The 122,394-nt window shown below is 49.4% G+C and overlaps 4 protein-coding genes across 13 annotated transcripts; 1 reads left to right on the plus strand and 3 right to left on the minus strand.

Moving 5' to 3' along the window:
- The first annotated feature begins 257 nt into the window (after positions 1 to 257).
- Positions 258 to 14,683, plus strand: LOC128817209 (myeloperoxidase-like). Its single transcript, XM_053995542.1, has 14 exons — positions 258 to 279; positions 973 to 1,050; positions 1,723 to 1,816; positions 2,647 to 2,822; positions 3,430 to 3,553; positions 5,841 to 5,970; positions 6,843 to 7,043; positions 7,137 to 7,452; positions 8,801 to 8,961; positions 9,357 to 9,609; positions 10,871 to 11,041; positions 11,859 to 12,096; positions 12,558 to 12,775; positions 13,985 to 14,683. The coding sequence occupies exons 1-14, from the start codon at positions 267 to 269 to the stop codon at positions 14,023 to 14,025; spliced, it is 2,214 nt and encodes a 737-aa protein (XP_053851517.1). The 5' UTR covers positions 258 to 266; the 3' UTR covers positions 14,026 to 14,683.
- A 1,093-nt stretch (positions 14,684 to 15,776) lies between these two features.
- On the minus strand, positions 15,777 to 22,018 carry LOC128817188 (1-acyl-sn-glycerol-3-phosphate acyltransferase alpha-like). The gene is given in 7 exon segments (XM_053995497.1): positions 15,777 to 16,541; positions 18,850 to 18,922; positions 19,448 to 19,543; positions 19,782 to 19,957; positions 20,322 to 20,455; positions 21,749 to 21,975; positions 21,977 to 22,018. Coding segments are annotated over 7 exon segments (894 nt in total). The 3' UTR covers positions 15,777 to 16,395.
- A 4,727-nt stretch (positions 22,019 to 26,745) lies between these two features.
- LOC128817454 (eosinophil peroxidase-like) lies at positions 26,746 to 51,708 on the minus strand. Its single transcript, XM_053995938.1, has 17 exons — positions 51,670 to 51,708; positions 49,712 to 49,743; positions 46,613 to 46,650; positions 46,482 to 46,556; positions 45,314 to 45,388; positions 44,012 to 44,105; positions 42,791 to 42,966; positions 40,640 to 40,760; positions 38,564 to 38,693; positions 37,341 to 37,547; positions 35,798 to 36,113; positions 33,633 to 33,793; positions 31,948 to 32,194; positions 31,363 to 31,533; positions 29,135 to 29,372; positions 27,954 to 28,168; positions 26,746 to 26,782 (listed from the first exon to the last, which is right to left on the minus strand). Exons 1-17 carry the CDS (start codon positions 51,706 to 51,708, stop codon positions 26,754 to 26,756), a joined length of 2,364 nt encoding a protein of 787 aa, XP_053851913.1. The 3' UTR covers positions 26,746 to 26,753.
- TSPOAP1 (TSPO associated protein 1) lies at positions 50,844 to 118,636 on the minus strand. Of its 10 annotated transcripts, XM_053995291.1 has the most exons (31): positions 118,152 to 118,636; positions 105,942 to 106,049; positions 104,228 to 104,356; positions 102,023 to 102,199; positions 98,576 to 98,824; positions 93,871 to 93,978; positions 92,941 to 93,024; positions 92,245 to 92,334; positions 91,423 to 91,545; positions 90,927 to 91,031; positions 90,147 to 90,197; positions 83,974 to 84,157; positions 83,453 to 83,673; positions 81,187 to 81,296; positions 79,232 to 79,341; positions 77,023 to 77,838; positions 76,370 to 76,521; positions 74,351 to 74,917; positions 71,912 to 72,211; positions 71,455 to 71,634; positions 67,228 to 68,355; positions 66,493 to 66,619; positions 66,198 to 66,349; positions 65,598 to 65,760; positions 63,307 to 63,378; positions 62,912 to 62,947; positions 61,915 to 62,018; positions 60,186 to 60,257; positions 58,592 to 58,720; positions 55,403 to 55,462; positions 52,034 to 52,122 (listed from the first exon to the last, which is right to left on the minus strand). In XM_053995291.1, exons 1-30 carry the CDS (start codon positions 118,428 to 118,430, stop codon positions 55,436 to 55,438), a joined length of 6,153 nt encoding a protein of 2,050 aa, XP_053851266.1. In that variant the 5' UTR covers positions 118,431 to 118,636; the 3' UTR covers positions 52,034 to 52,122; positions 55,403 to 55,435. The 10 variants fall into 10 exon arrangements, with proteins under 10 accessions (XP_053851261.1, XP_053851260.1, XP_053851269.1 ...); XM_053995286.1 differs by lacking the exon at positions 55,403 to 55,462 and having other exon boundaries at positions 50,844 to 52,122; positions 62,912 to 62,944; XM_053995285.1 differs by lacking the exon at positions 55,403 to 55,462 and having other exon boundaries at positions 50,844 to 52,122.
- Between the last annotated feature and the right edge of the window lie 3,758 nt (positions 118,637 to 122,394).

Raw genomic sequence — 122,394 nt, forward strand, 5'->3', positions numbered from 1 at the left:
GTGCATTTTCATTCTATATCTGCATTTGATATTTCTAGTGTGGATATTGGTGCATTCCACGGGTGTACCCAAGGAGATGGGAGGCAGAGCAGAGTGTTGGGACCTGGTGGTGCTTCATTCCTCCTTCTCCCCTGATGTGTATTTAATTTATTGTGAGAAGTGAGCAAAGACAGCCTCATTTATTTCTCGTGCAGGAAATTCCTGCAATGTATGATTGCAAGGAATAAGCAGCTTTCAATCCCCAGGAACATGGTCCAAGAATTTTCATGGATTGTAAATGTAAGATAACCTTTCCCACTGTGAGAAATCTGTTAGTTTTCTTCCAAATTTTGTCTCTGTCCTGTTCTAAATAATTAAGAAGTTGACTAAATTACTTAAAATAAATTTGCTTACAACCTTCAGGCTAAAAATCTCCATTCGGGGAAGGTGCTGTGCCACAGTGGGAGATATTGGTGGAACAGATCATAGACATTTCTGCTGTTAATGTAAAACAGGAATAGAGATGAATTTCAGGGAGCAGCAGGTGGACTGGAAGGGGTGGTTGAAAGTGATGACAGACATGGCAGCTTGTTTTGTTCAGTATGGAGACAGAGGGGGCAGAGAGGGATGTGTGGGGTCAGGCTCCTTTCCACCAGCTGCTTGTGGACATTGCCAAAGACAGGACTCCAGGACACCACCCTCTTCCAACTCACCTTCCCAATATCCACTGAGGCTAGACTGTAGCTGACTGCCTATTCCTTGGCAGCTACTCAGCCCAGTTTGCTGAGTGTCCCACCTCTCAGAGGCGTCCCTGTGTCCTGCCAACATCTAGAGCCACAACCCCAGCCTGAGTCCCACTGACAGATCCGGACAGAGGGCAGCTCGATTTTATTCCTGGATCCTGAAAGAGATATTGAAACCAAACATGTCAGTCTGTTCTGACATTTCAGTGAAGCCCTGCCCATTGAGGATTTATGTTGCATTTCTCTCTAGGCACAAATCCAAGGATGACTCTCCTGGGATCCATCATCGCTCTCTGCGCAGTTGGAGCAATGGGCTTCTCGGGGAATAGTAGGTTCCTGTTTGTCCTTTGGCTGCTGCTGTACTGGAAAGGGTGTGAATCAAAACTCAGCCAGAGTTCCCAATTAGACACAGCTCCAATAAAAAAATTGAAATACCCTGTGGATTGATCCACTAAAAATGAAGTTGATACCTGAGCGATTTGCCTAAGGAAACTCCCTATTTAACCAATAGCCCATCCGTGCAAATCATCCTTTTATGACAGGAAACTTGGGACAGAGATTGTATCTTTGACTTCTTCTGCGCACTTTCCCTGGGGAAATATCTGGAGCCCCAGGAGCAGCTGCAGGAGCTGGGAAAGCTCCTTTTCTCATTCTGGAGAAAAGGAGGCTCAGGGGGGACTTTCAGACTCTGCACAACTCCTGACAGGAGGGGACAGCCGGGGGGGGTCGGGCTCTGCTCCCAGGGAGCAGGGACAGGAGGAGAGGAAATGACATCAAATTGTGCCAGAGGTTTAGACTGGGGAAAATTTCTTCATGGAAAGGATTGGGAAGCATTGAAACAGGCTTCCCACGGCAGCGATGTAGTCACCATCCCTGAAAATGTTAAAAAAACCCTGTGTATGTGGCAGCCTGGGGACATGGTTTAGTTGAGAACAAAGCTTTTGGTGTATAATTGAGTATCCTAAATTTCTGCTTTTTCTTCTTTTATTTTGTTGAGCAGAGGTCTCAGAGGTGCTGTCAGATTCGTCTCTCCTGAGCATCATTACTGAGGCCAGGCAGTTGGTAGACACTTCGTATTTACAGGCTCGAAAAAGGTGAGTTCTTCCTGCATGACAGCCCCAATATTTTAAGGCAATAAGATTAAAGATATGTGTGTTTCTTCTGTTTTCCAATGCATATTTATTATGGAGAAGCCTTAACACCAGGACTCTCTTGGTCATGGCTGGAGGGATCCTTTTGCCCAGTTTGGCTGGATTCTGGTCCCAGAACCACCAATCACGACCTCCAAGTATCGTTTCCTCACCTGCACTGCCACGAGCACCTTTCACTGGTCCATAATGGTTCAGCCATGCTGGACATATGTGAGTCCTCTTCTGGCAGCAGAAGTTCGGTCCTTCTCCAGAAGGACTGGAGTTGTGCAAATGGACACCCTGTCCCAGATAGGTGTCAGTGGAAGTCAAACCCCAGGTAATCCTCTGTGATTGTCCCAAAAGGCCGGTTCCAGGCAGTGGGATGATTTGGGAAGGAGCCTCTTTCCACTCATCCTACACAAGTAGCAAGACAGAGCCTTGAGACCAGAAAGAGATGGAACAGGAGCGAGGTTGTCCCTCTGCTCACAGAATACATCTTGCAACATAATACATGTAAAATTTTATCCAGTCACAGTTCATTGATCTGGATTTCCACATGATGGAACAAAGTTTATTGTGACAAGGAAGTGTGACTGCAAACTTGAAGTGGGGGATTACAGTGCTTTGTTTGCCAAAACCATCTGAGCTGACATGATAATGTGCAGACAGCTGGTCCTACTGGGCAGGGTCTGCATGTGACCCTGCAGTGGTGTCACAGCTAATTACACCCAGTCCAGCATGAAGAGGAGCTCTGATTTCAGAGAAGGTGCTTCATGGAACTCTTCTATGTTCAGCTTAAAGAGAAAACTCGAGGAAAAGATTGTTAACCCGATGGATTTCCTGAAGCACCTAAAGGACCCCACAGGAAGAACCAGATCTGCAGTCCGTGCCGCTGATTACTTGGAAACTACTTTGAAACTCCTCAAGAGGAAGCTGCATCTCTCTGGGGAACAGGGTTTCAATGTCACAGGTAATGTGATTTAGACCAAAATGTCTTACAAAGAGCAAAGAGCAGGAAATGTGCCACAGCAGGTGGCAGAGAGCAGCTCTGCCATGACCCAAATAACCAGGGATAAAACCTTTCCCCAACAGGGGAATAGACTTGAAGGTTTCTCAGAGACAGACCAGATTCCTGGGTGTTTTATTCATCATCTCTGAGAGTGCATCTCTCCTATCCTTATAAAAACAGCCTAACAATACCTGTGACAAACCTGGGACAAAGCCCACTGGAGACTGTAATCACTGAAAACCCTCCATCTTCCACTTCTGCTCCGCACACCTGGGTTGTACCACTCTGCAAACTCATCATTTTGTTCCCAGCTGGGGTAAAACCTTCCTGGTGATGATGCTCTCCACATTCCCCTGGAAAATTGCTTTATGCCCACCCTGTTTCCCTAGTCCAGAGGGGAAGGCTGATCCACAAAAGGGTTTAGGCACCAAATTAACAATTCCAATCCAGATGTTTTATATCCACAGCTCCAATTCAGCTGGCTCAAATGTTGACCTAGAATACTGAGAAGTTAAAACAACAAAAGAAGAGTAGGATCAGATGTCACTTTACAGGGTTTCTCTTGCAGACCTGCTAAGCAGGAGACAGAAGGAGATGATTTCCAAGGGCACTGGCTGTGACTATCAGACTCGTTCCATTAAATGCCCAGAGAGGGACTTTTACAGGACCATTACTGGGGAGTGCAACAACAGGTAGGATTTGTGTGTGGACAAGGCGAGTCTCTTTATTCTGACCCAGGGTAGATGATTTGTGAAAGTGCCTTTCGAAAGGGCAAGAAGAGTGAAATGCTGAGTTTAATGAGCCTGTAACAGGGGATTCATTTCTACCTGTGCCTGTCAGGAAAAATATGTAATTTCTTAAAAGTCTCAGATTTGTGCCCACTGCCCTTTATGTGTTGCTTTGGATGAAGGAAAGGATCTTGGGGTGGGGGAGGTAAGAAGTTGAGGAAATTTTGAGGCTATGACTCAGCCTCTCATTTTGGTGGAGGCTACAGGAAATCATCCCTCCACTCTTCCATAGGGATAATACTAATTTCCCCACCTGATTCAGATGATAATATTCAGCTGTTGATGTATCTCTGTGATGAGTAAGGGTGGGAATTAAATAAGACTTTAATTCTTGGTTCTTCCAACTTCGTGTATTGTACATTCTTTATTTGAGAATTCGGGGTTTTTTTGCACATAGTTTCCCTCCAGGTTCAAAGCTGGGATCAAATGTTTATTTCTGTTTGCACTTTTAAATTTTTTTTTTTAACCAGAAAATGACCAAATTCCTACTCTGCCAATGACAGTCAAGGCTCCTTGTCCTGCTGTGTCAGTGCCAGACACCAAATCTGAGTGGGACTTGCATCCAATGTGCACCTGGCTTGAAACAAATGTGCCAGATGTGATGACAGCACAGCTCTGCAGCAGTGTGCAGGGAGCTCACACTCACTGGGGTTTTCCAGTCTGTTCCCCTGGACTCCAGGACCTCCAGCCCCACAAGGGTGTGGAGTCTCTTTCACTGGGGGTATTCCAGAACTATCTGAACACAGTCCTGTGACATGTGGTCTGAGATGACCCTGCCTGAGCAGGGACATGGGACCAGGTGATTCCAGTGTGGTCCCTTCCAGCCTGACCCATTGTGGGATTTTGTGTCCATGCTGATTTGAGGTTCAGGGTAGGGTGGTCCTTGGCCTTGTTGGGCTGTCAGGGAGATGAGGAGGCTTGAGGGATCCCTGTGGTGTGAATATTTTCCCAAGGATCTTGCTCAGCTTGAGGTGCACACCATGAGAATAGTTTGCCTGCAAGGACAGTAATAACAATCAGAACAAGACCCTGGTGGTTCTGACTCTTTAATGTTTGATGGAATTGCTTCGGCTCTGGCACGTTTTCCTAGGACATGCTCTTATTTCACAGCACACAGTGCTAAACACTCTGCTGTGAACACTGGGTACTCCTCTCCTTTTCCAGTGCAGAATCACAGAATCATTTAAGTTGGAAAATGTGTGTGCCAGTCTGGTCAGGGAGAGAGAAACGGCAATCATTTCCCACAGTGGCTTGTGATAATTTTTAGGGAGTTGTAGGAATGTGATATCTTGTTAGTCTAAACAATCTGCAGGTGGTGTTTTTCCACCTTGCTTTTCTGTTCCTCTCAAGGATGGTGTGTGAGAAAGATGTTTTTATTAACTAAGCAATCAAATAGAATGTGTTGTGTTGGTCTATTTAGGCTGAAGTTTCTTTTCCAGAAAGGCCTTCTTTTCTTCCTTTTTACGCTGTGTCCTCATCTGTTCTTGTGCCATTCTTTGCCAAGGGTGACAGGAAGAGACCTCCAAGACCATCAAGTCCAACCTTTGACTCATCCCTACCTTATCAACCAGACCAGAACCCTGAGTGCCACATCACATAGACAGACATTGCCTGAGTTTTGTGCCCACAGGGCCACAGATCATTGGCTCAATCAGAATTATTTTTCTTCTGAACACAAAATGCTGACTTTAGCAATTCAAACTTTTTGGAGCAGTGCAAGGGAACACCACAATGGCCACAGCTGCAGGCTGAGAGGGTCAGTGTAAAAACTTTCCCAAGGGGCAGCCGTGGCACAGATCCCCACAGAGGTGGAGAATCTTCATCCTTGGAAGCTTCCGGACCCCAGCTGGACAAGACATGGCCACCCTCACCATGCTGATGGCCCTGCTATGAGTCTGATTTTGAAAGGGCAGTAAAGACAGAGGTGGTAGAGAGATTTAAATGCCAGATAAAATCAATGTAGGTTTAACTGACAGATAAAATTAATAGTGTGACACAAGGCACTTTTAAAAAAAGTTGATTTTTCTCCACAATAATAACCTTGGTATAATTTGCTTCTTGGTGTTTTCCCAGTCTCATCCCTGTTACCAGAGTGTTCAGACATGGAATAAAGGGCTGTGAAATGTTGGTCTGTACAATGCTGCTGATGTTTGAAAAAATAACAGAAGTTGTTTTTCTGGTGATGCTGCAGAAATCACTCCCACCTGGGGTCCTCTAACCGTGCCTTTGCGCGCTGGCTCCCAGCCGTATATGAAGATGGAGTGTCTGTTCCCAGAGGAGCAAGTGAAGGAAAGCGCTACAATGGATTCCCACTCCCACTGGTGAGAGTTGTTATCCTAATCCAGCCATGAGTAAGGACACTGCCCTCAATGCACCCATCAGGAAGGAAGCAGTGGCAACATCTAGAGTGTAAATTGCTTGATCTTTGATCTCAGGCTGCTTTTCCACAACTGAGTTATTGCTCCGGTTAATATTTTTTGTTGGAGACAGACATGAGAAGAAGGTTGTGGATCCTTTCCTAAGCAGGTTCCAAAGTGTACATCCCAAGGATTGCTGCAGTCATTGCTCAAGGACACCAGGAGGTTTGTACAAACCACAAGGCCTGGGAGTTCCTCAGCCATGTTCTTGACTTTCTGGTGTTCACAAACAAGTTTCAGCTGGAACAGGCTTTCCATGAAGCCAGGTTTGGCTGAAGGACTGTGTCGTCTACTCTTACACCTGATTGGATGGAGCTGAGGAATGACATGGAGCTGTGTAATGCCATAACTCTTAGTAATTTATCTAAGATAATCTTGTGCATGATCTACAACTACCTGAAAGGAGTAGGTGGGGTTTGGCCTCTTCTCCAAGGTAACAAGTGACAGGACAAGAGGAAATAGCTTCAAATTGTACTAGAGGATGTTTAGGATATTAGGAAAAATGTCTTCAATGACATAGTGGTTAAGCATTGGAGCAGGATTTCCAGGGCAGTGGAGGAGTCAGTCCCTGAAGGTGTTCAAAAACAGGTAGACGTGGCAATTCTCAATATGGTTTAGAAGGAATGAGGATACTCATTCGAAGGCTGATGATCTCGGAGGTCTTTTCAGACCTTCATGATTCTGTGATTCCAAGATGTTCTCAGTGGGAGTTCAAGTGAGAGGCTACCACTCCACCATAGCAGAGACAGTCACATTTTCATTTCGGTTTTCTGCAGGTTCGAAAAGTATCTAATGAAATTGCTCACACGGCCAATGAGAACATCACTGCAGACCGGCAGCTCTCGCTGGTCTTCATGCACTGGGGCCAGTGGGTCAACCATGACATAGACTTGGCCCCTGCCAGTGGGGAAGGAGCCAGCCTGGAACTCCAGTGCCACACCAGCTGTGCCTTCAAGCCCCCCTGCTTCCCCATTAAGGTACCCTGACTCTCACCTGTGCCACACGCTCTTACAGGAGCAAAAATAAAACCACAGGGCTTTCTGAGGCATGACTTGGCTCATTTGCTTTAGTTCCCCCCTGAGGACTCGCGGATGCTGAGCTCCGACACCTGCATGCCATTCGTGCAGTCAGCCTCCGTGTGCAACCCCGGGACCTTCCGGCGGGAGCAGCTCAATGCCGCCACGTCCTTCATCGACGCCAGCACGGTGTACGGCAGCGATGACGCCCTGGCGAGGAGCCTGAGAAACCTCACCAACCAGTTGGGTTTGATGGCCGTGAACCAGGACTTTGTGGACGTGGGGCTGGATTTGCTGCCCTTCGAGAACACGACGCACAGCGTTTGTGTTCTCACCAACAGGAGTGCCAACATCCCCTGTTTTAAAGCAGGTAAGGTGCAGCTCAGTGGTTTTCAGTGGGTCATAAAGTCAAAAAGGGACAAATATCTCTGTATGGGATCCTTGTAGGTCTCTTCCAACAGAGGATATTCTGTGATTCTGTGATATTTGAATGAGGCACTTCAAGACATGACTACATAAGGTGAAAGACAAGGAATCCTCCCCCCAGTTAGAAAAGAAAAATAATCAAGCAATAATCGATTAATAAACATAAAAATTATTTTAACTTCCCCAAAAAATTACAGCAAATTGTTCTTCCTTTATTAAGTCTTTTTGAAAGCAGGAGAAATTTTCAATAGAATAGCCACCAGTGCTTAAAACTTCTCTGGGGCTTTTTTTCTTCTACCTAGAATTTACCATTCATTACTTGAATGCCAATTGTCAGCTTGTCAGCACTGACTGAGAAAGTTGAGGCTGTGCAGCCTGGAGAAGAGTGGGTTGTGCAGAGATCCTCACAGCACCTTCCAGGATCTAGAGGGACTACAGGGAGCCTAGAGAGGGACTGCATTAGTAACTGTAGTGGGAGGACAAGGGGGAATGGCTTCACATTGAAAGAGAGTAGATTAAATTAGATATACAGAAGAAGTTCTTCCCTGTGAGAGTGGTGAGGCCCTGGCAAAGGCTGCCCAGAGAAGCTGTGGCTGCCCCATCCCTGGAAGTGTCCAGGGCAAGGCTGAATGGGGCTTGGAGTAACCTGGGATAGTGGAGGGTTGAAATGGGATGGGCTTTAAAGTCCCTTCAATTCTGTGATTCTATGATTCAGTTTTCAACCCAATCAAGACTAACAGTTAAACACTCTTAAGAAATCTAGTTAATTGATTAATTAACTAACCCACCCTACATCAGAAGAAAAGTCTAGATGTTTGTATGAAATTTAACTGAAGACAAATACAGATTTGAAGACAAATTCAAATTTGAAGTGATCCATCACAGGCATAACATTAAAAAAAACATTATAAGGGTACAACATAAGGGTACAGAGTGTTCTCATTTCCTCATTCTCTGCCTGTGAGAAGGGCTCCTTGCTGAGTGAGGAGATGCTCAGTGCTTCTTCCATCATCTCACAGAGGGTCTTCACTGAGTCCCCTCCAGTTTTCATAGAATCACAGAAGGGTTTGGCTTTGAAGAGAACTTTAAGACCATCCTGTTCCACCCCCTGTCATGGGCAGAGACACCTTCTACTATACCAGGTTGCTTCAAGTCCCATCAAGCCTGGCCTTGTACACTTCCAGGGATTATTGTCAGGAACATCACCACTTGTTACTTGTCTGTCCTAACACAAAAACCTGCTTCTCAAATTGAAAGCAATGTACAAAATTCATAAAATATTTTCATTTTAGGTGACAAACGGGTGACAGAAAACCTGGGACTCTCTGCAATGCACACTCTCTTTGTCCGAGAGCACAATCGCCTGGCTACGGAGCTGAGGAAATTAAATCCCCACTGGGATGGGGAAAAGCTTTACCAGGAGAGTCGAAAGATTGTGATTGCCATAAACCAGGTACTGTTCACTGTGTATCATCCACACATTTAGAAATGGCTTTTCCTTCAGGCAAAAGGAGGAAAATGTTTTGCCAAAGCAGTGGAGTTATTTGTGGGAGTTGGAAATTGTCCATCTGAGACAGCATGGATATCCAGAGCTTTTTTATGCATCATGCTACTAATTTATCAATTATTTATTAAAATAATATATAAATTAATTATTAGATAAAATAATTTCACATTTTAAAATAATTTAAATCCATTATGCCAAACTTATTCCATTGTTACAGCTCTTTTTTCTGAAGATTTTAATGAATTCTGCTGCAGACAGTCCACGTTCATTCTCTGCACTTGACTTCTGATGCCATTTCTGATGCAGCTGCTGGTTACTTGCTGAGTTCTTGTGCTTTTCAGATCATAACATACAGAGATTACCTCCCACTCCTGCTGGCTGAGGAGACCAGCAAGTGGATTCCTTTGTACAGTGGTTACAATGAAAAGGTTGATCCAAGGGCCTCAAATGTTTTCTCCCTGGCTTTCCGATTTGGCCACACTTCAGTGCAGCCTTTTGTGTCCCGTTTGAATGAGAGCTTTCAGCCTTTGGGTTCCTCCTCCCATGTCCCTCTGCATTTGACCTTTTGTGCTCCGTGGAGAATTATAATGGAAGGTAAGAACATGGAGCCGTGGTCCTGGTCTGGTCCTGGGGTGGAGATCAGCTGGTCAGGCACGTGGAATTACAGAAGCCCAGAATCATTTAGGTTGGAAAAGATTTCCAAGACCATCAAGTCCAGCCTGTGACCCCCACCTTGTCACCCAGCCCAGAGCACTGAGCACTATGTCCAGTCATTCCTTGGACACCTCCCAGCAAGACCTGGCAGTGGGGTGTTCCACATCCACTGAGATTGTGCAGCTGCTCCTGCTGCTCCAGGAGGCAGGAGACTCCCTGTGCCAAATGTCAATCCACCAAAGTCTATGTCAATCAAAGCTCTTATATCCCCCTATAATCAGGAGACATGGACAGAGGGTGATGCATCCAGTTTAACTGAGCTAAAGCAGCATCATTCCTTCCTAGAGGTGCCCATCCCTCTTCCTGGCTCTAACTGGAGTTACGGGCTCCTGCTATTACACAGCTGAGATCTCCAGATAAGTCTTTCCGAGGAAGACAAATATCTCTTCCCAAATGGGTTAAGTAATTATGAGAAATATTATTACACATGTGCAGCCAATTTTCCTGTGTTTTGCTCATACTGTCTCCTTAATTGTTATGAAAAAGACATGGACAGTCAGACATGAATTAATGCTACCACTACATTACATGTTTTAATAAATGTCTGTCAATTAATAGTGAATTATAAACAAAATCCATTGCAAAACCTAAAACTTTGGACAGACCCCCAAGCACCAGGACATAATGGAGCCTGGCAGGCTGAGGAGCAGACTTGGAAAAGGACTGATGGAGAGCAAGTGGATTTAGGGGTGTGGAAGGAAAAGCTAAGGGATGGGGAGGGATAAGGGATTCAGTTACTACGTGAGGCTTTATTTAATGGCACCTTCAGACATGTACAGATTCATACAGGCACCACTGTGAAGGTGGGGGGGGCCCTGGCACAGATTGCCCAGAGCAGCTGTGGTTGCCCCAGCCCTGGAATTGTCCAGGGCCAGGCTGAATGGGGCTTGGAGCAACCTGGGACAGTGGAAGGTGTCCCTGGCCATGGCAGGGGGTGGAATGAGAGGGGCTTTAAGGTCCTTTCCAACCCAAACCACTGTGGGATTCTATGATTCTATGATTCTATATAGATATGGTGAAATGAAAATATGAAGATGAAAACCCCACCTAGCCCATAGTAGACTGTTTCAGCTGCATGAATGGGACCATCAAAGCTGCACCTTGGCACAAAAAATCTTTCCTTGATTTGCAATGGCTGCAGGAGGCATTGACCCCCTGATCCGGGGCATGGTTGTGGATCATGCAAAACTCACCAAACAGAACCAGTTGCTCATTGAGGAACTCCAGAACCACCTCTTTGAACAGACAGAGGTGATGGGTTTGGATCTAGGAGCCATGAACATGCAACGGGGAAGAGACCATGGCCTTCCAGGTAAGGAGACACAAATCCACACTTCCTGTCAATAAGACCTTTTTTTTTCCTTCTGCTGTTTATTCCATGAATGAGTTTTTTCTGTACTAATGGGAAGAACCAGTACCTTGATTTGAGGGTGAAGGATGGACAGACAGTCAAGCTCAGGGAATAAAAGGTTTCTGTATGATAAAAATCTTTTTGTGAGACATGTATGACAAGGACAAAAGGTTTAGAAATCAAAGATGATATTTGGGATAATGTAAGAAAGTGGGTGAGAGACAGTGGTGCATTGCAAAGAGAGAGCATGTGTGGTACAGAAGGTAGAGACACAAGTGACCAAATTCAGCTTTCACATGGGCTTGGACACATCCCCTGGGCTTTGTTCCTTGCCTGTCAATCTTGTCTTGTGTCCCAGACAAGCCAGAGTTCTGAGCAGAAGTGACTTGCACCCACAGATGGGACTGCCCCTGGTGCTGGAGAAGAATGGGTGCTCCTGGAAGTTTGCACAACCAAACTTCCTCTTTTCTAAGAACTTGATCCTAGAAATTTTGCCTCCAAAAGCTGCAAGGACTGATGCATTCATCCTCAGCAGTAGAAAGATTTAACCAACAGGATAAGATGTAGTCACAAGGACAACCCAAACAGTTTGTTTAGTGTACATATGAGAAGGACCTTTGAAAATGTGACATTTGTTAGGGACTATTGTTGCATGGACAATAGTGCCTTCCAGATCTTTTAATGCCATGAGAAGAAGCAGGCAGTGCTCATGGGCCAAGAAGGGTGCTGTGGAGACGTGGTGGTGGGTCCTGATCATCTGCTGCTCCTGCCTTTGCAGGTTACAATGCCTGGAGAGGCTTCTGTGGGCTTTCCCAACCCCAAACTATAGAAGAATTATCTGAGGTGCTGGGCAATCCCAAACTGGCCAAGAAGTTCATGAATGTGTATGGGACACCGTACAATATTGACCTCTGGATTGGGGCAGTTGCAGAGCCTGTGGTTTCCCAAGGCAGAGTTGGGCCCCTCCTGTCCTGCATTATTGGCACCCAGTTCAGGAACCTGCGTGATGGGGACAGGTGAGAGATACATTCCCTGTGGCATTTTTTAGGGGGAAAATGCTGACATTTCCTGTGACACACTAATCCAACCCATTTACAGCACTCCAGTGAGTGCTCCCAGCAAGGCTCACCCCTTCATTTTAGCCAAGTTGCCAAAGGACTGTTTTTTGCAGCCTGTAGATTCATGTGGCTGAGGAGTACCAGCTCCAGATCATGGGGCATTTGCTGTGGCCTCTGCCTGAGGTGACTTTTGCTCTCAGGGCATAAATCCCTGCATCCCAGCATCTGCTGATGCTGTGTGGAAGAGGCAGGCTCTCTGCACTGGCAGAATCCAGATCTGGCCACACCAGAGACACCTCTTTCTAAAGGGGTGTTCCTAGGGAAGGTGGATCTAAGCACCATTCAGACTCACCTTGGTCAGGTTCCCATCTCAGCAAATACCCAGACATTATAAACTGCTTCTGAAAATTTCATTGCAGATTCTGGTGGGAAAACCCGGGAGTTTTCACTCCACAACAGTTGCAAGCGTTGAGAAAAATCTCAGTGTCAAGGGTGATCTGTGACAATACTCATATCAAAAAGATACCCAGGGATGTGTTCAAGATCAACACTTATCCTGAGGACTTCACTGATTGCCAAGATATTGATGTTCTTGACCTCTCCTCCTGGAAAGATGAGCCTGAGAGTGCTACAAAAGGTACCAGTGGTCTAAGACCTGTCAAAAATAATACATGCACTATGAGGTCTTTTCTATGCCTAAAAAAAATGAAAGAATTAAGGTTTACACCATGACTCTACCCCCAAAAGACGTCTGTCCATTTAGCAACACTCAGACAGCACTGGAGGCAGAGGTGCTGTTAACTGGGTTTCCAGGCAATGTATCACTTCCATCACACCTTATTCCCTGCTTCTTCCTTTTAAGCAAATGGGAGATCCCTCAAAATCCAGCCTGTTCTGGACCTTGGGAATGTGTCCTCTAAAGACCTTATTCCAGGACAACCATAGTATTTTCTGACAGGAAAGGTGTTGATGAAAAAGCAACTAGAATTAGCCAACCTGCTCCAAAGTCTTACTCAGCTGCTCCAAGTTCCTGCTCTCCCCTCATCTTCGCCAAAGCTTTAAATTAGTTTGAGGTATATCTGGAGTAGTTTTGACAATGTATGGCCTCACACACCAGTAGCTGAACACACATGATCAAAGGTTATGATGTGCCACAGTAAAGCAATGTCTTTGTTAGAGATGTGGACGCACAGTGTCCTACTGAAACACTTTTGACTAGGGCTCTCCCAGCTGAAATGATGTGGGAGAACAGAGACTTGAAGAATGGACTGGACTGGATTATTTTTCCTTCTGACAACCCGTTTATAGATGATCACAATACCTGGGGATCACCTACACTGTCCTTGTGCAAGGCACAGACCACAAAGCATCTCCATGCAGTTCCTGTATGGAGTTTGAGTAACTATTTGAGGGAAACGCTGTTGTTTAAGACAGATATTTGCGCTTAAAGGCTAAATTATGGTGGCTTCACCCCATTCTTTAGGACCTGAATCCAGCTCACCTTTTCTCTATACAACAGAGTTTTTTTCATTTCTTTTTTTATTGTATTCTTATGGTCACTAAAATGTGCTGAGCAGCTTCCTGTGGCTCTTTTCTGACCAAGTTTGGGGGAAGTCAAAGTGTTCATGTAACCCAGAGAGAGTTACATTCCAGGGCTAAAAGCAGCTGCTAAAAGATTAACCTTTTGAAATGTCAAGAAATTGCCCCCAAACCACTCATTCTAAGGCTGGAAGCACCACGGTGTCTCAGAGATTCAAGGGTACAGGGATGAGAAAAAGGTGGACAAAAATGGCGTGTCCAGGAAAGACTTTGTGCCTCTCAGCAGCTTTTTCTGCTTTATTGACAGTTTATAATCCTACTCATCAGACCAGCGTTGGAAACCCCTAATGGTGGCACTGAGCTGCTCCTGGGAAACTCCTGCCTGGACATCAGGCTCCACTGGCTGCTGTTGACTGAACATCAGCACATGGTTTCCCAGAGGGGAGCTCAAGACTATGTAATCTGTTTTATTTCCTGTAATGTGATTTTAAAAAATATAATTTCTTTCAAAAAACTTCCAATAATGTAAGTCTTCAGATGAGAGGGCAATGATATTTTATTTTCTGTTGCCCTAAAGAAGTGATCAGAGGCTTTCTGACTCTCTAGAAGTGTAATTATGACAAGTTTTTTTACTTCCCATCCTGAATGGGTGTCAAACCTGCAGGCTGGCATGCTTGCATTGCAAAATCAAATTCCTTATCCTTTGTAGCTGCTCAGAAATTAGCACATTCATGTAATCTTTACCAAAACTTTCCCAATCTCCTGGTTTTGCACAAGAGAAGAAGCTGTTTAGGCTGCTTCTAATCAGCAGTGAGATTTCAGACTTTGAAGACACTGAAGCATGGCAGCTGCATCTTGAAGCCTTGAAACAAGTTTTATTTAAATCCTACAGTGAATCTGTGTTTGGGTATTCTGGGCAGTAATAAAACACATCCTTGTGCACTTGCCTACACTTGACATCAATGGCAGGCTGGGGGCAGAGGGGTTGGAAATCTTTACCTCAGAAAAGGGCCTGGGGGAGCCTGTTGACAGTGGCTGAACATGAGACAAAGTGTGCCCAGGTGGGCAAGAGTCCAATGGCACCTGGTCTGTGCCAGACACACTGTAACCAGCAGTGCCTGTTCTCCTGCGCTGGCACTGCTGAGGCCCCACCTCAAATTCTGTGTTCAGTTTTGGGCCTCTCACCACAAGACATTGAAAGGCTGGAGCATGTCCAGAGAATGTAATGGAGCTGGGAAGGGTCTGGAGCCCCAGGAGCAGCTGAGCGAGCTGGAAAGGGGCTCAGCCTGGAGAAAAGGAGGCTCAGGGGGGACCTTGTGGCTCTGCACAACTCCTGACAGGAGGGGACAGCCGGGGGGGTCGGGCTCTGCTGCCAGGGAAAGGGACAGGAGGAGAGAGAATGGCCTCAGGCTGGGCCAGGGGAGGTTGAGGTTGGACATCAGGAGGAATTTCTTCTTGGAAAGGGGAGTCAAGCCCTGGAAGCCCAGGGAGGTGGTAGAATCCTCATCCCTGGAGGTGCCCAAGGAAGAACTGGATGTGGCACTCAGTGCTCTGGGATGGTTGAGAAGGTGAGGATCAGTCACAGGTTAGACTCGATGATCGTTGAGGGCTTTTCCAACCTAAATGATTCTGTGAATCTGTGTGTGATTTTGTGTAAGTCAGACCTGTGTCCAAAACAGTCTTTGGCTCTGGTTTATTGCTAAACATACCAGCACAAAAAAGCAAATCACATTGTGGCTGGTGGGCACCCTCTGACAGAGAAGACAGAAGGCTGGACTCAGAAATCAGGAGCTGCAGCTCCCAGAGTGTGTTTGAGTTGAAAGATATACAGGTTGTGCTAAAAATCATGAGCTTATAGAATCATCACAGAACTGGAGAATCAGTAAGGCTGGAAAAGCACTCCAAGATCATTGAGTCCTTTAACCCAGCACAGCCAGGTCAACCACTAAACCATGTCCCGAAGCACCAGATACACACATCTTTTGAACAGTTCCAGGGATGAGTCCATCTGGGCATAGTAAGGATATTAGGCAGCATACTCATGCTGTTTGCCTCTGGTTTCTGAGCCCCCAGACATGTGCCTCTTTTACTTTGAAGATGTATTCAGCCCTGAAAGCAAAATCTTCCACAGCTTAAAGGAAGGCCAAAGAAACCACCAAGCCCTGTAGACACATGTAAGGTCTTTAATTCCCCTCTCCCAAAGCTGCCTTGGTTTCTGTCTCTCATGGCAGAAGTACCTCCCAGATCCTCCCCATGGAAGAGGAAGAAAACAGCACCTTCTCCTGAGTGTATTCCAGGGAAATGTGGCAGCCCTCAAACCCCAAGGCAGCCACTTCCCTGGCAGCATGGTCACAGGCTTGGGATCAATGCCTCTGCCTTGTTGGATCTGAACTGGGAAAGGTGGTTATAAGCAGGCAGCAATGATCACAGGAAGGGCCCAACTCTGCCTGGGGTCCAGCTGGTGGGACATTCTCAGCAATATGATTACACAGAAATGTCCAGCTGCCCACTGTGTATCTGTCTCGCTGGGTGGCACAGTTCTCTAGGAGGAACACAAGAACATTCCCCTTGGAAGCTTCTCTCCTTGGTGGATGCTTTGCCTGTCTCTGGTTTGTCAGCATTGTAATCCACAGTTGTCTCTGCTGCCAGACCTTCCTGTGGTTGTCATGGCCTCCCCTCAGTTACAACATACACAGCTGGAGCTGGAAGATGGGATCGCTAATGAGAAGCTCCATTCGTCATTCCCGATATCCCCTGGTAGGCAAAGAGCATGGAGTCACGGACCTGCTCTGTCAGCTTGGGAACATCGTCTGGGCCCAGGCCCAGCGTCTCCACTTCTGGCAAGATCTGGATGATCATCTTTCCTGGAAGAAGGTGAGACGGGAAAAAAAAAACCACATGAGTGGTATAGAAGAGCCGGAGGCGGTACAGCAGGAGGGTTGGTGCCAACCAAGGAAATGCCCTCATTCCCACACCAGTGGTGTGGGAGCCCAGCCACAACCCAAATGTACACAGCAAAAACCCAACTTGGGCTTTTCCCATCCACAGAGAGCACAAGAATCAGAAATATGGAAAGAGGTAAATCTCTCCTCCAACACAATGCAATGTTTCATATAGGATGGGTTTTCACAGTGGAGAGGTCACAGAATCTGTCTAGATCACAGGCAAAGAGAAGATGTTTAATACAACACATCCAAACTGGTTGTGCTCTGTCTATGTATACCAAATTTAGCACAGTCCCTCCTTCCAGAAACACACTTTGGGATGAGAGAAACTGTGGCCGGGAATCCCTGGTATGTTAGATTTCTCTGGGGAAGCACCTAAGCAATGGACTGGTGTAAACTGGAAGAACATACTGGGGAGCTGCCATCAAACTCTTCTGTTCTAGCACCAAGAGTTCCCTGTTTTGACCCAGTACAGACAAGACAGTGCCTGCACAGACAGGAACCTGGGGATCTGAGGAGAGTCTGTGATGTGTTGTAATGTTTTTGCATGACTTAACACGTGTGTCTGGATTGAGATCCAGCAGTGTCAGCAGCAGAGCTGTGGGAAGGAGGCAAAACAAGTGTAGAGAAGAACTTCACAAAAGAAAAGGGTTTGTCATGTTGGATGGGGCTTGGAGCAATCTGGTCTAGTGAAAGATGTCCTTGCCCATGGTAAGGGGTGGAATGAAATGAGCTTCAAGTCCCTTCCAATCCAAACCCTTCTGTGATTCCATGATTCTGCGTTACCTGCCTGCACATCTTACACCCAAAGCCAGGCTGGTACCTCACTTCATTTGCTCCTACTGGAAGAGCAGAGTGATGACCAAGGCTGTGCTGAAAATCCAGGTCTCTTGGGAACAGACTTCCAGCAAGCACTGGATATGTTCCATGAATGACAGTGTCCAACACCAGGCACAGAGCCGGGCTTCTGAGAGGCTCCTCAGCACACCCAGACCCCCTTGCAGACACAGGGAGCTGTCCTGACCCACGGACCTGCTCAGTGTGCAGGAATCTTGACCACCATCTTCAGAATCAGCTCTGGCAAACCTTCCAGATGGGGAAAGTGGGAAAGTTCAAGGAAAGCTAACTAGGGTTCTTTCTTCAGCAGTGCAGATCCTGCCTGTTTAACAGCCATTTGGAAAATGGAACTAGCATGGAATTAGCTAACCATGAGTTCACAGGGTGACTGAAGTTGTATATAGGCAAATGTACATGCATGTACAATGTAACTGCAAAAAGTCTTTCTAAAAAGCTCAGGGAATTCTTGGAATCTCCATCCTTGGAGTTAATACAACATTTTTGGATTGGTCACAAAGCTAACTCATTTGTCTTTAGACCTGGCCTTGCTTAAAACAAAATGTTCAGCTTCTTCCAAGATCCCTCCCTAGGAGGTTATTCTCTGATTTCCCAGAGCAGGGATGTGAAGGGAAGGGAACAGTCTAGCAGAATTCCTAGTCATGGTCCTATTGACTCTCAAGTGGGGGAACACTTCCAGATCCAAAAGACTTTTGTGTGTGGACAGGGAGAGGATAAACCCAGAGATTGAAAGATGACTGGAAACAGGCAATTCCCTATTTATCATTTGCACCACTCTCTCTTTCCAGGTGTCTGCCTGCAAGGGAATGACTATACCCAGGCACAACAATGGGAGGAATAAGAATTTCAGATGCAGATCCTCTCTTCAGAGAAAACCAGGCTGGCCTGGGAAAGAGTGGGAAGTGGCAGAAGTCCATTTTAAGGTGAGTGGCAGCTAAGGGAGAGAAGGAGCATGATGGGTTCCTTTTTTCTATTGGAATTTGTACCATTTTTTTCTGCATTTTCCTTCTGAAGTCCAAGACCTGTGTTATTTTTCCCCCATACAATTCTATCATTGGCCAGTAGAAATTTTTGTTATCATAAATGTTTCCTAGCTCTCCAGGCACCTGGGTGGAGGTGGGGGGGGGGGGATCAGGGGCAGGACCTGCTTCTCCAAGTTCTCTTGGACAGGTATCGGACAAGCAGTGAGAATCCAAGGGGAGAGGAAAAAGTGATGCCTGAAATGTCCAATCTCTTCCCAAGAAGACAGAAACTGCTGTTTTCTGGGTGCCATCTCCATATTACATGTGGTCCTCTTCCCACCCGGGTCATGGCTCCAAGGACTGATCTTGCACCACCACCCAGACCATTCTTTGCCCCAGGTCATCCTCACCTGGTGTAAATTTCTTCTCCTTCTGGTTGTAGAAGTTGTTGTAGGAAGACAACACTACAGGAATAATGGGGACCTGGAGGGGAGGCAGTCTACAGTGAATATGCACATCTTCTTATCCTTTCTCCAAAATCCAACTAATGTTTTCAGGTGAATTCTGCACCTTGTTGATAATTATCACCATCAGTATCACAGCAGACACTTAGAGGATTATTTGAATATTTAGATCATTTAACTATATTACCCCATGTTCTCGCCTTTGGATTTTGTATTTTCATGTCTGTATTTAGGCCAACAACAGTGGATTGTCAAATTACTATCTTACAGAGGCCAGTTCAGCAGAAACTTCCCTGTGCAGGTCCAGAGCTCTTGTCAAGGTCCCCCCCACCCCCACCCCCCACCATTTTATCCCAAGCTGTAACAAAGATTTTCCACTTGTCTCTCTGTTTCTGTAACAGACCCCTCCTGTGCCATCTGCAAACTCCTGAGGGCTCCTGGATATGTACTCAATCCTTAGAGAAGCCAGGGACCAGTACCCTGGTTTGCTGGTGGACCACAGGAGCAAATGGCACTCCAGGGGCAGAAGGAAGGTGGGTCTCACCTGGGCTTTCACAGCCAGCTGGAAGGCCCCACGTTTGAAGGGCAGCATGGAGCCACCATGGTTGCGAGTTCCTTCAGGGAAGATCAAGACACGCAACTGCAGGAGGGAGAAGACATTAGGGCGGAAGGACCTCCAGGTACAATTCTAAGCCACTGCAGAGGGATGGTGCCCTGGAGCTCATCTCTGTACCCCTGACCTCCATTCATGGGCACAGAACATACTGATGCTCTCACTCTGTTCTGCTCAGTGCCCAGCCCAGAGACAAAGATCTCTTTCCACCCACATTCAGATTCCTGTTTTCCAGTGGCTCCTCATTGGACTCCTCCCCACTCACGTTGTCCTTGTGCAGGGAGTGTGCCACCTCTGTCAGGGTGCCAATGGACTCTTCCCTCCTCTTGCGGTCGATGAAGATGACCCCTGCGAGCCAGCAGGCCAGGCCGAATGTGCCCATGTACAGGATCTCCTTCTTTGCAATGGGCACACAGCGCCTTGGCAATATCTCCATCATCACTGCAAGGGGACAGCAAGGGCAGAACAAATCGTCATCTGTGCTCAGGGTCTCTCTAGATCCTGAGTGACAGCCCTCTGCTTTAGGGGGTGCCATGCCTGAAGCTTCATAGAATCCCTGGGAAATTTTGGGGGTCTCCAGACCATCCACTCAGGACTGGCACTGAAGGAGAGCAGCTATGAGAGGGCTGTGGTCAGCTGAGAGCCTTGTCCCCATTCCCTTGGAGAGGGTGAAGCTGATGTAGCTTGAAAATGCCTCTGATACCCTGGAGACCAGCCCTGGCTTGGGGCTGGCTGGTGAAGGGCTCTGTAGCAGCCACTCATGCCCTTCTGCCTGCCAGGAGCAGGAGGCAGGATCACCACATACCCAGGATGTCAAGGGAGGTCTGGTGATTCAGCACCAGGACAAAAGGTTTCTTAGTCCTGAGGTTCTCCTTGCCCTTCACCACTATCTGAATGCCAAAGATGTATTTGAGTGGCATGGTCAATGTGCGCAAAAACCTGGAAAAGAGGAGTGGAAATTAGCTAGAGATGTTGAAATTTGGGACCAAACTTTGCATCCAAACCAGCCCACCTGACACTCTGCTTCTGCTGGTTTCCCACTGACACAGCTTTGACCATGACTTGGAGAACAATTCGTGTCCCTCTGCAGCTGATTATTTAATAACGGAAGACAAATACACCTTGCAGGTTTCCCTCAAGCCACACATGACCAATGACCCAGCAACTACAGCTTCAGAAGTTCCACAGATCAACCAAATATTAGATAATATCCAGATTCACAGCACACCTTTGTACTCTGCTTTCCTCCCCACCTTGCTGGGTTGGGAATATGGGCTGCAGGAAACCTGTGCCTAACCCTGCTGGCTGTAGAAAGAGAGGGATTTGCCTTTAGGTGGCATTAGGCTGCAATGCTGGGAGTTCTCTTTGAAGAGATATTGGTAAAATAACATCCGGGGAAAAAAAAAAAAAATCAGGCACCAAAGTCAAGAGGTGAACAAAATTTTTCAAAGCAAAAGGCTGATGCTCAGTTAGGAGATATGAATTCCCACTGAAGCCTAAAATGGAATAGTAAATCCTGCTTCTGCAGCACTTTAGGAGGGTTCAAGCACTGTGGTGCTGTGTAGCAGAGTCATCTTTTCATCCCCACTGAGCCCAGGTTCCTGATTGCCACCACTGATCACTCTTGAACAGCCCATGCAGCCTCCAGGTGAGACCATGTCTTGGAGAGTGAATGGAATCTGGAGGGACAGGATGGGCAGCTATGGGATGGGCTAGGGGACTGCCAGACGTGGGACACCAGGCTGTCACTGAGCTGATGGGGACACCAGTGCCCATGCAGGGGCCAGCACTGCACTGTGGTGATGTCTCAGGTGTGCACTGGCTCAGAGTAGAGAATGGGAAGAGCCCCTGGAGTGGCTTTCTCAACACAGCTTAGTCATAGAGTGCTCAGCCATGGGGAAGAGGGAAATACAGCTCCGAAGACCAGATGAAAGAGCTCTAGTAAAAATAGCAATATGCATTACATCCAGGTTGTTGATATTACCTGCTTTGGCAAATCTATGTCACCTTTTACATCCTTTCTTTCCCTAATTTGTTATTCTTTTTATCAACCCCAAACCAATATTAAAACCCACACCCCTTCTCTGAATTACAGAATCTGTCATCTCCCCAAATCAGTATAAAACCAATCCCTCCCTACCACAGCACACCCCCAGGACCCTCCAAGTCAAAGCACTGCACAGAGTGGACTCTATCAATGCTCAGGGCAGAAAGGAGCCACAAACAACTTACATCATGTTGTCCACGTTACGTCCACGAGGAATACTGAGGATGGCAGCCCCAATGCTTATGGTGAAGAGCCACAGCTTATAGAAGGTCATCTTGCAGAAGAATCTGAATGCAGGTTTCACCTGGTAGAGGACTAGAAAGGCAATGAGAAGACAGGTAAAGGGGTAGTGAAGGAGGAAAAGCTCCATCCTTCCAGCCCAGAGCGTGTTGAGCAGAGCAGTGAACAAGTCACGAGCAGCTGGTGATGTAGAGCAGAGGTGAGACTCCCTCCATCAGCTCTGTGTGGGTGGTGTAAAGCTGGAATGAAGCTTGGGAGTGAGGCTTCAGCCAGGCTGTGCTCTCTGCTGGGAGCTGCACTCACCGTGGGAAGCCGGTTTAGCAACGGCACTGCAGGAGATCCAGAAGGGCTGGGTGGCAACAGGGCAAACACAGCAGCAAAGACATCTGTGTGCAGGGACTGTGGGGCTGGCAGTGCTTGGAGAGCCCCTTCAGGGGTCTCTGGGAATAGGAACCCTGAGGAATTTTAAGAACATCTTTAGTTGGGAAGAGCAGGATATATTGGACAGCACAAATACAGAGAAGCTGTGGCTGCCTCATCTCTGGAAGTGGTTGGGGATGGGGCTTGGAACAGCCTGGGATAGTGGAAGATGTCTCTGACCATGGCAGGGGTAGAACTGGATGATATTTAAGTCCATTCCAGCCCAAACCATTCCATGATTCCATGATTCTATGACCCCAGGCTGTCTCACTTTGTGCAAACATTGATCTTCACAAAGCGAGTTGGCTGCAAGATGTCCAGGAAATCAGAAATCAGTATTTTCAGGGGAGAAAGAGAAAAACAGTGATCTGAGCAGTCAGACCCTGCTCTACACATCCAGGCACTAGAGAGACCAAGCTGAACAGTGGGACATTCTGCATGCACAGTGGGAAAAGTGGGAAAAGTGTCACAAGTGTAGACAAAAAGATAAATCAAGAGCAGCGACTCCCAATGTTTTCCTGGCAAGAGGCAGGTGCATGTTCAGACAGCGTCTACATAAGCAAGGAGTAAATCAGGAAAATGCAGGTATAACCTGGGACTGCTCCAACTGCATTTCATCTCCTAAACAACTGCGTGAAAAGGAACTTTGCAATAGCCAGAATGACTGGGCTGAAAAACAAATGTTTCATGATTCACCATCTGCACACCAGGCCTTGCTCTAGCAGCTGGCACTTCAAAGGAGCAATGACTCTCAATTCCAGACAGGTCTGAGAGCTGCAGATTCTCAAAAGGAAGTAGCCCAAGGACCCATAAAACCACAATGACCATCACCTAAAACCTAAAGAACAAAGTCAAATCTTGAGAACAGTAAAATGGGCAAGACTGAGTGATATTTCCTGAAGAAACTGAGGAAAGACATAATAATATAGAAAGGCACTGCATGTGCTCCCTGCTCCTCCGGCTTAGCCACGGACCCTTCTTCTCCTGATTTTCATTGGAAAACTGAGGAGAGGTGACTGCAGCCTCACCTCTCAGCTCTTCCAAGGCTTCCCTGCAAGCACAGGAGAGGCAGCCAAAGCAAAGAGCTTCTCCACAGCCTCTGAACTGTCCCTGCACCAGCACATGGACACTAAAAGAGCCCCATGTGTGCACACTGGGACCCTGTGAACTGGTGCTTGTGAGACCAGGTCCCTGGGGAGCCAGTGCTTAGAGAGAAACCATGGCTTCTTTCTGCTTCTCCAAGGTTTGATCCAGCAAACAGTTCCCTTTCTATGTCTGTCAGCCTTTCCTGTATCTCACCTGTACAAGATTGTGGCCTTTTGCAACTGGGAGAAAGTTGATTTGATGCACAACTGATTCATCCTGACCTATCAGAAAGAGGTTTCTAAAATGTAATGCCAGTAAAAGGAGTGGAATGGCTGTCCTGCAAGAATGGCAGTGGTTTCCAAACCAGGGTGCTGTTGTCAGGCTCCTGCTGTAGAAGAAACCTTTGACACAACTCTGCCCATAGAAACCCACCCAGAATGTCAGGTACAAGGAAGTCTGCAAGTTCACAAACCACTGGAAAGGTTTATTTTAAGTCACTGTCAGCAATTTTCAATGACTTCACAGAAATACCAAGGTTGGAAAATACCTCCAGGATCATCCAGTCCAAGCTGTGACTGATCTCCCCACCTTGTCACCAGCCCAGGGCACTGAGTGCCATGTCCAATCCTTCCTTGGACACCTCTAGGGATGGGGAATCCACCACTGCCCTGGGCAGCCCCTTCCAGTGTCTGACAACTCTTTCCAAGAAGAAATTCCTCCTGATGTCCATCCTGAACCTCCCCTGGTGAAACTTGAGGCCATTCCCTCTCCTTCTTTCCCTGTTCCCTGGAAGCAGAGCCCAAATCCCCCCTGGCTGCCCTCTCCTGTCAGGGAGTTGTGCAGGGTAAGGAGGTCTTTGATTCCAACAGCTGATAAGTGTCTCTGATGAGTTTGGAGAAAGCCAAGGACATTCCCAATTCACCATGGACAGACAGGCAACTCAGATCTAACACAACATTCAGGCTCCAAACCCACAGATACCAAAATCCATAGCTGTAATTTGCTCCTGTTGCAAGGAACCCCAGCACCTGGATCCATCCTGCTCCCATTTCAGAAGCAGTTGGCTCTTGCCTAATCTGCAAGGTGTTTTCAGAAACTGCAGCTCTAATGAAGATCCCAGTCTCCAGACCAAGTGTGTCCATGCCCAGTTGATTCCCTTCTGCCCCTGGGTCTGTGCACCTTTTCCGGAACCTGGCTCAATTTAAGTGAATCTGAGATAGGGGGAGGAGGGACTTGCTCACACCGTGAGCTTTTGTCACCAAGTTTTAATGACTCTCCCTCTCCCCAGATCTGCTCAGCCACACATTGGCCAGAAGAGAGAGGAGAGACAGGGGAAGTGATCCTTTGTGGGAAAATGTGGTGGGAGGAGGCCAAGAAAATTGTCTTGTTCACCATATGAAGGCTCAGAAGAGGATGGACTGTTGTCAGCACAGCAATGTGTGAGAGAGAGAAGTTGGTGAAGCTGAAGATCACAAGTGATTTCCAAATGCAAAGCAATGGTTCCAACACAAAATGTGAGGACTGGGTTTTGAAATGGGAGTGATTCCCACTGAAAATTGCTGGCATAAATATCTACTCTGAAATAGATTGGAACAAGCAGAGGGGAAGACACCAATCTCTTCTCTCTGGTAACCAGGGACAGGATCTGAGGGAACAGCTGGAGCTGTGTTGGGGGGTTTAGTCGGATATCAGGAAAGGTTCTTCCTCCAGAGGGTGCTGGGGCACTGAACAGGCTCCCTGGGGAATGGACATGGCCCCAAGGCTGCCAGAGCTCCAGGAACGTTTGGGCAATGCTCTCAGGCACAGGGTGGGATTGTTGGGGAGTCTGTGAAAGGCCAGAAGCTGGACTTTCCAACTCAGGATATTCCATGTTTCTATGATAAGTTATCAAAGGGCATTGTTGGGTATGGCCAAAGACAGCATCAGTCACCAGCCTCCAAAGTGTGAACAGGTCAAAAGGGAACTCATCCCTTACTCCTCCTTTAGAGGCATTAACATTGATACTAAAACCTCGAGAGGGATTCCAGGGTAAATATATTAGAGAAAGGTCATCAAGACTGAGGAAACTGTTTACAGTGCTCTGGCTGCAGCTCCATGATGAATCTATACAACCCTCAGTTTTACAAGGCACAGATTCACTTCAGAGACCAATTTATGAGCAAAGGCATGGCTAGAAGTGCTTGTAATGACAGGGGAAGAGGTTTTACAAGAAAAGGTGTTCTGGCTCATGAAGACTGGGACTAGCCAGAGTTCATCTGGATGGATTCTAAACTATCCCATGTATGCAAGACCTGCAGCCCAGGCTGTTCCATGCTGTTGCATTCTTTTCTGTGAGGTCTGCCTTGACACCCAAGTCAATACCTCCCACCCATCAGTACTGACTTTCATAGTTTTGCATCACACAGGAGCTGGGGTCAGAGGCTTCAGCAAGAAATACCTTCTTTCATTAACAACACACAGCTTCTGGAACTGCCCTTTCCCAATATTCCCACAGAAAACCTACCACCATCCTCCACTCACGTGTGGTTGCTGCACCTTTTATGAAACGTAAAGAACATTTTGGCCTCAGCCCAAACTGCAATTTATTAAGCAATTACAGGGATATAGCAGGCTACAGAGGGAGGAGAAAGTGGGTTTGATCCCTTTCAGGAAAAGGGAAAAAGCTGGATTGAAACCAGAATAGTTTTTACTTTCTTGTATGTTCAGATTGTTTTTATCTTTGCCAGGCCACATCCCACCATCTCTACAGGCCAGTGCTGAGTCACTCTGGCTCATGCCAGGCCTCAGGAATAACTTGCCACAGGTTTCTGTCACTTCAGACGATGTTTTGGGCATTCTGAACTATGGGAAATAATAGTGAGAAAACTGTCATCCATGTGACAAATTTCTTCCTTCCATATTGGAGCAAAACCTGACACAGGGCATTTTAGGACAGTGTGTTTGGGGTGCAGGACAACTATTTTGTCTTCTCTCAGAGGCATTCTGTCATTAGTACATTTTCTCTGGAAACTGATGGATTTATTTCTTTCAAACAAAAAAATCCAAGAACAAAAACCAACTGCCATTCCAACACCTTGATCATTCTTTGGGGCCTGAAAATTTTAAAAGGAAGGTCCAAAACATGTGCTTGACAGTAAGTATTGGTGAAGTATTGTGTGGTTCCGTGGCCTAAGCCAGCAGTTGGTGTGATTTGGGATCAGCCTCTGGACAATTCATTTCACTTGGCTTTGTGATACTGAGTGATTTCACAGATCTGGGATATCTCTTCATTAAGTTCTTTTATTCCTGGGCTGCATCCCACTGTAAAAGCTTCATGCAAATCAAGCTGAGCAAATGACAGAACCGTGCCCAAACATTGCAGGCCGTGAAAGCATAAACACTGTGAAAATTAATAATACACTTCAGCAGCATCCCAAGTCTGGACATATGGGAAATCCTCAATATTCAGCATTTAAAGGCACCAGAATCTTTTTCTAGAGGAAATAAAAAGCATTGTGTTAACAGAAAAGAACCTGCCATATCTCCCTGATACCTTGTGTGATTTGTTTCCACAGGTTAGGCTGGAAAGGAGGGATCAAAACCTGATATTATGAGTGCGGCAGGACCTGACTGTCAGAGGAAAGGAAGGATGTTTTGTTTGGAAAAGACATTGGAACAACTTGCCCTTCTCCAAGGAGAGCCACTATCCCCTACATCTACTTCCCAGGGATTTCAGGGAGCATTTTGGAAGGAATTAGACCTCAAGAATTTCACAAATCTTGAAGGCAGGTGAGAGAAATAGTGTAAAAATAGTTAACAACTGTACAAGCAGAGATCAAAACCAGAAACCCTTCCATAGGAAGGGTTCCATGAGAATTAATTTTCAAATGCTGAGTTGCTTTTGGCCTTACAAGGATGTGCTGACAAACAGCATCTTGACAGACAGACAGACAAACAGACAGAGAAAGCAGCCTTCCCAGTCTGGGCATTGTTTCACATGGAGGAAACCCTGGCATCAATAGTGGAGAGCTAAATGGAAAGTCTATTAATCAGGAAAAAAATCTCAGAATTCCAGAACAGTTCAGGCAGGAGGGGACCACCGAGGGTCACTGGTGCCCCCTCCCTGCTCAGGCAGGGCCATCCCAGAGCACAGGGCACAGCACTGTGTGCACAGGGCTCTGGAGTATCCCCGCCGAGGGAGACTCCAGCCCCTCCCTGGGCAGCCTGTTCAGGGCTGGGCACTGCCCAGGGCAGAAGTTCTGCCTCCTGGGCAGGGGCAGTTCCTGGGCTCAGGCCCTGCCCGTGGCTCTGGTGCCACTGCTGGGCCCCGGAGCAGAGCCTGGGCCCTGCTCTGCCCTCCCTGCACACAGGGACAGCCAGGCCTGAGGGCCCCTCTCAGCTGGGGCTCCTCTCCAGGCTGAGCAGCCCCAGCTCCCTCAGCCTTTCCTGAGGGAGAAACAATTCCCAGAACAGGGCACTTGGCTTGGTCTGCCAGGAAATCTGCATTTTGTAGGAGCCACTCTAAGTGCACCTAATGAACTGGAGCGTCTAAAGCTGTACCTGGCACACAGGTCCAGCCCCATGTTAGGCAGCTCAGGGTAACCCCCAGGGTCTGGCTTGCTCAGGGGTCTGCAGGCAGGACCTGCTGCGGTTTGCAGATCATACCTTGCTCCTCGGTGCTCTTTGACTTCCAGGGTCTGAGGTCCAGCTTTGGGATCTGACTGCAGCTCTCAAAGCCACGGGGGTATCTGTTAGCCCAGAAGATATTCCTTGATACTTTAGTGATGTGGGTATTGTCACATATTATTCGTGACAAGGAGATTTTGGCCAGTGAACAGCGCTGGTGAGGAGTGAAAACCCCAGGGTTCTGCCACCAAAACCTGAAGGAGAAAGAAAACACAACAGATTTTTGCCTTCTGCCTTCTTCACATTGATGACTCCCACAATATTAATTACCATTAACACTAATTTCTTTTGCCAAGAACAAATTTGAATTTCTGTTATTTAAATTAAGAGCCCCGACTCACCAATTGGATAATTACCTTACTTTTCTATTGGCCATGGACAGGTAACAAAGCTGCAATTGATTGAATTGTCCTCAGATGAGGCACAGGTACCCTCTTTCCAATAGGAAAGGCTGCACAGACTGTGCACAAGCTGTGGTTACAGCCAAATGAGTGCCATGTTGGAACAAATCCTGTAATTACTCAATTTTTTAGAAAAGGGTTCGTTTCCTGCCGTAAGAACAGGATTCCTAGATGTGCAACAGACTGTTTGCCCCTAAGCTCCTCATCCTGGGGTTTGAACTTGTCCTAAGTCTTTCTCAGCAGAACTGTTTCCCAGAAACATGGGTTGTGATCCCATTTTCGGGCAATATTGCTGGCAGGTGCAGGGATCTTGCTTCAGAAATCCAGCTTAAAATGGGGAATGTAACTCACTGCTGCACCTGAAGCCCCTGAGCAACCTCAAGGAGGAGGAGGAGGAATTCAGGTGTGTTGAAACCTCAGCACTGCTGAAGTGTTTTTGGCTGAAAACCCCAACCCACCACATCCATCACAAGCAAAGATCAAACCCTGCCACATGTCAGAGCAGAGGATTCCATTTCAGAACTGGGGGAGGGAAGAAGAAATAGTGAGAAATCACTTTGCTGGGAAGGGATCTCAGCCCAGGATCTCAACCATCAGACAGGGAATAAGAATATGACTACAAAGAGAATGAAACTTTTGAAGGAGTACTGAAAAAAAAGCAACAAACAACTGGAGTAGTTTTCAGATCTGGGTGAAGAAATCTGCATAAACTCCAGCCTCCCTGTACTCCAGGGTTGGGATACCCAGCTCCCCTCTTACCTGTCTCCATCACGAATGTTCCTGAACTGGGTGCCAATGAGACAAGCCATGAGAGGCCCCACTCGGCCTCCTTTCACAAAGGGCTCTGCAAGGGCCCCAATCCAGATGTCAATGTTCTTTGGTGTCCCATAGAGCTTCAGGAATTTCCTTGCCAGGTTCCGATTCCTCAACACGTGCCCAAGTGACTTCACTCCAGAGGGCTGTGAGAGCCCACAGAATTTTCTCCAGGAGCTGTAACCTGCAAGTAGGTGGATGTCAGAGCAGATAGTGCAGTGATGTGCTACCCACTCCTGGAAAGATTTTTCCCTCTCCTTCCCAAAGCTGGGACACCAGTAGGGCACCAAAAAGGTTTAAAACATTTTTCTATATTTCTGTTAATGCTACTGCCTTCCCACTGCTCCAGAGCCAGCTCCCTCTACCTGTTTTTGGAGAGCTGTGTCTTTGCAGGTGGGAGTTGTACCACCACCTTCCAGCAATGTTCTGCTCCACTCAGCAGGGATGCAACTGATGTTGCCTTCACTGAAAGTGAACCTGGACAAGATGTTGATGGCCCCTCTCTCTGTACAATAGGAGAATGACCAAGTGCTTCTCCACAGCTGGTCCCTGTCCGGCCATGGGGACAAGCCACTCACTCCACACAGCCCAAGTTACTTCAGCAAGCAGACTTTGCCAGCTGGACTAATTTTTCTGGACCGTAAACAGCCAAAAATCCACTGTCCCACAACTGGTGCATAATTCTGCATCTTGGTGGAGGAGATGAGATGATGCTGCAGCAAACACCTCTGCTGTAAGCAGGATGTCATGAAATCATGGAACAATTTGGATTGGAAGGGATAATAAAGTTCATCTTGTTCCACCCACTGCCATGAGTAGGGACACCTTCCACTATCTCAGGGTGCTCCAAGCCCTGTCCAGCCTGGTCTTGAGCACTTGCAGGGATGAGGCAGCCACAGTTTCTGTGGGCAACCTGGACTTGGGCCAGGGCCTCACCAATCTCACAGGAAATTTTTTCCCTGATATCCATCCAAACCTATTGTCTTACATCTAAAAAACAGGGAGCATTGGGAGCAAAAGACACAGCATATGGTGCCTAGATGACACCACTATCAAACAATTCCAGGACACTGAGAATTTGCTTAATCATAAAATTAATTAGGGAGGGTTTTTGACCTTGCTATGCCATCACCACCTTTGTGGGTGTCTAATATAAGGGAGTACAGCACTCATAGGTGGGTTGAGACCTAAAGCTAAACCCAAATTCACTAGAAATACATGCCACTCCCACCATGTCAGGTCTGGAAACCCAGGATTTGTGGTTCTGATCAGGTCTGCATGACGGTGTTCCTCAATAAAGCATGGAAAAATCACCTTATGTTGTGGCCAAGGCAGAGCAATCCTGTGAGCTCATGATGCCACTGGATGTACTGCAAAGCCTCTGACTGGGCTTAAAACCCATGGATCCAGCTCAGTTTTCATCCCAGTTTCAAACAGGAGCCCTATTGCGTCTCTCAGGATGTTGCTGACAGAGCAGCTCTGGGCTCTTACCTCAACATAATGACACTTTGGGGCAAGGACCCACCCAGGAGCCAGTTCTGAAGTGCTGTCAACAATCTATTTCTCAAGACCATCTTGCAATGCCATTACACTGGTTTTGCACCTTGCAGAGCCCTGAGAGTGGTTCTGACGTGCTTGGTTTTTTTTTTCTCTGGGACACAGATTTAATAGAGAAATTATGATGAGATTTTCTTTACATATTGGAATCTGCTCTTCCAGTCATGTGTCTGGGCTGGACCACTACAGATGGTTGCAGAGAAGTCACAGGGGACTTAAAGCCCTAATTCCACTCCTGCAAATTTGTTGCTGAACTATTTTACCATTTTTTTCACTTGGACAATAGAAATGAGTCAGTCACCAAGCTCTGGTCTGTGCAATGCACCATGTTCTTCTGCCTCCACTTCTCTCATGCAGCTTCAGCCAGGCTTTGCCTTCAGTGCTCGACCTCCACCCACTTACCTGTGGTTGTTCAGAAACAAGGAAAAGGTTTGGGAAAGAGCACCACAGAATCACTGAATATCCTGCATTGGGAGAGATGCATAAGGATCACTGAATCCAACTCCTGAGTGATTTCAGCCAAGCATGGGCTGGAGGAGCTTCTCAATGTTTAATCACAAAAATGCCTGATTTCCACTTGTTTTTCTTCGTAAGCTCTGCTCCCACAGCTGACTTACCTGGAAGGCCATGATCTCGGCTGCGCTGCATGTTGAGCGCAGCTAAATCAAACCCAATCCTTTCAACCTGCTCAAAGAGCCGGTCCCGGAGCTCGCCCACCACCATCTGCTGCTGCGTCATCAGCTTGGCCTGGTTGGCCATGAGGCTCCGGAGATAGGGATCAATCCCACCTGCAGAGGTGGCACAGGGAAACTGGGATCAATTTCACCTGAAGCAGGGACATGTGAGCAGTGCAGGGAGGACAGCGTGTGGCTAAGAGGCTCCAGAGACGCGAGCTCAGCTCATATTTAATTATAAGCTTTTATTACATGAGAATCAATTTCCCTGCATTTGAAGAATTAAGAAGAAAATACTTTGAATAATGTTCTTGGAGGCCACAGCAATGAAGCAATCAGACCATTTTGGAACATGATGGGCTGCCCTCGTCCACAGGGGACGGCTCTGTTGGGACAACGCTGGCTGGTAGTAAAGGCCATTTAATACACTGAACACAAAACACTTTTAAATTTGGCTGAAGCAGGAGTTCATCCAGAGAGGGCAGAAAGGATGAATGAAATAAACCCACACTGCAAAAAAGGATTTACCTTCTTGAATGATTCTCCAGACAGCAAAGAAGGAGGTTCTGAGCTGAATTTCAGGAGTTATGGGTCTGTAATATTCATCTAAGCGGCCAACAGTTGGAGGGACTGAGGCGTGAGCAAAGCAAAAAGCCAAGGTGAAGACATTGGATATCCGAGAATCCACAGACTCATTGTAGCCCTGGTAGCGAGGAATGAGCCTGTGGAACCTGCATCCCAACAGGAGAGGCAGGTAGTCCCTGTAGGTTATGATCTAGGGGGAAACAAGCAAAGGGTGAACTGTTAATGTCTTGGCCATCAGGCTCTGTGGAAGCAAAGTTGATTTTCATGTTCTCTCTGCTACAACACTCTGACAGGTCAGAGCAACATAATAATAGGTTGGACTCAATGATCTCAGAAGTCTTCTCTAATCTAATTGGTTCTGTGATTCTGTGAAGATAAAAGCCTGCCAAATCCTCCCAAATACTGTCTCCTTGTCACGGCACCACTCCCATCAGGCAGGCAGAACTGCACCCTTCGTGCCTCAGATGGTAAAGATAACATCGGCAGATAAGGGGGGGGGGGGGGGTGTTGTAGCACCACCCACGGGCAGCTCCCTGAGTTGTCCCACAGCAGAGGACGTCCCCCTGCTCTCATGTCTCTCTGGGATATTGAGGAGGCAGCACAATATGATTTAAAAAAGAAAAATCAAATTCTGTGTCAGTAGGAGAAAATGGATTAATTGTCTGAATACTGCATGAAGATGAAACCATTGATGTAAACACAATGATGGAGATGATGCTTTTTGCACAATCCTTTGTTTGCCTTGCCCAACATGTTTTTTTCAACAATACAATAATATTTAAATTGACAGCATAAAACCATAAACATTTTTATATTCCTGCTTTTTATTTTTTGTTAAACCAGCTCAGAAGACAGGCTTCAAGCAAGGTGTAGTGCTTTTGGAAAAGCCATGTCCCTTTCTCTCATAGGATAGGCTTTCCTGCCAGCTGTAAAACCTCATCTGGCTTTGAGGCCACTCCTGCTCCAAACTGGAAGCTGCACAAGAGACTTTGGGAGGTCCCTCCCAAGCACAGAGGTGCTTGTGTGACCCCAGGATCCCATTCAGGGTCAAGCCTAGGGTGGTGTGTCAAGCTAGTCGAGCTTGTGTGGGGTGGTCAAAGGGTGCAGCCCCATCCCAAGGAGACACCACGACTGGCTGCACCCACCAGCACATGGGGCTTCTTCACAGAATCCCAGAATGGTTTGGGTTGGAAGGGACCTTTAAGATCATTTCATTCCAAACCCCTGCCATGCGCAGGGAATTGTTGAGAGGAGGGGATTCACAGCCTGAGGAATTTTAATCCAGATTTCTAGTACTATTTTTATCAGGTACAAAACACCAGTTAGAAAAGTTTTTCCTCTGACTTTTCTGTCTGTTCCTCAAACAAAAATGTACCATTAAAAACCTCATCAAGTACTTTATAAATTTAACAGTAGAGGGATATCAAGGATTCAGGGGAACCCCTCTGTGCTTATCATTTCAGGTATCTCTGTGTGATTTTGCTTTGGTCAAAGGGGCTGGAGAAAAGAATTTGGTCCTTTCACCCCAAAATCCTGCACCCTTTGGCCACCCTGCACTAGCACAATCTAACATGTGAAACCTGTGAGATTGCAGGCAGAGCCAGGACATCTGGAATGATGGCTGGTACCTGGATCATGGCTCCCAGGATCTTTCGTGCCTCCTGGTAGAGCCTCTCATCATTCCAGTGGGGATTGAGGCTCCTTAGCTTCCCAGCCAGGCGGTTGTGCTCCCGCACAAAGAGCGTGTGCATGCAGGCCAGCTCCAGCATCTCACTGGCGCGGGTGTCACCTGGGAGGGGCACACACAACACTGGAGTAGGAAAGTCACATTGGGAAGCATACACAGAGGAATTTTTAGATGTCTCAATATTTGTGTTGTGAAGAAAATGGGTAAGAAACACAGAGGAGGAGGAGAGGGAGACCAAGGATTGGACAGCACCAGGCAAAACCTGAATTTCTGCTGAGGCAACAAAAGCCAGGTGCTGTCCTGGCTGTGCTGAGAATCACAGGTGGGGAAAGTTTCAGTGAAAGGCTGGGAGCATTAACTTAAAAAGTTAAATGCAAGTAGGTGTTCTCCAGGCTTCCATATAAGAGATGTTTGGTCTCACAGCTCAAGAGAGAAATGTAAATAGGCAAAAGGAAGTCAAGATGGCCAAGGAAGCTCTGAAATTCAGAAGGTCTCCTTCAAACCAGCTGAAACTGTGGCCAAAGCAAGGTGACAGTCACAAACAGGCTCTCTGGGGAATAAAAGGAAAAGCAAAATGAGTCAACTTGGAGGAATAAATAACAAACAGCATCACAATAAAATATCAAATCCTTCTTCAAACATCTGGGGCAGGAAATGCAAGAGCAAGCAGGTGATGAGAGCATAGACAAGCACTCAGAGAAAAGTAAATGTCGTATTTAGACCCCTTGTCCCACAGCAAATAGAGAGATTTGCTCCTGCACTTGGCACGGGGCCTTTTTCATCCCCTCTCAAAGGCTGCCTGTGAGGGACTGCGGAAGGAGAAACAAAAGCAGCACTGTGAGGTTTCCATGAGCAGAATGCATCCAGCCAGAGCTTCCAACAGAGCTCTGGGAGGAAATGCTGAGCCCTGTGAGGCAACTGCACATGTAAAACTCCCTCAGTTCTCAGGGACCGGAAAAGTCACAAATAAGACACTGAATTTTCAAAGGCACTTCCGAAGCAACCTGAACTGATGACTATAAAAGAATTGAAGGGTCTGTTCCAGCCATGGAACAGGAACTGCTGCTTGCTGAGAGTCCACAGGGGCCAGAAGCCCCTCCTAGGAAGTATCTGATACTCCTGCCCACTCTGCTTCTCACTGGGCACCTGCCTTTGGCCACAGGTCCTGCGAGGTCCTCGCCAAGGAGAGACCTGCACAGAACTGGGGGAGCAGGTGAACACATGGAACAATACATGGGACAGGTGAAATGCTGGGGGAGTCTGGAGGGAGTGTGAAACACCACGAGCTTTAGAGGAGAGAGCTGATGGATTCCAAGGACCCTGGGGATGTTCAGAGGAACTTCAGCCAGATATGAAAGGGGCCAAGGGCATAGAAAGCAGCTCCACAGCTGATGAGATCTGTTGTGCCCTGAAGCATTCTCCAGCACTGCCACAAGCAGCTTGGTGTGTCCAGAGCCAGCAGGAGCCAGCTGGGAAGTCCTGCTCTCTAAAAGAAATAGGCCAGGGAGACACTAATTCAGGAGGTATATCAGAAGCATCCCTCTCTGGGGTCCCACAGGTTTGTGGAAAGTACTCACAGTACTCCCTCAGCTGTCACAGTGGTGGGAACACACCTTAAAAGGCCACCTTGGTCTGGTATTGGTCTCATTCCAGCTGGGATCCAAGCTCCTCTCACAGTGCAGCAGGGACATGCAAATGTTTCCTGCTGTGACCCAGCACATCTGGGTTACACATCTGTTCCCATCCTGCTGAGATAAAGATAGCCATGGAAGGACAAGTACGGACCAGCCATTGCCTCCAGGCCAGGCTGCCATTGCTGTGCCTGCTTGACTCCATCATGGCACTGGTTCCTAGGTCACTCTGGGCCCTACACCAGAGCTGCTGGGCATGGATGAGACACCTTCACTCCAGGTTTATCCTCACAAACAAGACTTGGAGAGGGTGAAGACCTTCCTCCTACCTAGCACAGCCTGTCTCAGTCTTTCATTATTTTCTCCATTCCATTTTCTATTTAAATAAGAAAAACAAACAACTGAAGAAGTGAACTGGAGCTGGTGGAATTGTCTGCTCCAGTTTCCAGGTTTGGGGTGCAAGCACCCGACTCACCTGCAAGAAAACAAGGGATTCGAGCTGCCCCGCTGGCCTTGAGGCAGGGCTCCTTCCTCATGGGACCGAAAGGCATGTACGCCCTGCCCCTGTCTGTGAAGTTGCGGTTCACAGCCAGGAGGCCCCTCTGGCTGCTCCGGTCCCGCAGCCGCTCGGCCATGGCCACCTTGCTGCCGTACACGACACTGCCGTCTAGGAACGAGGTCAGCGCGTTGATCTGCTCCCGCACCGCTCTGCCCCGCGTGCAGGTGGGAGCTGAGCGGAAGAAAGGGAGGCAATCCCTCCTGTTGGTGATTCGGGGGTCGTTGGGTGGGATCTGCAGATAGAGAAAAGTAAAATTCATCAGTGGCTCAGGAGATGGAGCCAGGCAGGAGCCCTCTTACAGGGCATAAGCCTCCAGCATAAATCTTAAGATGAAGGGTCAGATTGACAGCAGAGATGCTGCTTTAGGAGCCAAGTCCCAAACAGCCTAGAGCCTAAAGTCCTATGGATTCTTAAAGTATTTCCTCTGAAAAGAAATATATTGGATTGCATCTTTAACACTCAGTTTTCTTATCTCTCTATCTACACCATAGAGTTGTCATCCAGAACTTGTGACCCTTCCTTCCAGCACTCTCAAATGTATGTCAGGGAAACACTCAGTGATGTTCCATCCCATCATAGTTTTCCTTGAGAGGAATTAGGAGGACATGTGGGAGTCAGAGCTGCAGAACTTCGAAGGTGGGAGGGCAGGGCTGCAGGAGGGACATGGACATGATTTGGAGAAAAGGAGGCTCAGGGGGGACCTTGTGGCTCTGCACAACTCCTGACAGGAGGGGACAGCTGGGGGGGTCGGGCTCTGCTCCCAGGGAACAGGGACAGGAGAAAAGGGAATGGCTGGGCCAGGGGAGGCTCAGGGTGGACATCAGCAAGAATTTCCCCATGGAAAGGGTGCTCAGGCACTGGAAGGGGCTGCCCAGGGACGTGGTAAATTCCCCATCCCTGGAGGAGTCCAAGGAAGTCCTGGATGTGGCACTCAGTGCTCTGGGCTGGGGACAAGGTGGGGGATCAGGCACAGCTTGGAATGGATGATCCTAGAGGGCTTTTCCAACCCCAGTGATTCTGTGATCTTATGGAGCAGGGACCAGGATGTGACTCCTGATAATGCCACAAGCACTGCAGGGAGATCTCAGCACTCCCTTCTATGGTGCAAAGAGTACTTAAGTCCTGTGGATTTTCTGAAGTGTTGACACTCCCAAGTGCCTGTCTGTGACACTTCCTGTTTTCCAGGCATCACCCATGCTACCTTTGCACAACAGCTCCAAAGAAAAACCACATTGCTGAGGGAGATGGCCAAAGGCCTGGCAAAGTCTGTGCCTGTGCCTGAGCCCAGGGACCACCCCTGGAACACAGCACTGCCGCCACACAGAGTGCTCTGACCTCCTTGGCCTGTTCTGGGAGGATATTCCTCCATGGCCAAGGACTGTGAGAGCCACCAGCATCTCCTGGTTGGAAAGCAGACGCCCTCTCCCTTCCTTCCCTGGAAGAAGGAGGCTGCCTGTACCTGGATGGGAAAGCAGGGAGGCTCCTTGGCACAGCTGGTGTCACAGTCTGTCTCACCACCAAAGGGGACTCTGGCTGGGGTTTCTGGGCTGAAATCCAGGTCGTGGTCAATAAACTGGCCCCACTGCATGAACATGAGGGATCTCTGCTGGTCCATCTGCAGCTGCTCTGGGGGGAAGCGGACAATCTCGTTGGACACTTGTCGGACCTGCAGGGGTGGAAGCAGAACACATTGGTGGGAAATGACGTGTGTGAATGGGTGCATCCAGCTGCAGGGTCATCAGCAAAAATTCCCAGGGCACTTCTTGTGCTTTGCAGACAAAAAACCCCAAATCTGTCTGTGCAGGAAGGTGTCACCATCACCAAGTGCCCTTCACTGAGCACAGGATTCTGAACCTCCAGGCCAAGACTGTCCCTTGATGGACTTAGGGAAATAGCTAAGCAAGCCTGGGAAAGGGAGACAAAACAAATTTTAAAAGACCTTTTTTTGAATACAAGTGTAGAAAAAATAGCCCGATGGAATTTCTGAAAGTTATCTTGAAGTCCTCCTCCCTTCTCATCCCTTTCCCAGCCATCACAGTTCCCCCACCTCCATGTATTACTACAGAAAAAGTGGACACTGTGCCGTGGAGGAAGGTTAGGAAGTACAACAAATCCGTGAACACAACACCAGCTCCTCATCAGAGCTGCTGTTGCACCAAGCTCTAGTGACCAGAGGCCACCTCACAGTGTCCCTGCTCATATCCAGGTGCCACGAGAGCCACAAACCCTGCACTTCACTTCACCCACCCAGGGACCCCCATATAGCACTTCTGATCATACATTTTTTGTCCTGGGGATTCCCTGGCTCACTTTGTCCTCTGGCATAATTGCTTTTCAAGAATCAACCACCACACACCAAATAAAAAAAGGTAAGTAAAATAATTTGGCTTAAATGCACTCCATTTAATAGAACATATTGCATAATTCTGTATTTCTCCTATGATTCTGCAGCAGTCAGATTAATTTTCCTTTGCTTTTCCTGAAGGCATGGGACTTATAAAGCATTCCTAATAGATCCCCCTGGGTATTCTCAGACTATCACCCTGCAGCTGGTGAATTTAAGCCCCTCCAACCTGATCCACAATTCCAGCTAGTGGATGAGCCCTTTGATGACTGCGATCTGTCCTAGAACTGACAATCCCCAGGCCTGACACTGTGTTCTGAGACTGTTATAAACTTTACCAGTGGAAGGGGGAATCCAGAGAAACGCTTTCCTTCCGTCCACCCACGGGGCACGGACACGCCATCCTCATATTCTGCTGGCAGCCACCTGGCCAGGGCTCTGTTGGAAGCTCCTAGGGATGGGTTCCTCCTGTCAGAGGCAATGGAGAAACAGCAAACAGTTGGAGCCAAGAGCCTGTGGATATGGAGAAACATGGACCTTGGAATGGGAGCACGCCATGGCTGGGGAACTGCTGCAGCTCTATAGGTTTGGTGCTATCAGTAAACCTCAGGATTAATAACAATAACAGCAATAATCACAGAATTGTTTAGCTTGGAAAAGACCTGTAATAATCTATCCCAATTCTCAGCTTCTCCCAGGCAAGAACTCAGGTGCCCCTGATGTCATCCAGCCTGAAGAAAGGCCCTCAACCTCAGACTGTGGCTGGAAAACAAAGTTGGAAGCTGAACACCATGGAAAAGGGGAAGAACCTTGGAATGGAATTACCTATGGTCTTGAAAACAAACGCTCCTTCACATTCCTGCTCCTGGACTGTTGTTTGCTGCATGGAGAGACAGCAAGACAGAGCTCTCCTTTGCTTTTAGTTAGTTTTTAGCTAGCTGAGGCAGAGAAGTTCTCTGGACTGTAGTTTTTCTTTTTCTTTAGATCTGTTTAAACCTGCTCTGGACTGAACACCAGAAGAGCACCGGCAGCTTGCACCTGTGGCCCACCTGGCCGGGCCTGGGCCGCGGAGGGACTGATCAGAGACTGAGTGAGCTGAGCCACAGTCCAGTTTGTAACCTCTTCAGAGCAGCAAGAAGTTTTATTGTTTAATATTGTTCATTTTTTGTGCTGGTGAATGCTTTGCCTGTTAAATAAAGTTTTTTCCACTTTTCTCCAAGGAAATATTTTCCCAAACCAGTTGAGGGAGGGGCTGCTTGAATCTGCTTTCTAGAGGAACCCCTTCAGAGGTTCTCTCTCAAATTTGCCCTAAACCAGGGCAAATACACCATGAAAACCTTAATTAGAGTACTAACATACTTTTGTTGGAGTGCATGTCCAAAGTGTGTTCTGTGGTGGCCTCTCACCCAAGGGGGTGCAGCACTGCCCCAGGCAGTGGAGAGACAGAGCACAGCCGAGCCCACATTCCCCAGGGCCTCAGGTCTGGCTCAGGTGTCATGGACCTGCCCTTATCCCAGAGCCCATGTCCCCCCCTCAAGTGGAAGGAGGCAGGAAGGTCTCTCCTTAGATCTTATACAATCCCCTGAAGGCTAAAGCACCCTGGGTCAGGAAGAGCTGGCTGAGGTCCTTCCTCTGCCTCAGCTGCTCCCAGGAGCTTCTCAGCTCTGTTTTTACAGGGAATGTTTCTGAACTGTCCCTATAAAACACCCCATGCTCAGCAATTTCCCATGTCTCCCACATTCCCCATTCCAGCCATGGGAGGTGCAGGAGGTGCTCTCCTAGCCCATATGCCCAGATTTCCTTCTACACAGAGTGGGGCAAGGGGATGGTTAGATCATGCCTAGTATGGATTTAGGTCAGGAAACCCTTGGAGACCCTGCCAAGGGGCAGGGCCAGACAAAGGGTCTGTCCCCCACATGGAGCTCCTCCTGTTTTGGCAAAGAGCTGGTTCAGGTACAACACCAGGAACCTTCCAAGCAGGACTGGAATTAAAAACTCCACACATTACTAGGAAATACTGTGGAGTGTGAAACCCTAAAACAAGGTACCTGTTTGGATCATCCCTGGGGAAGTGGGTCTTGTTCTACTTATGGAGGATGCTCAACATCCATCCATAGAATAATTTAGGTTAACCACCAGCTCAGATCACTGAGTGCCACATCCAGTCCTTCCTTGGACACCTCCAGGAAAGGGGACTTCACCAGCCCCTTGGGCAATTCCAATACCTGACCACCCTTTCCAGGAAGAAATTCCTCTTGATGTCCAACCTGAGCCTCCCCTGGTGCAACTTGAGGCCATTTCCTCTCCTCCTGTGCCTGCCATCCATCCATCCATCCATCCATCCATCCATCCATCCATCCATCCATCCATCCATCCATCCATCCATCCATCTTCCTGCTGACACAGCCCCTCACCTGTTGTTGCACTCGCCAGTAATGGTTCTATAGCCAGAAGATGCACAATTTATTTTCTTATCCTGCTGGTCACATCCAGTGGCCTTGAAAATCACCTCCACCTGAGCTGGAGTCAGCAAGTCTGGCAGGGAATAAGGGAGAAAAAAAACATGCAGGAACACACTGGCCCTGCTGGGTTTGCTCAGGAAAAGGTCTCCCTGTACGTAGTAGCTGTGCCTAGCATCATCTGCACAACTACTGTCATTTAACAGTGTGCTGCCATTTAACTCTTCCTGCTCGAAGACGTGCCGAGGTTGCTCTTTGAGCAGCAGATGCTTTTGCTGGTTTGGAAAGCATCAAACCCAGTAAAGCTATGGTCAGATCTTATTTATAATCACATGTTAGGCTCATGCAGCAGCAGAATGGTTTTCTAGTATTGGCACTTCCTCTCCTCTCCCTTTTTATCTCCACCATAAAATGGGGTCACAGCCATCCTAGGGGCTGTTACAAGTTTTTCCCCTTGGAAGCAGCTCCCAGTGTGTGTCACCCCTGCTTGGAGCAGCCTGGAAAAGAACCATCTTGTGGCTGGGCTCACCGAGGGCACTTGTGTTTTGCTGTGCACATTTCCCTTTGTAGGGAAGCTAAGTGGCAGAGTTTAACAAGAAAAGTCTTACAGAATCACAGAATCATGAAATGGTTTGGGTTGGAGAGACCTTAAAGACCATCTTGCTCCAACCCCCCTGCCAAGGTAGGGACACATTCCCAAGTTGCTCCAGCCTGGCCTTGGACACTTCCAAGGGGCAGCCACGGTTTCTCTGGACAACCTGTGCCAAGGCCTCAGCACACTCCCAGCCAGCAATTTCTTCCTAACATAGAATCCACATCTCTCCTCTTTTAGTTTAAAACCATTCCCTCTTTTCCTGTCACTATCTATCCATATAAAAAGTCTCTCCCTCTTTTTTTTATAAGCCCTTTTAGGCACTGGAAGGGGCTCTAATGTCTCCCCAGAGCTTTCTCTTCTCCAGGCTGACCCCCATCTCTCCCAGTCTGTCTCCATAGGGAAGATGCTCCTTCTTGGCTCTTGCTGCTCACTCCACGTTCCGGCCCTCTGAGGTTTCCCGGTCACTGCTGCCACCAACAGTCTGGGTCACAGCACGGTTTAAAAAGCCACTGGGCAGGTGGGTGAGAGGTGGCAGCCAGGTGGCCCTCGCAGGGCTCTGTAGTGGTACTGGAGCATCAGTCCTGGATGGAGAGGCTGGAGCTCTGCACAGCCAGTTCTGCCACCACCTTCCAGCTCATCCTGTCCCGGAGCAAAGCCAGAGCACCCCATGATGTGCCTTATCCTGACAGTGCTTTACTGTAGTGTTGGTAAAGTGTTTGAGGCCAGGCTAGATGAGGCTTGGAGCAGCCTGGGACAGTAAGTAAAGCCTTATCCTGACAGTGCTTTACTGTAGTGTTGGTAAAGTGTTTGAGGCCAGGCTAGATGAGCAGCCTGGGACAGTAGAAGGTGTCCCTGCCCATGGCAGGGGTGGTACTGGGTGGGTTTTAAGGTCCCTTCCTCCCCAAACCATTCCATGATCCCCATGAGTTCATATGTATATGTCAGGAGTCCTCCCTGTGTGTCCCTGAGCTGTTCCTTTCACTGGCCCTGATTTGCCTCCTCTCAGCAGCCTGGCCTTGCCTGACTCAATCTCACAGAAGATGTTGCTCCTCCAGACACGCACTGAAATGTCCTCTCACATCTCCCCATTCTCTGTTTGGACAGTGTCGTATCTGTGAGGTGACTTCAGTGCTGTCTGAGGTCTGGCTGAAGAACTGCCCTCCCTGGGGCCAAGCTGCTGGGAGTCACCTCTGGGTTTGCTCGTTCCCTACTCAAGCAGCAGAATATCTACCAAAGCCTTCCAAGCTTTGACCCATTGGAACATGAACCTCCATACAGCAGAAGGAACCAGGGAAGTGCACAAAACACTTTCACTAACTGAAAAACCCCCCAAAAATATTTAAGATGGCAAAAAAGCACAGAAAAATAACTCAGCTTTGCTTCACTGCAGCCACATGGGAAAGATTTGTCACAGCCCGTCATAGCCCCCTTTCCTTCCTTCCTCCCAAGCCCCAGTGACCAAGCCCTGTGTCTTTCTCCTCTGCCTTCCTCCCAGCAAAGGGGATTCCTACCTGTGACGTTGAAGTCCCCCCTCACAGCCCATCGCAGCCTCTCTTTGAGCAGGCTCAGGGTGGTCTGCAGATAATCCGCTGCCCGGACAGCCATTCGTGTCCCCCCCACTGGCTGCTTGAAATATCTCAGGAGCTCTGCTGGGGTCAAGGCACTGTTCTGCAGGTTCTTCTTTATGCTGCAAGGGACAGGAAACCAAAATCTGAAACAGAGCAGGGGCAGGGATGCTGCAGTTGCACAGGTGAGCATCAGGCACAGCACGTCCTAAGTCTGAACTGATGGAGAGAGGCACTGGGAGAGGCCAGGGCTGCTCCTAGCACCCTCCACAGAGCAGCAGAGAGACTTGCAGGAAGGAAGTCCCCGAAACTGCCCAGATCCACCTGCCAGAAGGCAAATAACATCCATGAGGCACCAAACCTCGCTCAGCTGTTATCCAGATCATCAGTATCTCTCGCTGTCTGGAGGCCTCAAATGTCTCCAGGCCACCCTGTCCTAAAGCTGCTGGATCCTCCTCTCAGCTGGAGGAGTCCCCAAGCCAGGGAGGGGATTCAGAGTGTGGCTGCTGGCAGAGGACAGGTATGGGCTGGTAGGAAGCTGGACACTCCCAAAGCATGGCTGGGAGTCCCAGAAAATGTCCTCACTGCAGCATCCAGCTGTTTGCTGCATCAGTGGGAGGGAGCCACTGGAAATAAGCAGGAGCCTGTGCTGGTCTCAACTCAGGGCTCCTGCTCAGAGCACTCTGAGGGGTGCAACAGAGCCAGCAATAGCATCAGGTGCAGCTGTGAAGGTGGGAGGCCCTGACACAGGGTGCCAAGAGGAGCTGGAAATGTCCGAGACCAGGCTGGACGGGGCTTGGAGTACCCTGAGACAGTGGAAGGTGTCCCTGCCCAAGCAGGGGCTGGAACGAGATGAGCCTTAAGATCCCTTCCAACCCAAAGCAGTCCAAGATGCTGTGATTCTTTGAAAACCGAGACGGAGGAGGTCACAGCTCTCGGTTACCCGACAACTGGTGTAAAATCAGGGTGAGCAGACAAAAGCTGGATGACATCCCGCTGTGCTCCCAGAGTTCCCCACCCCGCTGTCCCTGTGCTGCGGGGAGGAGGAGAGGCGGGGGAAGCTGCGGTGCAGGAGAGGACAGGGACAGGGACAGGGGACAGGGACGGGGACAGGGACGGGGACAGAGGACAGGGACGGGGACGTGCCACGCCCAGCCCTGCTCTCACCGCTCCCGTGTGTGCTTGTAGGCGGCATCCACCAGCTGCCGGGCCTCGGCCACGCTGCTCAGCAGGGACGTGTCCGACAGCTCCAGCGGCACATCTGAGCAGGGAAAGGGAGGAGCAGAGGTGAGGGTGCCGGCAGGGAGCATCCCTGCACCTCCTCCACCCAGGAATTGGACACAGCAGTGCAGGAGGCAAGTGCTGCTCACTCTCCAGAGATCTGCGTATAAATATATTCCTCAGGGAAGTTTGAGAGTCTCTCCTGGGCACGAAGAGAATCCCTCTATCAGTGGAGGCTTCAAACAGCCCCAAACACTGAGAGGTGCAGGCACCCTCTGTCCTGCCCTTTCACAGCAGAGCATTTGAACAGGTTCTCCAGAGCAGCTGTGGCTGTCTCATCCCTGGAAGTGTCCAAGGCCAGGCTGGATGGGGCTTGGAGCAACCTGGAATAGTGAAAAGCGTCCCTGCCCATGGCAGGGGGTGGGATGGGGTGAACTCTAAGCTCCCTTCCAACCCAAACCGTTCTGGGATTCTCTGATTCTATGAACAGCCCGCTTTCCCCACATATTTCCCCAGTCCCTCCTGCCATCTCCTGCCATTTTCACTGCTCCCATTCCTGCCCTGGGGGGAGCTCCCAAAATGAATTTCATCTCCATCATCTGCTGGCTGTGGGTCACAGAAAGGAAGGGGATAGGCCATGAGGGCTTCTCTGAGTGACAGCACTACAGTTTCTGGGAAAGAGGAAAATTTCAGAAAATAGCACAAAGGGATAAATATCTCCCAAATCTCCCCAGTTTCTTTTAAATATCTTCCCAGATCAGCCCAGAGCTCAGCTCTTGGACAATCCTGATGAGAAAAATTATTGCCTGGACCACCATTTGAGACAAATGAAAAGCCAGGCATGTGCTTTTCATAAGGATTTGACATTGCAAATTAGCAGATGGAGGTCTCTCTATGTTTTGGAACAGTGATTCAGGGCTGGAAGAGGGGGAGTGACTGCCCCATCCCTACACTCCACAGGCCCTGGTAGCTCTCTTAGGTGCTGGCAGAGGGAGGGAGACCCTGGTTCCATGGGCATGGACCAGTGCTGGGAACTGAGCTCCTTTACTTGATTTTAAGGCATCAGGCAGGATGTGAACTGGTAAAAACCTGGAAGAGCCAAGACTGGTGCCACAGGAGGTGCAAACTGTGCCCCTTCTGGCACCTCTTCCGGGCTGTGCTGGTGAATGACAGGCTCTTCCAGACACAGCTTGATCTTTCCCACTCAGAAAATCCCCTGATCTGCAAAGCCTGAGGAAAGGACAATACCGTAGGAAGAGGATACAGATGCCTGGAACAGGCTGAGGATCACCAGCGACCCCAGAAAGGTTTCTGCCTTCATCCCTGCAAAGAAATGTAAGTGAAGATGACCAAGAACAGATGGATGCATCAGGAAGGTCCGTGCCAAGGTGGAGGATGGCACGTGTCAAGGGAGCTCATGGAGCATCCCCTGCCCGGTGCAACGCTTCCAGGAGGGAGTGCACTGCCTCAGAGGTCCTGTCAGTGCCATGTGGAAAAGGAGCAGCCTCCTGTCCCAGGGACTGCCAGCATTGGTGGGAACGTGCTGCTTGGGACTTCGGGGGCAACACAAAGGGACCAGAATCTGCTGCCAGCACAGCACACAGAGTGTGCAAGGGAGAGCTGGTGGGGAAGAGAGAAGAGCCAGAACAGCACGGCAGGTCCTCTACACCTCTGTTTCTCTGCCTTTAAATTCCAAGAGTCCTCCTTGCAAGTAGTCATGTCACATGAGATGTCACATAAAAACACATAAGGACTGTATTCTCTTTATTCCTGATTAGCCTGGGATTGAGGATATTCAGATTAAAATTTACACCAAAAAATTGGAGGAAATAATACTTCAATATTTAGAATGTTGCTACAAAAATCACTATGAGTGAACTGTTTCAGTTCCTCAATAGAGCCAGAGTGAAGTCAACCATGAGCTGGGTATCACTCCATCCCCATAAATATAAAATACTGCACTTATATTTGTGTTTTAATGGGAATTTATTCAGTTATTACCTAGCTGTTCCTTTAACATGGGCTGCAGAAGGAGTGGGAAGTATTTAATAGCCATTTAATAGATGTTTGGGATGTTTCTCCCAAAGCTGACCCACTCACCTCCCAAGGCTGCTCCAAGCAATCAGCTCCCAGAATGCGCCCAGAGCTGTGGGCTGAGCACCCACCGTGAAGCTGCCTCAAAGGCGCCCTAAAATGCCCGGCTAAGCCGCGTCCCTGTGGAGGAGTCCTGGCGACAGCAGCACCGCGCTCCAGGCACTTCCTTGCGGCGCTCAAGCCGGGCCCGGTGCCAGACGAGGGTGGAAGCAGCGGGAACCACAGAGCTCAGCCCCAAACTCAGCCCCAGCTCCCCAGCTCCCCGGCAGAGAAACAAACCCTCCACAAGAGAAAAGCGGCTGTGCCCGGGCCAGCCTCTCACCTGCGATCCGCCGCCTCTTCCCTGGCCGCGGCCCCTCCGCGCCCGCTTTTATCTTCCCGGCGTTATCAGCAGGGGCTGCCCCGGGGCCCAAACTCCCCCGGAGTGGGCGGCCAGTCCAGTACCGCGCTCACCTCCCCTCGCACCTGTGCCCGCCGGGGACGCGCCTTTGCTCGCAACTGGATACACGGCCTGATGCTTCACCGGAGCTTTCCCGGGAGTTTTGAAAGTGGAGATGTGACCACTTCGTGGTGGTTTGAGAGTCTTGAACCCCTCTGGGGGTGTCTTCCAGGGACAAGGTTCCTTCCCCCATGGTGCTCTTCATCCTCTGCCACTTTTAAAGGTCAAAGCAACACTTTCACATCTATCCCCGGAAACACCTGCAGTGCCCAGCACTCCCCATCCCACCTCTGCCCCACATCCCCTGGGGGTCCACGAGAGCTGCTCCTTCTTCCTGTGCAGGAGAAGGCACTGGGATGATGGTTTGAACAGGCATCACCTTTCAGCTGCTGGTCTGGAGCATCTGGTCTGCCCAAAGTGCTGTTGCACCAGGAGCTCAGCTGGCAAATCATCTCTGCCGTGGGCCAAAACCCCTCTCCCTGTCCCAGAGCAAAAGCATCTGATGGACAAATATCTGACAGGGCAGAGGGATACTGCTGGATCAGTGAGGGATGTGTTTGAGCATGGAAGTGCATGGGGAGGCAGAGGAGCCGCTGCTCAGCTCCTCCTCACTGCACATTGCAGTTGTGCTTGCCCTCATGGATCACAACTCCTTGGGTCAGCAGCACAGACTGGGAGCAACCAAGTTCTTGCCAGGGCTCCCCAGGGATGGTTGGATGAAGGCCTTCACCTCGACTCTGTCCTGCATGGACACCCCAGGACCCACAGTGGCTGTAGAATAGTACAGGTGGTACAGTGCCTCTGCATTTGTGTCCCAAAGCTGGGATCCACCATCCCCATCCCCAAAGCTGCCTCCTTGTAAGTGGAGCCATGAACTGATGATGGTCCTGGTCCTTTAATGTTTTAAAGAAAATCAGCAAAGCAAATTACAAATCTTGCAGTGAGGCCCAGTAAGGCTGGTCCTGTTTGCAGACTGGAGGGAATCCACCTGGAGCCCAGGAGAAAGCTGGGTTTGGTCAGCCTGGAGGGAAGAAGGCTCTGGAAGGCTTACCCTTGACTTTTACTGTCTCACGGATGGGCTGCAGAGCAGACAGAGCTGTTCAGAGTGCCCACAGATGGGACAACAGGCAATGGCATGTGGTGCTGCCAAGAAAATTCCCAATAGATGTACAAAACCACCCAGGATAGTGGTGAAGTGCTGGGACAGGACCCAGAGCAGAGGTGGGGCCTGCATCCCTGGGGATAATGCTTCTTTGAATGAGACCCTGAGCCTTCAGGGTGACCCTAATCCAAGAGAGGTCTCCAGCTCACCCCTTTCAGTGTGTGAGACAGAAACAGAGCGTCTGCCTGAGGTCCCAGCTTCAGCACCAACCCCAGCTCCAGCTCCAGCACCAGAACCAGAAACAGACCCAGCAGCAGCTCCAGAACCAGCAGTTTACACAACAGAGACCACAGCACAACTCTTGTGCAAAGGAGGAGAGCTGGTGGGTTTGCAAAGCTCTGAGTCCCTCCCCTGCTGCATCAGCACCAGATAGAGGAGGAGGAGGCTGAGGATGTTTCAAAGGTTATGGACAGTTAGTGCATGTCAGTGCTGGGAAACGTGTTTCACAACGAGGAACTTTCAGAGAATCACAGAAGGGTTTGGCTTGGGACGGACTTTACAGACCATCTTGTTCTACCCCCTGACTTTGGTAGGGACACCTTCCACAGTCCCAGGCTGCTCCAAGCCCTGTCCAGCCTGGCCTTGGGCACTGCCAGGGCTTGGGCAGCCACAGCTGCTCTGGGTACTCTGTGCCAGGGAAGCCATTTCTTCCTCCCAGGGAACAATTCCTTCCCAATCTCCCATCCATCCCTGCTCTCTGGCAGTGGGAGCCATTCCCTGTGTCCTGTCACTCTACACCCTTGTCCCCAGTCCCTCTCCAGCTCTCCTGGAGCCCCTTCAGGCCCTGGAAGGGCCTCTGAGCTCTCCCTGGAGCCTTCCCTTCTCCAGGTGAGCACCCCCAGCTCTCCCAGCCTGGCTCCAGAGCAGAGGGGCTCCAGCCCTGGAGCAGCTCTGTGGCCTTCTATGGACTTGTTCCAGCAGCTTCAGGTCCTTCTGCTGTTGGCCCCAGGGCTGGGGCAGCTCTGCAGGTGGGGTCTCACCTGAGCAAGGCAGAGGGGCAGAATTTTGCCCTCCCCTTCTGCCTAGGGCATGGAGGGTTTCTGACACACGTGGCTGGGGCACATCCATGGCAGGGGTTTGGAACCAGATGACCTTAATGTCCCTCCCAGCCTCAGCCATTCTACGATTCTGTGTTGAGCTTCTTATCCACCAGCACCTCCAAATCCTTCTCAAGGCAGGCAGCCTTCCTTCCTTCCTTCCTTCCTTCCTTCCTTCCTTCCTTCCTTCCTTCCTTCCTTCCTTCCTTCCTTCCTTCCTTCCTTCCTTCCTTCCTTCCTTCCTTCCTTCCTTCCTTCCTTCCTTCCTTCCTTCCTTCCTTCCTTCCTTCCTTCCTTCCTTCCATCCATCCATCCATCCATCCATCCATCCATCCATCCATCCATCCATCCATCCATCCATCCTCTTCCCTGCCTGTACTTGGGCTTGAGATTGCCCCAGCTCCATGTAGGACCTTTTACTTGGCCTGGTTAAGTGTCATGAGTTTTGCACAGCTCCACCTCTTCAGGCAGTCCAGGTCCTTTTCATGGATGCCCCATCCCTGCCCTCCAGGGTGTGACCCCAACACACAGCTTGGTGTCACCAGGACGGTGCCCATGAGCGCCTTTGTCACTGGGGAAGATGTTAAACACACAAACTACTACAGCAACCCCTGAGAAATACCACAACAAACTGTTCTCAAAAAAAAAAAATTGTTCTCCAGCTACTTCAGAAACCATGGAAGTGGGGGGTTGTGAGATGCTTTGTCTCTTGAATGTTTACTTTCCCTGGAGACTGTGACCCTGCTCCCAGATCAGGGTGAATGGGAAAGGCCATGGGCCTGGCTGAGCCTTCTGGTGACCACCAACACAAGCTCCTTGCACTCAAGAGACCACATGCTGCTCATCTGGAGAATGGAAACAGGAATATGTTGATGCCACCAGCAGCTCCCCCAAGCAGAGAGGTGCATCCACACCTGGGCTGTGGCACAGCAATTAGAAGCAGAGGCTGCAAAGCAGAACATCTGGACTGTATCTTTTTTTTTGCCCCTTTTTTTCCTGTTTCTTGTAGCCTTTCATGTTTATCTATAACAGCTTAAAGCTGTTAATCTTAAATCTTTTTCATGGAGACTTCTCTAAGCTTTGCTGTACAGTCTGTCTGGTGTTGGGGAATCACCTGAACTAGGGAGACTTTGCTGAATGATGGGTCTGGATCTATCCCAGCAAAATTTACAGCAGGCAGAGACACAACGCACGCCTTGTGGTCCCAGGGGCTCAGCTGGGCAGGGAGGATGGAAGCACCAGGAGCGAGGGAGCCAGGCAGGCACCGGCTTCACAGGGCCTCTGGCTCTGGGCACACCCCAGAATGTTCCAGCAGCTGCTTTTCGTTCTAAAGGTTTTGTTCTTCAATTCATCCCCTGAGGAACTGATAAAAGCAATGACAGTTTCTTTCAAAAGACCTTCAACAGCTCACTTAAGAAACTCCAGTTGGTAAATTCAGTTAGAACAGCAACGACTTCCTCCATGGGAGGACAGGCTGCAGATAAAGCTCTGGGTTGTTGATGAGTTTCATCACTGAGGCTGCTCCAGAAGCCATGGAAGCTCCAGCAGAGCTGCAGCAGTTCATCCTTTCAAAGCCTCTGGTCTGTCCTTGCCCTGACTCCCATCCACCACAGGACACTAAGCCTTACTGTGGTATCAAGATCCTTATGGAATATTTGTCTCTAGGGATCCCAGCAGCTTCCCAAACAAGTCCTTCCTGTCAGGGGAATCCCCCCAAAATCCCAGAGTGACTTCTGGCTCCTTGGCTGGATTTCCAAAGGATCCAGGTGCAGGACCCCACCCCTGACCCAATGCTCAAACACCAGCAGAGCTGGGAGAGCAGGGGTCCAGCCCAGGCACTCTGGGCAGCATCATGCCCACAGCCCTCCCTGGTGTCCTGCATCCCCAGGGCTGCCACATCAGCCCCTGCCCTCACCTCACACCTGGAGCATCCACAGCCACATCTGTCCCTCTGAGAAGGGGACGCAGAAGGTGCAGAACACCCTCAAAGTGCATGTGGTTGGTATAATTTCCCCACCCATTCCCCTGAAGAAGCATCACTGAATCTTTGGCTTTTTTAAGGAAAATGTATTTTTGTGAAAATAGACTTTATTATAATAAAATTTGATATTAAATAAAAACATACCATACCACCACCACTCGTGGCCGCTGTGCTGGCACCACTCACGGAGCTCACGGAACTGCCCTGCTCAGAACAAGGACCCACTGGAACATGCAGAGAAATAAACATGGGGAGGGACAGAAACCATGGCATACAAAACCCTTCGTGCTTGGACAGGGCTGTGTCTCAACTGCAGGAACACATCGTCTCCTACAAAACCAGTGCAAGCTGCCCAGCCCCACCCTGTTCTCCCAACACTCTGGCTTGGGAGCAGCTTGCAGACACAGCTGAACGGAACCATGGAGAGAGGCAGACGGACAAATAAATAAATAAATAAATAGGTAGATAAATCAATCAATTGATAAATAAATCATAAGGCGGAGTCCCCAGTCAGTGCGTGGTCAAGGTGAACCAGGCAAGAGCAGCTGACAGCAGCCCACCCCCACGCTGAAGAACCGACCCCCGCCAGGGCATCGCTTCTTCCTCCCCGGGAGCCTCGTGCTGGAAGCTGACTGAGGCAGTGTGGGATGCTCTGAGGCACAGCTGCATATTTACAGGGTTACAGTACAAATAAGAACTCACTCATCAGCAAAGGGAAGTCACAGGAACAGAAAAGTGCAAATTTTCTTTGCAGGAAGTGAAGGAGTTCACTCCAGGAGCAGAGAAATACCAAGATGTGGAGTACAAGGGATTTCTCCTAAGGGGCTGTGCTGGGAAAAGCCAGTTAGCTAACTTACAGCCAGAATATAATCCTTAAATTAAAATATTTACAGGGACCCAGTGCACCAAGGGCTGCATGGAGCAGGACATGCTGGATCCTGGAGCTGAGCCCTCATACCTCACACTTTTTCCCCAGGGGCTCTCAGCTCCCACACCCTCCAGAGTTTTCTCTATTCAACACATAACTTCTTCCCTATGAAAATAATCAGCTTATTGCAGAGGGCTTCTCCTGAACTCTCAGTCTCTGGGGCTGTGTGGGCAGCCCAGATGGAACAAATAAACCCCTTGTTAGTTTTTCTTATTGGACCCAAGTCTTTTGAAGAGGTTTTTCCCTTTGAAGAAGAAGCCTCTCTTCTTTTTACTCTGCCCAGGTGCATCACTGCAGGTGAGAAGGGCCAGCGATGCCTGCTCTGGACTCTGCTCGCCTGGGACAAGGCAGGAAGGTGCTTGCAGAGGAGGAGACGGAGAGGAGTCGCTTTGATCAACAGACCCATCTGGATTTAGCTGGGTGGGAAAGAGAGAAAACAAAGGACAAAAGTACAAGTTAAAGCTGCTGAAGGAAATCACACCAACATAAACCTCAGCCAGAGAACCTGGCCTTCTCCCCTCCATGCAGGGGGAACTCCCCTCTGTGCAGTTCCACTTAGGAAGTTTGCAGCGGATTTAAATTTTGTATTTACAACCCAGACCCTTCCTTAGCTAAGAATTCCTGAAATTCCTGAACTTTGGGCTAAGAGCAGGACAGCACAAAAGACCCACCAAGGACATGGTGAAAAGATGCTGCTCCACAGCTAAGTAAGTGAATCAGCTCCTGAGAGCATGGATGGGGACAGGTACTGATGAGTCACTGGATGCCTGAGCCCATGGTGGGCTCCTAGCATGGTCTGGGACAGAAGCCAGGACATTAACAAAACCAAATTTCGTAAGAACAAGTGCCCTGCAAGACCTCCAGAAGATCAAAGCCATGGTAGGAAGAGGAGTTAGGGGTCCTGCACGGCTGCTCAGCATCCAGCAGATCCAGAGGCAGGAGGGGCAGAAAGCCAAGTCTGGTGCTCTACAGTGGCACCAATGGAGCAGGAGATGGAGAAGTCTTGGATCAAGTGCCACACAGGAATATTCTTGAGCCCCTGAGTGTTTGAGATGGTTAATTGGGACCCACCAGTCTCAAACAGTGCTGTTCCCTTTGGAAAGGGCTTTTGGAAATCAGAATGTGCCCTGGTCCTGGGCTCAGTTTAGCACTGAGAAGTCAGTTCCCAGCAGCAGCCTTCCTTTCACAATCTCATCTCACTAGGCTTAGCTGTCCAGACAGTGACAATTACCAATCTGGCAGGTCAAGCTTTCCCAACAGGCTGCCAAGTTCCTCAGGGAAGAGGCTCTGGGCTTCTGAGGCCTAGGAGAGCCTTAGTCTTGCTGCCTTTTCTTCAACACAGCTTTCAGAAACCAGCAGCTTCCAAGCTCCAGCTGTACATCCTGTCTTGGCATTACCCAAAACACAAGGTGAGAGTGGCTGGAGCTGTACCAGGGAAGAGTTCTTTGACACTGGAACATCACACCCTCAGCATCCCTCTACCTGGGCCCCACTGAGTCCCTCACAGGTCTGCAGGAGCCAAAGCCCCCAGAGGGAATGTGAGATGGTGACAGTGCCAGCAGGACTCTCTGCCTGAGTGGAAGCACTCCTGAAGATCAGACTCCAGCCGGGAACCGTGTCAAGATCTCAGCAGCAGCCCCCGGGCAGGACTGGATGTGCCTGGTCCTGGTCCCGCTCTGTGTCCAGGGCAAGCAGATGAAGAAGGCAGAAGCAGAGCCCAGAGCATTGCTGCCTCACTGCAGCACAGCCATGCTCATGCCCTGTGGGGACTTTAAATAAAGTCTCCTGGGGTGGAAAGTCAAAGCAGCCCTGCTCTGCCACCCTACTGCTGGTTCAGCGCCCTCCTCCTTTGGGACCAGGAGCACCCAGTGGCTGTGGCCTCCCCTCCCCTCACAGGTGAAGCCGTGCTGGTCTGGGCTGCTGCAGGAGCGAAGCACTTCTGCCCCAGGATGAGCCACAAATCTCTGCTCTGGGTCAGACTCAGCACCTACAATACCCATGGAGTCAGTCCTGAGTGGGCAGGAGCACAGGAAGCTCCATCTTGGGAGTGAATTTGTGACCCCTCCCAACTCCACAAAGCTGAGAGTCAGCTTCTGCCTCACAGCAATCACCGAGCCAGTGCCATCATACTCTCCCTTACCTGAACTACAGGACAGAGCTGGAACTCCTCTCTGCCTCTCTCCATGATAGCAACCAATCCCACAGCTGACTATTCCTGAGCTCACACTCTCTGTTCAACTTAAAATGTTGCTTTCCAAGGCACTCCTGCAACACTCTGAGTGTGCAGCACTGTGCCCTAAGGCCAGTTGCTGCCCAGGACATGCTGCAGGATGTCACACGTGCTGATGGATGGCCCAGGCTGGCCCTTGGGAAGGCTGCACTTTGCCTGCAAGGTTCACTCCAACCAAAGCTGCAGCAACAGCTGCAACCTCTGTCTATCCTGGCAGCTCCAGTGTGCAAAGAACAGCACTTGGTGCTGATAAGCCCAGTGTTAGTCCGGGAGTAAACAAAAAAAAAAAAAATCCAGATGAACTATTTGCAGCCAGAAATGCAAGATTTATGGAGGCAAAGAGAAAAGGAAAGCCAGGTGAGGGCTAAATTGGAGCCCACTCTCTTAGCTGGGAGCAAAAGAAAGAATCCCCAAGTTCTGCTCCAGGAACTATGATTTGTGCAACAAAGAATCCTTGGATAAAATGTCCAAAAACACTGGGCTAGCACCAGAAGGGGCTCACCAACACCCAGGGAGTGATGTAGGAGGGATGTAAAGGCCCCTGTGCAGCCAGGGCAGGGGAGGGTCTGTCCATGCACCATTGGAAAACACTTTTTCGGTAAAGGTGGAACAGTTTCAGGACAGACCTGAAGTGGCCCCACAAACAATTTCTCCTCTTCTCAGAGGTCTCTATGTGTCAAGAAAGCAACAGAACCAGCTCACAGATTCATGTGGTAAAAATCATACGAAAATTGGCGGTTCTTCTCTAAGAGAAACAAAGGAAAACTGCTCTGTCAAAATACTCATACAAGATATTAGAGTGATAAACACAAGAGTGATGTCAGTTTTCAGGGGTGGTTTTAGTACTCTCTCAGCTGTTACTGATTGACACAATTTCTGAAAAACAAACATTTGAAACGAAGGAAAACAAAGACTGCTCCCACTGGCCCCCAAAACCAGGGGTCTCACCCACCCAGCCCCAGAACAATTATCCACACAAGGTTGGTTTTAGGGCCTAAATGTTACTATTTTCTTAAATGGATGGTGGGTGGGGGTTTTTCAGAACTATTCTCAGGAAGGAGTAAAATCCAGAAGGAAAAAACCCCAGGCTGAACATGAAGTGTGCTCAGACTGAGGAGGACCTTGCAAAGACCAAACGATGCTTTGGCTGTTGATGCAAACAGAAGGACCAAGCTGAATTACAAAGCAGGTCCCTCCCAAACCTGAATATCCAGCACAGTCCCATCCTGGTCCCCAAAACCACCAGATAATTGTTCCAGCCAACTGCACTTCATGTGCTGAATGGTTTGTCTTTACCACAGAACCCATGTGGCAGTGAAAGGTCTGACATCAGACCTGAAGGTGGGTTTGCCACCACAGCCCCAAACCAGGCTGTCAAACTACAAGCTAGAATAGGAGCCAACTCCAGGTACAGGAGCCTTTGAGGTGCTGGGCTGGGTGGGAGGTTGAAGGTCTCACACACTTACATGGTTGCTCTCTCTATGTATCATTCATATCTATCACTGGACTCTTCTCTTCCTCATTCTCTGAAGAAAAGAACCGTCCCGGGTGCGTAACACAGGCAGAAATAAATACATGAAATCAGTTAGAATCAAACACTTTCTGAAGGTGCTTTACAATCAGTCTTTGACAGAAACTGCATGTTACTAATGGAAAAATATTCTATCAACAGGAACAGTAGTAAAGCAGCTGCTCTGAGCTGGTAAGCATGAATGTTTTGGGCCCTGGCTGTGACCAGAACTTCTTGGATCTTCCCCTTTAGGCTGTTTTTGTTTGTTTATTCTAATCCCCAAATGTTGTCAGTTTGTAAGTTCAATTGCTTCACTTTTTCAGTTGCCAGCATTTTAAGATTTACTCAGAAATAATTAAAAATGATCCACCTTCCCCAGTTCAATTTGGAAATAAATCGTCCTTATTCTCAGGTCTTTGGTAGAGCAGCAGGGAGAAGGGAAGTGTGAAGAACAGATAAGGTAAGAACATCACATCCAAGAAATTACAAGTGATCTAAAAATCACTCATGGAGAAGCTTCTGTTGCAACTGGAACAAGCTGTAACCAAGTCCAAAGCTCTGCCAGGGTGCACACACAGCCCCCCTGAGGTGCCAGGGCTCAAGCTGGGACTGGGAATTTGCAAGGAGCCTGCTCTGCTAACAGCAAGTTGAACAAGCAAGTATTCCTTAACTCCGCTGGGTAAAAGTGCTACAGGAATTTGGAAAGCCTCAGGCATGACTGTATCACTGGGAGAGTTCACTCCAGCTCAGGGATGGATATGGAATCCATGGAATCCATGTCTGTTTTACAGGAGGTATTTCTTTCTTCTCCCTTTCCCATGAGGTTTTCTGCCCATAGGTTGGGGTGCTGTGATTGCTGTGACAGCCAAAACCACTGTGGGGTCAGGTTCTGTCTCTTCAGGAATCACTAAACACACTTAAATGCAGTTAATTAATACCAGTTTGGCTCTGAGCAGGGTAAATATACCACTTTTAACAGGGGGCAAACGTGCCCTTCCTGTTTGGAAGCTGCTTAGACAGGTCTGGATTGCAAAGCGCAAGTGGGAGGAGTGCTGGGGGTGCTGAGCCAGAATCCCCTGGGACAGGGGTCCAGGAGAAGCAGGGAGGCAGCAGGACAGCAGCCAGGCTGGCACGACGCAGAAGCAGCCACAGGCATGCCTAGGGAGTTCAAGCTAATTCCCAGGATTCTTCAAATAGAATTGGTTTAATCATCATTATCTGAATTTTCCAGTCCCCCAGTTACAGAGAGCAGCAGTTCATGGATCAGGAGAGTACCAAAAGTACCAAACCAAACAGGTTCCTGCTCTGTGCACACAAAAGTCAGAGCCAGTGTAAGGGGAGGCTCCCTTGGATCTCAGGCACAGAGAATTAGAGACAAATGGAAAGGTTTGAAGGGTGGGCAGATGTGAAATGTGTCTGTTTTATATGGGCTGTCTTTAACACACCTGAAAGGCACTCCTGTTTAAAAAAAAAGTCACGTAACATAGGAAAAGAGCTTCCAACCTTCAGCATGCAGGGATATGTGGGCCAAAGTGCTGCCCAGGGCATCAGTCACCCACTGAACTCCACTGCAGAGAACAGAGAGGAAAGTGGGTTTGGCTTTGCAAACCCTTCACACCTGCCAGTGGCAGACAAGGTTACCTGAACTCCCCCTGGTCCTTGGGAGGATGTGGGCTGGAGCTGGAATAACAACCTCTGGAATCTGAAGCAGGCCCTGTGGCTGCTAGTTGATGCCAGAGGGAAGGGGAAGATCTGCACTAAATTACACTTAGAATTCCACCTTTATTTTACTGCTTGAGGTCTCCTTTGGCACCCTCTATTTCAACAGATGAGTAATTTGGTAAGAGTAAATAATTTTGAGAGGGAAACTGAAGAAAGAACACTACTCTGCATCCTTGTTAACCCCCTGGGAGGTTATACTTGGGTGACCTCTCGGCTCTCAAACCCTGGCAGTAACAGCTGATTAACCTGTGATTCCCCAGCAAGGACCAGTATCCCCAACAAGGAAGTACAAGGACCCCAGAGAGCTGCTGAGGTCAGCAGATGATCCAGCGAACTGCCCACAGACCTCATTATCTGAGCCAGGCTGCTCTGCCTGAGAAGGCATCAAGGCTGGAGTGCAAATCCTGTACCCACAAAGCCTGGAATGCCTGGAAGCAAGGGATGGGGCTGAGGTGAAGGAATACCAGGCAGTATTTGAAGCTAGAGATATAGATACAGAGAACAGGAACAGCTGAGCATGAAAAAAAGGCCAATAAATGCTGCAGAGAGCAGAAAGCTGGGATGGCACCAGTGGGGAGTTCAACAGAGCAGGATTCAGGGCCACCTACTTCCCTAAGGATGGCTCAAAGCCAACCTGCTCTGAGTTACGTGGGTCTGGCACTACATGACAGTGCCAACAACCTCCCAAGAAGGATTGAAGGTTGAGCCCATGTGAGCTGGGATCAAGCTGGGTCCCTCCTGCCTCCCACTCCACAGTGAGACAGCACAGGGAGTCCAGGAATGACAAAGGAGCTGCTACACTTTTAGCCTCAGACCCTGACATGGCCCCAATCTCCCACTCAAGCCTTTATTCCAAGAGTCTCAGCAACACAAATGCAAGGGGTTAATTTAACCTTTGAATTCCTTTACTCTGGGGAATGCTTTTGAAACTGTAGGATCCATCCCACAGACCTGTTTGGGAAACTCCTCAGTGTGTTTTGAATTTATCTATAAGCACCTCAGCCTGGATTAACATATATCTAACTTGGTGTGGATGCAAGACCATTGGTGTCCAGGTGTTGCTAATTCCAGAGCTCCTTGACATGGATATAATAATTAAGGAATTTCATGTGCCTGGGGAGCTGTTTGAACCATTCCTTCCAGGAGGATTTTCCCGCTGACATTTCAATGGATCTAAACAATTTGCTGGTGGGATTTGAAGGCTCCTTGCCTACCTGACCACACCGAGGCCCCAGCAGGTGTTGTTTTGTGCCACTTTCTGCACTACAAGTCAGTCTTTGGGAAGAGCACCTGGCACTCCCTTGGGATGAACAGGCTGCATGCAGTAAGTTCAGTGATCCCACGGGTGCTGCATGCCATACAATGCCCAGGCTCCAGATACATCCCAGCCTGGATGGCAGTGCCATGCAGTCACACATCTCACCTGGCTCTCAGCACTCAGCGGAGAAGCTTCTTTATCGTTTGAGTGGAATTCCTTGGCCGTGTCGCCATCCAAAGGGACAGCTTCCAGGAAGTTGGATGGGACAAGCCCTCTCTGTTGGTTCAGCTCTCCCTGCAAGATCAACATTCAATTCTTACATCAGCTTTCCTGGAGACATAAGTAACAACTCGAGGTGCAGTGCCCTGAAGAGAAGGTTGGGCTGTAGGCTGAGACAAGTCCAGAACACACCCACATAGGGAGGAACCTCAGAAAATTCTGTAACTCACACCCTTGCTTAGTTGTGGGACAATTCAGAGCACAGAAACACAGAAGAGAGTAAGGGAAAAAGAGATGACAGCAAGTTGTGACAAAGGTGATTTCTACAAACTCAAAATCTCCACTATCATACTGGAATATGACTGCCACAGGTGCCCTAGAGGCCTTTGATTTGCCCTGGTATTTACTATGTCTTTAAAGAATGAGGCAGCACTGGTACAATGTCCTGTAGGCATTGCATCACAAAGGCCCAGAGCTGCACTATTGTACTCCTACAAATATTTATCCAGTTCAACAGGAAGTGGTTGGGTGAGACAAAACCCACCCCAGCAATGCTGTTTGTCTAACACTATAAAAGGATCAAATAAAACATTCCCAGTGATGCCCTCAGACTTAACCTGGAGCTCAACCTCAAGTCAGATGTGTGAAGGCACACTGTTTCCCATGCAGGAAAAGGTGGATGATCCAAGGGCCAAGGCTCAAGTTCGGCACACAGCTGGAGGGCAGGCACAGCCCCAGGAATGTGTCTGCTTACTTGGATCACTGTTCCAGCCTCTGGCCCAAGTGTCCAAGTGCCTGGTGAAATGTTAGCTCGGAGCAGACGCTAGTTCAGCTGGCATGTGCATGGAAAAAGGCATGCAAGGCTTTAGGAAACCTGCAGGCAACTGATACCAAAAAATAAACTCAGAACCACTGGGATGATTAAAGACCACAGAGATGCTCTCAAGGCTGGAGCCCCTCTGCTCTGGAGCCAGGCTGGGATACCCTGGGGCTCACCTGGAGGAGAAAAGGTTCCAAGGGAGACCTCAGAGCCCCTTCCAGGCCTAAAAGAGCTCCAGGAGAGCTGGGAAGGGACTGGGTGTGGAGTGACGGGACAAGGGAGAATGGCTTCCTACTGCTAGAGGGTAGGGATGGATGGGATATTGGGAAGGAATTCCTGGCTGTGAGTGTGCTGAGACCCTGGCACAGGGTGCCCAGAGAAGCTGTTGCTACCCCTGAATCCCTGGAAGTGTCCAAGGCCAGGTTAGACCAGGCTTGGAGCAGCCTGGGACAGTGGAAGGTGTCCCTTGTGGACACCTTCCCCAGTGGAACAGGATGAGCTTTAAGGCCCTTTCCCCAAACCATTCCAAGACTCTGTAATACTGGATTTACAGCAGGAGAAATGAGTGCCAGAAACAGGCTGCCCTGCACTGAGTAGAGAGGGGTTTATGTTTTTCCCAAAAGCAGGATACACTGTTCCCTGATTGCTGCTTCCCTGCCACTCCCTGAGCTCCAACAATTTCCAGTGTAACCACAGGACCTTCCCAAGCCCTGCACTTACATAGTAGAATCCATCATCATCCATGGACCCAAAGACAGTAATAACGTCCCCAGCACTGAAGGTCAGTTCAGCCTGCAAAGAGCCAGAGAACAGAGGTGACAGGAAAAGCACTGCCTGGAACTTCTCATCAGGAGCACAGGTTCCCCTCGGCTTCTTGCCCAATCTCACTCCAAGGGAGGGAGCCCCAGTGTGTTTGGTCTTGCAGGACCAGGATGCAGGAGGGAAACTGAAGTGGATAACTCTGGAATTCACTGCTAGAGAAGCATTTCATAAATTAAGACAAGAGCAAAGCCCATTTTAAAACCAGTTTTAATAAGGTTTCAAAATAGTACCTACCACCTGCTCTGGAAAGGTGCACTGAGGACAAGCTCAGCAAGCACCAGAAATACCTTCAATTTCTTTAAATATAATTACAAATCCTGCTCCCTTGGATGAGCCTGTTCTGTATGCAGCACTTAGGGGTTAGTCACTAGCAGGAATGCACACAAACAGGGTGGTTTAACCTGGACACAGAACAAGAGCACAGCACACAGTGACCCTTCACTGTCACACCCCCAGCACATGCTCCCATGGGGCACAAGGCTAAAGACAAAGGTGTCACCGGCCTCTTTTAAGGGAAAAAGCTGCCCAGTGGAGGCTCCAAACAGGCCAAGTCCCACTCAAGACACTCTGGCACTTCACAGGTGTCAGCTGGAAGGGATCTACTTCCAATATATTTACCATTTTATATCCCTAGTCCTCAATTTAATCTCTTGACGCTGCAGGTCACTCCTGTGCAGCATCTCCCACAGAACTCTACCAGCTTGTTTCAGTAATTTGAGCTCTCGTCCAAAAAGGTTAAACAAGAGCAAATCACTGCAAAAAGCACAGTCATGTCCTTAGTGACAAGGGTTCAAAAGTGTTCAGTGGCTGGATACATGCTCACATTGTGTCTCTCCCAAGATATTCCACAATCCCTAAAACACTCTGTCCTCAGCTGTGACTCTCTGGGCAGGAGACACAGTTTGGGAGGCAACCATTCCCTGAACTGTGTCCTCTGGTGGCCAGACACTCCTTTGTGGATGAAGAGAAAGGATGTGAATTCAAACCCCATGTTTATGTTTGCTCAGAGAGCTAACACAGCTTAGAGGAAGAGAGAACAGAGCATGTGCTCATCTTTTTCTGCAGAAAGGATTCTTCAAGGATTCTACCTGGAACAGACAAAATTACTGTTTAGATTACATTCCTTCCCATCCCTGGAAGTGTCCAAGGCCAGGCCGGAAGGAGCAACCCGGTCTAGTGGAATGTGTCCCTGCTCATTGCAGGGGGTGGGATGAGATGGGTTTTAAGATCTCCAACCCATCCCATTCCCTGATTCTGTGATTCTATACATAGGAATTGCTTGAAAACAAGAACTTTGCAAACTAGTACATTAAACTGGAGCTAAATCTTTTTGCTTGAACAAAGACCTACACAGATACTTAACACAAAAGTCATGCTCAAATTAAGTGTCAAAAGTGCTTTCAAACCCTTAAGCAGGTTTTTCCTTTTCCCAGAGTGTTTCCTGGATCAGTTGCTACCAGTAGGAGCTGCTTCCTCCTGCCCCAGATCTGCTCAGTCCTGTCTGATCACTAAAGGATGCAATGAATACTCAAACAGTTTCACTGAGACTCTGGTTGGACCAAAGAGAGAAGGAAAAAAGAGATAGGAAGAAGAAGTCTCTGAAAAGCAGGGAGCAGCTGGGGGTTACCTCCACATCTGTGTTCGGAGAGCTCTCCTTTGGGTTGTAGTCAAAGGCAGCCACCATCCTGCGAGGAGTGAGCAGCTCTGCTTCAATGTCTTTATGTTTCTGCCCTGCAGGAGAAAAATAAAATATTCTTAGATGGAAATGCTAGGACTAAATCCCAAATCACAGCAACTCCTTCACCATTCTTGTACTGGTCTGAGCAAAAAGAATACTGGGGGGAACTGAGTGGAGAGAGACTTTAGAAGCATTTGGTAAAGCAGTTTTCTGATCTTCTTCATCGCCTCATAAGCACAAAAATGGGGACATCCTCCCATCCCCTCATCCTGGTGCTCTGTTTATATGTACAGGACTGTTTTATTTTATGCTTCCTATTTACTCACACACATACACATATATATACACATACATACACACACAGAGAACAGCTGTCTCTTTACAGTGTCTTGAAAGGACATTTCTCCTCCCACTACACAATGTTCTGCTATTAAGCTACAAAATTTATCCTCCGAGGGCCAGGGACCAGCACACAGGGAAATCCAGGACCAGCAATCTCCTGCCTGCTCAGACCCATTACCTACAGACCTCCCCTGAGCCTAGAAAAGCCAAGTGTGGTGCTACAGAAAACACACATTCATGGATTTAAACCCTCCTTTGGGTCAGCACCGGATGGGCTGGCAAAGGTAGAGGCAGACTTGGCCTCTCTGGATATCAACAGATGATGCACCTCAGCAGAGGAAGCACCCTCTCAACTGTCCCTTGGATCGCAAGGACCACAGCATGTGATGAGTGAGACTGCCCTGCTCCTCTCACAGCAAAACAACTGGTGCACTCCCCCTGCAAGCATCCCCTGCTCACCCAAACCATTCTGCACCCACAAAAAGAACTAAAACCTTTTGTTACAGTGCTTAGAAGCAGCACCACAGGGTGCCACACTGACCCTTGACCACAAAACACATCTGTAATTCCATCATTCATTACCCCCAGTAAAAGCACTTCTCACCTGGCTGAGACTTGTACTCCTGTTTGTCCAGCCCTGCTGGGGGAAGAAAATGCCTCATCAGTAAGAGCTCATCTCCAACGGTGACCGCATGACACAACTGATAAACAGTAAAAAGAACACCAAGACAGCAAACAACAAAAGCAAACTGTTCATGCAACTCAAAGTCTACACCAGTAACCAGGACTAAGGAACGGAACAAGAAGCAGAGGTCAAGCTCCAAACTATAAAAGACATCACTGTTGTTAAAAACTTAACACCAGCACAGGGACGGGCTCTCTTTCCACTTCCTAGCAGTCGTACAAACATCTGAGGGTCCTGAAAGCAAGTAGTAAAAATTCAATGCAGTCTGTAATCCTATAGCAAAAACCAAAGAGGAAGCAGTGGCTGACACAGACCTTTCTTGGAGCGTCTGGGTTTTGGAGGAGGGACGGTTTGGCGCCGTGGAGGTGGAGAAAATGTGCCATTTCCTTAATAAAAACACCAAAAAAGCAAATAAATAGACAAGAGAAACAGACAGTGAATGGAAAGCGAGAAGCATCTTGAATAGTGAACAGGGGACAGAGGAGATGACATGCCTCCCCTGGGAGGCTGACAACAGAATTTCTGTGGGCAAAGCCCTCTGGGCCTCATATGTGGACTCAGATAAGCCATGATCCACATTCCAAATACACAGAGAAATCCACACTGTACTTACACCCTTTAGGCACTCCACAGCTCAGAGCAGACAAACTTTGCTGCTCCTTAGCTTTCAGAAGCAGCACCATAAGGACAAAATAAAACCTTGTACCATTAACGTCTGAAAAATCCCAGGTCTCTAGCTAAAGCTTCTACACTGAGCAGGGTCAGGACTGGATGAAATCCCAATTGAACCTGTGGAGTGCCCAGACCAACCACTACAAGGCATTTCCTTAGTTACAAGGCTGTGACAAGGGTTTATGGCAGCAGGAAAACAGCAGAGAAACAGCCAGCCCGACTGCCAAGGAATCAAAGAATCACCACAGTTAGAAAAAGACCATCAGGTCCAAATTGCACCCTCTGCCCCCTCCTGTCAGGAGTTGTGCAGAGCCAGAAGGTCCGCCCTGAGCCTCCTTTTCTCCTGGCTGAGTTCCTTTCCAGCTGCCTCAGCTGCTCCTGGGGGCTCTCTGTTCCCTTCCCTGGACATGCTCCAGCCCCTCAGTGTCCTTACCAAGAGGGGCCCAGAACTGCCTCAAGGATTTGAGGTGTGTCCCTACCAGTGCCAAACCCTCCCTGCACACACACCTTATTGACTACCACCACCTTCCTCAAAACTCTCAAACCCATCATGTTTAATGAAGTCTCAGAGCTATTAAAATCCTTTACTCTTCCAAGACTGTGCAGTGGGGCAGGGCAGAGTATCCCTTATGCATCCACTGAGGGACACAGGGCACCACAGGCATCCAGCCATCTCTGGCATACACACAAGAGAAAGAGTATGGATGTGAAAAACACCTTACTCAAATCTCTTCTCCTCAGACATGGGAGAGGCCAAATATGTTTGTCCTTTACAAACATATTCAAAGAAATCACACAGTGAAAACATCAGGCTCCTTCAGCCCCTGTGTTCCTCAGGATCAACTTTCCAGGGACCAACATTCAGGAGCTGGGCACTGTCAGTCCCTCAGAATCACAGAATGGTTTGGGTGAGAAGGGACCTTAAAGGTCTGTTAGAGCTGGATACTGGGTCTCCCTCCAAAGAAATAGCAACAAATTGCATTGCTCCTTTTTTTCTTGAGCTTCCTTATTTTTAAGTTGATTTGCGCTTTTTTCCCAGCTCAGGCAATGTCAGGGCTTACCTTTGCCATGACCAACACCTGTGCTATTTTTCATTGTTGAACTGGCAGGGAAACAGGGACTGGCCAAACCAGGAATATCCTGGTGTTTTAACAAGTGGAGCAGACCCAACAATTGGCACTGGCAGTAGAGGGTGCACAGAGGAGTGCAGGATGAGAGGTGGGAGGCCTGAGGGACAGGCACAGGGACACCAGTATTCACAGCAGGGGCAGCTCACAGCCACTGAGCCTGACTCAGCCTGAGCTGTGCTGGCTGCACAGCCCAGGGCTGTTCCCTCTCCTCTCTGAGTGCATGAGTGGGAAGGAACAGGAAAGCCTCTGCAGTGCACAAAGCACTGACCACATACTTCAGGAAGTAAGGAGGAATCCAACCACCAGGTCTGCTCCTTTACACTCCTGTCTGCCTACCTTGCTGTCTCACACCCTTCCTCCCCTTTCCACACCTTCATTCCCAAGTCACAGATTCTCTCACCCAAGAGCAGGGTCAAACAAAGGAGGGAACAGAGTGAAAACTCTTGTTCACATACTTCAGCTGCTCTTCAACCGCTTCTGTTTCCCTGTCCCTACCAAGGTTCAGCCTCACTTTATGCTGAATTCACACACCTCAGCCCAGGAGCAGCTGCAGCAGCTGCAAATGCTGCAGTGGAGTCAGGGATGAACTGAGAGTTTGGAACACCCACATCCAGCCAGATCCCCCTGCTGTGGAGCAGCCACCAAACCAGGCTGCAGATCCAGGGACAGCCCTCCAGATGGGTTTGGTGGCTGCACCGGCCACACACGATAACAGAACTGAGCTTCCAACATTCCAGCAAAAAGCCACAGGAGCAGGGCACACACACACACACGCACACTCACACACAACACACACAGAGTACCTGGGCTCTCCGTGTCCGCAGGCAGGAACCCCTGCTTTAAGAGCTGCTGCTTGAGCTCACTACTCTCCACAGGGACTTCTGACACCATGTTGCATGGAATGTATCCCTCCCTTCCAGCACATTCCCCCCTGTAAAAACCATCAGCATCCTTGTCTCCACAAACCTGCAAAGGGAAATAGACTGTTTATGCTGCAGGGACTGAGCTGCAGAGAGAAAGAATCATGGAATATCCTGTGTTGGAAGGGATCCACAAGGATCATCCACCCAGTCCAGCCCCTGGCCCTGCACAGACACCCCAACAATCCCACCCTGTGCATCCATGGGAGCAGTGTCCAAATGATCCTGGAGCTCTGGCACCCTCAGGACCGTGCCCATTTCCTGAGCGGCACTCAGCATCCTCTTGGGGAAGGAACCTTTCCCTGATATCCAACCTAACCCTCCCTGACACAGCTCCAGCCATTCCATAAGGTCACCAGAAAGAAGACAGGATCATATGCCCCTCTACTTCCCTCATGAGGAAGCTGCAGACCTCCTAAGGTTTATGCTCCCCTGGAACACCAGACAGATCCATAGAGTAGGAGATGTTCACCAAGTTCTTACTTTCAGGATCTGCCCCTCCTTAAATGGGAGCTCCTCTTCTGCTGCATCAGGATTAGGGGACATGGAGACAGGATCGTAATCAAAGAGAGCCACAAAGATCCGAATGCCATCATCTTTGCCAGAGCTCTCGGGGGCAGTGCTGCTTGGCAGGCCTGTGCACAGGGGGAACACAGAGAGAATGTCAGCCCAGCCCCAGCACTGCATGGCCCAGGCACTGCCTGCTAGCCTCTCCCCAGCCATTTCCAGGAGCTTCCATCTCTCCTGCTGCCCACCTCTCTTCCCCATTCCTGCTCACCTGGACTAGAGAGCAAAGGTTTCTGCATTTGGCTTCTTCTTATGCTCCTGCTCCGTCTCCTGCTAGGAGCCTGCCAGGCGGCTGTGTCGGGTGGCTCCGGGCCCCTGGAATCTTTGTGACTGGATGCCTGCAATATGAACCACCAGAGAATTAGTAGCAGCCTCTGCCTTCCAGCTCCCTGAACTGCGCTCAGCCCAAACGCACTCCACAAAGAGCAGTGCATCCAAATGCAACATTCCTCTTCAGGGACACTCTAGAGCTGTAAAGACCAAGGGAGTTGGAAAAGAGAACTGAGGACAGGCAGGCACTCTGCCAGGCACCAGTGACGATCTCCCTGGTGCGGGTGAAGATGCAGGAAAAGGCATTTCGAGGGGAGGCAATGACATTACAGTCAGCATCTACACAAAGCTTTCACCAATCAGCTTATTTCACCAGGGATTTTCGCTTGGGTCCCACAGCCTGCTGCTGTGGGGAGGAAGACCCAGTGTGAAAAGGAATACTGCATCAGTGACACTTGGTCAGGGAGCAGGAAAAGCAGAAGCAGCTACTACAAGAAAAGCCATGGAGCAGCACAGAACTACAGAATCTCTTAGATATTCTTCCAGACAATCCTAGAGGAGGGTTCTTTCTCTGGACAACACTGAACAAAGCAAGATACAGGCAGGCCAGGGAAGCAGAGGGAAGCCAGCACCACTGCAAGCTGCTTCAAAGTCAGAATAGGAAAAGTCACCCAACCCTTTTGTGCAAGGAGGTGCTACGTATCCCCTTCGAAGAATGTTCGAGCCTCCTTCTCCAGCCAGGTGACTTACAGTCCAGCTCCCAGCCCTGCTCCTCAGAACTGCTCTCACACCTCGAGGCTTCCTTCTCCCGGCAGAAGAATCGTAGGTGCTGGCTCGGAGACCCGACCCACTCTATACCCTGCTCTTCCATCATCTCCAGCCTGGTCAGGTCCCTTCTGCCACCCAGGTGGGCAACCTCAGACCGACTGGAGCAATCACTCCAGTCCCCCTGGCAGCTCTGGGACCTCTCTGGCCACAGCCTGCTCTCCAGGGAGGATGCACAGGTTGAATCCTGATCATCTTCGGAGTCATATTCGATGTCTATTTCCAGGCTCCTGGAGCTGGGGCAGTGCGTTGTTATCACGGCTGGCTCTGCCCCCCTGGATCCCACTGCTCTCGGGGTTTTTTTCCGTAAGGTGCCTTGTCTGGCCCGGCTGTACAAATCCAACCCCTCCTTCCCACCAGCACTGCTGACAACATTCAGCTCCTCCCTGAGACTGGGAGCTCTGTATAACCCGCTCCCCATCTGGCTGCAGTTGCCCAGTAGACGACTGCAGTGCTCTGTTAGATCACTCTGTCTCTTCCTACTTATCTCAGGCCGACCCCGGATCTTCTCTCGATAATTATTTCCCTTCTTCTTGCTCCAAGAGGGACTTGTCCCACTCCCAGACTTTGGATCATTCTCCTGATAGCCCCAGTTCCAGTGTGCCTTCTTTTGACTGCAAGACAGCTGGCCAAAGGCAGGATTTGCATGGTCAGCCTCCGCTCTCCTCTCCTTAGCACTGTGCTCCCCCTGCGGAGTCTGAGCAGAGACATCCATGGAGGTGCTATTCCCATCTTCCTTTTGAAATGGCTCCTTGCTGTTGGGTGATTTCTCTGTTCTTCCTGAATGGTAGGCTTGTGTTTCCAAGGAGTCTTGAAGGTCTGTCTTTTCTTCTGTAACACCCTTCTCATCCTCGTCTTCATCCTCATCCTCAGTCACTTCAGGGATGCTGAACAATTTCTTGCTGTGGTTCTTCTGAAGCGGGAGCTCCAGGATCCTCTCCAGAATCTCCTCATCGCTGTCAGTATCACAAAGATCCATCTGTACCCAGACCCCGAGAAAAGCCACAGCCAGGACAAGCAAAGGAAAAAAGAGAGGAAATAAACATTAAAACAAGAGGCAAAGTGACACTGATTCCCTCCCAGCAGAGCAGGATGGAGCTGTGGCTGCAGCAAAGCAAGGGGAAGGGGCAGAGGGAGCAATGGATCTTCCGGCAAAAGCAATTGGATGAAGCAGCAATGCGGCAGGAAGCAAGGAAGGCAAATGCATGGAAGAGCTCCCTCCCAGCCTCTCCTGTACATGCACAGCTACCTGCAGCACCTCTCATCCTACCACAGGAATGATTCCCCTCGGCTTGGCGCCCTTGGGGTGGGATGGGGGCAGGAGAGGCACCATCCCTCCACTGCAGAGCTGAGTGGGCTCGTCTGTCCACAGGGATCACCCACAGAGCCATGGGTCCCCCTTAGCTATGACCTCTCCCTGGAGCACAGGGAATGGCCCTGTGCTGTAGGACACCCCTTGGAGATGTTGCTGCCTGGGCCCTTCCCATCGCCTAGCAAAGTGCAGCCCTACTGCAAGTTCCTGTCTGCAAATCCAGGAGCAGAGTTCCCACAAAAACAAAGGAAAACCCTTTACCTCAAAGGGCCACACAGACTTGAGTTTCACTTGCAGATGGGTGAGAGCCTACCAGGTTACAGAAAATTTTGGGGACAACACTGCTGAATTTTAAAATTTGTTGTTGACCAACTGTAGAATTTACGGGTTTATTTCTTATCACATTAACAGTAACATAAAAGGTAACATCCCCAGGTGCACAGTGTCATTTTGGTAGGAAGATACCTCTAGAGTTCTCTTGTCCAATGTCCCTGACAAGTTATATTATTCATGTGTTCTGAAGGCACTTGCAAATAGCTTACAAAGCATGTGTAGCTATTGATGTTTTAAACTACAGCCATGAGCAGGTTTGTTCAGAGATAATTAAAAACTGAACCAGAGTGGGGGAGAAACAAAGGCAGTTACAAGCTGCCTAGTGATAGTTCCAACTTCTATAGCTTTTTCCAAGCAAAACTTGGTCTTGAATTATATTTAGAATTGGTTGAAGAGGCCTCCAGATGTCTCCAGTTCAGTCTCCTAATTACAGCAGGACTGTTGCCAACAGTAAATCCATGTCTTTGCTTAGATGAGGTTTGAAAAAAGAATGGACATCCTGAACCCTCTGGGGACCAGAACCAAGGCCGCACTGCCCTCCTGAGTAAGAGGTTTGAACGCATCTCCAACATCAACATCCCAAACAGTAGCTCATGATTTCTGCCTCTTTTAATGTATCATCCCCCAGAAACAAGACGACTTTGGCTCTCATCCTTTTAACTATCACACGAATAGGCAGTTACAAAATCTCCCACTCAACTCCTCTAGACCAAAAATCCATCAATTTTCTCAAAATCTCCTTACAGAACACATGCTCAAGGCTCCTGCCTTGTTAGCACCAATTACGAATATGGAGAATTCATAATATAAAAAAGTTCAGTAAGACTTCTTTTAGCTGTTTGCAAAGTTGTGGCTTTTGCTTTTGAGTTTTAATATAATAAATGGTTTCAGCAATTAAACAACTTGTTTGAGGACAAACGTTTTAAAAGCACCAGCCCTCCGTGTTTCATCCTCTGGATGGAATTTCATCCTCTGGATCCTGAAAGAGTTGGCTGAGGAGTCTTGAGGTAACAGAAAATTTAGTTAAATATGCAGAATCCTAGAAAACAGCCCTATTCCAGTCACATGCCCTTCAATCCATAAGGCAGTAATGGGAGGTCTGTGCCCTAAAGCTTCCTGCCCCTCACGTCCTCTCCCAATTCAGCATCTTGTCACCCTCACACTGTTATTGCCAGCACAGAAAACAATCACTTTATCCAGTCAAGAAGCACCAGTTTGTTCAGCTCAACAGGACATGAGCCGGGTTTTGATGTTTCTTTTCAGGGAAAAAACCCAACCAAATAAAAACATTAAGGCAAATAAACACCCAGGGGAAAAAACAAAACAAAACAAAACAAAAAACAAAGAATAGTGTTCTTGATTGTTCTTATTTCCTTCTTTCTCTTTCCAGGAAACCTGTTTTTCTTCCATTTTTTCCCAGTCCAATCCCAACAACTGGAAGCCCTTCCAAAACCTTCAGAGGCAGCCCCAGCCCCTCCAGCCACCAGGCTCTCCTGATGGGCGGCACTGAGGATCCAATCCCTCACCTGGGAAGCAGAAGACCCTTCAGAAGGAGGAAAGGAAACTTACTCCAGAGTCACTACATTGTCTGCTACCATTTAGTGCTCACCAGCCCCATCCCTGCAGACCAGCAGCCACACAGGGCACCATCAACTAGAGATGTTCTTTGGTCACGTGAAAAATTAAAGAGAGGGTGCTTTCTTGCCATCCAGGCATATCACATTTCCTGCAAAGATTTTTAATTTTCCAGTATCTCACCCTCAGTGCTCTCCCTCATGGACATTCATCCCAACTGCTGTAATCCGTATGGTTACACACCAGTTCCAGGCCATGCAGTTGGAATCACATTCCCACAGGTCCATTCAGACCAGATTTAACTCTTTGAGCATGAATTAAGCTGGTCGCTTACAGCTCAGCTCAGGCAGGATTTCATCCCTTGCAGCATTTGACCTACAAAGCCACAACTCTGCTCCTACATGCCATCCCTGGCAACAGAAAGCGTCAAGGCCTAAGCCAAATAATCATAGAATCAGGGAATATTCTGAACTGGAAGGGAATTACAAGGATTGAGGCCAACTCCTGGCCCTGCACAGGAACACCCCCACAATTGCACCCTGTGCCTGACAGTGTTGACTGTTCCCTGTTTACTGTCTGTGTTAAGAACTCACTCACCCCCCCACTGATTTTAAACATCACATCACATCACACTGTGTGTTTTTCCAACTAATTAAACCCTGGCTCCATTTATTACAAACAAATACCCTTCCCCCTCTCCCAAAGAACTTGTGTTTTTACTACCTTGAGCCAACACTGGGAGTAAAAGCAGAGCAGCAGGACCTTGGGAAAGGCTCAGCCCAGCCCCTCCTCCTGTGAGTTGATGGCATGGGATGGCTGCACCGGTGCTCCCCACAAGCAGCACTCAGAACAAGTTACCTTTTCCCCATTCTCCTGGGAACATGGCTCTCTCTGGTCCCATTTCTTCTCTTCCAGAGCTTCTGAAGACAGCTCATCTTCTTCCTCCTCTTCCAAAATATCTGAAAGGTCAGAACTCCGGTTGTGCTCAGTGAAAAGGGTCAACTGTCGGCGGCCCATTTCCGACAGTTTTTCTTCTTGCTGTTGAAAAGCAAAACACATTTTCTCAGTTCTCCCAGACTCTATTTCAGCAACAAAGGAGCATTTTTCCTTTCTCTGAGCACATACACAGCTCAGGTGTGGTAGGAAAGGAAGCGGGCGGCACCCAAGGGAGTGACTGGCACATATGGACACACACAACCATCAGCCTCACTTCACAGCCTGCAGAACAGCACTGTCTAAGGCTGGAAAACTCGGGAGGTCAAGTACAGTTCACATCCCTCCATGGGCACACTCATTCAGCCAAGGTTAAACAAACCTCTCTTTTCACTCTGGACATTTCTTTCATCACCTCCTTGCCAGCAGACAACCTCAGGAAGTCCTGGCAGCTGCTCCCACTAGTGTTTCCATCTTGGAAGGTGTCCTGCATCCCCCCAGCCTGGCTGGGGGAGGACAGAGGCTCTGGGCTCAGGTGCTTCTCTGCCTCTCTCTCCATGTCAGCACTGGGACCTTTGGGTGCCTCCTCCACAGAGCACACGTGGCAGGTTTCTGTTTGAAGCTTCACCCCGCTGTCCGTTGGGCTGCCCAGCTCCGGCACTTTGGTTCTTGGTTGCTCCGTCTGGGAAACAAACCAACAGTGAAATCAAGGGAAGGTGTCTCAGACTACTTATGCACCAAAATGGAGTCTTATCACCCCAAACTCTTTGACCCTCTGATATGTTCTTTGCTGGAGGCATATGAGTATTTTGGCAGGCAACTTACAGCTGGGAATGTTGGCCAGCCCTGGAACAAACCCCTCCCTGTCCTCAGGTCCCAGGAGACACACAGTGCCCCCAGTGCTGCAGCTCAGCAAAGGCCCACACGGGCATGGACAGTAACAAGTTTCAGGGCTGCAAGAAGACCCCAAGCTATACAAAAAGGTAATTTCCCACTGTCATCTGCCAGAGGAATGGCCTAGACATCACCTGGCACGTTGTGTAGAGCTGGAGATAAGGACACTACTCCAGGATTTCCTGGGGTGTGAAGAAAAGGAGAATTAATGAAGAATAATAAACAGAGTGCAACAAGCTCCTGATTAGATCACCTAGTGAGAATTAAAGAAAATCTTCATCTGTATTCCAACCAGTCCAAGAAAACCTCTGGGAGATGGAGGAATGGAGCTCCAGAAACAAGAAGGGTAAGACAGGTGGGCCTTCATCAACCACCTCTTTCTCTTACTCTAACCAAGAGAGCCTCCCTGCATTTTGCAATGGAGCAAAACCTTGTCCTTATGTACCAGGCACTGAAGGAAAACACTGAAGGATCAGACCCCAGGGACACTGAGACATTGCAGTGTCAAGCTTCTCAGTGTCCCCTGGACAAAAGCCAGGCAGGTCCTGATCTCGTGTCTAATCTCACAGCTCAGATTTCCTGCCCTGATTCCCTTTGCTGACAGCTAAGTGAAGAGACACACCTCAAGTGGGAAGGATGATTTGCATCCTGGGAGCACTTGTTTCACTCCTCTCTACAAAGGAGGCAAAGCAACCACCCCAAGTGCAGCCATCACCAGACACCTGAATGTCCAGAGGCAGCAATGCTGGAAACAGGTGAAGTGCAGTAAAAGGCTCACAGAAAAACAACGAAATCTGGTCTGGAATGGAATCCACCAGTTGAGACATCATTCTCACAGAAACCTCCTGGTACACCACACACATCTGAAGCTGGGACAAATCCACCATGACACTCCTCATCCCTGGAAGTGTTCAAGCCCAGGTTGGATGAGGCTTGGAGCAGCCTGGCCTAGGGGAAGGCATCCCTGTCATGCACCAGATGATCTTTAATGTGCCTTCAAACACCAACCATTCCATGATTCTATGAAATGTGGGTAAATGAATCCAGCAGTTGACCCAAGGTACTGCGAGTTGCAAATGACCAGGCACTGATCGCTGAAATTTTGGACTCAGCATCTCAGTTCTCCTGGGTATTGAGCTGGCCTTTGGGCTTGGGCCCACCATGCTGCTGTTGCTTCAGCCATTTTCAGAAGTCTCAGCCTAACTCTGACCATTCACAAGGTCACACTGCCATGATTAATAAAGTTGTGCAGAATTTAACAGTTTGAAGCACTCCTATGAGTTCTGATGTCAAAAGTCAGAATGGGAAATAGATCCTTCTCCCTGATGTAATACATCCCACAAAGGAGGGCCCACTTCCCCATCATCACAGAACAATCATTCACCATCATTATACGGCTCTCAGGCATCCTCACCACTGTCCTAAAAGAACTTTGAAAGCACTCACCCACCCTACTGGGAATACCACTGGGAATTTCACTCACCCACTGGGAACTCTAAATAGCCAGTGTCAGAACAGTTTGCCAGTTCTGCAGCCACAGCTGCCTTCCTCTGCCATCCACTAAGGTGCTCTACCACTGTCTTATACAAACCCACCAGACTGGAGGAGGTCCCTTCAAGTCAGAGAGCATAGCAGTGCCAGAATGCCAGACTAACATGGAACATCCTTTTAACCTTTTAACTCTGCAAATTCTTCCTTTCCTCACTCTGTTCCTCATCTGCTAGCAAACAGAATCAAGAGGTGAGCTGCATCTTCCAGGTACACAACAGTAGCCAAAACTCCCTGACAGTTTGCCACTGCTGGATGATGGCCCAGAGGCAACACTGTGTCACAGAAAGGTGCTAAATGGCCTCTTTCCCACTCCTCAGAAAGGATCCACTGCCCTTCCCTGCACACCTGACACTGAGCAGGAGATGTAAGCACTTACCTGCACCTCTGTCCCTTCACCCAGCTGTTGAATTCCCTGTTTCTGGGAAGGCCCAGGCTCCGTGCCCTGCCCCAGGAGCACTGCGCCAGTTTGCTGGGGAGGGACACTCAGGCATTTCTTGTCTCCTTCAGCGTCCAATCCCTGTGGGGAAGTGCCTGGAGCCTGCACCAAGGAAGCACTAAGGGAGGGGAGGCGTGGTGGGGAAGAGGCTTTTTCTGTCAGAGGCCGCGCTGAGCCAACAGGGCTGGAGGAGGGATCAGTCAATTTGGCATCTGAGCTCTTAGCAGGAATTTTCTGTTGGAACAGCAGCGTGTGCTGTGGGCTGTGGGTAGGCAATGAGGCCCTGGGGCCCCCCCGGGGCAGTCTGGAGGGGACAGTGGTGCACACAGGGGCAGCGCAGTGGGAGGATTGCAGCAAGACAGAGGAAATCTGGGCTGGAACTGAATCCACGGACTCCCCGTACTGAGACATTGTCCTCACAGAAACCTCACGGCACACCTGGAACATCTGAAGCTGGGACAAGTCCACCAGGACACTCCCAGCTGTTGGAGAAGTAACTTCTATCACCTGTAAGCAAAAGAACAGAAAGGAATTACTTACTGTGCACAGCTCAGCCCTTCAATTCCCAACCCAAAGTTCAGATAGAATCCAAAGCTCTGGAGAGCAGCTGTGCAGAATTCCCACCCTTCTACACACTATCTGGAAAGAATGAATGTTAAAGAGAAATTTGAGCAACTGAACAGTCTGAAAAATATGAATGTATTCACTCCTACTCCAGATTTTAATCCTCCTTGTTTCCTAAGCCTTAAAGAGCTTTTCCCTTTCTTAGGCTGCTCTTTTGACTAACTTCCCAGACTCCTTTTTTTCACCTGTGAAGAGGAAAAAGTATTTCCACAACAAAAGAGCAATTATCCAACACAGCATCATTCTGTTTTGCACTGTGCTCCTCAAACAACATCATGTGTGCATAAAACTACAGGACATTTTCAATACAGAACGTCCTTGGATGTTCCATATCAATAACAGTACTGAACCCTGGGGTGTTTGTATGTTAAAACCACAGAATGGTTTGGGTTGGAAGGGACCTTAAAAACCATCTCATTCCAGACCCTGCCATGGGCAGGGACACCTTCCACTTGGAGCACCCCAGGTTGCTCCAAGCCCCGTCCAACCTGGCCTTGGACACTGCCAGGGCTGGGGCAGCCAAAGCTTCTCTGGACAATATGTGCCTAGGCCTCATTACCCTCACAGGGAACAAACAATTCCTTCACCTAACACTGCTCTCTGGCAGTGGGAGCCATTCCCTGTGTCCTGTCCCTCCATCCCTTGTCCCCAGTCCCTCTCCAGCAGCCCCTTTAGGCCCTGGAATGAGGCCCTGGAAGGCTCTGAGGTCCCCTGGAGCCTTCTCTTCTCCAGGTGAACACTCTCAGCTCTCTCAGCCCCTCCAGAGCAGAGGGGCTCCAGCCCTTGAAGCATCTCCATGGCCTCTTCTGGACTCACTCCAGCAGCTCCACAGCTCTCTGATGTTGGGGGCTCCAGAGCTGGAGGCAGCTCTGCAGGTGGGGTCTCACCTAAGCTTGGCAGAGGGGCAGATGTCCCCCTCTCCCTTCTGCCCACACTGTGGGGATGCCAACTTTATGCTGGATCACTACACCTCGCTCCTCACATTCGAGAGAAAGCCCCAGGTTGTTGCTATGTACTTGTCCTTGTGCTCTGTCCACACCCTGGGGACTAACTGTTTGCCAGAGGATCAGGCCAGTGCCTGGGCTGAGCAGAGGAGGCTGTTGGGAGGCTGCTGGGGGGTCCTGCTCCAGGAGCACCTCCAAAATCTAGACAGATGTCTTTTGTAGTGTGCATCACACAGGCCAGGCAATGTCCCTTCTCTGATGTCACTCCTTTCCAGGCAAAGGACTGTCATTGCCTCCTCAGGACACCTTCCTGGATCTAGCTTTCCATGTCTTAAGGTCTGATACTTCATGCTCCCCTTGCAGCAGCCCCAGCCCCCTGCACAGCCAGTACCTTCTGTCCGTCCGCATACACGGCATATCCAGTGACCCGCACCCCATTGGAAGATCCCTCAGCATCAATGGTGACAGGTAACCAGCTGATAACCAGGATACCTGGAGAGGGACCAGCTTCTACCTGGACATCCAAAGGAGCATCAGGTGTGCCTGTGAGAGACGAAACACAATTTCCTCTTGCTTATCTGGCTACAGCAGAAAGCTCAACCCTGGTTAGAACCAAAGAGCAAACTCCTAACCAGACTTGCCCCTGCAGAACTGAACTACAACAGCCAGGCCAGAACTGGGAAATGTCAGACAGAACCAGAGAAAATAAGGTGCTCTTGTTCTGTAAAAGCTTAATGCACAGAAAACAGAACTTTGCAAAAGTAGCTGAGGCCAAGATGCAGCAACCCTTGGAGCAAAGTCATGGTAAACCATCTCTTCCCTACTCAATCAGCTGCTCCAACCAGCACAGAGGATGTCTTCCCAGAGCAAATGAAAGCAAAAGGGCTACTCAAATTTTAAAATAAAGTAAGAAAAACATTAAGACAAAACAGTGCAGCACCTCAGGCTTTGGGGACCTAATCAACCTTGCTTCCCTTTGCCCTATGGCTTCCCAGCAAATGGCCAGCTAAGCACAGCCTCTCCATGTGCAGAGGCCTGCAGTACCTGCTAGAGGGGTAGTGAAGTGTATCATGGCTGAGTCCTGCTCCTGCCCCTTGGGCACCTCTTCCCAAGGAGTTTTCATGGGCCGTGCCTCCAGCTTGGCCACATACTGGGTGCTGGGCTGCAGGTTGCGGAAGGTGTACCAATACACGCCCGGCTTGGTCACATCACACTCCTGCCCATTGAGATACACCCCATGGCTGTAGTTGCTGCTGCAGGGAAGCCACGTGATCTCTGCTGATGTGGCCGTGACGCTTCTGACTTTCAGCATCGTCGGTGCCATGCCAAAATCCTGCCCCACAAAGAAAGTGCAGCGCAGTTTATCAGAGCTGCCATGCTCCGTCACTGTCTGCACGGACACGCGGTAAGCCCTGCTGTGTAAATCCAGCTTTTCTATCACTGCTTTGGTCTGAAGGCCACTCTTCACGTTCTGACGTAGCTCTTCATCCACATAGATGTTGTAGCTTTGTATGTCTGGGCAGCCAGCTGGCAAAAGAGGTGGTTCCCAGCCTACAACTATGCTTCTGGCAAGCTGCTTGATAAGAGTCAGTTTTCTTGGGTAAGGCACTGCTGTGTGACTAACCGGTTCCTCCTGGTCTCCTTCTGTTCTGCTGGCCAATGGACTGATGCTACTCTCTTCAATGGAAAACTCACTCTTATCTCCACTGCTGGTGCTTGCACTGACCAAACTTTTCTCCTGGTATGAGCTATGGGTGAGATCATTCAGCTCCGGAGGCAGAAACATCATGAGGTCATCATCTGAAACTCGCTCAACAAAATTGGAGGGGACCAGCCCTCGCTGGCCATCCATCAGCTCCCCTAAATGAAAAACAGGACATCTGTTACCACTGCTCCTGCCATTGAGCCTTCCAACTCAGCTGTCAGGACTATGGGACAACATCTATGCCAGAGTACAACTGCTATGCAGTCAGGAGTGGAAAATACCTCAGGGAGGTTATTCCTGGCAATGTTTCCTGATTTCCTAGGGCTTCCCTAGTTAGGTCCCAAAGGACACAGTGAGGAAACTCACCGCTTTACATATTTCAGAGCCAACTAAGTAAAAAGTTGGGTTGTGTAATTAGCTAAAGACTTTCTCCTTCTTCATTATCCCATTCTTCCTCATCACAGCTCTTTCACTAACTTTTTTAGCCTTCCCAAACTATGCAGCTGCATGATTTTACACCTTCTCCCAGCCATACAGATTTGGGGTTTGCAGTACTTCCTCAAGAAAATCCATCTTCCCAGCTCTGTATTTAACTCTGGCCTTCCTTTTAGCTCCCTTCTTTCTTAAGTTAACTCCTGTACTAAAGGTGTCCCAAAAAGACTTGTGGGGACAACAGATACACAGCACTTGGTCTGTGCAGACCCATCAAACACAGCACACAGAGACTGCACTGCCTTCTCCCTTCCAAACTCTACCTACAGCAAATCAACTGAAAGCAGGGAAAGCAGAAAAGGTTAGTAAAGAATAACCTTTTAAAACAATAAACAAACAAATAAATGATAAGCTTGGGAATAGAAAGAAAGAAAAATGAGGCAGACCAGTCACAGAGCAAGCAGTGCAACACACATGCATTTGTCTCAGCTCTTGCAAAGCACCTCAGGAAATCAGGAACCATCATCCCTTAAGCAAGTGGCTCCACAAAAAAAACCTCAGCACAAATTTACAGCCCACAAATCTTGGTTTCAATTCCATCCACCTTTTAGTCAACCAGGATCATGTTTGCAAAGGGACCAAAACAGCAACACTGTGTGACACCACCAAGGGTCACAGCTGTAGTCTAGGTTGATTATTGTATCCCCTCTTTGCCAAAGAGCACGAGGTAATAGAGCCCATCACCTGCTCCAGTTCCTGGCTCACTACAGGCACTGGAAAGAGGGAAATAGCCCATCTGCAGAAGGGGCTGAACATGTTCCTCTCCATGGTGAAGGAGGAACCATATGGGAGTTGAAACCATTGGAGATGATACCTGGAGCTTGGTGGAAGTAGTGGCAAAATTTCCACTGAAATCACTAGACAAGGATTTCATCGCTTAGACTTCATTTATTCATACCATAAATAAAGCCATTTCCAACAGGATCTGCTCATCCTTCTAACAAACTAACTTTGGGCAGAAACCCTTTACCTTGAGGTTACATTTCTCTCTCATTTTCTGGAAAGAAATCAACTCTCCACAGCAGTTCAGTCACATTTTATTTTACTAAAACACACCTTCAAAGAAGCCATCTTCATCCATGTCTCCATAGATGTAAATATATTCTCCAGCAGTCAGTGGAAGCTCTGCCTCTGGATTTTCATTAGGTCCATCAAAAGGATTGTAGCTGAAATATTTATAATTGGAAGACTTAATTTGCATAGGAACCTTCCCAGCAACACATTACATCTGTGATGCTGATAAGCTTTCAATTCACTGGGAATGTATCCACTTTGGTAAGCAGCAAATTCCACAGACAAAGGTCAAGACTGTAGTTTACACATAAAAATATTTAATAACAGATAATTTCTGAGGAGCAGAACAGATGTCTTGTGACATCCAAAGGAACAGGGATATAAGGATGCTGAAGGGAGTGGAGCATCTCTCTGAGAACAGGCTGAGGGAGCTGGGCCTATTCAGCCTGGAGAAAAGTCAACAGAAAGGGGATTTTATCAATGCACAGGTATATTTAGGGTGGGTGTCAAGAGAAGGGGGCCAGATGCTTTCCACTGGTGCCCAGCAACAGGACAAGGGGCAGTGGGCACAAACAAACATAAAATTCCACCAGAACCTGAGGAAAAACTTCTTTGAGGTTGAGCAAACACTGGAAGAGGCTGCAGAGAGAGGTTGTGGTGACTCCTCCTGCTCTAACCCCACATTTTAAACAGCACACCAAAAACTTCACCAGCAAGAAAATTAGCAATACATTGGTGATATGGCTTGGACTCCAGGCAGTTCTAACCTGCCTACCCAGCGATACTCAAACTAATCAGAGGGTCTCATTTCACAGGAAAAGGCCTCATAAAAAACCTTTTGCTTTACAAACACCTACTACCAATTCCTGGTCTTTACCCCTTAAAAGGGATTTCATCATGACAAAGCAATGTTTACCTCTCTGTGATCTGACTGAGACCTTATGGGCCCAAGACTGACATGAAGACACAGACCACATCTGATGTGCTCCTCACAAGCACAGAATCATCCCCGTTCTCTTCCTCCCAATTCCCAATGGAAAAGCTGAAGGATAGGTAATACACTGAACTGTAGCAACTTGGGCTTGACTATGATGGCTCAGTGAATGGCAACAGTTATCAAAAACATGTGGGTTTATTCTGTGCTTTTGGTTTGGGTTTTTTTTTTTTGTTGTTTTTTTTTTTTTTTTGGTCCCTTAAAAATTACAGCCAGAAGTATTTTGGCCAAAAATTTCAGGAATTTGAAGCTGAAATTTTCTTAATTGCTGGAATAAGATTTCTTGGAGAAAACTTCTTGCACTATTCTGAAAAAAACAGACAATTCAATGAATATGTCAGGTTGAACTAATTTTCAACACAGACCAATATTTAAAGTTTCACACAGTGCTGTTCACTGAACAGCTACTGAGCTTAATGTGCTTTTGTTGAGCTAAGCCTGGATTGTGCAGGAAGTAACAAGTCTCAAATCATTCAATCATGGAATGATTTGAGTTGGAAGGCACCCTAAAATTCACCTCATTTCACCCCCTGCCATGGGCAGGGACACCATCCACCATCCCAGGTTGCTCCAAACCCCGTCCAGCCTGGCCTTGGGCACTGCCAGGCATCCAGGGGCAGCCACAGCTGCTCTGGGCACCCTGTGCCAGGGCCTGCCCACCCTCCCAGGGAACAATTCCTTCCCAATCTCCCATCCATCCCTGCCCTCTGGCAGTGGGAAGCCATTCCCTTGTCCTGTCACTCCAGGTATTTGTCCCCAGTCCCGCTCCAGCTCTCCTGGAGCCCCTCTAGGCACTGGAAAGAGCTCTAAGGTCTCCCCAGAGCCTTCTCTTCTTCAGGCTAGACACTCCCAGCTTTCCCAGTGTGAAAATCGAGAAATAAGATAAAGGTCTACCCCTGTTATTATCCACTCCTAACAGTGGTGAATCCTAGAAAAGATTGTGAAGTAGGGAACAGTGGATAATATGTAACTTCACAGAGCACAAGCAATGAGCACTCAGTACCTGTATCGAGCTAAGAACACCTGGAGCTTTGCAGGGCCTTGGCTGCCTGGCTCTGGCATGAGGGAGATGCTGTCAACATCCAGTTCTTCCATTTCACTTGCAGTGTCCACCTAAAATTGTTAAAGATAAGGATCTGAGTAAAGGAATACTCTGTGTGTTTGTACATAGTGAACACATCCTCTAAACTCGTGGCTGGTGTCAGTCTGGCTCCTGCGCTGAGGACCATCTCTAAGAATGACTTTTTAGGTGAGGAAGTAGTAATGAGAGGCAACAGCCCCAAGCTGGAGCATCAGGACTACCAGTCAGACATCAGCAAAATCTCCTTGCCCAAGTGGGTGATACAGCCTTGGGAAGAGCTCCCAGAGCTGGGGAGATCTCCATTCTTGGAAGAACCTGTAGCCTGAGCTCAGCAAAGCCATGGCCACACTGATCTAGAGCTAGTGACAGTCTCACTGGAGCAGGAGATTTGACTAGAGGCTCTGGAAACCTCTTCCACCCCACACATCCATAACTCAGTATGCTGGTTTCTTGCTACCTCTAAATGGTAGCTGTGCCTGTATGCAACACAAATGCCAACCTGAATAAAGGAGCTCTGTTGGAAGTTGGGTCTTTAACTGCTCCTGTCCTCTCCAACACCTGTAAATTTTCTGTAGGATGTCTATGTACTTTAGACAGAGCTTTGACTTGAAATTTTGGTTCTAGCTGGCTCTGCTAACAGCACATGCTGAATGAAAGTCAGGGCAGGAAGCCCTCATTCATGTTACAACCTCTCCCTTTCTAGGCAGCAGCTCCTTCTGCACTTCCTAAGCTGAAGAATGCACCTTCAGGGCATACGGTGCCTACTGGCAAAGCACCTTTGAGAAATTTCTCTCAGCTGTTTTGATCCTGATGAAATGTTGGGATTTTACATCCAGTGGCAATGGGTTGTGTAATGCAACTCTTCTTCTTGAGGCAATGCACTCCCTGGGGCTTGTGTGAACTTGTGCCAATGAACCAATTCAAGCTGCCTTTTTAAAACAGACCTCAAGGCAAATGTATTTTTGATGAAGACCCACTGCAGGCACCAGAACACAAAGTTGTTTTTTTTTTAATACATGAAGAGCCAATCTTGGGAAGAGTTCAGAACATCTTTTCAAGGTACTGTACTCCTTGTAATGCAATCCTACCCCATGTCCTTGGAGAACAAAAATCTGAAACACCCAAACGAAGGGGCTTAGCCTGGAATGTTCCCACAGTTATGTGCTGTGGAAGCCAAACACTCCAGGCACTGGCTCTTTTCCAATGGTCCCACACTGATCTCTGCAGGCATCTATCTCTCCAGGGAGGCAGCATGGCTTCCAAGTTTTTTCTTGAACTAAAAAGTAGGCATTTTTCCTGCTACAGAATTGCTAACAGTTCCATACCTGTTCTTCCCCAGGTGTGACCTTCACTTTGTCTCTGAACATGGCACTTCCCTGAGCTCTTACACAGTGGGAAGCTCCACCTGGCACTGAAGCAGCCCTTCATTGTGGCTGTCCTGACCTGGGCACCTCAGCACTTCAGTGGCTTTAGTGCTCAGGAAACCCCAAAAGAGCAAAAGGTGCCCCTCAGGCCACCACGCCCGGCCCTGCTCACAGCACTGCTCTGCCCTAAACTGTCCCCTCAAGTGATGCACAGGAGAGAGCATCAACCCCTGCTCAAGTGAATCCCACACCACCACAAAAGGGCTCCTGTGGAGAAGCAGCAGCTACCATTGAGGAGATTTTTGGTGACACAAACATGCAAAGCCTGTTAGCTCCATCCCTCTTAGCACAAACTTGGCATCTTCTCATGGTTTTTTTCACCAAGTAATATCTTAGTAACTAAAAACACCACACAAGAAGTTTGAGTTCCTCATTCACAGCTCAAGGCAAAAAATAGTCTGGACACAGTTTCTCCCTATGCTAAAAATTCCAGTTTGTAGCCTTTATGTGTCTTAGTGGCAGCTGAGATGCCACAAGGAAGCTTAGCAAAAGCTATCTCATGCATCCCATCCCATTCCTCCAAGCTCCCAGGCACTGTCAACCCAGTTGTTTCCTTCATGGAACACAGCAATATATTCCAACGAGCATTACAGACATGACATCCAAAGTAATTTCAGTAGTTTCCTATGTTTTTTTCTCTTGTTTATTCCATTTTCTTCAGGAAGCCAGAAGGGAATGAATGCAACCTTACTAGCGCTCTCAGCAATTCATTTATTCCCTTCTGGCTGGAAAGCACAAGCAGCAGAGGAGAGTCCCGTACTGACCTCTGGAGTTGGGCAGGATTTTGGGCTGTTCTGCATGGATTCAGATTTTGAAGAGCTGGACTGAGATTCCCCTTTCTTGGATTGTTTCTGAGCACTGGTGGGAGCAGCTGGGGAGCCCACAGTGGTGTCCAGCCCCCGCTGAGACAGCTCCAGCTTGTCACTCCCTTCATGGTGAACCTTCTTTGTGCTCTGATGGGGGAGTAACCCAGGAACAGCTGACTCTGCAATAAAATCAGCTGTCCATTACTTACAGCCACAAGCAGGATACAGGATCAGCAACAAGCATCCCAGGGAGCAGCCCAAGTCTCTACAAACCTGCCTCATCCAGCAGACTGGACACCTGAGCTCTCTCTGGCCACAGAAATGCCAACTTCTCTTTACAAAATGAACCAAAAGTATTTACAAGAGGGACAGAGATGCCAAAATTACACTAAACATTTTCATTAACTCCTTTAGCCCTTTTCATTTACATAAATATCAACCCATTTGTCAAAGCCCTCTCAGGCACAGCCAGTAATTACCCTTCTCCCAGCGGGGCTGCGGGGTGGAGCTGCACAGAGCCAGGGGCAGCTCCGAAGTCACCAGAGTGGAGGTGAGAAGGTCAATTTTTCCTGTTTGAAGCCGGAATTGTTGGAGTTCCTGTGACAGGAGGCTGAATTGCTCTGTTTGACTGCGACACTGGTCTTCCAGATCCTTTACCCGGGCCTGCCAGGAGAGAACAAGGTAAGGAACAAACTCCTGACAAAACACTTGAGGTTCAGAACAGGATTTGCCTTTGCTGCATCTCTTCACAGACTCCAAGGAGCTAAAGGATGCTTTTAAATACCCTGCCTAGGACCAGTCATTGGAAACCGGCAGCCTCACACCTCTACTTATCTTCAAAAAGCTGAGGCTCATCATCTCTGAAGAAGCTGACTACAAAACTCCATTAGGACTTATCCCTAAAATTCTGGGTTTGAACTTCAATATCCTCTCTGAAATAGGTCAGAGATAAATAAGCCTTAAAATTATTCAAAAGGCTTTGCGTGGTTTTTGGAGCATTAAAATCAAATGTCTCCAAAAGGAATTGCTCTCCCAATGTTGTCCATCACTCCAGAGGCCCCAGCAAGCTCCCAAAACCTTAATCCGACCTCCCCACCATTCCAGGCAGGACTGCCAACTGTCCCTCTTGGCACTAGGAAGCGCAGAGAGCACATGGGCCCATGTTGCAGAACTCTCCCTTGACGTGGGAAGCCCACACACTTTTCTCCCTGGTCCTACGGGGATGATTTACTCCAGGCAAATGCATGCTGGCAACAAGAAAGCTACACCTCAGCAAGATGAGGTGCCAAGGAGCCTTGGGAAACACTGTAGAGAGGGAAGGACACATTCCTGCTAGAGCACCATTTGTATTTTCCCATTTTCTCGTTTTACTATCTCTAGAACTTCCCCTTACAAAATACTGCTGATTCCTGGCTGTCTTTACACATCCCCACATTCCCCCAGGTTGTAGGCAGATCAATTCCCAGGTGATTGCAACTGCTCCTTTCCCTCCTCTCACTGTTTCTTTTGTAGGTAAGATGCACCAAAACAGATGACTGCACTGCACTCTTCAAAATCTCCCATTCTACCAAATGTATTTGAAGTGTTTTTTCCCCTTCCAACTCAAAAAATAAATGACGCCTTCGAATATTACGTGAGACAGAAAGCCTGAGATTATAAGCAGCTCTAAAAATAACACTTCTGACATGGTAAAAGCTCTCTCTGTGGTCTCAGAGTGATACAGAATCTTTGTAGCTGCTCCCTAAGGATTTATGAGGGTCGTGCATTTTTATTTGACTGTGACATATCTGTTTTAGGTGTTTCCGTTTATTACTTGCTCCCTCCACAAGTCGAAAGGTGCTCTCATGCTCTAAGAAATGCCGGGTGAAGTCTCTCAAGTTTGGCAAGAACTATCTCTGAACTGAATTCAGATGCCAGGACCAACTTCCAGAAGTGTCTGTGTTATCCACTTGCTCAGAGTCAACTCCTTGTTTACTAAGTCATGGTGCACAGGATTCCTCTGCCAATATGAGTGTTTGAATTTACTTACAGTTTGGATTTTTCACATAAAGACTTCTCTCCTACAACATTACATCTCAACAGAGAAAAGAAACCCTCAACAGTAAGAACAGTTGCACTGGATCAAAGGAGGGCTTCCTCAAGTCCAACATCCATCCCTGATCCCACCTTGGGACAGAGCCTACAACAACAGACAGGTACAGAATGACTGCAAGACCAGAGGGGGATTTCCTGTCTTCTCTGGAGACATGAGCCAGCAGATGCATCTGGATATTATGTTTAATAGCACCATAATAGTACCTTGTCCTGTAAATTCATAAACCACAGTTTAAATCCATTTACACTGGCAACCAAGCCAATAACGTGGATAATTCACAGTTTAATTCTAAGACACCTAATTAGTCAGGTGTCTTTTCGATCTGTTCTTCCAAACAACATACAAACATGCCTTAAGTACTACTGCCACATCATACACAAGGTGTACTTCTAGCAGCTACTTTGCAGGGGACTGCAGACAGCTGGGAAGCAGCAGGTTTCCAGGGCAGTGCTGGGAGGCAGGAGGATAAGGAAGATGAGGCCCAAGGACATGGCCAGGAGGTTCAGGGAACCAGCAGGAATCAAGCTCCAGACACAGAGAAGACTCCTGTGTCTGTGCCCAACCCAAAATGGGGAGAAAGAGGAGTCTCCCACAACAGGGACTGGACTTCCAGAAGAGGCTGCAAGAGCAGGAGCAGAGCTTGGTGGGGTCAGTTTAACCACCAACTCAGGAACTGATTCTCCACACCCAACCACCACCACCTCAGCCCCATCCTCTGAGACACTCTCATTCATGGCTGGTCTGTTCCACTTCCACAGCTCATGCTCTCCTTTCAGACGTCCCTTGCTCCCCTTGTCCATATCTTCTGCTATGTACTTCTCAGATCAGAGAATCCCCATTTGCGAGAAGGGAATTCTATAGGTGTGCAGTCCAAGCTCTTGCTAAAAGCAGGGCTGATGCCAAAGGAATTAAAGGAAAATCCATAACTCCACATCAGTGTGGGTGCAACTTCTACAGGATGTGAGGATACCCCATAAAGTCCTTTCCTGAGAGTTCCCACCATTTTTCTGCTTTTTTGACCAAATTGTGGCTGACATTTTTTTTTAAAATCCCCTACCTCCAACCCTGTACCTCCTATGCCAGCAGGGAATTCTGAGCCCACCACCAGGCATGTTTAGTCTCTGCTCTCTCTCCTCCACGTGCCTTTGCCCAGCCAATGTCACCTGATCTCCCCATTCCTCCTGAGATCTCTGCCAGACTGGAAGGTTTTAAAGAAGTTTTCTATCAGCTACAAACCCTAGCACTTCTATACCAGCCTCCTTTCCAAACCACCTGTGAACAGGCCAGCCAGCACAGCCCCTAAGCTGGAACTTCATTAGTTACCACCTCTTCTGGGAAAACTATTATCCACAATCTCTGCTTCCCATCTTCCACCCAATTACAAAGCCAGCAGGACCTGTCTTCTTCTCCACAACACTCATTTGTAATGAGTGTCACCACTGCTTTTAGGGTTTGAAGGAAACACTTCACTCTTGGACTTCAAAGACACTTAAATGTGGAGAAGGAGCACAGTTGGACAATTCTAAAAATCTGGAAGTGCCAAAAAAGTAAGCTCCTAATTCTAATTGGTCAAGAAAGCAAGGCACTTAAAGAGAAACGCAGCTGCTCCATCATAGTGGGAGCTCCTTTAATTACACTTATTTCTTGGCAGTAACACTCTTGCAAACTTTTCCAGAGTATAGTTAAAACAAGAATACCAAGCAACTGTCAAAGTCAGAACAGAGAGGAAAATGTCCTGTTTGACAGCATTAGAGCAGTACCTGCATGCAATCCAAAGTACTCTGGGAGCAAGAAGAAAAGCAAAAAGAGATATCAAACCACATCAGCAGTTACACTACAACACTCTGCCAAAGATAATCCAACCCTCAGTCTGAACAAAATTGTTTCCTCACCAAATTACAATTGTCTGCCTTGTTCCATGCTGAGATTTCCACCTCATTCCCAGAAGCATCTGCTTGTCAAACAAAAGCTAAATCCTACACACCAAATGCATGAATAAGATAACCAGGGACCTTCTGAGTGCCTCCAAATCCCAGTGTGCTTTGAGATAAATGACAATATGCTTAGAGTGGCTGCTAAATTTTAAGCCACCTTTTCCTAACACATTGCACCCACTCAGAAATGAATGGAATGGACATTTGTGCCCAGACCTTTCCCCAGGTCTGAGATCATGGAGTTCTGGGAATCAAAGCACAGCTCAGAAGCTGGCTGTGACAGGATCTTAAGCAGCTGACAGCCTACTCAGTCCTGCATCCTGCTCCTAGGTCAGGGATCAAGCAAAGTTGAGCTCTGGTCCCCTTATTTCCGAACAAAACTGGATTCCTGGAAGGAGGCTGTCTCCTTTTGTATCCATGCATTGCCAAAGGCAGTTGAAATCTTGTCTCATGTACTTTGGAACCACCGAACTCCCTCATTCCCATGATTATAACCCTCAAGCTTTTCTTCCTAAGCTGAGAGGGTGCTTCTCTCCATGGCATTTCTGCACACACCCCACTGCATACTCTCCTCACCCCTGTCACTGCCTTATCTCAGAACTACAGAACACCTAAGGCTGAAAAGATATCACCTGGAGCACTGGGATCACCTAATCCAAGCCCTCAGCTCAGAGCAGGGCTGGCTGCTGAGAGCTCTGTCCAGTTCTGACCATCTCCAGGGAGAGAGACTCCACTTAAGACAATCATGTGACAGAACTCTTCAAACAGGAAAATGGACTTCACTCATTCCTTATTTATATCACATCAAAAAGCAATTCAAGCACATGTAAAAATGACAATACATAGCAAAGGCATCTCAAACCCCCTAATTATGCCATACACTGATGTTCTGGAATTACTATGATTATAGTTAAGTAATTTAAATGACTGTTGCTCTGCATTTAACTGGCTTTTAATGACAGTACCTCTTTCTTTGTTCTACTTTATAAAATTCAGGGACAGGTTGAATCAGGCTCTGAGAAACCTGGTCTAGTGGAAGGTGTCCCTGCCTGCAGCAGGAGGTAGAACTGGATGAACTTCAAGGTCCCTTCCAACCCAAACCATTTGATGATTCTGTGATCTCTGTGCCAGTAACATGAAAGCAAGAATATTTAACTGGTAAGGCCCTTGCAGTAGAACATTACCTTCAAACACAGAATAAGAGGACTATCTCTTTCTTCCTTTGCACAGGGAGATGTCTGGTTTAAACCTAAGTAGCTTCTCCAACCCTTCACTGAGTTAGTTCAGAAAATGTTTGGCAAACATCACAGAATCATCAAATCCCACAATGGTTTGGACTGGAAGGAACCTTAAAGCTCATCTTATTCTATGGGCAGGGACACTTTTCACTAGACCAGGTTGCTCCAATGGTCTTGAAACAGAACCACAGCAACCCTCCCTCCCCCTAAAGGCTGCTCAGAACCCAGCTAAACACCAGGTCATGTAGAGCAAGCAGCACCTGTACCAGCTGATTCCAACTCTGCAGCCAAATGAAGAGGTCCCCAAAGGGATGTGGCAAAAGTATAAGATATAATGTCACATCCTCCAACACTCATCCAACCTGCAACATTTCAATCCTGTTCAGCAGGAGCCCAGCACTCCTGGGCTCTACTGGCCAGGCCCCATCCAAAGGTGGTGCTATTTGCAGTCATGGAGCAATCTCCATCAAGGACACTTCCCACCTGCATCGACAGTCCTGGATTCCCAAAGGCCACAGAGCTGCACAGTGGTGGGCATAGGGAGTTCACTCTGACAGCCCTGACTGCTTGTCACCACTGGAGACAGGAGCACAGCCCCAAGAGATCCTTCTGTCTGGGGATACAGCAAGACAACCTGCTCATCTCACATGTTTCAGTGCTCAGAAAATCTCAGAGAGCAGAAGATGCTCCCCTTGTCCCCACACCCAACCCAACCCTCTGGCAGTCACTAAATTGTCAGATCAAGTTCCAGGGTTTGGCACTGTGCCTTTGCAGCTCCAGGAATCCAATGTTTTCTCCAAAGTCACCCTGACAGACACTGAGCTGATGCAAATCAACCCCAAAGCAGTGCTCAGCACATCTGCCAGGCTGCACCCATACACTGTCAGCCACCAGCCAAAGCACATTCCCTCTGTGCAAGTCAGAGCAAATGGAACAGGGGAGCTACCTCAAGCTTCACCACTCCTTATGCTCAGGTTTTCCTGCTTTTACCCAATAAACTTTTCTTATTTTTCCCCTAATAAAACAAATAGACCACACATACACAAGAGAAATTTCAAATCCCATGGACACAAGTATTCTCCTTTCACATGATGCTGGAAAATGGAACAGGCAGATCTGAGTTTGATTACTAAATGCACCCCAAAAGAGATTTTGGGCACAATCTGAATGAAGTGACCTATCTAATGACTGAGCAGGTTAGGATATAATTCCCTGAACTTTGACCCAAATATTACTTTCACTGCAGCAACATGTTGCATCCAATCAAGGCACTACAGCATTTTGCAGAAGAACCAACAAAACCCAGGGCATCCAAACTGATATTATAAATAAAAGGAACCAAATCTGGAGCCACTAATCCAGTGGCTTGTTTCTTTCTGTCTTACCTCTAGAAGCTGTACTGCTCCCTCATGTTCCCTTCTTGCCTCTGCCTGTGCCTAAGGAAAAATAAGGGAGTACATCAGAAAGCAGCCAACCTGAGTTCACTTCTACTGTCATCCTACTTTAGTAGTCCATTGTAGACTGGAGCACAAGTCTGGTGAGGAACAGCTGAGGGAGCTGGGAAAGGGGCTAAGTCTGGAGAAAAGGAGGCTCAGGGGGGACCTTGTGACTCTGCACAACTCCCTGACAGGAGGGGACAGCTGTGGGGGGGCAGCTGGTCTCTGCTTCCAGGGAGGAAGGGATACGACAAGGGGAAATGGCATCAAGCTGTGCCAGGGCAGGGTCAGGTTGAATACTGAGAAAACTTCTTCACAGTCCTTGGCACAGACCGCCCAGCGCACTGGTGAAGTCACCATCCCTGGGGCAGTTTAACAGCTGTGTAAATGTGGCTCTTGGGGACATGGGTCAGTAGTTGCCTTCCAGTGCTGGGGGAACAGATGGACTCAATCTTGGAGGGCTTTTCCAAACTTAATGATTCCAAGATTTTATGATTTAAATCACTGTACAGTCTGGAAACATCTCTGGGCTCTGGACATATAGCAGTGAGAGGTCAGAACTGACATTCACAAGCAAAGCCCTTCACTTTGCTCAGGTACCAGAGTTCACCTGGACTCAGATACTCTCAGCCTGTAAACTCACATCTACCCCCCCATGCACACCTCCAAAGGAAACAAGGTGCAGGAGTCCATTCAGAGAGGAAAACGTCCCCATCACACACCACATACCTGCTGCAACCGCCGGACCTCCTCCTGCTTCTCCTGCAGGACTAGCAGTGCTTCCTTGTGCTCCACTTCCAACTGCTGCCTCCGCTCAGCCACATTTCTCATGTGCTGCAGGAGAGAAGGCATACACAGCTGAGTGGTGACACTACTACACACCTGCCCTGTGTTCTACCAATGGTCACAAAGCCAAACCAGGGCCTGTATTTCATGTCATCGCTGCACAGAGTAAGGAATTCCCATCATGAGGCAGAGCAACATTGTCAGAGAAAACCCTCAAATCAGTGATGGCCACCTTATCTCCCACTCAAATCCCTGAAGCAGCCTTTCCAAAGCACCTGTGTCCACTTTGGAAAGCCATGTTCCAGGATCCTGCAAGAAGCAGAATTCCCAGTGGAAGCACAGAGACAAAAGAATGGTCAGAAAAGGCAAACAGACAACCTGTGCCATTCAAAGGAAGCAGTAGGTGTTTGGACAGTCCTTCAACCTTCTTCCTACTGACCTTCAGCACCTGCTCTAGATTCTCCAGCTTGGTTTGGAGTCCTTGATTCGTCTGAATTACTGAATCCCGTTCCTTAGTCACTAAAACAACCTGCAGTTTCAGGTCAGCATTCTCAGATTCAACCTGAAGAGAAAGGATTTTCAGTGAGGACAAGCAGCCATAGGTGTTCCTTGTAAAAACAACAGAGACCAGTTTATTTCTGTGCTTTCTGCTGGCAATGATACCAAAAATCAGGCTCCTCCTCTGCCTCAGTTTTTCACTTAACACAAACATATGAGCATTTTTGTATCAGGCTTCAATGTGTAACAATTTATCTGCACACTGCTTCTCTCCCTAGATTCATCTCCCCTCCCCTTTTGCAAGGAGGAAGATACTGGGATAGGAACAAGCTACATAATGAAGAGATAAAAAAACAAGCACAAGGTCTATAAGCAATTTTAATCCTGCATTGCAGGATTAAACACAGAGAACAGGACAGAAAATTCAGTAGCCTGCTGAAATCATCTTTGCCTCCTTCACTTACCAGAAGGAATTTTTGGTTCCAGGGTGCACTACGGCTTGACGACTACCAGCAACGCAAGAAAGGACAAACATTTCCACTTACAGCAGTTATTAAATAAGTAGGAAGCCTTATGCGTGGTGGCAAATTGACACATGGGACTGACAAATGACTTTCTAACTTTTGTGCATTAGATTTGTCCAGAGAAGAAGCTAGGAACAGAAGCCCAGATCAGAACACGACCATTACTGAGCTGGAAACTTAAGAACAGCAGAGTTTTGCAGAAGTCAATGCTGCCAACCTGACAAAGACACTGCTTTTACCTGGCCTGCCCACCCAGCCTTCTCATTCAGCTGCAAGTTCTCTTCAGCCAGTCGTGCATTTTCACTCTGCACCTCCTGCAGCTGGATCTCCTGTCCAGAAAGAGCAGGAATTACACCAAGGCCCTCTGACTCCCCCAGATTATCCTGCAGAACAACTCCATTGCTCCTGTTTCCTGATGGTGCAGGATGCTGGTGGGATGCTGCTCGAGGTCTGGGAAGCAACAGGGAGCAGCACTGCCCAAACAGAACCCAGGACCCGACTATGGGGTTGGACCTGGATGACCTTTAAGGTCTCTTCCAACCCAAACCAGTCTTTAATCTCTTGAGCAAAGCAAAGCAGAAACAGAAGGGAGAAATCCAGATGTTATGCTATGAGCTGCAAAAGTTCCTTGGAATTAAATAGGATTTCAGTCAACAAAAAGCACAAGAAAAGACAGTGGGATGGTGTTATTACCATTTCAATACCTGTCTGGAGTGCCTGTGAAAATGGTTAAGTATCTCCCCAAATTAGCAAAGGCCATAGAATTTCATTCAATGAACAATCCCAGCCTTAAGGGCTGGAGCCCCAAAAACTGCTCAAATGAACAGAAACACTGATGATTCCTTATTAAGATGAACTGAAGAGAATCCAAGAGAGGCACACAACAACTTAGCTCCTCCCATTATGCTCATAAAATAGGCAACAAGAACACTTACTAGTTCTTTGCATCTTTTATGCTTTTTCCTCACTTCATGCTCAAGGTTTTCACATTTTTTGCGCTTTTTCTTGAGTTCAACTTCCTGCACAAAACAAGCAGAAGTAGATCAGGAAGCCCGCACTCTTACAATGCATATGAAATTCAAGCCCAGCCCCTCAGACCTAGTGCTGCATTAGTTATTTTTATTTTCTTATGAAAATCTTTTTGTGACAAAGTTAAACAATGCAGAAACCAAGGGAGATTTTTCTGAAAGTTAGGAAAATAAAAAAAACCAAACCAAACCAAAAAAAAAAAAAATCCCCACCAAACTATTCCTCTCTTCCCCGAGCCTTACGTCTGGAAATAATTCTGCTCCCACATGCATGGACTGCTCCTATTTATACAGAACAGTTGAGAGGATAAGGTGTGGGGGACAAAACAACAGATTTTCTGTATAAAATTTTCATCTTTAAACACCAGCTGTGCTATTTTAGCTCCTATTCAAATTCCAGTGACACCTAACAGAGCACAGACATCCTCTTGATCTGCAAATACTACCCCTCAGATTGACAGGAGCTGCTAAACCTCCCTGTGCACTGTCCTAATTGCTGGAATAATTCACAAGGGACACATTCCTCATCCACATCTGTCCCCAGTTCAAATAAGTCTAAACCAAACACAGCACAGAAACCTACTGGCATGTTTCCATCTCATCTGAGTGTGACATATTCCCCTGCCAGCCCAGCACCTGGACCTGCCACCCAGCAACACTCTACATGCAGAATGCCTGTGTTTTTCTACCAATTCCTCAAGCTTCCCACTTTTGCAGGGCAGCTGCACCTAAAAAGATTTCAGTCCCCAAAATCTCTGCCTGGCCTGCACATATTAAACCCCCAATAAAAATAATAAAGTAGCACACTCCTTCCCCCAAACCAGGTTCACAACTCACCAGCTGCTGTATCTGTTTGCTGCTCTCCTGGTTTGTTACTGCATTTTTGGGAGGAAAATTTTCATGTCCTTCAGAGGCAGGTCCCAGTGATTGCACACCTGGTTCCACCTGAAAGCAGAAGAAATGCTAGAGAGCTCAGGGACATCCTGAGACTATAGAGCACACTAAGGGAAGAGGGACTTTCCTGGCAGTACCACCCAGGAGAGCAGTGCTCCACAGGAACTCCTGATCTCTGAGCTGCACCACTTGACATGGAGAAAGCTGGATATCTCGCCAAGGATCTCTGTGCTGGCAATCTCCTGGAGCCCACTGCCAACCAGCCCAGCTGGACTGAAGCATCTCCGAGGAACAGTGGGCTCCTGGAAGCTCTCAGATCCAAGCTCCCATTTGTGCCTCACCTAATGACCCAATGAGAGGCAGCAGCAACACCTTTCATGGCCTTCCCCAAAGCAACACAGAGAGGAGAAGGGAGAACACAGCCCACAAAGGGCAGAAATAAGTGAAGATGTCAGAATCTAAGGGCAGGCAGACAAACACGACCAACAAATGCAGCATCCCACTTCTGCTGGTAGCTGGGAAGGGCTAAAATGGCAGCAGTGCCATGGCTTTTGTGCACCACCAAACCAGATGAAAGGAGACACTTTCTATACACATCTGTACACAAGTTTCTAACAAAATGCCTTTTCATCTGGGTCACAGACAAACACACATTAATCCTCTGAATTTTTGCTCTTGGCTAATACTTGACTTGCATTGTCTGCCCAGAATAGCCCTGACTGCAGGGCAAAGACTGAGACACACAGAAGAAAAAGGGTCTTGATAAGGTTTTAAACATTAACTGTGAAGTTATTTTTGATAAACAGATTTTAGGGCCAGATCTTTAAGATCATCAAAGTAAACCTGTACTGAGAGGAAGCAGCAGGACTTTATGAATCCATCTCAGCCTTAGCCTTCAGCTGACCTCTCCTCAGACATGGGGTTCCTCATTTCACTCTGAACACCTTCAGTGCTGAGGGATCCATGGGATGAGCTCTGAGCTCCCTGTACAGCCAGCCATTAGGGCAGTGCCTAAGCACTATACCTATGATGTGATTTTTAATCTATTTTTGGCTTGAAAAACAAAGGTTTTATCTACATCTATATTCATGGCTCTTATGCTGAAAGCCTGAGAGCTCCAAGAGCTCACACTCAAGCTCAGGCTACCAAGGATTTCTCATTTTTTGCTAAAAAAAAAAACCAACCAAACAAAAACAAACAAACAAACAAAAAACCAAACAAAAAAAAAAAAAACCACCCCAAAAAAAAACAACCCTGAAATCACATGAACCTTGCTCCCTATCATCCATGGAATAAGGTTCACTGCAGAGTCCAACAGTCTGAGCATCGACCAGCATGTGGAAATCTTGGGATTCTCCACCCAACCCATGGCACCTCAAGGGCCACAGTGCTTGGAAGCTTTCAGGTGTGCTGTGAAACCCATATTTAACTGTGGAATAGCCCTGTGGAAATGTTTCTGAGACATTTTTGCTTTTCAATCACCTTTCTCATACTAAGTACCAAACTGGTATTTCAGAGAATCCCAGAATCACTGAGTTTGGAAAAGACCTCCAAGCCCATGCATTCCAAGCTGTGCCAAATCCCCACCTTGTCCCCAGCCCAGAGCACCAAGTGCCACATCCAGGACTTTCTTGGACTTCTCCAAGGATGGGGACTCTAAACCTCCCCAGGCAGGCCTGCCAAGGCCTGAGCACTCTTTCCAGGGAGAAATTCCTGCTGATGTCCACCCTGAGCCTCCCCTGGCCCAGCCTGAGGCTGTTCCCTCTCCTCCTGTCCCTGTTCCCTGGGGGCAGAGCCCGACCCCCCCGGCTGTCCCCTCCTGTCAGGAGTTGTGCAGAGCCACAAGGTCCCCCCTGAGCCTCCTTTTCTCCAGGCTGAGCCCCTTTCCAGCTCGCTCAGCTGCTCCTGGGGCTCCAGCCTGGGGTACTCCATATCACAGGGTTCAGCCAAGGGACTGGCATCAGCCTCCTCCCTTCACCACTGCTGTCAGATTCAGCCTTGCTGACTTATTTGTCAGCCAGAAAATCTTCTGGCAGTGAGGACAGACTCTCCTGAGTCAGAGAAACAAAGCACATGCACAAGAAAAGCCATCTTGTCTGATAAAACCTGCAGGATCAGGTGGAAATCAAGGTATGGAAGGGTCATTCAAGGAAGGTAAGGGCAAGGCAGAGGGAAAAAAACATCTGTGCATCCCTCTTCATCACAGCATAATTTAGTGGGGGGGGGGGAATGGGGGCTAAATCTCAAACTATGAACAACAAAGCTGAGAACCTCTCTGAAACGGAACTGTCTATAAGAACTGTGGAAGCCAAGAAAATAAAGAGTAACAAGCCACCAAGATTATGTAGTATTCACCTCAGGGTTTAAAACCCCCTTTGGCATGAACTGAATCCCTCAGTTCAGAGGAACTGAATCAATCCGTGCAGCAAGTCGCTTCTCCAACACTGCCTTAACACAAAATACCTGGAAGATGGCAAATGCCATGCTTCAAGAGTATTCCAGAGTTTTAAGCATATTCCAGCAGACATCCGTAGAAAGACAGACCAGTACATTTGATGCCATTTCTGGGCAAACTGGCACAAACCGCATAGAACGCAAATACTTTAAAAAACCCAAACAAACTTATATTACAGCAAGGGGAAACATATTCATGGATGTATAAAGAGGTTTTTTTTAAGATGTCAGCAAGTAAGTGGGTGAGGGAGTCCCAGTAGGAACCCACTTGGGCACTCAGAAGACATTCAGCTGCTGTCCTTTAACAGGTGTCTGCAGACACTGAGCCACCACAGGGTGAGGGGAGAGTCTAAATATTCAGTAAAAATGAGAGGGCTGAATAAGAGGGAGCAGAATTATGCTCTGCAAGTACTGATGCAGCAGAGACAGTGATGAGGGCCCCGTGACACTGAGTGATTGCAGAAACTAATGATGGTTTAATAAAGAGTGCTTAGACAAAAATGTAAAGAGATCTTCTGGGAAAGGGAGAGAAAACTTCATTATGCTGTGATATAAATCAATGCCACAGCGTCCAGGATGCTGCTGCACGCTACTTCCCCAACACAAAACTGAGAGGGAAAACACACAAAGGAGGGAGACAAAGATAATGAACACTGCATAATGGAAGAGGCTGGAAAGAAGAAGAAAAAAAAAAACCACAAAAAAACCCACAAAAAACCCAAACCAAACCAAACAAACAAACAAAACAAACAAACAAACAAAACCAAAACCAAACCCCAAGAACAAAACAAAATAAAAAACAAAAACAAAAAAACACAAAAACGGCTGAAGGAGAGCGGTTTATAAACCCAGGAGTGACTTGGAGGAGACGGAAAAGGAATTAATATTCAATGCATCTGCTGTAAGAGCCGGGGGGCAATAAACGGGAGCAGCTGGCGGGAAGGTGGGGGGGAAGATGCGCAGCCCAATCTCCCACCGGGGGATGTGGGATTGTATCACACTGAAAACACGGGAGGAAAGCGGCAGAGCCCCTGGGAGCCACATCCTCAGGAGCCCGCGGCTCGGACAACCCTGACCCGCCGCCCCGGGGGCCGCGGGGCACAGCGGCACCCGCGGAGGGCCCGGCCTCGCGGAGGGCCCGGCCCGACCGGCCGTGCTCGGCCGAGCGGCTCCCCGGCGGGGCCTGGGAGCCGCCCGGCGCAGCCCGGCCTTACCTGGCGGCGGCGGCGCAGCCCCGGCCGAGGCCCCGCGGCACCCCCGGCCCAGCACAGCAGCCCCGCTGGGGCCCGGCCCGGCCTTACCTGGCGGCTGCGCGGCCGCGGCGGGGGCGGCGCCCTGAGGCGGCCCCGGATCTGCCGGGCTGAACCACTGCGGGCGGAGGGGCCGCCGGGGCTCCAGGCGCGGCCCTTTGCTGTGGTGACACCCCCTGGAGCCGCCTCCGGCTGGGGGGGCCCCGACGCTGGACCAAGTCCGGAGGAGGCCCCGGAGCTGCACCAGGGCTGGAAGCACCTCTGCTTTGGAGCCAGGCTGGGAGAGCTGGGGGTGTTCACTTGGAGAAGGCTCCAGGGAGAGCTCAGAGCCACGTCTAGGGCCTAAAGGGGCTCCAGGAGAGCTGGAAAGGGACTGGGGATAAGGGATGGAGAGATGGGACACAGAGAATGACTTCCCGCTGCCAGACGGCAGGGATATTGGGGAGGAATTCCCACCTGGGAGGGTTGGGAGGCCTTGGCACAGGTTGCCCAGAGAAGCTTTGGCTGCCCCATCCCAGAAAGCGGCCACGGCCAGGGCTTGGAGCAACCTGGGATAGTGGAAGGTGTCCCTGCCTGTGGCAGGGGGTGGAACGAGATGCACTCTTAAGATCCCTCCAATCCAAACCATTCCATGATTGTATAAAGAAACACTACCTGCTTTCCTGGGTGGAAAAACACAGCACGGGAGCCCTGTGCTAGGGAAAATGAGCAGGACTGAGCTCCTGGTACGGCTTAGCGTCCCTGTCCTGGTGTGGTCTGCCAGCAGCATCCACGTCCCTCCTTACCCTGCGACCTGGTGCTGGAATGCGTTCCTTTGGAAACCAGCACTGCACCTATTTGCAGTGGATGTGAATTCACCTTCTCCAAGTGAAGTTCCCTAAGAACAGCAATTAACTGAGTAATTAAATAGGCAAACTTTCCGATTGCTGACCCACTTGTCTCACCTCCCTGCGAGCTCTCTCTCCGAGCGCTGGGTCTCCCAAGGCCTCCTTTGGTCGAGATGCGCCTTTGAGGCAGGAATTGGTTGGTCCTGGACATGCAGCAGCACCGGGCATGGCACTGCTCATTTTGGAGGAACGCAGACACTCCTTGAAATTCTTGAGCGCGATCTGCCTCTGGAGCCGCAGCACCTCTCGCTGGGATTCCCGCAGCAGGCGGTCGAACTCAATGACATTCAGGCAGCGAGGGTCATCCTATGGGAAACCAGCCATGGCACCATGGCACTGACAAGCTCCAAAAGGTGGGACATCTCACATTTAATATGCAAACTCCAGAAGAGGAGAGGCTGGGAAAACCCAGGTAGTGTGGCACACACATGTGATTGATTCCTATGTCTCCAAAGCTTCAAAACTCACTTTACATACTTTATGCAAAAACATTATTCCTTATGAAGATAAAGCCCAGCCTGTAATGCTCCTGCAGCTCTCTCAGCATGACCTGCAGGGCTTTTCCAAGCATGGGCCATATCGTCACATGCCAGCAGGGAGCGTGGCAGGATAATGTCATTTCACAGCCCAGCCAAACCAGAGCTCTCGCTGCTTTCTTTACTCCTTGGTGTGGGTGCTAGCAAGCACTTGGCTTTGAGAGGTTGCAGGAATGAAGAACATCTGGGATTTGGTCAGTTCTTTCTCAGGATAATACTTGGTTTCCTAACTTTCTTGATTTCTCTCCTCTCAAGACAGTATGTATGATGGACACCTATCTATAGCACAAGGGTGTCGCTCCCATCCACTCATGACCCAAACACAGCAGCTTTTGAAGGAAACCAGCACAATCTGAGATTCACAAAACTGAGGAGAATATGTCACCAGCTTGTTTGATTCTTCAACGGTTTCCAGATTTCAGGAAGCTGAAGAAACCTGCATGTCCATAAGTACAAAATCAGGTTCTGAAAACCTGTCTTTAAAAATCTGCTGCTGGAGGAGGCATTCCCCTGGAAAGCTCCTAAGCCAGAGAATTCAAGACATAACTGGTATCCAGGACAAGTTTAATCTGCTTCCCTGTTTGCCTCTTCTCTGCCCTAAAAATAGTGAGTGCTTTATAAATACAATTTGTGGAGAGAACCATGGTTACTCTCACACTGCAAGGGGGAAACTGAGGCAACATTAATGGGAACTGATTATAGATTCAAGAAGTGAGCAGCTGGGCCCCCTCTCTGCCAGACCCATGTTCAGGCTATCAGGGTAGTAGTTCTTTAAACAAAACTGGCTGGGGCTAGGTATAAAATCTCCCTTCCCCCACCACAAAAAGGCTGCTATTCCCAACAGACAGCCTCTGAAGCCTGGGGGAATAAAGGAGTAGAAAAAATCTGAGTCCTCCCCTCAGTTTCTATTATACCGATCCCCTGCAGCTGTTCCCCCCAGTCCTCCACTTCCAAGAATCCATGCTGCAAGAAATTGCAGCCTGGATTTAGCTGGAACCGGGGTTTGGTTGGAAGCAGATCACTGGAGTATGATCTCAGGAAATTATTTTATTCCATCTTGAGAGCCCTGGCTTTGCAAAACAAGGCCAATGCGTTTGCAACCCAGGGTGCAGGTTGTGAGTCCTGCTACGGCCAGGGAACTGAGTGGATCCACTTCATAGTTACGAAAAATTTCTACTGATTTAAATACCCAAGATTAAAATTGATTTGATTACAAACTCTAAGTGTGCACATCATATCTCTGCATAAAACACCCTACATTGGCATAATGCATTTTGCATGCTGCAGACAGATTAGGGGAATTTGGAATTTTAAGTAGCTGGAAATTAAAATTTAATGAGTGGTTTGCTTGGAAGAGAAATGGGAAAAAACAAGATCAGACAGAATGATCTATATTGCTCTCTTTTCTGTGGATTCCTTGCTCAGGCATCAATGTCCCAGTTGCTGGTGCCATAGACAGTGTCACTAGGGACAGAGTGGTCACCCAGGTCAGCCTAGAAAGGAAGGGACTGAATTTGTTGGCCCTGGGGGTTGCACCCATGTGCTTTTTTTCTTGGCCAGGAATGAATCTTGCTCACCCACTTCTGTCACATTCCTTTGCAATCTGTCATATATGTCCCTAGCAGGTTCAGGTTGCCCAGCACACTCTGCTAAGAAAATCAGAGTGCTTTGGAAAGGGTCTGTTCCCCTTTCTGTGGGGGCTTGAGGTGAGAAATCAAAGGAATGGGAAGGAAACTTCTTGCTGACACTGTAGAGCACGGAAAGACCTGGATATGTTTGTCCTTTGGTTTAATGCCAGGAAAGATCAATGGGGCAGCTCTGTACAAACACCAAATATACCCCATTGCTCTAATCCTGACTAGATGTACATTAGGGAAAGACTGAGAATCCACCTTCAAACCTGTAGTCAAACTGAATATGTGGGGAGGTCAGGGACAAAAATAAAGCTATTTTCAGTGAGGAAGTATTTGTCACCTAAATACCATGTAAGTAGGACAGGTAGCAGTGCAAGTGTTCATCTCAGCTGGGGGCAGGGAGGTAGGGTGTCACTTGACCACATTTGCATTAGCAAAACAGGGAAACCAGCATAGGCCCAAGTGTTACTGAGATCCTTTGGAAATTTCAACTGACCTAAACTGCAAGCATCCAGTCTGGGAATCAAAGATGCAACTTAGATGCCCAGAACAGGCTACTTTAGTCACCTTGAGTGGGAACCATCTCACTCAGCCCCAGCTGTCTGCAGAGGCTCCTTTCAGAACCATCACTGGGAAGAGCTTTGCAGGAGCGACACATCTGACCAGTCCTAGATCTCGGGATGAGCTGAATTACCACTTTATCCCACCATTTATATTGGCATGGCCTGTGCTGGTACTGAGGGGAATGCAGACCACCAGCCCAGGAGCAGACACCAGCACTGTGGATGGTTTCATGAATGCCCAGCCCTGCCTGGGGATTTGTAGCCTTCATTATAAACATGTCAGGAGGTACTGAGTTATCCCCAGTCTCATGGTGGCTGTTACTCCTCAGAAAGCTGCAGCTCGAAGCTTGGGATCTAGACTGTTTTTTGGAAACGTGCTGGTTGGCTTCTCAAAGAAATGCGTTAAAAGGAGGCCCTGCTTCTACATCTTGCTTGCAGCTCAGCCCTTTGAAAAGTTACCCCGTGTCTGTGGCTTCTCGGGGGTTCCCAGGGAAGGAGTTTTAGTCACTGCTGGAAATGGCAGCTCAGATCCATGAGCTGATGGAGGGACAAGCAGGGTGTCCCCCAACACACTCTTCTGGAGAGATATGGACAGTCTCTGCCACACACTCCCCCAAGTGTCCCCACTCAGCTCACACACGAAATCTCCTCCCCTGTTTTCAGCCTCCACTTGAGACTAATTCCCCCCAGACCACTTCCCAGAGCCTGGTTTCCATCACTGCTGTTGTGCTTGTTCCCAGCCCCGGAGTGATGTCCCACAAAGTGTCTCACCTTCCCTGTCAGGAGTTTAGCCTGCAGTTCCCGGCATTCCTGCTGCAGAGCTTCAATCTGCTTGTCTTTTGCCAGGAGAGCACTGGCCTGCTCTGTCAGGTCCTTGGCACGCTGGCGGGCAAATGCTTTTTTGCACAGTTCCAGGCTGGAGCCCTTCAGAGGCATCGGAGCAGTTACCTACACCAGAGAGCAGTGAGGTGTGCTCGTGTGTGAGAACCACCACCTCATCACCCCTTGGTGTTCCACAACCACCACCCCGTGACCCTTTGGTATTCCTTAACCACCACCTCATCAACCAGCACAGGGAGCACTGTCAAAAAATGCAGCCTGGCCCCAAAAGACAGGCAAAGAGACAGAGGAGCAGGACAGACCTACGGAAAAGTAGGAGAGGAAAGGCTGGATGGAAAAGTGGCTCAAAGAATAGGTGGGAAGGACAAGGTACTCAATAGGTACAGCCAGCATGGGGGCTGCAGGCAGGGCAGAAGTGGGGAGGAGAAGGAGAGAAAAACTGGATGAGGTAAAAAAGACAAGAGAAGACAGCAGAGAAGAGGGGAGAATGGCAGGAAAGATGAGCATGGCATCAAATATAGCCATGGGTTTCTAGTAGGAAAGGGCTTCTGCATGGATGGGCAGAAGATAGAGGGAAAAGCAGAGGCTAAGAAGAGCCCAGCCAGGGCCAGTGCAGCCAGGGAGGACTGGGAGAAAAGCGGGACTGGAGGAAAAGTAGTTCAGGTTCACATGCTCCCTGGGAGGGAGGAAAGCATAAGGTGGGGATGGCAGTGTGCTTAGGGGGAGTGGGGCAGGCAGGGACAGGCAGATGGCTGAGTATAGGCTCTGCCCAGACAGGAGATGAGGCTGCCTGGCACAGTGTCCCTGGGATGTCCCCATCCCTGGACCTGACTCTCCCACTGGGTACCAGCACTACAGACTTGGATGAAGGGGCAGCTCAAACCCTCTGTTCATTCCAGCCCTATGGGCAGTGAGGATACATCCAGTCCCTGGGTTTATCCAACCCTGCCTCTCTCTGCCCAGCTACTTTAATCTGCACAAAGCCTGACAATCTGGGAAGGGGATCTTCTGCTGCTACATCAGGCACATGGAATTATCTGTGTGAAGTTTTCTTCCCCAGGTCTTCCCAAGCATCTCATGCATGTGCAGAAGCTGTGTGGCCATGGTTTCACAGGACCTGGGTACCAAGCACTGGAGGGACCTGGTGCCAAATTAAACCCCAGCTCCTTAGGGCCCCTTCTCTGGTCGTACCTCCAACCCACCCTCCGAAAGGCTCAGCCACCCTAAATTGCTGCTGTCAGGACACATGGGCCAGCACAGGAGTCCAGCAAGTCAGTTCTCCAGGACTTGCACAGGCCCTAAACTGTCCCCACCCCAAAGTTTCACTGGGGAAACAAATAAAACAGTATTTGTATAGGTGCTGGAGGGTCTGCATAGTATGTCAAATGGTTTCTCTCAATAAAGTATCTGACAAGTCCATCTGTTGCCCTGCAGGTACCAAAACTCCGTGACAGATGGGCGACACAGTGCCTGGGGACAGAGAGGGAGTCAGTGCTAGGAAATCCCCCCTACCTTTTCTCCAGCACAGTTTTCACTTCCTCCTTTCTACCCTAAATGGCTTGAATTCCCCATCACAATCCCTGCTTTCCTTCAGGAAGGTGTGCCCAAGATCCCATACCCTACAGCCACCTCCCACTGCTGCTGCACCATGTCACACACTCCAGGGTTCATAACAAGCTGCTGTTGGGTTGGAAAAGGCAGAAGCCCTGTGGCTTGTGCAGCATTTCCAGTGAGGTGTGGATGGGACAGAGCTGCCTCTCACCCCTTCCTGTTTTGCTTCACTGCACTCCTTTTCTTATTCAAATCCTTCCTGTTTCTTTTTGATGAAGTCAGATGAATTATTTTCATGACTTGCCCAAAGAAAGCTGAGTTAATTACTTTAAACTATGACCTTACAGTAAGAAACCAAGCAGGAAGATATTCCTCAAACCAGCCCCCAAGAGGAGTAGAGAAGCTGGCGATGGCTGGGGTTGGTGATTCCTGCTCTGCTATGGCATGCAAAGCATGTTTGCTGTAGGTTTAAGACAAAGGGAAAGGAAAGGCCTTTCTAGCTCAATGGAAGCAGAAACCCAAAGGTCCTGGTGGTGAGGTGCTCTCCCAGCCCAGCTCCCAGTCACGGCACGTCCCGGCACCCACCACTTTGAGGTTTGCCTCCTGGAGCTTCCGGGCTCTCTCCTCCAGGCGCTTGGCAATCACCGCCAGCTCCGCGTTCTTCCTCTTCAGGTGCTTCACCTTCTCCTCTGTCTGGGGGAAGCAGCTCCTGCGCTGGAGAGCAAAAGGAGAAGTTGGAGTTGAAGTCTTTTCTCAGGAGCCAACATCCCTACCTCTACCTGACCTATATAGGGCACACAGGCTTTTTCCCTGCCAGGGCTTGGCCTGTTCTCCTGGAACTATCCCAACCATTGAACAATCTCTGTGGCCTCTCCAGTCCCTGAAAACGGTATTTTTCTGGTATTTTTGTTAATGTAATCTCTTCATCCCCATAAGATGCCCTTCACCCCACCCCAGACCATCCCACATGGTCCCTCTCCATCTGCATCCCTGTTGCAGGCTCTGCTAGGACTCAATATGTCTCCAGCATCAGGGTATCCTGGCCACCCACCCTTTGGGCTTTCTCTTCCAGAGTCTTCCCAGTTTATTTCCCCAGGATTACAGGACTCAACACTTCCCTGAGGATTTGTACTGCACCAGCACAGCAAGCTTATCTGTGTCCTTTCTGTCCTGACACCAAAGCATGAGCAGGAGAAGGCGACAAAGGATTTTATGATATTTGCAAAGCAAATTTCCTTTTTCTTCCTATTGATTCTGTTCTCTCTTAATCCCCTTTTATTTGTTATCTGTCTGTTCCAATAAGCTGCCTCTTGCCAATAGCTCCTTCTCCCAAGGTCGAACCCAGATGTGTTATGCTGTCTTTTCACATCAGCAGAAACGTCAGGTTGACTGATCCTCACATTTCCCTCCCTGCCCCTGTGAGAGTGCACCATGAGTGCCTGGGCTGGAAGGCTGAGGTTGATTTTTGAGAATCAAAATTTGACACACGGGCTTGTGCTTCACTAAAATCCAGATGATTGATAAGGGGTAACCCCTCGGGGTGCAGGTCATGCTGAATTTATGCTTTCAGTGTAAGAAAATGATCTAAAATATGTGTTTTGAATGGGGTGATATGAATCTGAAATGCTGAGCATGGCTGGGCTGCACCCCCACACTGCAAGGCTGGGTAAGGGGTGATGCTCTCCAGGGAGGATGCAGCAGGGGAATGTCCCCTCTTTCCTGAGAGTCCTGGCTAGCCCACTTGGGGAGTCAGGGATGAGGGAGAGGGCAGAAGGCAGATGGCCCAGGCTGTGGCAGCCTGGCTTGGCTTTGGGGTGCAGATGGGGAGGATCTTGGTTCTGGGCTCTCGTGGGAGCAGGGGGCAGTCCTCCACTGTCATCCACAGCCAAGGCTGAGTGAACCAGTGTTTCTGCTTTTCCAGTTAAAGAGGAAACAAGAGCAACTTCCCCTCCTCTGCCCAGCCCTGCTCAGCACTGCAAGGAAGGGTCCAGCTCCAGCTGACGGCTGCAGCATGAAGGCACACAGGAGACTCATAGCACCAGACCTCCTTTGTCCTCTGGCCCTGCCCAGATTACCCCATGAGCTCAAGAAGCATTTGGACAATAGTCCTGCATATGGTGTGACTCTTGGGGATGGTTCTGTGCAGGGCCAGGAGCTGGACTTGATGATTCCTATGGGCGCCTTCCCACTCAGCATGTTCTGTGATTCTGTGATCTCTTAGAGTTGGCAGCAGACAGCAGCTCTCTGTGTCCAGGACTCCCTCCCCACAGAGCATCCCATGATAGCATCTCCTGCTCACCAGCAAGCTGTTCTCCTCGGCTAGGCTGGCGCAGCGGTGCCGCAGGTCCTCCAGTGCACTCAGGAGCTTTGTGTTCTGGCTCACAAGGAAGCTGTAGTCAGCCCCACTCTGCAAAACAGCACGGAGAGGCAAGGCAGGGCTTCACCTGCCTGAGGCATGTCCTGCAGGGCCACAGGGCTTCACCTGCCTGGGGCTGGGACTGCAGGTCCTGCAGGCCCACAGGGATTCAGCAGGGGCAGTGGCAGAGGGGCCGCAGCCTCACACCAGCCCCAGCCCTGTGGTGAGCCTGGCCTGGCTGTGCCAGTGGCTGGAAGGGTCAGGGTGCTGGTGGCAAAGGGTGGCATGTGGGGGCTGATTGCAAGAGGAGGCAAGGCGCTGCATGTCCACTGGGGGACAACTGGCCTTTGAGGCCATTGTGAGGGTGGCAGCTGCTATCTCCATAGCTTTAAGAATTCTTTCAACTTCCACCTGGGAAAAAAGCCCAGACCCTTCTGTTGTCCTGAGCCTTGGCACCATCCAAACTGGCTCAGGTGAAAGAAGGGCAGAGCCAGCAAGACCCAGGCAGGCAGAATACAACCCCTGGCACCCCATGCATGTGTGCTTCTCCCCATGGCTAAAGGACACAGTGGTCTCCAGCACCACATGGCTTTGGAGGCAACCAGACTTCCTCGCCCTCTTCCCCACACCAACACTCATGTTTGGCCCAGGAGCCAGACCCCAGATCATCCTCTCTGTGTCAGCCTTGGCTCCAAAAGAAGGTGACATGCAAGATTCTTTGCAAACACCTTCATTTTGCCACCTCAAAAGCAGCAGCAGCAGCTCCTCTGCCAGGACCTGTATATAGACTTTTGTGGTTGCTGCTTCCTGCCCAGAGCAGCTCACCGCAGGCTCTCTACCGGAGCCAGCTCCCAGCAAAGATTTCTGGGCGTTAGCAAAGCTCAGAGCCGAGCTGCTGCTTCACAGCTGCCATATGGCAGTGCCTCGGGAAGATCCAGCTACATGTTTTCCCAGCAACCAGGCAGGTCTTGCAAGACCCACTCCAAGAGCCCCACAAGTCTCTGCAGTATGGCCGTGACCTTCCCGGTGTGCACAGCTCTGCCCTGCAGTTTTCCAGCCAAAGCTACTGGGGAAACATCTCTCACTCCCAAAGGAATGCTGCCCAGGAGCTTTCTGGGCAGCAAGAGCTCAGACAGGAGATCAGCTCTAGGAGATCTGACACTGGCTAAAACTCATTACGCTTTTGAACAATTCTGGTTTCTCCATCGTGTCCATTGTAGAGACAGGGCAGGAGATCAGTGCCACAAAATCCCCTCCCACTGAATTCCCCAGCGTGGTGCCATGTCCATGGCTCTCCCAACCTCTCACACCTGTATGGAAATGCTTTGACAAAGCAGGGAGGGAAAACACAGCTGAAGGAGGCTGAAAACAACAAGAAGAACAAAAAATCAGAAGATGACATCCAGCCCTTCCCATCAGCCTCATGTGGTATCCCCAGTCCCATCAACTCCTTGAGACACCAGGATATGACGTGCCACAGACTTTTGGCAGAGTGGTTTGTAGATGCCAACCCCTCCCCACAGAAATCCCAGGGTTAGTGAAATGCCCCATAGAAGGAGACTGTACTGCTACCCACAAAGTAAGAATACATCTTCCTCTATTTTTTTCCCCTCCTAGGCACTCCAGGCCACTGCTCCTGGGGACATTGCACTGCAGCACCTGGGTGCCCTCTCCTGCTCTCCAACAACTTAACCATCCAGGGATGGTTAGGCCCAGGCACAAAGGAAATCCCTGAACCCAGCATCACAGGGATGCTAAGAAGCTCCCCTGGGAGCCATGTGCCCGGTCTGTGCCCGGTACCAGCTCCTGCAGCATCAGTCCTATCCCTGCACCTTTACAGGTACAGTGAGGTGTCCCAGAGACCATTTCCCCCATCACCAACTCCAGGAACAACAAAGCACTTCCTTGGCCTGGGAATCCACGCTGCAGGTGACAAAAAGGGGACAAAACAGGGCAGGTTAATGGAGAGAGGGGTCCTACCAGCATCTCCTGTGCTGAGCATGGCAGCGCCTCAGGCTGGTCCCCTGCTGCCACCCCCGGAGCCAAGCAGGCAGCCTTGAATTAAGTCAAAGTGCATTATTTCCATCTCCTTGCCACTGCCAAGAGGCCTCAAAATTCTTGTCTGTGGTTGCCCTGAGACAGGGCGAGAACCATGAGCCAGCAGCCTCTGCACTGGGATGGGAGCAGGAGAGCTTTTGAGGAGGAGCTGATGTGCTCCTGCCTCCCCCACCAGCCAGTCAGGATTTCTGACATCAGCAGCATGGGGTTTCAGTAGGGGACAATCAGCACCTCCAGCACGGGGGATATTTTGAGAACCTACATTCAAATTTTTGCATTTGAAACCCCATTTTGGTAGCTATAAACCATTTAATTAGGGCAAGATGCAAAGGCTCATAACCCCTGACCCCCACCATGCCAGGCTGTCCCCAGCTCAGCCCAGGTTTTGTGTCATGACTCCAGAGCGCATGACATGGCAAAGGCTGGCATGTCCCTTCCCATTCTGTGGATGTGGCAGCCTCCCCAGGCAAAGTGCCATGGAGCAGGAGAGTGTGGCTGTGTGTTCAAGGCTGGGGCCAGGCACGGGGGCAAGTCTCCCCTGTGCCAGCATGTCCCTCTGTGGCTGCAGCTCCTTGGGGCTTTGCCCAGAGAGGCACAAGGGATGGCAGCAGCGAGAAGACGTGGAGGCAGGAGATCCTCACTGTGCCAGGATGTCTGTCCCGCGCGGGGACCTCACTGCCACAAAAGCTTTGCCAAACCTTCCTGTTGGCTCTGAGCCAGTGCTGGCTGCGTCAGCTGAGCCCTCCTCCAAGACCACGGAGAGCCTGGAACCGAAGGGCTGTCTAGACGTCATCCCATGCTCATTAAACATTCATTTCCTATAATGAAATGGCTTTTAATTTATCAACTGCTCTGCAGTTCCTTAAGGATCCCTCGCTGCACGGCGCAGCCTCGCTGCTGGCTGCACTCAGGGCTCCCATGGTGCTTTTCACGGGGAGTTGGAAGAAATCATTAGGTAGGAGAGACACAGAGGCTCCCTCCATAGTGACTCATTCAGATGAAGATATACAGAAGTGTCAGCAGGAGCTGGAATCCAAATGCATTCCTTGGTCAAGGTGGTTTGCTGTAAGCCGAGGCAGAGCTGACACCATGGGGCAGCAGAGAGGGTCTCCAAGCAGCCACATTCCCCAGATCAGGAGCATCCTTGGCCACTAAAAAATTAACTTAAAAATTAATACAGGTGATGTGGTCTTTTGCCACAGGGAAAGTTTCTAAAATGAGAGGAAGGCAGGAACAGAACAGCAGGGATGCTGAGGGAGGAGAGCAGGAGGCACGTGGCTTTGAAGCCTCTGTTTTATCTGTCATCTCTTTTGGCAAGTGAAGCCCAAAGTTTCTCCAAGATGCATTGAAAACAGCAAGGAAAGAAAAGCCTCAGCATGGCAGCTGCCAGAAAACTGCTGCTTTTTCACCTGAAAGCTTCAAATGCACCGTAGAGCAGCAGTGGCTTTTGCAGGGAGAGGTGCCCAGCCAGGCTGTTAAATGGGTCATGCAGGCAAAATCCCTCTGGAGCACCCAGCATCCGGCACAGTCCTTAAAGTCCTGCAGAAAACTTGCAGGAGGCCATCGGGGGACAGTAAATCAGCCAGGCAGTGCCTGCAGCCGTGCTCTGCAATGCGGCTGGGGCTGTGCCGGCACCGCAGCACGGCCTGGCACCCACTGGCCTGGGGCTCCCCCAGCCAGCCCCGGGGAACAGCCGAAGTCTAAACCCAGCCTTGCTTTGAAATCCCTGCTGAAAGCCAGACAGGGAGGAGGAATTTACCAGGTGGCCCCATGAGCAGGAGGTCTCAGGTAGACTTTGGAAACAGGCAGGCACACAGCTGATCTGAAAACATACCTAATTTGAGGGTGTATAAACCATACACAATTTAAAGGTGTATAAACTACTAACAATTTCAAGATGCCCTGATTTCTCCATCTGCAGCTGATCCAGGGTCCAGTTCCTGGGTTTGCTTTGCAGGAGCCATCTCTGAATACAACCCCTCTCTGCAGACACCTTGCAGAGTGACCCAGGTGAAGCTATCCCAGCTCTCCTGCTGTCTTGGATATATTAAATCCACCACCTCTCCTTCCTTTAAAATCATTGTCCCCAAGCCTCCACCATGTCCAAGCCCTTTAGCTGTTTGTTCCAGCTGACGTTAGTAATTAGTTCCCTTGACTTCTCAATCTTCTTTCCTTAGAAATGAAGCCTGTCATTGCCAATCCATTTTCTCCTCTTCCAGACAGTTTCAAGGGAATCAGCCACCTCACAGGACAAAATTATTTTCCATAGGCTGCTCTTTTGCAGTGCCCTCACTGCATGTCAAAAGCAAGACAAAAATAGCCTCACCTCCTGTTGGGTCAGTGAGCAGAGTCAGCCCCAGCACTGCCGGCACAGTGAGCAGCCAGCACATCCCCACCCAGGGAACAGGAACAGTGCTGCCAAAGGTGTGGGAGAAGTAAGAGACATGCCTGGGATGAAGCTTGATTATCCTGCCACTCCTCTGACAGGCAGTGTGTCCCACTGTGCTTGTTCTGCTTCCTTCCTGCATTTTGCGCCATTCCTGGTTTCAGACACAAACATCTCTGTTGTGCCCTTGCCTTTAGGGCACTTCCCCAGAACCCTGTGTGCTGCCAACTCCCCTTTCCATCAGTCAGCATTTTCTCCTGCTGCCTATTCCTCTTCCAGCCTCCTACTTGCCCTTAGTTATGTGATTTCCTCATTTATCTGATTTTTATCACCCCATGTAACAAATTCATGGAAGAAAATATCCATCTAAGGCTATTAACTTCAAAAATCCTGCCTCCAGCATGGAGTGCTGGAGCCATGAATTGGAAGATATTCAGGGAATATTCAGGGGAGCAGTCACTATACATTTGCTGTTTCTCTGCATTTCCCCAGGCATCCTCTCCTGCACACCCTTTGACCACTGCTAGCTCTTCATATGCTCCTGACTGGGTGTTTAAAATGAGATGCAGCTGAAATTGAAGTCTCGTAAAACCAGGTTCTCTCTATCTTAAAACCCTCTGTGGAAGCACCATTATGAATCCCAGGAACACAAACTGAGCTATTCCAGGAGGAGAATAATCAGCTCAACAGCCCTGATGGACCTGGCTCACTGTCCTTTGATGAGCTCAGCTTCTCCAGCCTCCCAACCAGGGAGAAATTAATGTTCCTGCAAAACTGAGACAGGGAGGAATGTGAGTGGAAAATAAACTCCCAAGGCAGAGGATCAGCTCTCCAAAATCCAAGGCTGCAGCTGGGTCCAGGGTGCAATGTGACACAATTCCTCACGTTTGACAGCAAATCCAAAAGGCACAAGGATTTGCAAGGAGATGAGAGAAAATGGCACTGAAATACCTCATGGCTGCTGGGAAGGTAGTTCTGAAATGCTCCTGAGGTGCTGCACATGTGATTCTTCATCCTTCACCATCAGACAGAAAATAGGGCAGGGAATTGTGAGGAGTGTAGGGTTTGGAGAAGCCATGGGCAACTCTGGCAGGGGACAGGTGCTGCTCAGGGTGCAGGTTCTCATCTGGCTGAACACTGCTGGTGTTGCCAGTTCTTTTGTTTGACCAGTTTGCTCCTGGCCCTGCTCTCCAGTGGGCTGTGGAGACATGTCCCTGCTTCCAGATGGCCAAGACCTGCCTGAAGCAGAGGCATGACAAGGTCTGTGTGGCCCTGGACAGGCTTTCCCCAGCTGTGACCCAGCTCTCTCCATGTTAAGCACAAAGTGTTTTGCAATCCCAGGTTGTGTGCAGCCGCAGACTGCAGCTGATCCATCAGATAACCTGCAGCAGCGCCAGGTTGTGCAACACTCTTCAAGTACAGGAACATCACCCTCCTGCTCTTGGGCCACTGTGTGACCCCTGGCCACGCCTGTGTCCCCTGCAGGGTCTTTTCCCCCTACACACCTTGTAAGAAAGATATCCGCATTTTGTAAGGTGAAAAAGGTACAAAGCCTGTTCTCCCAACTACCCTTTGAACACTGGTGTACAAGTGTCTCCCTTGTCTCTTACCAGCTTCCAGAAAGATTTGGCCAAGCTCCACTCTTGGTAAAGTAGGACTGTGCTCATCCCCACTGCACTCAGGGGGCGTTGCCATTTCACTGCCCACCTGGGGAATGTGAGTGGAAAATATTGTGTGGAAAACAGGCTGTGCACCGTAAAGCCTGGTCAGGCTGTAACATTCTGAAGCCAAGACAGATAAGCTGTCTTTTTCCCCCACTGCAGAATTTTCTGGATGCTGCTGAACAAATCATTGAATCTGCAGAGAAGTAGCTCATGCAACATTATTTCCACTATCTTAAAAAAATGCAAAATGTAGAAGATGTGAGAAGCAATGTGTGAAAAACTTCAGTGCAAACACAGAAAGACTTTGCAACCTCTACTGCTGTGTACTCATGCACATTGCAAATTATTTGAGCTAAAACATGGGTACTGTAAGATATTTCTGGAGCTTTTTTGTTGCTTAGCTCTAAGCAGAGGTCAGTCTGCAGCTCCCAGCACTGCAGGCTCAGGCTCAGACCACCCTGAGGTCTTTGTGGAGCATCTGGACTCTTTCTGGATACCATGTGTCAGATAATTCTATTTTGTGAACATGCATAAAACCCCTGGTGAAGAATTATAAAATTTAGTTCTTTCCAGGTTTGGTATTTGATGGCTGGAGTAGTGTGGCAGCAGCTCTCTGGCCACAGACAGCAGGCACAGACTTTCCCAGGCATTTTTTCCCGGGGAAGACTGTGAGAAGATCAGAGGAAAGAATGAGAAACAATTCTTATCTCCACTTACACCTGCTGTTGTGCACATGTGGAATGTGCCATGGAGATTTGTTTACCAAAGGGTGATTTCTTAATTGGATACTGGATGGTATTTGGATGGATTGACCAATTAGGTCAAAGCTGTATCGGACTGGCTGGAAGGGTTACCAAGTTTCTTAATTAGTATAGTATAATATAATATAAGATGATATAATAAAGCAATTGATCAGCCTTCTGCAATCATGGAGTCAATGCTAATTATTACCCAGCTGGAGACCTGCGGCGACAGAGTAGGGATGATTGTTCTCTGATATCTCATCTTTCCTGTAACAGAAACTCTAATCCAGAGGAACACTCCCAAGAAAGGCATGAGACCTCTGCCTTCACCCTGGGAAGCCACTGAGCTGCAGCTCAGTGAATCAATCCCCTGCCCATACAGAAGAGCCACAGCCCTGTAAGAGGATCATGGCTTGCAAAGTCAACACCAACTCTCCTTCTCACCACAGAGCCTCAGCAGCAACATCCTGATCACAGATGTGCTTTGATCAAGTGGAAATACTTGATTCCTCAACATAATCAGCTCTGAAGAGGTACATTTGTTCTTCCACCTTGCAGAGTACCTCAGGGAGCTGAGGGGCAGATTTCGTATGTACAAGTCACTTTTTTCCCAGAAATCTGCACTGCAGTTTCTCACCCACTTCTTCCTATTTTCCAAATCACTGGCAGCTTCCCAGGGGCCAAGAACACCTTTTCTTTTGGGTCACATTGGCTAAAAACCTGGTCTAGTTGCCCAGGCTATGGCATGATTAAATAGGAAGGAATTGTTCCCTGGGAGAGGAGGCCCTGGCAAAGGGTGCCCAGAGCAGCTGTGGCTGCCCCTGGATCCCTGGCAGTGCCCAAGGCCAGGCTGGACAGGGCTTGGAGCAGCCTGGGACAGTGGGGTGGGACTGGATGGGCTTTAAGGGTCAACACAAACCACTTTGGGATTTTGTGATTCGAGGTTGGGATCAGTGTTCTTGCTCATCTTGGTCATGGTCTGGCAATGGCCAACAGCAAGACAGTGTGACAGCCTTGTCCCAAATCCAGTTTATCTTCACCAGCCCAGAGGAGCCAAGGACACAGTGAGGAGGCACTGCTTGGTGTCCCTCACCCTCCATATTCCACACAAGTGACCTGGCCAAGCCATTTGGACATGTCCTTGCACAGAAGGCATGAGTTTAATAAAAAAAAAAAAAAGAGCTAAAATGAGCATTGCCTTCCCCTTCCCAGTCTCACTTTGCCTTGTTTTCCATTCATTCCTACAAACAGAGAGGCACTGGCTCTTCCTGGCAGGCAGCTGCCTGAGATGGCCATGCATCCATAGTGCTGCAGCAAACAGCACTAAGGAATTTGCATGAGGCTGTGCACTGCCAAGCCAAGGAAAATTAATTTACTCAGATTTTGAGAATGATGGAATACAACCTTCTAATTGGGATTGCATGAAATGGCAAGAACTGGCTCCATTGCCCAAGGTCTCCCTGTCCTACTGCCATCTTTCATCCTGCTGACCTACCCTTCCCAGTCAAAGGTGCAGCTCTACACATCCTCAGACACTAAATGAACAGCTTTCCAGCTTTGCCAATGGAAAATCTGAAGCTCTTGAAAGACCACAAATTCCTCAAAAGGCACTGAGTTTATCATTAAATGCAGCTTGGCCTGAGCACTTGACATGGAGGATATTTACCAGCATTTTATAATTCTTCCTGTGTCTCTGCTTTGTTTTATTAAGCCCTACTGGGACCATCAGGGTTTTTTTGGTGTTTTTTTTTTGTTTGTTTGTTTGGGGTTTTTTTGTTTGGTTTTTTTTTGTTTGTTTGGTTTTTTTTTTTTTTTTGTTGTTTGTTTTTTTTTTTGTGGCTATTTAAATTCCTACTCACTGGAGGGGTCCTTGAGTTAAGCATTTTCAACTGGGTTTACAAATTTATTGAATATTCTCAGCTCCACATGACTTCAAGGGAAGCTGAGGCTAGGATTTTCAGAAATTCAAATCCAAAGCAACCTCTTGTGATTGAAAAGAAGTCATGAGAACTAGCTCAGAGCACTCTAACTGTGCCCCTTGCCTGTGTGGTTCTGGGATGGGAACATGGAATGGTCAGCTGCTGAGCTCATCCCTTCCATGAGTGATCTGGGGAGCTTGGGGAGATGAGTAATCCTGGCAGGGAAGGATGCAGGGAATATGCAGAAAGTGAACAACCTTGATCCTTGTCCAGTGTAGGGCACCAGGAGGGAGCTTTCCCTTCAGCAACCCACTCCCAAACCACCCTGAATTTTCCAGGGCCAAAGCAGATCCCGCTGGAGCAGCATCCCCTGGGAGATGCAGGCAACTGAGCTCTTGTGAGAAGTGCTCTAAAATCCATCTGACAGCATTCTGGGAACTTTCCAATTTCCAGACAGACTGTATCTGTGCCACTTTAACCTCATTCTTCCTACACAGACAACATTTTTCTCCTTCTCTGATATTCATTATTTGGATCGGGATCCTACCCTGCAGTGCCTGGAGATTCTCAGGAGGAAAGTAATTTCTTATGGCTCATGTCCACACAGAAATTTTGGGAAGCAGGACCAGAGCAATTCCAAAGGCCCAGGAGGAAGGAAACACTTGTGACAACCCCCAGACAGCATTATGCAGTGGGGCCATGGTAGGACACACTGCTTTGCTGAGGAGCTGGGAAAGCCTACAGTGCCTTGCAGGATGTAGGAACATGTGACAAATGGATGGAGAGATGCGAGCACAAACCTCAACAAGGAAAATTCCCACCAGGCTATGGACAACATCTCTCTGGTGTGATCCCAGCCCCTGGCGATACTCAACACTTGCCTGGTCAGGACATGATCAGCCTCTTGCAATTCTTGGGGCAGAGGCTGGATGGGAGGCTCCAGGTGTGTCCCTTCGTCCCACCTCCCTAACTCAGAGTTCCTCTGCCAGCTCCAAGACAGGAGAAGGGCAACAGCACTCTCCACACTCTGCACTCAGGAGAGACGCAGGCAAGGACGCCACGATTAACTTGACCTACAGATGGTTTAATGCCTCTCCACAGCCTGTCCCCGAGGGAATGGCTGAGCAGTGGTGGCAGGAGCTGGGACACACAGCAAGAGTGTCATCGTAAAATCAACACCTTTAATCAACTCTGTCAGCGATGAGCCCTCAGGGGGCTCTTCCCCACACCAAGAGAGGACTCCCTGGAGGCAGCTGTCCTGTTCACATAATGCAGCTCTGACATCCAAGGACAAATGTCCTAAGGGAAGCTCAGCTATGGCAGCACAACACACAGGTGTGTCCCAGCCTGGCCAGGAGCAGCCGAGCTTTGGAGGGGAGAGCTGTGCAAACTCTAACAGCTAACATAGCTCTAACAGCTCTAACATAGCACCTTATCCCCAGGTTGGAGGGTGTCGCTCCACATCCCAGCAGCACTAGCACTGGGGACAGCAGCACTGAGCTCCTTCCTGGGGCTCAACCGGAAGCCTTTCACATCCCTAAAGCCACTTGGCTCCAGGAGAAACCGCTGATTTTTTTTTTTTTTCCCAGGAAAACACAAGGTAACCTTTCTGGTGATCAACATCATTGTTAAGGATGGTACTGCTATGGTACCACCAGCACACTCCAATGACATCACAGTGCCACTGTGGCACTGCCACGATGCAGCACCAGTCCCACAGCATCATCAGTCTGGCACCAGAGCACATCAGTCTGGCACATCACAGCACCACCAGCACCAGCAGTCCCACTACAGTACATGCTGCTCTGCTGGTACTACTATGGTGCTGCCACAATGCCATGGGAAGGCTCCCACCCAGCTAGGAGCCTCCAGGATCGCAGGAAAACACTCAGCGCAGCTCGAGGACCAAGGCAAACTGGATGGCAGGTGCTCAGCAGTCACCTCCATAGAGACCAATGGGGGGGACCCAGTGCAGGCACCAGCAAGAACTGGGGCACAGCTCCCACCCCACAGGTGCAGTTCAGCTCCAGGAGCACCCACAAACACCCCTCTCAACCAGCCACTTGCCCTCCTTCCAATCCCAGCCTTCCCACCCAGGCTCCCACCAGGACACAGCACCCACTCCCTCCCTTGCCAGCCAGCTCTCCCAAAGGAAAGTGTTCCAGGACACGCTGGGCAGGGCTTGCAGCAGGCTGGTCATCTGGGCTGGAACCAGATGGTTTGTAAGGTCCCTTCCAACCAAACCATTCCAGGATTCTCTGAAGACAGTAAGTCTGGCACAACTGACTGGACTCCTGGGATACAAAAGAGGGGTGGGAGTAGAAATCCATCCTGTTCTGCCATCCCATATTTTGACTGCAGTGCTTCTGGCACAGCCAGAGCTGGGGTCAGAGTCCAGCCAAGGTTCAGTGTGGTCTTTCCCTAAGCATCACAATAAACAGCCCTTCAGAACAGACCCTTAACAAACTGGGCTGCAGTAAAATCACGTTCTACCTCGGTGGGTTTCCAGGGGCGCCGTTTCTCTGCAGGCTGCTACAGGCTGCTCTCCAGCTGGGCTCAGCAGCATGGCACAGCCTTGCTCAAAACACCCCTGCTAAACCCCGACCAGCACTGGTCAGCTCTTCTCCCCTGTGCTCAATAAGAAAAGGTCAAGAGCCATTTTCTCCCCTATTTTAAAAGCACCACAGAGCTTCCCCAGATTCCAGGAGACCTCAGGAAGATGGCTGATGTTCCCCATGGGAAAGGGCTGCAAGCTGTCCTAAACAGGGTGAACCGATGAACTTCTGTGACCCAGATCAAGGCAGTGAGACCCTGAGGAAGCCTCTTGGGCTGTTTCTAGGGAGATGCTGCAGGGGCCGGGCATTGTACTGCCCCGAGGTGCCCGGGTGCTGCCTGCGGGGGCTGGTTCCTCCTGCAGTGGAGGTGTCCCAAGCCCTCCAGGGCTCCCCAGAGAGGAGAGAGGATGCTCTGGAAGAGGGTGGCAGTGAATCATGTCCCTGCCACTACCTGCAGAGCCACTGATGCTGCCGGAACGGGGCCATGCCGCAAGGATGGCTCAGCCTTGGCTGGTGCAGGGCTGTGCCTGTTCCAGGTGGGCTCTGCCCAGCGCTGGCTCCGTCAGGGCTCCGGCAAGACCCCGCACCAGCTCCAGTGTCTTCCAGGCAGACGCGGCTGGAAATCCCTGCTGAAGGGCAGCAAAGGCTCCATTCTGTCGCGCGGGTGTGTGGCAGCGGCTGTGGCAGGTGCCGGCCCCACGGGGATGGTTTTGTGGATGGCTCAGCCGCAGCCCCGCGCTCCCAATTTCCCGTTCTCGTCTCGTACCGAGCTGACATCCTCCTGCCTCTCCCCTAGAATGAGCAAACACAGTCCGACCCCCGCCTTACCTTGGGGGGTCTGTCTGTCCGGTCCATCGCTCGTAACGGCCTGACGAGCTCCGGTGCGGAGTGAACCCGCTGGGGGTCCGGCGGAGGGACGCGGCGGGACCCCGAGGACTCTTCCTGGGGCTGGGATGCTCCGTCCTGCTCCGACCCCGGGGACAGCTGGCAGCCGGCCGTGTCACCCCCCGCGCCTTCACGCGTGTCCAGGTCCGGGCAGGCGGAGGCGGCGGGGACACCGCTCTGCCCCGTGGCCGCGCTGGGCACGCCGCGCTCCGGCTCTTGCATGGCTGGGGCAGGGCTGGGCTCACTCCGCACCGGCCAGGGCTGCCCGAGGCATCGGGAGCCGGCAAGGGAAAGCCGAAGGCATCAGAACGGCGGCGGGAGCAGCCCGGGCCGCACTCCTCCGCGGCGGGAGCGGGGCCGGGGGCGGCCGCAGCAGCAACATCCCCGCACCGGGGCTGGCTCCGTCCCGCACCGGGAATGGCTCCGTCCCCGCCCGGATCCGCGTCTCCCTTTGCGGAGGCAGCTCCCACCGCCCTCAGGCCCCCGCCGCCCCCGGCCCCATGACGTAGCGGAGGGGCCGGGGGAGCTGCCAGCCCCTCGCCGCGGCCCCGGGCAGCCCCCGGCGCAGCCGCCGCCGAGTCATCAATACGGAGCCGTGCCGGGCAGCCCGGGGGGGGCGCGCCGCGCCCCGGGCCGCCAATGGCGGCGGCTCCGCCCGTTTCCACGGCAACGCTGCGGGAGCGGGGTCTGGTGCCTATTGATGAAGCGGCGGCGGCGGGGCAGCAGCCGCGCCGAGCCCGCATCACCCTGCACCGCAATTCCCCCCACCGGCGCCGGGGACCCTCGGAGCCCCACACGCCGCCGGGATGGGGGTTTGGGGACAGCACTGGCACGAGCCCCTGCTCGGCTCTGCCCCGGAATGCTCAGCTCTGGCCCTGGATACCCGACTCCGGCCCCAGGATACCTAGCTGTGCCCCAGGGATGCTCAGCTCTGTCCCGGGGATGCTCAGCTCTACCCCAGGATGTGCCGTTCTGCCCCAGGGATGCTCAGTTCTGTCCCGGGGATGCTCAGCTCTGCCCCAGGATGCCTGATTTGCTGCAAGGATGCCCACCTCTGCCCCGGGCATGCCCGACTTTGCCCTGGGGATGCCCTTAGCCCTGCTCAGGATGCCTGGTTCTTTCCCAGGCATGCTCGCACACCTTCCTTCCATGTGAGCTAAACCTCGGTACCTCCCGAGCAGGTGCTGGAACCGTGCTGGAAACAACCCTCTTTTGAAAAGGGCTGGGCCCCGCCTGCAGCACACCCGGGACAAGTGGCAGAGCAGGGAGAGGGCGGTTGATGTGATCCTTGCCGACAGGAGCTCGCAGCATAATGCTACAGCCAAGCGGGCTCCGCCATCCCCGAGCACACGGAGCAGGCAGGCGTGAGAGGCTCTGCCTCTCCCTGCCTCCTCCCTGCTGTGCTGTGTCTTTGATGAAGATCACATCATACATCGGGCTGCACAGTGTTAGTGATGCTCAGGGGAAAACCCCTGGGCCATCCCGGGGGAAATCTGTCTGGACCTCCTCCCCAGCCCCACTCAATGCTTGACCCACTGCAGAGCAAGGTTTGCTGATCCCAAACCCAAGAGGGATTGAGGATCCCCAAACCCCTGAGCAGCTGTGACAGGTCCCACCTCCCCACGTCCTTGTGTGTGATAAGAGCTCTCAGTCCCACTGCTGGCGCCTCCCTGCTGCGGCGTGGGGGTGGCATTTGGCATCTCCCATGTGCTGCTCCCTTTGTGGCGGTGGAGCCACCAGGAGAACCTGCCTGGGGCCACCTTCTCCAGGGAAGGTACCGTGGGGGGTCTTCAGTGCCCCTGTCAGACACCACTTTGTAGGCACTTCCTTTGAGCAGCTTCTCCAGCCCATCCAGCTGAGCAGATGTGTCATCTCTTGAACCCAACGCCATCAGCTGTGTGTCACATCTGCCTGAGCCCAGGCCACACAAGCAAGGCACCATCGAGACAGTAAATTCACTGCCGACTGCCAGGGGCGTAAGACCCACTTGGATGGGTCCTGTGTGTAGGGAGTTGTCGCTGGGTCTGGCAGACTCTCTCTCACATCTGGGTGTGGCTACAAGTCACCTCTCACAGCATGCAGGACTCTGCCATCCCACCTGAATCCAGTATCTCCAAGCCCATTCCTAAGGGGTGTTTGTGTGTGGTTGGAAGGAAGCCCTAAGCTTTTAATGAGCAGAAAATGAGACCAAAGAGAAGATTGCAGAAAACTTATCCCACCTTCCTGTGTGTTCTGGTACTCATGTACCTTCCAACCACCAGCTTATATGGCTTCTTCTGCTGCAGGAACAGGTCAGGATAGATGTCACCATCTCCCACCGCTCAGATCCCCTCAGTTCCTGCTTGTGGCTGTTCCCCCTGGTGGGGTACTGGCAGGCTCCACAGGTGCTGAACCAGTGTGGAAAACACCCAGGCACTGTTCAGCTCCCCAATGAGACAGAACAAGCAGGTTTCATTAGAAGGAGGCAGCAGCAGTGGGAGGAGAAATGCACCCTGATAAGATCTCGTGTGGCTGTCAGCCTTCCCAGAACCCCCCTTGCTTTGTGCTTCCACTGGCCTGTGCTGCTCACAGGCTCTGCTTGGCTCATCTGGGACATGCTGCCACCACTGTCCCCTGAGCTTTTTTCCCCTTGTCCCACTCATCTGTGCCACACCCACCTGGCTCCATGGCACTGCTAGGGCCTGCTGCCCTGGAGAAAGAGGGGCCAGGGATGCCCCAGACTCAAGCCTGGATCACCCACTGCCTTCAGTGAAAGCCCCAGTTAGGTGAGGTGAAGGATGGGGTGTCTAGCCCTAACCCTAACCCTAACCCTAACCCTAACCCTAACCCTAACCCTAACCCCAACCCCACACCATTCCTGGGGAGAGGATATCTCCTGAGGCCCTGAGCTTGGGAAGCTGGAGATGATCTTTCACATCTTGGCCAGCCTACAGCTGGATAAGTCTTTAAAGTCTTCTTAAGTCTACTTAAAAAGGATAGAGGAAAAAGTTTATCTCGGCTATTGAAGACTCAGTGGGTCATGAGGTCCCTGAGCTCTGAGTCACAAAGTTCTCATGAGGGCTACGGGAATGGGCTGCTTCAGGTCCCCTTGGTCCCCCAAGTCACCCAGGGATCTGCTGTGGGGCTGTGCTCCCTGCAGAGGAGACCTAGAAAGATCCTTGAAACTCCCAGGACAGGGGAAACCACAGGCCTACGGAAAGGAGGTGATGATATAGAGAAAATTAAGAGCAACAGTGACACTGGAGAGCTCAAGATCAACAGCTCAAATGTGGGGAGATGACAAAGGATCCCAGGAGGGCCCTCCAGCAGTTTCCACTGCTCTCCAAAGGTCTCCAGGGAGCCGGGCCTGTGCCTGGTCATGCAGGGACAGGGATCCAGTGCATGGTGCTCCCTGTGCTCTGCATCAGGGAGCAGCAAGGATAGGGTTGCTCCACAGTGAGCAGCAAATGGGACCCCAAGTGTGATCCAGAACACACGGCGTCCTCCTGCCCCAGGGGGCCATCCCAGAGCTTCTGAGCAGGACAGCGGTAATGGGGTCCCTGGACAGCCCCAGACAAGATCAGATGAACCAGGACAGGGACCCCAGCCAGGATCAGGAGGAGACAGAGCTGAGGCTCCAGCCAGGTGCAGGGCCAGAGACAAACTGGTTGGTCTGGGCTCCAGCCAGGACATGTGGCTGGAGACAAGATTCTTACAGTGATGATCCAGGGCCTGCTGAGGAGATCAGACCAAACAGAGCTTTACTTACAAAAGCCCAGCCAAGGCCTGAAGAACCAGGGCTGAGCCTCACTGATACTCCTGGCCCAGCACCTGCAGATCCTACAGGCAATTAAGTCCATTTAGTGCCTGGTGAGTCCTCCTGAGGTCCTCCCCTGGTTTGGGGGATTCCAGCACGGACTGGAGTGGGCAGTGTGAGCTCTGCTGTGGTTTTGGCTGAGAAAGAAGCACAAGAATGAGCATGAGGGACCAAGGCAGCCCCGAGGGAGGTGCTCAGGGTGTGGGGACAGTGATGTGTGTCAGCACTCAGGGGCACCTCCAGGCTGAGGTGATTGGCAGGTACCAACCCATTCCCACCCTTTCTAGCAGTTCCCTGGGAATGGCTCCAGCACATGATCCCTCCTGTCTCTGCTCATGAGCCATGCTGGTGGCCGCAGGGACGTGCAGTGACACAAGTGGGAACCTGCTC

The sequence above is a fragment of the Vidua macroura genome, chromosome 20 (genome assembly GCF_024509145.1).
Source record: "Vidua macroura isolate BioBank_ID:100142 chromosome 20, ASM2450914v1, whole genome shotgun sequence".
Classification (NCBI taxonomy): domain Eukaryota; kingdom Metazoa; phylum Chordata; class Aves; order Passeriformes; family Viduidae; genus Vidua; species Vidua macroura.

Bases quoted from the DNA above. Each gene is read 5' to 3' on its own strand.
- LOC128817209 (XM_053995542.1), top strand. The intron at 2,823-3,429 runs GTAATGTGATTT...TTTCTCTTGCAG, and splicing joins ACAGGGTTTCAATGTCACAG to ACCTGCTAAGCAGGAGACAG. The intron at 3,554-5,840 runs GTAGGATTTGTG...GTGATGCTGCAG, and splicing joins ACTGGGGAGTGCAACAACAG to AAATCACTCCCACCTGGGGT.
- LOC128817454 (XM_053995938.1), bottom strand. From the start codon at position 51,708: ATGTCCTGCTCCATGCAGCCCTTGGTGCACTGGGTCCCT. The intron at 38,694-40,639 runs GTGAGGGGCTGT...TGCCTCTGACAG, and splicing joins ACTGGCGAGTGCAACAACAG to GAGGAACCCATCCCTAGGAG. The intron at 31,534-31,947 runs GTAAATCCTTTT...CCACCTCTGCAG, and splicing joins CTGGAGAATCATTCAAGAAG to GTGGGATTGATCCCTATCTC.
- TSPOAP1 (XM_053995285.1), bottom strand. From the start codon at position 118,430: ATGCAAGAGCCGGAGCGCGGCGTGCCCAGCGCGGCCACGGGGCAGAGC. The intron at 92,335-92,940 runs GTAAGTGTTCTT...CTTTCTGGACAG, and splicing joins ATAAAAGATGCAAAGAACTA to GAGATCCAGCTGCAGGAGGT. The intron at 74,918-76,369 runs GTACTGGCTGTG...TTTTGCTTACAG, and splicing joins TGTATGCGGACGGACAGAAG to GTGATAGAAGTTACTTCTCC.